The sequence below is a fragment of the Mustela erminea genome, chromosome X (genome assembly GCF_009829155.1).
Source record: "Mustela erminea isolate mMusErm1 chromosome X, mMusErm1.Pri, whole genome shotgun sequence".
Classification (NCBI taxonomy): domain Eukaryota; kingdom Metazoa; phylum Chordata; class Mammalia; order Carnivora; family Mustelidae; genus Mustela; species Mustela erminea.
In genome coordinates, this window is record NC_045635.1 from 128,209,522 (window position 1) to 128,346,204 (window position 136,683).

The following is a 136,683-nucleotide window of genomic DNA, read 5'->3' on the forward strand; positions in this document are numbered from 1 at the left end:
GCTTTCTGCACATTTGGTTCCGGGACTGCCTCCTGCCTCATACCCCCACGTGGTGGCAAGCTCGGTTCGAGGCCCCCCACATCCAGAAGAAACAGGCTCAGGAAGGAGCCAGGCTGTGTCTAACATGGGGTGCCCCAGGCCCTGCCACTCCCAGCCCCTATCCCTGGAGCAGTCGCCAAGATGGCACCCACGCAGGGCCAGCCTAAGAGACAATGGTTGCCCAGCCCCCTCCCCTGTGCCTGTCCTTCCGCACAGCCCCCACCAGAGCCTCCTCGCCCAGCAGGTGGCAGGAAGAGGCAGGCACACTCCTAGGGGCTGGCCTCCCCCTGGCGGAAGACCATGCGGGTGCCAGGGCGCCTCATGGCCTCCCTGAGTCTCACCGGCTTCACGGACAGCCCAGAGATGCCTCCCTCATCTAGCCAAACCCCAGACCATGCCTCGCTAAACATAGCTAGACACAGGCCCCGCCTCCTTGGAGACCCCTCTGGGCCCTGAAATTACAGCCCTGGCAGCCTGGGGCAGAAAGCCGCTGTGTGATTATGTCCTCAGGGGAAGGTCAAAAAAAGCTGTGGCATGGAGAGTGCCAGCTTTCACTGGCCACACCTTGGCTATCAGCACTGGGAAGCTTCCAGAGAGTGGAGGCTCGGCGCACTCCGCCGCAGCTCGGCTTCCTCTTGGGTCTGTCCAAAGGGTAGCCTCAACGGGGATGGTTCCCAGCCCCCCGAACCCAGATGGTCTCCTGAGCCCAGTTAGGTATGTTACCTCAGGGCTCCCAAATGTCCAAATGTCTGAATGTTTGACTCTAGCCTCCAAGGATGCTCTGGGTAGGAAAGACTGCTCCCTGGTGACAACGGGCCTGGCTCCCCCACTGTCGCTGACCTGCCACTGAGGGTGTGGAGATTGGGAGTGCATGAGGCCAGCAGACTGTGAGTGAGGCCCACATGTGAGGCCGTGAACTTGGAGACGCTGGCTTGGCTTCAGGGGCCACGGTGCCCAGGAGCCTAGAGGGCCCTCTCAGAGATCTTGGCTAAGTTCTGGACGGGGTCACTTGCTCAAGAAGTGACCTCCATGCGGGTCTGAGCTGCGACCCTGCTGGGCACCTCCCTGTTCTGTGGCCCCGCCCTGAGCACAGAAGCCAGGATGCGCTGGGAGAAGCCTGACCGTGTGGCTTCTGGTCTGGTAGCACGTGCGTCGGCGCCGGCCGGAGAAGGGCGGGCTGACTGACCGACTCAGTTCCCAGGGAAGGGACAGAGAGACGGATGGGAGATCTGAGGAAGGAGTGAGGAACCAGGAAGAACAGACGGGAGGGGGTGACGACGTGTAGAGGCAGACACAGCCCAGCATCGAGGCCAGGAAGGCCGGAGGAGGGGGCTGGCAGAGGGCCCCTGGAGCTCAGGGCCGTGCTGTTCTTTCCAGGCCCCAGAGGTTCATTGGGCCCAGCAGCTGGGTGGGCTGGAGCTCAGAGGGAGCTCTCTCAACTGCTGTCGCCTTGGTAGGGACCCCTTTCAAGCCGCTGGAACTCGACCTGGGGGCCACGTCCCAGGCTTCCAGACTCTACACTCCAGGGAGCCCCACCAGAGGCAGGGTTTCCTGCTGAAAGGGGGGCCATGAGCCAAAGCCTGCCTGCCGTGTGCCCTGCTTCTCTCCCGGACCCCCCCCCAACTTCGAAGGCAGGGCACACACAGCTGCAAGCCAGCTGTTGGGGACAGGCTGCGGCTGACTCCAGGCCCTTCACACAGAGGCACACAGGATGGCAAGGGGCTTAGGTTGCCCTGCCCCAGGAGTACCCCCACCAACAGCGGCTTAGCAGCCTACCTCCCGCTCCTCTCTGCTCCTTACCCTCCAGCACACGCCCCATGGTCTTAACACCCTTGCCCTTGCCTTGCCCTTGCCTTGCTCTTGCTGGCCCTCCTGTCTCCTGACTACTCCCCCGCCCTGCGACCTTCCTGCACCCGCCCTGCACTCTGGGGCTCTAGGCTGGCTCCTGGGGAGTGGGCTGGGACAGTGAGGGGAGGGCCGGATGCTCTGAGCAGGGGTCCAGCAGGCTCAGCCAGCCCTCTGTAGCCCTTTGAGAAAAGTGTCCAGACTCAGGCTTTGGGGGCCTGTCTGGTGGTGTCCTGGAGGTCCAGGACATGCTGGGAGAGGGCCCTTGTCCCCCACGAGCTCATGCTGGCCGAGGCTGGGCTCCGCCTCTCACAGCCCCCCTGACCCCCGTGACTTGGCCAGCCCCGTGTACCACGTGTTCTTGCGGAGCTAAGACAGCTGTGCATGGGCCTCCTCAGAGCCTGGGGGCCTCAGGAAATGCCTGCGCTTCCTTCCGGCCTTGCCCTCCATGCCTGCCCTCCCCTGCCTCCTGCGCCCTCCTCCCAGCCTGGGGAAGCCGGAGCGCAGGGGGCCACAAGGACGGGTTGCTCCCAGCTGGGGTTCACGTTGTTCCTGGGCTCACAGGGAGAGAGCAGGAAGGGGAAGGACTGGGGAACTGAGGTGCTGCCTGGCTGGTCTGGGAGTGGCCCCCAAATTAGAGGGCCAGGCCGGCCGAGTGACTCAGTGGCAAACCACAGACACGAGAGCCTTCCAGGCACAAGGGCCGTATTTACGGAAATATTGCCCCAGATGCATCCCCCGTCGTCACCCCCAAGCTCCCTCCCGGGGCGCGCCTGGCCAACACCAACACCTCCAGGGCTGTGCACTATGCAGGGGACACGAGGCTGCCCCACCTAACTGGGGTGATACTCTCTCCCCGTTACTCCTCACGGTGTGCTAGTCCTTTCACTGCCAATGTTCCTCTTCCCTCCTTTTTCTCTTGTATACTTTAAGTCACTTCCTCCAGGAAGCCCTTCTCAACCTCTGGTGCTGGGTGTGGGCCTGGGAAGGCAAGAAACAAGAGTGCCCCCCCCACGGGGCTCAGAGCTCAGCCCTGGAGCCCCCAGAGTGCCTTTTCCCAGGAGAGCTCCAACCACCACCAGGACTCCTGGAGGCCAAGGACGTGAGTGTGGGCTCCTGGGGTCCCAGCCCCCGGAGCACTGCAGGGCCAGTGGAGGGCAGCATGGGCAGGTGCACAAGGCTAGGTGGGGCCTCAGATGCAGCTAAAGGCTCCTTGGGGCAATGGGCATATCTTACATGGTAGGGCTTTTTTCCTTTTTAGAAAGAGCTTTATTAAGATATAATTCACATACCATAAAATTCTCTTATTTAAAATGTACTGTTCAGGGCTCCTGGCTGGCTCAGTGGGTTCAAGCCTCTGCCTTCGGCTCAGGTCATGATCCCAGGGTCCTGGCATCGAGCCCCGCATCGGGCTCCCCGCTCAGCACGGAGCCTGCTTCCCCCCCTCTCTCTGCCTGCAGCTCTCCCTGCTTGTGCTCTCGCTCCGTCTCACTCTCTGACAAATAAATAAACAAAATCTTTAGAAAAATAAAATAAAATATACAATTCAGTGGTTTTTAGCATGTTCAGTGTGCAACATCGCCATTGTCAACTTTAGAGCACTTTCCTCAGCCGGCAGAGAAAACTGATACCGTCCGCTGTCACCTTCTATCCCTGCCCCACCTGACCCTTACCCCCTGGCCCTAAGGAACCTCTCATACTCCTTCTGTCCCTATAGGTTTGCCTGTTCTGGATGCTTCACGTGGAATCAGACCCCGTCTTTTGTGACGCACTCCTTTCACAGAGTGCGATGGCGGGGCCGCTGCGGCGGGACGGGCGCTGAAGCTCCGTGAGTCTTCTACCGCCAGAGACGTTTGAGTGGGTCGCCAGTAAACAGTGAAAAACAAACAAACAAGCAGACAACGATTCCCCTTGTCTGCAAGGTCATGTGTTCTCTCCGGTCTCCAGGTCCCAAGCCGCCTCACCCGTGAACACAAGAGCTTCCCTCTCAGACCCTGTTTTTCCTGCATCTCCCCTCTCCTTGGCCTGGAAGCTTCTTGTAGGCGGGCACCGCAGCTGGGCCAGGACACCCTGTGTCTCCGGTCCTCCGCCGAGAGCGCTGAACTGGTGCTGCTGCGCCTGGAAGGGGATCCGGGCCCAGCCATATCCCCAGGCAGAACCTTCTAGACCCCACCCACACGCGGCTGTGGACAGCAGGCCAGGAGGGCAGGACCTGCAAGGCTCACCCCTGTTCTCCCTTCTTGGACCCACCTGTGCCTCACCTCCCTGAGCTGCTGCCCGTGGAGCCCGTGGTCTCTCCGTGCAGTTTTCTCTTTTGCTCTCGGGGCCCTTCTGTCCCAGCTCCTTGCCTGCCTTGACTTTCTTCCCTCAGTTTCCTTTGCAGACCTCAGCGCTGCTCCCCACCTCGCTTTCTGGCTCTGTGGAAACCCTCCCCTCGCCCGTGGGAGCCTTCCTCAGTGTGGTGTCAGCCGGTGCCGGAGGCGGGCCGTGGCCTGGCCGGGCTGCATGCTGGCTGCACGGACCAGGGGAGGAAGGGGACCCCGCGGGACAGGGAGGCGGGCTCTAGACACGGGGAGCTGGGCTCCCAGTGGTCACATGGGGCTGTGGGTGACGGTGGCCTCTTCCTGGGACATTGGGCAGGCCGGCCCGGTTCGCCGCTGTCAGTGGCCGGCACAGGGCTCAGCCCTGAGGAAGTGCCCACCCACAGAGCCTTCACTGGCTCCCGGGGGACGCAGGGATGGCGCAAAGAAAGATGACTCACTTTCCCACTCCCAGCTTGTCTGAGCCTCAGGGCGGGCAAGCTAGGGAAGACCCTCAGAGTCTGTGACGCCTTCCTGTCAGCGTCCAGCTGAGTCTCATCTCAAGTTCACACAGAGAAGACCAGTCCTCTTTTTGAGGGAAAAAAGACGAGTGGGATGGGGGGCTGGGATGGCCAGAGTACCTGGGAGCCTCATCCACCCCTTCCAGAAACACAACGGCTGCCTCCCTGACTTCGGAGAACCACCTCCTTGCTCAGGAGGCTCTGGGCGGGCTCAGGACCGGATCCCAGGGGCCACTCACTGGACCAGCAACCACAGGCCGTCTCCCCCTCTCCTCCCTTCCCTTTCGGCCAGTTCCCGCCCCTCTCTGGGCCTCAGTGTCCCTATCTGGGCAGTGGAAAGTTTGACTATCTAAAGCTGTGCCTGCCCAGAGACACCAAGGGTCCTTGTGTGAGTGAGTGTGTCCCTTCCCCATGCGCCTGGGGCGGGGGGTGGGGGGACGCTCGCCCAGCCGTCTACAAGAAAATTGCTCCCTTTGAAGCTTCCAGGGGGGCCTGGAGGCCTGCCCCCTCCCTCCCTGCTTCCCGCCCTCTCTCCTTCCCCCTCCGCCCCCAGCCCCCTCCCTCTTTTCCTCCCTCCCCGCCCCCTCCTGCTCCGGTCCCCTCCCCGTCGGCCAGCCCGCCCAGCCTTTAGCCTCCCTCCCACCGCCTCTGTCTCCCTCTCTCCACAAACTGCCCCGGAGTGAGCAGCCGCTCTCGGAGGGCCCAACAGAGACGGACAGACGCACTGACTGCCCGACACCCAAGCCTGCCAACTAGCCAGCTTGTGCCCGGCCGCTTGTCCTCCCCAGGTAGGGCCCCCCCGCCGTTGTCCCCTGCTGCCGGCTCCTTGTCTCATCCCTGGTTCCACTCCTCTCACCATCCTGGAGATGTCCCCTGCCCCTACGGCCCCCGCACCCCCCCCCTCCACATCCCTACCCTGTCCCTGTCACCCACTTACCTCCCTCTCCTACTCCCGGGCTGCCTGCGGTCCCCATAATTCCCACGCCAATGCTGTAGGCTCCTGGCCCACACCACTTCGTCGCTGCCCTGCGGCCCCCTTAGTCCTTGCCCCTTCCTGCATTTTCTAACCCTTTCCTCTCCCTTCTGGCCTCACTCAGCAACACGGCCTGCCTGGCCGGCCTGCCCTCCCTGCCTCCTTCCTGGGTTCTTCCCCCCTGACTGCCCCCCACTCCCATGGCATGGCCCTGGCATGGCCGGGTGGCTGGCATCCCAGCTCTGCCAGTAGCCCTCTTCCTCCACTGAGAGTCCCTGAGTCCCCGAGAGCTCCCTGCACTCCGGCAGCCCGCCCTGCCCAGGACTAGTCCTTGGCGTGGGCTCACAGACTTGGTTTCCCCGGCACACTCCAGGCAGCCAAACCCACAGGCCAATTCCCTTCCTCCACCTCCTCCTGAGTGAGGGGTGGGTCCACATGGCCCTGGCAGTAGGGTCCCTGGGTGCGGCTGGCTGGGTGGCTCTGCTCTGCCTGTCCCCAGGACCCTCTTGGATTGAGACTCAGAATTGGGGGGTGGGGTGGGCGGAGAGAAACGCAGGCAACTGGGCCATGTTAGCCTGGGCAGGCCTGGCTTGGGGCTCTGGAGGACTTCTGGGGACCCTGGGGAGGGGTGAGGCCACAGGTCCACTTCCAAACTCAGACATTGTTGTCCCAGCATGGGTGCCTTTAAGGATCAGTGAGGTTCAAGAGCTCTGTCCCCCAAAAGCAGCCCCCACAGACTGGTGCATGGGGCCACTCATGGTGGGAAGCAAAAGCGTGGCTGCAGGGTTGCTCCCAAAGTGTTTTGGAAGGGAAGGAGTAGCCCCTGCTGGTCTCACTCCCACACCCTCCATTGTACAAAGGGGACAAGTGAGGCTCAGAGACAGGCAGGAACCTGCCCACAATTGCACAGCAAGTCCGACACAAAGCTGGGGCCAGGACCCAGGGCTCCTGATTGACAAGCCCTGGCAATCAACCCCGTCCCACCCAGGGAAGCCTCACTTGGGCACTGACAATGACAACCTGTGGCCAACTGCATGGGAGGTGCCGGGGCCACTGGTCCCTGACCTGCAAGTTCCCAAGATGGCTGGCACATTGAAGGGACTGCCAAGTGACCCAGGAGAGGAGCAGGGCAGAAGAGAGCTCTGTGCACGTGTCACCAAGTGCCCCGGCAGGGTGGGGGATGGGAGCACCCCCCTCGGGGCTCTGAGGGTGGGGCTGCGGCTCAGGCACTGGTCCATCAGGGCTGCCCAGGACGGTCCTGCGGAGGGGACCAGGAGGCCCAGGGTACTCTAGGGCAGGGTGGTGGGTTAGGGTGGGCAGTGCAGATCTTCAGGCCAGGGAGACTGTTCTCGAACCCCATTTGTTAAGGGCCACTCTGGTCGCAGATATGGTTAGTCCTGTCCTCAGCACGCTCCTGCTTCCACACCCTCCACCCTGTAGAGACTGGCCGGCATTGAGACGGGCTGGAGATGCTCAGGCCTCCCTCGGTGCCAAGGAAGTTTCCCGGGGAGGTCCCTGCAGGGCCAGGGCTGGTGTGGAAAGAGAAGGCGCGCGGGCAGCCGTGACCACGCAGGGGAGTGCCTCCTGGACGCATGCAACTGCCGGGGCCTTCTGCTCCCTGAGACACAGGCTGTCCTGACAGAGGCCCCTTCATGTGAAAGCCGCCCGTGTCTGGCTACGGCGCGGCAGTGCGGGGTAGCCCTGCGGGGCGGGACGGTGGGGGTGCATCGAAAGGAAGCCACCGCGCTGGACGGCGAGAGCAGACTGGGAGCCTGCCCCCCACCCGCCCGCTGGCCTGCCGTTAAGCCCTAAGAACCCAGGTTACAGTGGGCATTAATCATCCCACTGCTTTTGTGCCCTGCCCTGGAGCAGGGACCCGCGTGCCCGTGTTGTACATGGGGAGCCCGGAGCCCGGCTTCTTCACTGATGGGCTGGGAACAGTTCTGGGCAGGCTCATGTCAGGGGCCCAGAAAGTTGGCCTGCCAGTCCTCTGACCGAATTTCTTCCCCATCCTACCAGGGGCCCTGGCCCGCTGGAGGAGCGTAAACGAGGAAGGCCACGAGGAAAGTGGGTGTTTGAGAGACTCCAGGGCGTCCAATCCGGCGCCAGTGCCAAGTCCCCACAAGAGGGCAGAACCTTCCAATAGGGCCTCCCATCTCTCCCAGTCCCCCTGCTTCCTGGGCCCCCCGCTGCCAGGCATCTCTCTTCCACTCCCTGGAGAAGCCCTGTGGAGACAGCACAGCACAGGACAGGACTGTCCCAGCGGTCACTTGTCCTTACCTGCCTGCGGACACAGTTGTGGCATGAGAGAGTAGCAGTCTCCCAGGAGACCCCTGGGGCATACAAGCAGCAGGCAATGGCCCAGGTGGCGTCCACCCTGCCCCCATTCCCCACCCCCCGCCCCCCATAGATGGTCCCAGCCCCAGCCTCAAGGCCTCTGAAGCCTCATTTGCTGAGCGGCTGGTTCATTTGTCTTGCACGTCTCTGGGGACCTTCCAGCACCCCTGAGTGTAAGAAACGTCTTCCCACGTCCACCACAACGCCCTCCCCACCCTCCTCATCGGTCTCCCCAGGGTAAGAGAGCTTCATCTCTTCCCGGACCTGCCTTCTGCCATACCTGTTGGCCCCAAGTGCGAGGGCACACACCAGCCCAAGGGCTTGGCTCAAATTGAGGGACCGGAGGACTGATGGTGGCTCTCCCAGGCACCCTCCTTGTGAGCCGTGGAGTTGGGGGGGGCGGTGAGCAAGAGCTCTCCCTAAAGGCAGGGTCCTGGCGGCTTTGCCCCCTCCTGTCAGCTGACCCCGGTGTCAATCCGTACCCCACCCCTCCATCCTGTTCTCTTCTGCTCAGACACTGGGGCCCACAGGACGCCTTCTGTAAATCCCACCTTAGAGGGAGGCAGTAGGGGGCCGGCCCGCGGGCTGCTGCGCCGGGGGAATGGGGAGGGTGTCTGCTCGGTCCTGCTCCCCAGGGCCTGAGGCCCATTAAGGCTCTCTGGGGGGCCCTGTGGTCAGGCCTGGCCCCTGGGGTGGGCGTGGGGCATGTCCCTCGTGACCACCTCCTCTAGGGGGTGGGTGGCTGGGATTCATCCCCCTCACCTGGAGCCCTCAGCCCCAGCACCCCTCCCCCCGCCCCCATCAGGGCCTCCTTCACCACCTCTGGGATTCCAGGCTCCTGGGAGCCGCCCCAGAGCCACCCCATTTGGCTTCTGCTGTCCCCACCAACCGCCCTGCTCTGGATCGGGGCGGTCCACAGGGTGGCCATGGAGGATGCCTTCTCGCCTGGGGCCCAGCAGCCTCAGTTCCCACGGCAGCCTACAGAGCAACATCATGGCTTTCTGGCATTCCGGAGGGGCCAGGACACAGCTGACTCAGCAGCCCCTCCCTGTGGTAACACATCTCTCGGCTTTAAGGGGCTGGGGTCTCCACCCAGTCTCCTAGCGCTCAGCTCTCCCAGGCCACGGCATCCGCAGGCCAGAATCCGCAAACATCAGCCTGGAGCCGAGCTGCAGGGCTCCCCCGTTTCTCTCCCACCATCTGCCCCTTGACGGCTGGATGGCCAAGTGGAACACAGCATCCACCAGCCCGAGTGGCTACAGGATTTGGGATTTGGGGAACAGAAGCAGGACTTGAAGGAGAGAGACAGAGGGCAGCCCTACTCCCAGGAGACCGGAGGCCAGCATGACTCTGAGTTCCTTACAGCCTGAGTCCTGGCTCGCCCTTGATTACGGTCCACCAGGGCCTCAGAGGCCTCCTGGCCGAACGGAGGTGTGAACGGGGGGAGCCCCTGAAGGGGCCAACTACAGACAGCTGGCTCCCACCCCCAGCCAGATCCCCTGGAGGAGAACAGGGAACCCGATGCAGGGAAGGGGCTGCCGGAAACCCTGGGAGGGAAGGACCTCACTTGGCCCAGCCAGGGAGCAAGGCCGATGGGATGCCAGGCTCTGGGAACCAGGCTGAGAACCTCTCCCTGTGGGATCTGGTGCCTGCTAGGACAGAAAATGCTCCCGGGGAGCTCCCCGGCCTGGCTGGGACGATGGCTTTTCCATGCCCCTGCAGACCTGGAGCAAGTGCCTGGTGGCTGTGCTGGGGCCATGGAGGGGCGGCTGGCCCTGCAAACGGTGGGGAGCTACCGCTGGTGGCGGTCAAAGAGAGGGCCCGTGTTGCCGGAGGGTTCATGGGGTGGCAAGCAAGGAGGAAAGGGGCCCACAGACCAGGGCCCAGCTTTCCCGCAGCATCGCCTGGCAGGTCAGCCAAGGGAGCTGCTCGGGAGTCTTCTCCAGGGGCCCGGAGGCTGACCCAGTGGCCTGCACAGCCTAGGGAGTACCGGGTCTTATGGCTTTGGGACCTGTGGCACAGGTTGATTTTGGTCTTTTGGGTTGGGTGGGTGGGGGGGTTTGTTAAGAGATCATTTAAATCCCCGCCCCATTTCCAGGAGATCATTTAAATCGCCCACCCCATTTCCAGGAGATGATAGCATCCACCTTCTTCCTCAAACAATCCAGAACGTGCTGAGGAGAAGCTCGGGGTCTCTTCAGTGAGTGGGAGGAGAAGGAAGGACACGTGTGAGAGGACCCGGAAACTCAGGACCCTCAGCTGACCTGGGTCACCTGCTGCCTGGCTCCTGGCCAGCAGTTTGACCCTCCTGCCTTCCAGAGGTTTCCCGGCAGAGTGGGGGAGGGGTGGGTGGCTTTCCTGAATACCGAGGGGAGAGAGGTCTGGCGAGCCGGCACCGGCCCCCCTGCCAGCTCCCCGGGACCAGCCCCCTGCTGTCGATGGGCCGGATCCCTGCTGACTCCCTGTGGCCTGCAACTGGCACTGGCAGGTTGGAGCTCTCCCCGAAGGCTGACGGAGCCCGGGGCCCACCGCACCAGTCCCGCTGGGGGACCAGAGCCATGGAGGAAGGAGCAGATGCAGACGACGTGGGGCTCAGGGCCTGCCCCCTCCCCACTCCAGCCACGACCCCCTCACACAGTCACCCCCTCACACGCACACCCCTGCATAAGCTTCAGCAGACCCGTGGGGGGGGGCACATGTCCCCTCTCTCTGCTTGGCACCCAAGTGGAGATTACATGCTGTCGGAGGGTCGGTGGGGCCCGGGAGGGTGGCAAGAAGCAGCTGGGAATGTAGCCTGTTGTTTGAAGCTGGTCCCTGAGGGCTTTGGTGGACAGAGGAAGGGGGGGGGTGCCCTGTGCTGCCTGTCCCCCTCCCAACCCTCTGCATCCACATAGTCCTAGGGCATTGGCAGGGGTAGACGGTGCTGTGCACACCAGAGTTCAGGTCGGGTTGCTCAGTGGGGCCAGACGCCCTGGGCTGAGGCCTCGGGACAGTGTCCGGCGTCTGCAACTTGGCAGCGGCGGGCCACACATCTGCAAGCAAGCTCCCAGCGTGCACCAGACCTTAAGCCCTGCTCCCGCCGCCCTTGGCCTGGCTTGAATGCCTGGCACAGCCCCTCCATGTTCTCAGAGGCTGCCAATGCGTCGTGTTTGGCGCTGACCGGGAGCAGTCCCGCTTGGAGGACTGCGCTGGCTTTCAGAGGGCTAGACAAGGAAGGCCCTATGGGTCTGGTGGTGCAGGCTCCGGGAAGCCCAGCCTTTTCCCTTGCTCACACCTGTGGGCACCAGGCTGGAGGCCTCACAGCCATGACCACTTCTTTCCTCTGCTCGGAGGGGGAGGGGTCCAGCAAGCTCCAAGCACGCTTCGATGGTGCTCGAGGCCCGCCGTGAAGTCCTCCGGGATACCCCCTCAGGTCCACTGTCCAGCCAGCCCCCTCCTCCCTGGGCGACTCTACCCGCTGCATCTGTTGCCAGCTCCCGGAGTGGAAATGAGGCTCTGCTGGGAAGCCTGCCCAGCCCCGACCCTGCCAACCTGTCCACGGCCCGGGCCCAGCCAGGAGCCGGCGGCGGGAGAGACAGCCCCACCTTGTCCTCAGCCTCTGCCATAGGGCCCCGGGTGGAGGGCCTCCAAGCCCTCAGCTTTAGGCCCTCCCACCACAAGCGATCCCCTGCGGGAGCCCGCGGTCGCGGCTCTGCGTCTCTGTGGCCCCCAGACACAGTGACATCAGGCACAGCTGGTCTGAGCTGACTTATCTCCTCTACAGCCCCCGTCCCCCTGGGACAGGTCCTGGGAGCCCATGTGGAGCCGAGGTGGCCAGCTTCCCTGGCCATCCTCTAGTCTGGCGGGAAGGCCAGATATGGGGGCTGAGATTCCCTGCAGAGACCCGTCCCCCCCCAGCCCTCCCCAGCCCTGACAGGCCGGAAGAGGCCTGCTTTTGTCCACCTCTCCCAACAGCCCCCCTGTGCCTGGCCAGACCACCCCAGCCACCCCCACCTATCCAGGTGAACTGTGGCTCCCAAGGCCTTCCAAGTCTCCCACTGGGCGGTCCAGCCCTGACTCATCCGGCCTGTGAGGTAGCGGCTTTGGCAGGGGTGCCAGGCAAGAAGGGAGCAGGCTCCTCCCCCTCTCCCATCCCATCTTGCTCTCCTGCCTCCATCCCCCCCTTCCTGTTCTCTCCCGCCGCTCCTCCTCCTCCCAGCTCTGGGCGTCCAGTGGCTCCCAGGCGAGGGCCCCAAGCAGCGGCCCAGGCCTACCCTGCTCTGCCCTGGAGGTCGCAGGATCAGGGGAAGAAAGAGGGACACACTGCCCAGGTAGGCAAGCACAGGGCCTTCTCCCTACTCGGTCCCGTGACCTTCTGGGGCTCCCCTGGGTCCTGCCTGGCCAGTCTGGGGCTGGCAGAACCTGGAGGATGATCATGGGGTGTTGGGGCTGGAAGGAGCTAGGCAGACTGGGTGCTCCCCCCGGACATGGGGGTCCTTACTTTGCTGTGTGACCTGGGACAGGCACGCAGCTTCTCTGAGCTCCTCACTGCGGGCCACACTAAGGAGGGCTGTTGGGAGCTGCTAGGGGCGCTCTGGGGCTGGCTGTCCAGCTGAGTCCACTGAACAATGTCCTGGGTCCGTGACCTGCACCAGCCAAGCACACCGCAGCCTTGGTGCCAGAAAGGCTGCTGCATGCTCTCCTGCTCTGTCCTCGGGAACGATGGGAGCCAGGGCAAGCTCCATGACCCACTGAGGGGGTGCCCGAGTGTGAAAGGGGGTGGCAAGACTGGGCTGGACGGGAACCCGGAGCATAGAGCAGTTGTGCCCAGACCCAGAAGTGGTGCTAGACCCCTGGCCAGGTCGGGAAGGTTCCGGGGCAGAGGTGCGGGCAGCCTGCAGCAGCCAGCCCAGCCCCACACCAGCTGGGCTGGCCCAGGAATGCAGCAGGCAGGGGCCTCCACTCCCCGGGGACCCCTTCCATGTTTCCACCCAGCAGGGAGGCTCAGGGGTCATCCAGCCCCACTGAAGCCCCTCACAGCTCCTCCGCTATCCAAAATGGGCCCCAAGTGAGGAGGGTCCCCCGGGGTGGGGCCCGGTGTGGGTCTACAGGGAGCCCCTGGAACCTGGCCAGTCTCACCGCCCACAGATGCCCCCAGAACAACCCCAGACACCAGAGTCTGGGAGGGAAGCAGGGCAGGCCCGCTTGTGCCTGTGTAACAAACAGGGAGATTAGGCTGCTGGGACTGTCCTGGGAGGTCTGGGTAGGTGAGGCTGGTGGGACCTTCCCACAGGGGGCCGCTGCATGGGCGAAGGAAGGAGGTGGGTAAAGACGGGCACCTGGGGCAGGTTTGGGCAGGACAGCTTCCCCCTCACGCCCACCCCCTGCCCAGCCTGGGGGAGCCTTCAGACAAGCCTGAGCCCGCCTGCCACCTTGGCAGGAGCCTGGTCCCCTCTGGGGGCCTCTCCAGGGGGCTGGGCCACGGGCAGAAGGCAGGCAGGAGCTGAAGTGCGAGCCCTGGGGCTCTGCAGGCCAAGCCAGCTGAAGTGTTGGGGGCCAGGAAAAGGTGCCGAAGCCCTGGGGAGCAACAGGGAGGGGGTGGAGCCTCAATGACTTTGCCTCTCTCTCCCCCCACCGCACCGCCTCCGGGGCTAGCCCGGGTCTCAGCCCCGCGTGCCCAGCCTGGTGTCTTGGCCTCTTGACTTTTCTTCGAAAAATGTGGGTGTGTTGCAAGGGGGAGCTCAGGCAGGGAAGGCAGTGACTCACGGTGGTCTAGCTCAGCGCCGGCTGCGCCCACATCGTCCTGAGCCACAGCTGAAACCCAAACTCTTCAAGGCCAGTACGGGGCAAAGAGTTAGTCGCCTTTCAGTCCTCCACCCGCCTCCTCCGTCCGTTCGTTCCCTCACTGACCAACCCACCCGGGGGCAGACCGCCAGCTGACTCAGTGCTGTGTGGGGGACAGCGGGCGAGGGGGCCAGCGCTGCCAACTTACGGACTGGCAAGACGATGCATCGCACATGAAAGCCAGCATCCTGCCTGGGATCAGAGGAGAGCAGAAGGAGGGGTCCCTGCCTGCCCACATCCACTCTCTCTGCTGCCCCCTTTCCCGCCGCTTCTACCTTGAAGTCCGTGGAACCTAGGCTGCTGGCGTTGGGAGGTTTGCCGGGACAGGGCCCGGAGAGCAGGTATGAGTGCGGAGTGCCAGCTGGGCCCTCCTAACAGCCCCTTCCTCCTCCCAGGCACGCCCACCATGCTGCCCCTGTGGCTCCTGGCATCCTTGCTGGCCGTGAGCCAGACCCTGCCCTTCGAGCAGAAGGGTTTCTGGGACTTCACCCTGGATGATGGGCTGCCCATGCTGAATGATGAGGAGGCTTCAGGTGCTGAGACCACGTCAGGGGTCCCGGACCTGGACGCCCTCACGCCCACCTTCAGCGCCATGTGTCCCTTCGGCTGCCACTGCCACCTGCGGGTTGTTCAGTGCTCTGACCTGGGTCAGTCCCCGGACCAGGGGGGAATGGGGGCATGAAGGCACAGGCCCAGCCTGAGTGCTCCATCGTCCTATGGGAGGAGCCTGAGAGGGTGGGGTCCGGGATGGGGTGAGCCCACACCGGCGTGGGGGTCCTTGTTCCCACGTGGAATGGTGTCCAGCTGTCTGGCTGCAGGCGGGTGGGGAGTGAGAACGGCCGTGCTCTGTGGCAGAGCTCCCACGTGTGTGTGAGTGCGTGTCCCCGTGCTCAGAGTCACTCATGTGGGCGATGGTGGCCCTGGCCCCCAGGTCTGAAGGCTGTGCCCAAGGAGATCTCACCCGACACGACGCTGCTGGACCTGCAGAACAATGACATCTCCGAACTTCGCAGGGATGATTTCAAAGGCCTCCAGCACCTCTATGTAAGCCCAGCCCGGCCCTGAGGGGCTTCGAGGAGGTGGACCGTCTTCCCCTAATGAGTTGGGTGCTTGTGGGTGTGTGCACGCATGTGTGCAGTGTGAGAGGGGCCTGGGGGCCCATGGAGTCCTGAGAGAAGTCTGCACAGCTGCAGGTCCCAGGCCGCCCTCGAGGATGCCAGCAGCCATCGCAGCCATAAGCCCAGGGCAGAATTGCTCAGCCCGGTTCCCTTCGCAGCTGAAAACTTTCCGTTGTATCAGGGCATCGCAGTGACCCGAGAGGGACAGATTTCGTCATAGCCAGGGTGCAAGTAGGGAAGTTGAGGCTCAGGGAAGGGGGGTGCCGTGCAAGGCAGGAATGGTACAGCCGGGCCTGGGGGACCTCCTCGAGGCTGCACTGGCAGCTCCTCACTGATCGCCAGCCCAGGGTGGGTAGGCAAGGGAGAGAGAAAGTGAGGAGGGCGGGGCGGGGGGGGGGGGCACGGGCACCTTCACTCGCCACACCCTCCCTGTCCCAGGCTCTCGTCCTAGTGAACAACAAGATCTCCAAGATCCACGAGAAGGCCTTCGGCCCCCTGCGGAAGCTGCAGAAGCTCTACATCTCCAAGAACCACCTGGTGGAGATCCCTCCCAACCTGCCCAGCTCCCTGGTGGAGCTCCGGATCCATGACAACCGCATCCGCAAGGTTCCCAAGGGCGTGTTCAGCGGGCTGCGCCACATGAACTGCATAGGTGAGTGCAGCCGGCAGGGGGCACTCGTACAGGGCCTCTTGCAGCTGGGGTGGCTCCGTGCCCCGAGGCAAGCCTGGTGGGCCTCACACAACATTCTGGGAGCCTGCCCCGGGGCTGTCTCAGCAAGATGAAGAGAAACCTGGGAACCATAGAGAGAGGGAAGGAAAAGGGCCAGCCAGCCGAGGACCATCCGGGACCCAGCCAGAGGAGCTGAGCAGGCTGTGGTGGAGCCCCACCTTGACCTCTGGCTCCCCTCCCTTTCCTACTGCTTCCCCTATCCCCGGAGGCCTTGCCCCTACCTCCCAGCACCCTTGGGAGGTAATGGTCTTGAACAGTCAGGAGTCTGCAATCAGCCCAGTAAGGTAGCAGAGCTGCTTTCAGGGTCAAACTGGGGAACCAGGGCCCATCGGGCCAGCCCAGGCCAGGAAGCCCACAGGACCTGGGGCTGTGCGGGTGGCCGCCCAGATCTGGCACAGGGGCTGAGCAGGGCCTCTCTCCTAGAGATGGGCGGGAACCCCCTGGAAAACAGTGGCTTTGAGCCCGGAGCCTTCGATGGTCTAAAACTCAACTATCTTCGCATCTCTGAGGCCAAGCTCACCGGCATCCCCAAAGGTAGGAAGGTGGCCCCTTTACCCCACACTGCCAGGCCTCCATGGCACAGATGGGCACAGATGGGGGCGGGGTGCTGGAGACGTCTGGAACCATCCGTCAACTCAGGGAGGGCTTTGGTAGTCCTGTGCTCGTGTCTGCCCCGCCCCCACATACAGACCAGCCCACACACGTGGCCTCCCCTCTTGCAGTCCATCAGAGCACCCTCTCTTCTTGGCAGACCTCCCCGAGACCCTGAATGAGCTGCATCTGGACCACAACAGAATCCAGGCCATCGAGTTGGAGGATCTGCTCCGATACTCCAAGCTGTACAGGTGCGTTGGGGGTCCAAGCAGGGTGCACTGGCCCCTGCTCTTTTTGCCTCTAGCCCTTTGGTGCATCTCACCTGCCCTCTGCAGGTTGGGCCTGGGCCACAACCAGATCCGCATGATCGAGAACGGCAGCCTAAGCTTCCTGCCCACCCTGCGGGAGCTGCACTTGGACAACAACAAGCTGTCCAAGGTGCCCTCTGGACTTCCGGACCTCAAGCTCCTCCAGGTGAGTGTGTCAGGCCCCCGCGCCAGCTGCTGTGGTCTGGCCAGCTCCTCCCCGCTCTCTCTGCCTCCACCTCCGCATCTGGAAAGAAGCAACCGCAAGGATCCGTGCCGAGGAAGGAGGGAAGGCGAGCGGGGACTCCACTGTGGATGGCAGATAGAGCAGGTCGTGGGCGGAGAGGTGTGAGGCGTGAGCAGGAGTCAGCCTGGTAGAGATTGTAGCTCAAGTGCTCCTAGGCGGGTTGGACACCAGAAAGGTGTGGCAGAGCCTGGGAGGTCAGGGGACAGTCTGGCCATGGGAAGTGGACAGATTTGTGGCAAGAGAGGTTCAGCTCCTGGCAGGAAATAGACTGATGGGGGAGGTGCAGGGTCTTGCCTGGGGTTCTTTCAGGGACCCCTGTCCCTGGCTTGCCCTCCAGTCTCTTCCTCGGCCCATTCACACTCTCCAGGACACCTGCCATTCTCACAGGCAGAGCCAAGTCCCAGACCAGCCCTGCCCGGGTGAGGGCGTGGGAGACGGGTCAGCCCAGAAGCAGCCGTAGGGAGGCCCAGGCCCGGCTAAGCGCGCCCTCTAGCGGCCGGTGTCCTCTCTGCCTCTAGAGGGCGCAGTTGCAGCGTGAGCGCCTCACCACGGTCATGGCGTTCCCTACCCACTCACGCCCCCTGCTTCCCCTGTCCCTCTGCTAGAGAGGGCCTTCAGGAAGTTAAGGGCTGCTAAAAAGCAAGCACCCCTGGGAACTGGAAGGAAGAGGAGGCCATCTGCTGGCTCTTTCTCCTTTCACACCTACGGGTCTCTGGAGGGAGAGGCTGCAGCCCAGAGCCAGGCCCGGAGTTTGGGAAACTCAGAGACAGGGCAAGAGACCAACCATGAGCCCAAGGAGCCATCTTCCCTGCACGGAGACTCACACCCCCAGGCCCCTCACTTCCCACCCACCACACACCACGTCTGGGTCCCTCGTCCCAGCCCCCGGTCACACAGCAGTACCCGAAAATCCCCCCAACACCCACATGACACCCATACCCAGGCCTTGGTTTGCTGCCCCCAGCCTTGGAGGAGACACATTCTGGCCCTCAAAAGGGCAAGTACTACAATGAAAGCACCCCCAAGGGGTGGCCAGGAGGGACCCAGCTGGGAAGGAGGGCCCAAGCCCTCTGTTATCTACCCTCAACTTGGCCCAACCAGGCTGGACCAGATTCCAAGCGCCATGGTGGGTGGTGGGGGCGGTGAATCCTCCGCCCTGGCACTGGGCCTGAGCCACATCCCTCTGCCCCCAGGTGGTCTATCTGCACACCAACAACATCACCAAGGTGGGCGTCAATGACTTCTGCCCCGTGGGCTTCGGAGTCAAGCGGGCCTACTACAATGGCATCAGCCTCTTCAATAACCCTGTGCCCTACTGGGAGGTGCAGCCGGCCACTTTCCGCTGCGTCACTGACCGCCTGGCCATCCAGTTCGGCAACTACAAAAAGTAGGAGCAGCCAGCAGCCGCCGTGGTAGCCTGGGCGGGGTCTCTAGAGAGCCCAGCGGACATCCTGACGGGGAGGGCAGAGCGAAGGAGCAAAGCCAGTGCCCAGCTGCACCCACTCCAGCCCCGCCCTCGATCCTGGACCCCAGCTCGCTGCCTCCCAATGCCCTTATCCTGGCTCCCAAGCATGCAGATGGGGCACGAGACCCAGCCTCCATCATATGTCTCCGGCTTCAGAGCTGTCCCTGCCCCCGCACCCCCAGCATAGCCACTCAGAGGCACCCTCATAAAGCTCTCTTCCCACTCACCATGAAATCAAACTGCCCGAGGCTCCAGCCCAAGAGAAACGGGCCCTGGGTCAAGGGGCCGGGAAGGGGCTAACAAGGATGGAGACAGCCCACCCCACCCGCCTGGGACACAATCCTCCTCGTGTACTTGCAGCTTCCAGCCATCCTTGGCCTGGCCTGCTACCCTGGGCCTCCCATGCACCCCCCAACCCTTCTGCAAGACCATGGCCCATTCATCCAGGCCTCCTTGCTCTACTGGCCTCTAGACCAGTATTTGCTTCTCTGGCACTCCGGCTCTTTCTCCCCCTCGCTCTGTCTCTCTGTCTCGCTCTGTCTCTCTGTCTCGCTCTGTCTCTCTGTCTCTCTCTGTCTCTCTGTCTCAGCCTCGCTCTCCTCTCTCACATCTCTGAGCTGGGTCGGTGTCTGTCTCGACGGGCTTCTGCCCAGCCCCTACCCAGGCAAGCTAGGGGACAGAGGGCAGCTGCCTCCCAGCCTGCCCTGCCCAGGCCTTGCGCCCAAGTCTGGACAGTTCTGGAGGGGACCAGCTGCTGGAGGTGATGCACCCCGCATACACCTCATAGTCTGAAGGGGAGCATTGGCCCTGGCAAGGGCCTGGCATCCTACTGGAGCCCCAGCCAACTGTCCTTGTCCCTCCTGCCCCCCATGACAGCTAGTTCTCCCCTCCCTTCGCCTTCCGGCCCCCTAGTACGGTGGGGCTGCTTCTGAGGTCGGTTGTTGTCTTTCAATTAAAGAAACACTGTGCAGTATGGCTCTGTGTGCTGCCGCTTGCGGGGTGGCCCTGGGGACCGGGCGGAGGGGGGAGAGCCACAATGGGCCATGGTGGCTGGCTCCCAGGCTCTGCCCCTCCGTGCCCACTCCGAGCCGCGGACTTCCTCTCTGTTGCTCTCCCTGCCCACAGGCGAAAGTCCTCAGTGCCTCCAGACCTGACACTGGGCAAGGGGGCCCTTCCGCTTCTTTCGAGGTGCTTCCATTTCCCTAGCTGTCCTTAGACAGGGCTCCTAAAGCAGGCCCGGCTGAGGGAGACTCTGCCCTTCCAGATCCCAGGGGCCCTGCCAGCCTATCCTGATGGGATCTGGGGGCTCAGAACCATGAGAGATCCAGGCGGTTATCAAAAATTGTGCACAGCACCCAAGTCAGCACCAGGGGGCGCCCACCTGGCAGGACAGGACTCAGAGACCAGGCAGCAAGCTGGACTTGCCCACCCTCGCTGGCCTGGCCTGGGTCCCACGCAGAGCCTCCCCCACAGCGGATCCCAGTAGGTGCCGGCAGGGCCAGGCCGAGGTTGCCACGCTCTGTCACTGGCTCCCAGGAAAGCATCCAGGACGGAGCCTGAGAAGCCTACCCTCTGGGGAGACAGGTCTGGCCCAGAAAGGGCAGCATGGGCCTGGGAGGAACCGTCTCCAGAGCAGCATGCCCTTAGACGGCAAGGCCAGCAGACGGACATGGTGGCTAGAGCCTGCTGCTCGTCCTCCGTTCCCCACAAGGGGCCCTGGCCTCAGGCAGTGGGGGCCGGGGCTTTCCCGGGCAGCCAGGGGCCGCCGATGAAAATAGAGCAGGCAGGGCCCAAGAGGAGTGCCAACCCAGGAGAGAAGGAGCTCAGAGGCTCCACGTGCTGGCTCCGAGCACAGAGCTGCATGCCCTTCCGCCTGGCCTGGCACCAGGGTGCCCGGCGTCCCTGAGTTTCCCCTTTTGGGGACAGGAGGCGCCGCTCAGCATGGTGGCCCCGTGACAGAATGTCAGCCGTCGGCATCATAGCACTATTCTGGGCCATGTGCTCCACAGCCCAGCAATCTCTGCTGAGCTGGGCAGGCTCGGGGCAAGGGCACTGGCCAGGGGCCAGGAGACTGGGCCTCGTCAAGTCCCCTCACTGGCTGGGAAGAGGGACAGCCAGAACTGGGGCCTGGAGGACACAGAGACACGGACTCCTCAGGCCATTTGTCTGTGGGCCGGTCTGGGGCACTGAACTGTGTCAGGCAGGTGCCACGCAGCCCCCAGAGACCTCCATCTTCCCTCCCAGCCTTGTGGGTCACCCAGCACAATAGGGGACAGTGCACCCTGCAGGCAGGACCCACACTCTGCCCAGACCGGAGGCCCCCGAGGCACCCAGGGGACAACTTGGGCCCTGCGGCAGGAGCCCAGGGCTGTGAACAGGGCCACACCACAGAAGAGCTCACGAGTCCTGGTTGGAAAACGGTTCCACGCCCGCAGCAGGGGGCACAGACCTGGTCTCGCTCCGCTGTCAAGTGTGCTGCAAACTATTAGATGATGGCGACAATGACCATACCCAAGTTGGGACTGCTTGGGGTCAGGAATAAAAGCCAGGGCACCATGAAGGTGATCCGGCCTGGTGCCCCAAGAGGGCCCTCCTCGTGGAGCTCGGAGCCTGGCTGCAGTCACGGGGAGACATGGGGTGAGCTGCAGGCAGATGGAGGGGCTCAGGGGGCCCAGGTACAGAGCCTCCGCTGTGCCCCCAAGGCCACAGCAACCGAGGGAGGAGGATCCAGCTTCCAGCCTCTAGACTTGGGGGCAGATTGGATGTGGGGTGACAGGCAGCAGGCAGGCTGAGGGTGTGACAGCGCCCCCTCCCCGGCCTGAGGCCCCTGGAGGAAGAGGAAGGGGCCGCAAGAAACAGGACCTGAGGGTCAGGAGACCCCAGGAGCTCTGGGGGCGTGGACACAGCTCAGAGGACGCATCTAAGAGAGAGAGAGAGAGCCAGAGCAGGCACAGGTGCGCGAGCACACACACAGGCGCACACACACGCACACACACGCACACACACACACAGGCCCTGAAAGTCACGGGAGCAGCTCACTCAGGGAGGGCTGTCCTACGGGGGAGTGGCTGCCAAGGAGACACGGGGCTGGGGTGGGGGTACATTTCCAAGTATTTACTGCAGGTCAGGTGCCTTCTGGCTGTAGCGGGGCCCAGCTGGAGCCTAAGCCGAATCCATTGCTTCGGTTTAGACAAGTTAGAGCTTGTCGGAGGGGCGGCCCGCCAGGCGTCCCCAGACCATGGCCAGGGATGGGGGCAGGGCACCTCAGAAGGTCAACCCCTCCTTGAAGGGCCCCAAGGGGCAGCTGGAGGGGCTGCTCTGAGAACTTGTTCATTCACTTCTGGTCCCCCCCTGGGTCTCCAGGCCCCCTCCCCGTGGGCTCTGGGCTCTGGGCTCGGGAGGGCGGGGGCTGTGGGAAGAGGCAAAGCACGGAGCCGCCACGGCCCGCGGCCCTGGAGACCGGGGCAGCCCTGACACTGGGGGGCCCCGGGGCCTGCTGCTAGCCCGGGAGACCAGAGCCTGGTGGCAGGAGCGGTCATGCCCAAAAGGCCATCTCGCCCTTGCCAGACCTGAGCTGCTCCTGAGGAGCAGAGAGGAACTGGGGTAGAAGCTATTGAGACCGCGGGCCTGCAAGGTCCTAGGGGAGGTCTGGGGGTGCCCGGGACTTGTTGGGGGCCAGGTCAGGGGTTGATAGGAGTTTCCTGGAAAATCAAGGTGTCAGCAGGGCCATGCTCCCTCCAAAAACTCAAGGGGAAGCTCCTTCCCACTTCTCCCAGCTTCTGGTGGCTCCGGTCCTTCCTCGCTTCAGGCTACCCCTCCAGACGCCGTCTGTCTTCACGCGGCTTCCTCGTGTGTGTGTGTGTGTGTGTGTGTGTGTGTGTGTGTGTGATCTCTTTCTGCCTCTCTCTTATAAGGACACTTGTCACTGCATTTAGGGCCTACCCAGATAATCTGGGATGATCTCTCCATGTCAAGATCCTTAACTTAATCCCACGCGTGTGCGGGGGCATTTCAGCCTGCCAGAGGGCCGCAGGTGTTGGCTGATCCGGAGGCCCCAGCGTGACGGTGGCCCCCAAGGCCTTAGAGGAAGGGAGAAGGAAGGGTCTATGCTCTCAGTCAGGGAGACAGCGGACACTCAGAAAAGAGAAGGCCCTGAGGCCGGGCCAGAAGTTCCCCTACTTCAAGGCTGGGCTGAGGAATTCCTGTCCCCAGAGGAGACTGTGACAGCCACACCAAAAGTAGCAGGAGGGAGACCAGGCAGGGGGGAGGGGAGGCCGCTGCTGGGCCCAGGAAGAGGGGTGTGGTGAAGTGGGGCCAGTCGGTCGGCTGCAGGCAGCAGTGGGGGAGGGGGAGCACTGGAGGCAGGTGACAAGGGGGGGGTGGTCAGTAGGAAGAGGGAGTGTGGGTCCCTCTTATGCAGTCAGGGGGCAGGCTGGAGGAAGACGGGCCTGAGGCGGGCCTCTCGTTCTTGGCTTTGGTTCTTGGGCCAAGAACACCTTTGAGACGTCCCGTCCCGGGTGGAGGCAGCTGACCATGTAAGAGTCAGGGGCACCGACCAAGGCCTGGGGCTCCTGAGGGGGCAGGAAAGGGTAACAGCACAGTGCGGACTGAGGAAAGGAACAGAGGAGGCTTCAGGGAAGCAGGGAGGTCTGGGCCGCTCAGCCAAACACCTTCTCCTGCCGCACCCCGGCCCGAGTTGCTCCCTGAAGCTGCCCCATTAGCATTTTCAGTACAGGACACAGGCCTTGATGTAAGGAAGAACTTTCTAGAACTTTCTCCCCACCCACCTCTGTGCAGATGGAAAAACCAAAAGGGGCTGGCCAAGGAGCAGAGGCCATTGATGACAGTGGGAGAGTTTCCCTGGCACCCAGGCTCCCTCACTTCCCAGGTCTCAGACCTCCCGCTTGGCCTCAGGCCACAAGGCTGGGGACCAACAGTTTTGAACCACAGGAAGGGGGCCATCCCCTCTCCTAGCTCATTAGCTCTTGGGGGTTGCCATTTGCCAGAGACTGGGCATTTTCAGGACATCCCGTGGAGCTGCGGTCCAGTCCCTTCAGCTCTCCTGAAGGCCACATACCTTGTTCCTTGACCAGCTGACTTTGGCCACAGTGGGCCTCATCACAAAGGCGTGTGGCACAGCCAACTCTGGCCTGGGCTAGCCCTTGGCAGTACCCCTAGGAAAGAGACGAAAGGGTGGTGGTGAGTGTTCCTTGCCTCTGATTTTTCTCCCCTCGACTCGTTTCTTCCCTCTGGGTGTTCAAGGGCAACTCCAGCAAGAGGTGGGAGCCAGACGGACTTCACGTGATGGTGCCAATGCTCCCACGTGGGCAGCCCTCGGCGATCAGTAGGTCCCTGACCCCTGAAGGAAGGTGGTGATCCTGTCCCAAGGGAGTCCCGGCTCTTCTCTTCAGCCACTCCCAGGCCTGCGCGCGTGAGCCTCTCCCCTCCCTCTAAGCACCTCTCCTCCCCGGGCTGCCAACACATTTCTGCCCAGAGGCTGACCAATAACTGAACGTTTGCCAGCAGCCAGGGACCTCAGGCCAGGGACCAAAGGACACGCCACCAGGCCGGACTGCAGGAAGCCTGCCACACGGGGCGCAGGGACCCAGCTTGCACCTGCGGGGTAGAGGAGGCCAGAGGCTCCCACCCTCGACCCTCCCGGGAGGTGGGCCGGCAGCCCAGCGGCACGATGGGCTTCAGGTGGGGTCCGGGGTCGCTCCGAGTGTGCAGCGGCAGGAAGAGCAACTCCAAGACGGTGGGAGGCTCCGTGGGCAACGCTGAGCTCGGGCACAGAAGCTTCGGCTCTGGAGCTGTGGGGCCGAGGGAGCCAGAGTCGCTGCCAGCCGCACCCGCTGGGGCAACCCCCCACCTGTGGGGGCACCTGCAAACCCACAAGAGAAATGCACAAGTCGTGTGTGCGAGTATGTGTGAGCGAGCATGTGAGCGTGTGTGAGAATGAGAGTGTAACAACATGGGTGGACAACTGCGTGAGAGCTCGGAGCGTGAGTGTGTGCGCACAACTCAACCGGCGAGCGTGGGCACGAGCGTGCGTGTATGTAAATAATTGTGCATGAGTGGGAATGCAGCCGACTAGGTATACGAGTGTGTACAAGTGTGCGAGCATGACAGCATGTGACTCTATGTGAATCGTTGGGTGTGAGCGTCTGCACGTTGGCACCAGTACGTGTGACTGACTTGTGAGTGTGTAGCGCGTCAGCGAGTAAGCGTGGGCTAGATGACTATGGTCTTGTGTGTGAATGGGAGTGCGATTGAGCACATATGCAAACTCTGGGGAGCTATGGTAGTCCCCTGGCCCAGGGCAGACCCTTCGAGTCCTATAGGTCTCTGTCACAACAAGCACCTCCTCCTGGAAGGCTTCCTTGAGCCCCCCCACCCCACCCCGGCACCATCTTTCGCTCCCCCATCAATATTCCCTGAGGGCCCTTACCCCACTTTTCTGACCGCACATTCACTCTGCCCGCCAGCTCCCTGTTCTGTGGCCCCTACTGTGTCCCCAGTGCCCAGCACGGCCCTTGCACACAGGACACCCTGGGACTCTGCTTGTCCGAGGCAAGAAAGAATTTGTGGCTATGTCCAAGTGTCTTCTACCTGCCGCATTCTTGCGCTCTGAGCCCTGCATGCTCCGAGGTGGTGAGGCCTACTGTGGGCCTGTCACTTCTCTTTCCTACGCTCAGCCCTCTGGGGATTCTGATGCCCTCAGATGGTGGCAAAGGCCTCCTCTGAGTTTGGAGAGGAACTGGGAACTTGGGAGCTGGGAAGCTTGGGACCCTAAAGACCGGTGGCACGGGCCAGCCAGCTTGCCCCTGGCTGCAGGGTGTCCATGGGCACACTCGGTTTGTGCCCATGGATGTGCCAATGTGTGCTGGTGCGTATGGTCTTCCCTACATCGGGGCTTGTCTGAGTCTGTCTCCACTTGTGCCTGGAACGTATGTGTCCCTGTGCGTCTGTCTCGGGTGTCCACCTGTGTGCAGTAACTCTGCGTCCTGTGTAATGGTGTTTATGTGATAACCTTTTGGGGTCACAACTTTGAAAATCTGCCATAAGCTCCAGTTTCCTCCCCAAAGACGCTTTTAGTTGTCATATTCCCAATAGCAGGCAGCTCCAAGAGCATCATGACCCCCTGGGAAACCTCAGGCGCCCAAGAAGCCCTCGCTGCCACTCAGCAACCCCGCTCCGCACTCCACCTGACTGTGAGGGAGAGGGCCCCGAGGACAGGGGTCTTGAGACGGAGCGGCAGTCCGGGTGCCCCAGTCACATGCTCATCGCTCTTTCCCTGCACTCCCAGGTGCCAGGGCCCCCAGGTTTCCAGCCAAGCCCACCTCTCATCCGCTAGCGCCCTCCGGGGGCCCTGGCAGACCCGGAAGGACAGGCACCCCCGCGCATCCCAGGGGACAGAAGGGCGCGCTCCAGGAGCGTGGCTCTGGAGCCCCGCGGCCCCCGCGCGGCGCGCCGCCCCCCGCGCCCGCTCCCTCCTCCCTTCTCCTCCTCCCCCCTCCCCCCCACCCCCGCCTCCTTCCCCTCCCTCCCTCCTCCCTCCCTCCCTCCGCGCTCAGAGCTGCGGCTGGAGCCGAGCGCGCCGCGTCGCCCGCCGCCGCCGGTGCGGAGCGTGAGGAGCACTCGGCCGCAGCTCTCGCCTGCCGCGGAGGGTCGCGCCTGGCGCCTCCGGCCAGGTCGCCCTGTACCCGGGCCTTTCCGTCCTTGGAGCGGATCGCTGCCCGCCAGGCGCCCGTCTGCAGCGACAGCAGCCGCTGGAGCCGAGGCCGCGGCGTCGGCCGTGCCCGGGACCGGGTAAGTGGTGCCTGGGACGCGCAGGCAGGGGCGGGCGGGGCGGGCGGCCCAGCAGGTGGCGCGGCCGGCAGGTGGGGGGACGCGGGTCCCCGCCCACCGCACCTGCGCCCCGCGTCCGGCCTGCGTGTCCTTGCGGCGCCGCGCGTCACCTCGGGGGCCCTGGGCTGGCGGGCAGCGCCCCGCACCCCGCGCCCCGCATCCCGCGCGCACGCGCATCTCCGCCGGTGGGGGGGTGGGAAGGCCGCCGGGGGCTGCGGGCGGGGTCCTGGGCGGGCAGAGCCTGGCCTCTGGGGCCTGGGCTAGAGCCAGGTTGCGCTGTGCACCTTCCCAGAGTCTCTCGACACCCCCTCCCCCCGCCCCGCGCCCTCGCACTGTGTCATCTTCCCCCAACACACTGAGAAACCCTCACGCGTTCCTACACTGTCCCCCACACGCCCACACAGCTGCCCAGCAGACCCTGCCACCTGCCCGGGCAGCGCCAACAACAAGCCTCCCAGGCCACACTTGGGTAACTCCTTTTCCATCCCTCCGCCCACAGCTGTCCTCCCCCTCCTCACCTGTGTGACCTTGGCCAGATGGCTTCTATTGGGCCTCAGTGTTCTCTGGGTTTAGGATTCTGGAATTTGGAGGCTGGTGCTGCATCTCCCAAAGGAGGGAGCCCTGGGTCTCCGCCTTGGACGGGCAGAGTCTGTCTTTAGGACCTGGTCCCTTTCCTTCTGCTGGTCCCTGCGGGCTTAGCAGCTGGCCCTCTGAGGAGGGGTGGCAGACAGGACAGAGGCATGGCCCAGGGCTGAGATGTAGGTAGTCTTGGGGTGGGGGCTGGGAAGAATGTGTGGAAACAGTACCTCAAGGGGCAGGGCAGGACCAGCACCCCTCAACGAGGAGCTTGACGCTCCCCCGGGCCAGGCAAGTGAGTGTGCCCCCTCGGTATTTCAAAGATGAGGTCATTGAGCTTCAGACCTAAAGTGGGTTCCCGCTGGCCACAGGGATGAGTTCAGCCTTGACCCTGGCCAACCCAATCTCCCCTGGCTCCCAGCCTGGAAGGCACCCCCCGCCCCCGTTCACCCACTAGCTCTGTGTCCCCTTCACTGGCATCAGCCTTCAGTAGTCCGTGAGCATTATAAGGCAGAGAGCCCTTGAGTGCCCAGCATAGGCCTGACTCCAAGTGGGTACAGGTTTCTGTGTGGCACATTCACGACCTTGACCTCACTGAATCTGCAGAATCACCGGATGAGAGAGGCAAGGCTGGGCTCTTTGTTCCCATTTCTCAGTTGGGGTAATTGAGGCCTCGAGAGAAAGGACTTGGCCCTACCTTGACTGAATGGATGGATGGACGGACGGGTGGGGACACTGCCAGGAGCCTGGTGGGGCAGAGCGCCTCCCACGTGTTCCAGCACCATTCTGAGCAGGTTCCTGGAGGCCCCCCCCACTCCCCCCACCCCCGGCTGAATCTCTCTCTCCATATCACATGTAAGGTGTGCTTTGCACTGCCCTCTTTCACAGTCGAGGAAACCAAGGCCATGTGGCTGGTAAGCAGGGAGCTGGGAGACCCTACCAGAACTGGCCCACAGAGGAGAGGGTTGGGGGGCTGCCAGGGCCTTAGGCTGGCAGAGTGTGTGCGGGTGAGCTGGCCCCTGGAGAGCGAGCCAGTTGGAAGGGGCTGGACAGCTTCGGTCCCAGGGCATTGATTGTCCCTGCTGTTAGCCTGGAGGAGAGGGACGGCCAAGGACACAGCTAGTCTTGATCAGATCAACCTGGTCCCTGCCCAGTGCTGCCAGGTGGTTCTAGCAAAGGGGCAGGCAGTTCTGGCACAGAAGTGTGTGTGTGCTGGGGGGGGGGGACGCAGGCAGATGGAACTGGGGTGGCGTGGGAGGGGGCTTTGCGCAGAGCCAGAAGGAAAGCCATTCCTTGGGGAAGGAAGCCCCCAAGGTTAAGAGCGCCCTGGGGAGAGAGCTACAAACAGCAGGGATGCGGCAGCAGGACCCTGGCGGGCAAAGATGGCTGGAAGGGGGCGTCTTGGCCTAACGAGGAGCTCAATTTGGGTGCCAGCTCTGGGCTTGATGGTCTTTGTGACCTTGGCCAAGTCCCTTCTCTGCTCCAGGCCTGGGGAGGGTAGGGGTGGGTCTCGGAGAGTCCGCTGACATTTCAGGATTCTAAGCTGGAGCTTCGGAGGTTGAATCATTTGCGAGCGAGTGGGGAGAGGCCAGGCCCTGAGTCAGTGAGCACTCTCCGTCCCCGAACATCTTCTCCCAGCCCAGGAAGGCAGCCAAGGGTGCTGGGGTCAGCCTTGGTCCCTCCCCCTCCCCCAGCGTGGCTTATAGAGGGGGCCCCTCCTGATCCCAGTGGACAGGACAAGAGTGCCCTGGTGAGTCGCTGGGGGCTCTGAGAGCTGGTGCCCTTGAAGCCGGCAAAGCCAGGCCTGGCTTCCTCCTCCCGCTTACAGACCAAGTTGTCGGCACGCGTGTGGGCTATGCCCATGGCACACCCTCCTTCCACTTTTAAACTGAGGGCTGCTGTCTCCAGCAGAGGTTACGAGCACATCAGATAAGAGCAGTAACGGCAGTAATAAAAACGGCACTCGCCTTGGGCCAGCCACTCTTCTTCCCAGGGCTTTGCGACACTCCCTCGCTTCACTGAAACAGCAACCCAGTGAAGCAAGGGCCGTTACTATCCCCATTTTGCAGATGAGTGGACTGAGGCCCAGAGAGGTTAGGCAACTTGCCCAAGGTCATGCAGCCAGCAGGTGGCAAAACCGAGATGGGAAGGCAGGCCAGTAGTTGTACGCGTGAGCTGATTATCGAGGGCACCTCTAGCCCAGGGAAGACCCTGCAGCTCCGGAGCTGAGCCAGCTGGGCCCCCATCTGCCCACTGAGAGAAATGGACCAACCATGGATTTATAGCGATCCAAAGCAAGTTGGGGGGTGATCTACTCTTCAGTAAGTCTGCGTGGCCCCTCCAGGTCACCTCTACGAAGGCACAGTCTCGGTGTGCATGAATGGCAGCTGACAGACGGGGACCTGGGCTGTGGCAGCACATGTAGATGCTCAAATCTGACGGCAGGCCGCCCGAGAGCCTCATCACTGCCGTCTCCGAGTTGGGCCCAGGAGCCAGGCTCTGGTTGTACCTTTGCTGGGCAGGGCGGGCAGAGACCTGGGACGTGCACATGTCTCCTCCCCAAACCCGTCATTTCCCAGAAGGCTCGTCACTGCTCCTCTCTGCCCTGCCCTGCCTGGCTGGAAAGCCCTCCCCTGCCTGTGCGCCTTCTGTTGGGTGGGAGGTGCTGGAAGGTGGCCTGGGGTACCGCCTGGAGAGCGGGATCTGAGCCCACACGTCACCAGGATGGAGGGAAAGGGGAACTCAGATGCAGGAGTGAAGGCTGGGCATCCTGCATTGCCAAGGTTGGGAAGGGGATGAGGTCGAGGGCCCATGGCTGAGGACGTGGCAGAACCCACGAGAGCTCCAGGATGAAGTGGTCCAGGTGGGAGGAAAGCGCTGGAGAGTTCTCCTGATTCCCACCTCCCTGGGACTGGCAGGGGGCTTGGAGCACAAGAGGTTTCCAGAGACTTGGGTTGAAACCGGAGTTGGGTGGGTGGGGTGCTAGGTCAGTGTTATTGGAGAGCACCTGATGTGAAGTGGTCCTGAGCCTTGGGGTCTGTAGGTGGGTCCCTCGGTAAAAGGAAGCCCCTTTTATCCAAACGAGTAGTTCTTTCCTGCAGCACCAGTCTTGAGGCACCGTGTGGGGCTTTGCAGTCCAACACGGTACCACTCACCACAAGGGGTAATTTAATTAAAATTCAGTAAAATTTAAAATTCAGTTTCTCAGCCTCACTAGCCACACTTCAAGTGCTCAGTAGACACACGCGGCTATTGTGTCAGACAGGGTAGATTGAGAACATTTCCATCATTCCAGAAGGTTCCGTCACATAGCACCCCTTCAGAGCTAGGACAGACTTCAGGCCTCACCCAGACCCTGAGCTCTCTGCCCTGCCTGTCCCCCCACGGCTCCTTGAAAGGGAGTGGGTCAGTGGGTATGGATGGCTCTGGGCAGCCTGTCTGTCCCCTGGACAGGTTGGGGGCCTCTGCCACCACTGCCAAGGGCTGGCCCAGGTGCCCCCACAAACATGGTGAGAGAGCGCCTCACTCTGGGAGCAGACCTCCACGAGGCCCTGGCACACACTAGCTAGGGGCCAATGTGGACCTGGTCCTGCTCCATTCTGATTAGGCAACTGCCATGTGCCTCAGGCTCGCTCACCTGGAACACGCCGGCGGGGCCGTGCAGCTCTGCACAGATGGGTGAGGTTCTTGGGTCTAAAACAACAACAGCAAAAATAACGCTGACTTCCTTCCATTTAAAAATAATGCTCTTAACATGAAGATTCATAAAACACGGAGAAGTAGAAGATGGAGGAACCCCCCATTCCATCCCCATCTTATTTCTTTTCCCATCACTGTAATTACACCATGGGCAAGATTGTGTGATCTATTTTTTCCTTCACAGAAGCACTTTCTTTACTAATATAATCCCTTCCTAAATGATCTTGTTCAAAATGGATATAGTTTAATTTTTTTTTTTAAGATTTTGAAAGCAGTGAAGTGCTTATTGCAAAACTCAAGAAAGAACTTGGCCTGGGCAAAGAAGGGACTCCAAATTTATCCAGCAGCGGGACGTACTGAGGCAGTCCTCGGGGCTGTCATTACCATTTTTAATGGCCGAATAATATTCTCTCAAGAGATGACCATTTGCTTAACTCTTTGGCTATCTGCGAAGACCCAGGCAATCAGACCTGCTTTGGGGTCATACGTGAGGCTCTGCCGAGCATCTTGGTGGGTGATATTCATCCTGTCCCGAGGAGCGAGCGCCCAGACAGAAGCTCGTTCTGCCAAGCTGTTCTCCAGAAGGGCTCTTTAGTACATCCGAAAGACTGACTCACGGAAGCCTTGCCAGCGTTACATGTTATAAGCAAACAGCCAGGCAGGAGTATCTGGGGCCAAAATTTCTGCTTCAGTGTCTATTTCTTTAATTGCTCATCAGAGTGAGCAATCCCTCCACACGTTTATTTCGTTGTACCTCTCTCTCTCATTCTCTCTCTCTCTCTCCTAGTGACCTGTCTTTTCTCACCTTTATTTGTTGAGACACTAGGGTTTTCTTGCAGGTTTAGACAAACTTTACTCGTGAACGATATTGACAACATAGCATACTTGTTGCAAGTGATTTTGAAAATTCTTTGTTCTTTGCCTTTGAATTTTTTTCGTGTACGAGATAAACACTTTCTGTGTCACCCATTTTTGCGATTTCTTCCATTACTTCTGGGCCCACAAAATCCCTTACAAAAATCTGAGAGCCATCCATTTCTTGGTTTGCCCTGCATGTGTGCGTGCGTGTGCTGCTGTGTGATGCCTCCTTAGTCGAGATGGGTTCTGATGTGGAGTAGGGCTGCCCATCTCGTTCTATGGACCTGTCTGTGGGCTCACACCTTGCATCTTTTAATACCTGACCTACAGGTCACACCTTAGCAATCTTAAAGCAGAGCAAACCTCCTTTTCTCGCCACAGACACTGTGGGTCTCCCTAACAGACACACACAGTGCAGGCAGGAGAGCGTGCTCAGAAGCAAAGGCTCACAGATGAGGGTGGCCAGACAGCCCAGGAGCACCAGAGCCTCCTGATTAAGAAACAAAAACAAAGCTGGCAAGCCGGGAACCGGGGAGCTGTGGGAATTGACACCCTCGCCCAGGCTGCCGGGACTCGGGACCCAGAGGGTCTTTGGGCTATTCTTCGGGAGTCATGTCTCTGGCTTGCCCCCAAGGCAGGAGTATTCCAAAGAGCCACAGCAGTTCGTTTTCCCCCTCAGTGGCCTGGGAACACCAGCAATCCCTGAACCATCCCGACCCTGGGCATCCACGGACGCTGCCGTTTGGGCGCAAACCCTGAACCGGGGTCGAGACGCGTGGAGCGTCGGCTCTCTGCCGACCCACCGTCTGCACGATCGGTCGCTGACACGGGCCTGATGGTGGCGTGGGTTGTGACCGGACACAGAGGACCCTTCTCCATAGTCAACCAGCCCGGCAGAAAGCGCTCAGTGCCCTGGGTGCGCAGCGTGGGGAAGTGTTGGGGCGAGTGAGTTCCGGGCCACGTTCAAGCCTCCACCTGCCACGCCAGGTCCAGGGGACCTTCCCTGACACCCTCCCCTTAACGGGCTTCAGGTCTGGTCCTCCTGGGAGAACTCAGGGGCCAAATTTCCCATCTTGGTTTGGAGCCACAGGCCTAGGAGGGAGGCTCTCAGTCTAGACACAGGCAGTCTGGGCTCCTCGGGCTGTTGGGGTCCCTGAGCCCTGCCCCGTGAGTGGGGTCACCTTCGCAGTCAGAGGAAGGCTCGTACCTGATTAGCCCAACACCTGCAGTGGGACAGGAGCATAGGGCACAGGCACAGGCACAAGCCAGGGCAGCGTGCCCCCCACCCCACCTGATTCCTCCTTCCCGTGACCCCCGGGTTTTTGCCAATGGGTGGGGGTGTGGCGTATGCTGGGGGGAAAGTCAGGCCCCACCACGTTCTTGTCACAGTAGAGGTGTCCCAGCATGACAGGGGCCCTGCAGGATCTTCGTGGAGTCCTCGCAGGCCTTTGCAGGAAATGCCTTCTGGCTTTGTGTGCTGGGGTCCTCCTCCAGAAACAGGCTTTCAGTCTCTGGCCGGGCTTGATCTTTCGGGAGATGACAGCCAGGCCCTTGGTGACCTTCAGGTCCTGCCAGAGTCGCCGGTCAGGGCTGGTAAGGTGGCCTTGCACATAGCCCTCCCTGTCCGTCACTCTCCTCTACCAGCGCCTTTGGCCGCAGGTGCTCCTCCAAAGTTAGCCTGGAAAGGTGGTGCGAGTGTATTGGTGTCCGGGTTGTAGACGGCCAGCTCGACTCAGCTCTCATCTTTAGTCTGAACACGGCTTCTCTGCTTCACCCAGCACCCTTGCCACTCCCCTCCCGAAGGAATGGCCAAGGCCAAAGTCTTTCCTAAGTGCTTGGAGTGACCTGCACCTAAGCTCCCCATATGGTGACAGTCCTGGCCAGCCCTTCCTGCATGTCCTGTTGGCTCTATGGACCTGACTGGAGCCTCTAGCCCAGTCAGTACTACAAGGGTGGAGCCCAAGTTTGCCCCCCACATCCCCCATCCCCCACTGGCGCCTGGTCTTCCAGACTCTCGCTGGCCACAGGGAAGTGGGTCTCCTTCCCTGACGGTCCTCTGACCTTGACCCAATGAGTCTCCCCAAGACTGTCTTCCCAAGGGCTTCAGCCTATTTCCAGAAACCAGATCCTCTCCCTGCCAGGACCCACAGTGGGGCCCCTGTGGAGCCTCTCCCCAGGAGGGATGTGTGTGTTTCCCGGTCGTCTCCTTGTTTAGTCACCCCTGGGCCTGCAGTGACCCATGGCTGTCAGCTGCCCGTAATTCCAGTGGTTTGCAGCTGGCTTAGGGGATTGGAAGCTGGTGGGGGGCAAACAATGTGGTAGCACAGATGGAGTTGGGGAGACTTGGGGGAGGATAACCCCATTCTATCCCTGTGTCCTCTACAAAAGCCAGGAGGACAGGGCTCTGCTACCTCCGAGACTCCACTAGGAGTTGGAGGCATGCCCCAGAGGCCAGCCACAGTGTTCCTGGGTCTCCGCCCACCTGCCCCTCCTGAGGCCACAGGCCAGGCCCCCCCTCTGTGCTCTGTGCTCTGCGGGGCAGGCCCGGGACCCATCAGCTACTCACGGGATAGAGCCGGAGGGGTGTAGGCCACCATGAGCCAGACCACGGGTATGGGGGGAAGGGGTGCCGGCTCAGGCTCCCTGCTGCAATGCAGTCCCCTCCTGAGCGGCTGTAATTGGATAATTAGTGTCATTATGCTTCCTGCCCGTCGGCTCGTCTCCTGCTCTCTCGCACTCGCCTTCTCTGGCAGGAAACAAATGACTGCCTTCCCCAGGCAGAGTTGCGACCCCTGTAATGACTCTTCAGGGCCCCAGCTGGAAAGGGCCCTCTGAGAGCCACCCGTGGCGGAGTGTAGACTTCCCTTGAGAAGCAGCCTGGGGAGCTGGTGGTCCCCACGGCGTCCAGCACTCTCCAGGAAGGATTCATGGCCCTGGCCAGCTTGAAGTTGACCCCAGAAATGGGGAAGCCTCCAAGCATCTCCCAGTGCCAGCCCCTGACCAAGCAGAATGTTCTGGCCTGGCTAGTGGAGTCCGGTTTGGACCTATGAATTCTGGGATCTGGGTGGGCTCAGAGAGAGCTCAGGGCTTTGGGCAGGTGGAGGGCAGGGGGGCGTGGCAGAGGGAGGACTAGATAAGAGGCATCCCCTATCTCATCTTCTTTCTGGGGAAGCAGGCACCCAGGGGACCTTGCCGGGTGTGCGGGTGTGGTGGCACCCTGTCCCCAGAGCTCACAGCAACCCAGCCAGCAGGAAGAAGAATCCAGATGCGAGAGTGGAGACCCAGGGAGGCTGCGTGCCTTGAGCCGGCAGGGACAGCCAGCCCTGACTCCGGTGGCCTCACTCCCGAGCCCTGAGGTTTATGGGGACAGATTTCCTGTCTAGCCACTTTGTTGAACTCTTTTAATTGGTTCTAATCATGTGTTCATTGCTTTTCTGGGGTTTCCTGGGCAGTCACTTGGCAGAGGAGCAGTGTAGAATTCTCTGGAGCCAGACCACTTGAGTTCATGTTGGCTTCTGCTCCTTGCTGGCTGTGTGACCTTGAGTGAGCTCAACCTCTCTGTGCCTCAGCAGCCTCACCCCTAAAGCGGGGCCAGTAGCACTGAACAAATTGGTTATAGCATAACTCCGTCCAGCATGGAGAACAAGGTTTCGTGCCGCCCAGGTGCTTGGCATTGCCTGTGACCAGACTGTTTCAATCCTCTCACGGTTCTGTTTGCTGCCTTGGCTAGAACTTCCAGGACAGTGTCCAATACACAGGTGAGAGGGAGCCCCGCTCTGGGTCCCAGGGAGCCCACAGAAGTGTGGGCCTTTGTTAGGTCGTGGAGACTTCAGGGAGGCATGGGGGGGTGAGGCAAGCGCTGGTGACATTCCTTCCCTTTAAGGACACAACACTGCCATTGGCCCTATCGCCCTTCTGTCCCATGTGTGGTCCCAAGTGTAGTCCAAAAGGAAGCTGCGTCCCTGTCCCTTTGCTTGAATCCCATCGGCCAGGACCTAGTGTCACATGTAGTAGCACCCGAGTTGGGAGAATGTAGTCATTTTGCTGGATGACAAGATGCCTGATTAAAAATTAAAATACAACGTTGGCAAAGAGGTGCAGAAATCGGGGAATGTCTAGCAAGTCTCTGCCACAAGGTCCTGGGGGTTCGTTGGCGCTTCCTAAAGCCATCTCGCACAGACAGAACGCAGACGTGGAGGCCAGGCCTTCCCCAGGTGTTCTGGCTCTCTTCTGGTCTCTCCTGAGGACAGGGTGGGCTCAGTACCTCTAGAAAATTTGCGTGGAGAGTGGGGCTGCACTTCTTCTGGGTAGAAGAGTCGATGGCGGTGGCCACCAGTGAGCCCAGCTGCGCAGCTTCTCTGCGTCTCTGCCACCTAATGGGAAGACCACGGAGCTGCGGCAGGATGTGGATGGTGTCAGAGGTCACCGAGCGCAAAGGGAGGAGTAGGGCAAGTGTGGAAGGGTCCGCTAGGGTTGCCATTTCAGAGAGTGGGATGCCTGCCATCACCGGACCCAGAGCAAGAAGGCCGTGAGACCCGCTCAGTTTCTTGATTGTGGTTAAATACAGAGCCCAGCCAATGTGCCACCTTAGCCATGCGCAAGCACACAGGTCCGCGGCCCGAAGCGCATCCCTACGTTGTGCGGTGCGGTCGTCCCCACCATCCTTCCCCAGAACCTTCCCACCTTCCCGGACTGACGCTCGGCCCCCGCTGGACACTGGCGCCCCCTCGGTGTCCCCCAGCCCCCCGGCGCCTGCCATCCCGCGCCCCGTCTCTCTGCGCCCGACTGCTCCGGGCGCCGGGTCGGATGGGACTCCCGCGGCACCTGCCCTTTTGCGTCCGGCGTCCCTCGCTCCGAGGAATAGCTCCCGGGCTCACCCCGGTCACGGCCGGTGTCCGAGCTCCTGCCTTCTGAAGACGGAAGAATGTCCCGCTGCGTGGAGAGACCCCGTGTGGCTTCTCCGCTCATCCCTCGATGAGCCCTCGGGCCCTTGGGGCTGCTACTGGGACTCATGCTGCTACGAACGTGGGTGCGCATCTCTCCCCAGCCCCCTGCTTTCACTTCTTTTAGGTACAGACCCGGACATGGAATTGCTGGCTCCGATGCCAAGAGTCTCGTTCTTTGAGGAATTGCGAACCCCCGGGAGCCGCTGAAGGCAGGCAGATGTGTGGCATCAAAGCCGGCTGGGCCCTGGGATCCCCAGGCTGAGGGCTTTGCAGACTCCCAGTGCCACCCGCTCCTGACTATGATGCTCCGACTGGGACTGAGCGTTTTTTAAAGTCCCCTGGTGCAAAGGGGGCCCCTCCACATCTGGCACCCACTGCTGTAGATTCAAGTCCTGGGCCATGAGCTAGCCAGGGTACTGTAGAAGTTCGCCCACCTGTAGGCAGGGGCTAAATCAGGTGAATGGAGGTTTCTCTGGCTTCCAGAATCCTCTTTGGCTCAGCCCGAATTAACAAGGACTTCCAATGGCTGTAATCTGTACATCTGTCTTTCTCCTGGCCTCAGACGGTCCTTTGAGCCTGGAGTAGGCACTGGATGGGAAACATCCTTTGCCCTTGCTGGCAGCCCCCAGGGAGTCCCCGAGGTGGCCCTCTGGCCTGGCTATGGCCTGACAGCCCTTCCCTAGGGGCAGCCCTGCAAGGGCAGGGTCCATGGAGGTGGAGCGGCAGTGAACTGCGTATGGGCGGGCGTGCGTGCGTGAGTTCATGAGTTCAGGAGTTCGGGGAGAGGGTGCCCCGGGGCTGGCGGGGAGTGGGGGAGGGGGGCTGGCCCTTTTCTGCTCTTACTGTTTTTTCCCAAAGCTGTTCCCCGTGAGAGCTCCTTGGCGTGCGTACAGATTGTACCAGGAACAAGGGGGAGGAAGGAACGGGGAGGGGGGGGACTGTCCCTTTAAATCTGTTTTCTCTGTTTTATTTCCTTCTTTCTACCCATCCTCCTCCCTGGGCTGTGAGGGCTCAGGAGCTGCAGTGATGGTGCCTCTGAAATATTAATGAGGCTGTTCTCTGCCTCAGCTCCCCCCGCCCCGCGCGGGCTCCCTCACTGCTCTGCTGAGTGCAGGCCTCATCCTGGGAGCCCTCCTCTCCCCTACCAGGTGCCCAGCCAAGGTGTGTCATGCACAGGGAAGGGGCGGAGCCAGGCAGTAGGGAGGGGGCCTGGCCATGGAGGGGGGCGGCGTGAGAAGGGGTGCCCAGCCGCATCTTCACCTGCCTGAGATTAAAACCAGGCCCAGGAGAGGGCAGGGCTCTGCCACTGGCATTTCCAGGGGGCCCCTGCACCCACTTCCCACCTCCCCACCGGGGGCCCGCAGCCCACATCTGGGCCAGCCTCCGGTTGGTTGGGGGGGGATCTTTTGTTCTTTTTTTCAAGAAATCCCCACAGCAAGTCACGATGCTGAGCCATGGATCCTTCTGGAAGGCATCCCTTCTCGGGGTGGATCTGTCAGGAGCTAGCAACGGGCAGTGTGCCTCAAGGAGGACCAGGGTGGAGGGCACGTGGCCACGTGGGCCCTCAGGCCCACATCTCTCACCCTCTGACCCCACCTCAGATGTGACTTGGCTCTGCTGGCTTGCGTTGGGCAAGCACAAGGAGAATGTTCTTGTCACCAGTTTGCTGACCCCAGGGCTGAGGGCACTGTGACTTGGGAGTGACACAGATGCTGGGACTTCCTGGCTTCTAGTCGTTGCTGCCAGCCATGCTGCGCCCATCCTGGGGACACATGCCCACTCGGACCCCAGTGACTGCACACTGGTGGCAGTGAGCACTGGCTACAAGGGGACCGGGCTGCCACCTTTGGCAACAGGCTGAATTCTATCGCGTTGCCCCCTGTGACTCATGGGATTTCATTCCCCATTCCTTGTCCCTTCCATAAAGGTGAGGGTGGGCTGCCCACATGGAGGAGGCGGCTGGGTAGAACATGGGACCAGGCTCCCTGGGGGAACACAAGTCTTCTCTCTCCTGGCAGCCAAGGGGCTTAGTTGCTACCAGTGACGTGACTCTCCTCAGGAACACGGCGAGGAAGGGCCAGCAGGTCTGGGATCATTGAGCCTCCCTGAGCCTCAGTATCCACATCTGTGAAATGGAAAGCTGTGTTCTTGCCCCCTTGCTTATGAGTTGCAGTGAGGGATAAAGACTCCTGGGTTTCCCATCAGATCCATGAGAGTCTTGGGGTCTGGGGACAGGAGGCATCAGGGTGGCAGTTGTGTGACAAGCCTGAAAGTCACAGGGCAGGGGGGGGGAAGGCAGGCCAGGGAACCTGCCACAGATCCGTACACTAGCCTTGTGCCAGGAGAGAGCAAATATCAGGAGGCACGAGGCCGTCTCTGTGGAGGTTTGCAATTCAATTAAGCCAATTAAGGTCTGAAAGATGAAAGAGTACCAAAATGGTACGTTCCCTTCGCTTTTAGTGCCTACAAACCGTTCTAGGCAGCCAGCCCAGGCCAGAAAGTCTCTGTCAGGCCTGCAGAACTGATAGGACCAGTCACTTCTGTTCTCGGCCATTCCAGTGATGGCTACTGTCCTTATTCAGAACGAGGGAGGCAATTGCCCAGGCTTAAAGAGAACCCAGAATAGTATATGCCATTTGATCTCTACACCAGCCAACAGTCCCGCAAGACAGACTTTGATTTAACTGATGGCTCCTGTCTGCCCTGTTGCCTATAGAGTGAACGAAGACGAGGAATATTAGCATAAGCACGGTGTTCCCCAAGAGGGGACCCCCACGCCCAGACCTGGGTGGAGCCCCTGGGCACACTGAGAGTGACCCGCTGGGGGCCAAGGCATTCCTGCGCCTCGTCCCCTTGCCCTCTCTCGTGCTCTTCAGGATGGCGATCCCCCATAAAAGGCCCCTGTTCACTGACTCCTCCAGGGCCCGTCCCTGCCCAGGGCTGACCGTGTAATAGACTTCCTGCCAGTTCAATAACCACCTGTCTCAAAAAGTTTGCGACCCCAGGAGCAGGGAAGACACGCTCACAGGTTACTGCGATGCTGAGCAGAGTGGGATAGGGTCAGGGCTGGATTACAGACTCATCAGCGATCAATTTCGGCAGAGGCTCTGTGGAGAATGTTCTGCTTGAACTGCCACTCAGATTTGTCTGTCAGAGGTCGTCAGTTAGAGCGGGGACAGAAGGCCATGCAGGGCAGGGTGCATCCGGAGCGCAGGGGGCTGGCCGGGCCGTGCACTGGGGCAGGGTGGGTGGTGCCACGGGTATGCCAGTGTGAGGTCCCGACGGAAACAGGGTGTGGGGCTTTCCAGAAGCCAGTGCAGCTGGGAGGCAGCAAGAGTGGCAGTGCGGGAGAAGCAGTGACTCAGAGCAGGGTGGTGACAAGCTGTCCGACAGGAGGGAAACCGATGAGGTGGGGGCTGGGGGCGAGGGGGTGCGCCCGGCGGCGGGTGGGGCGCCAGGGGATACCGAAACTCAGAGGGGCAGCAGCGCCAGCTGAGAGGAAGTGGTAAGGGCAGGAGCGCCCTGCGTCCCACAGAAGGTCAGGTTTGCCTCCCTGCCTGGTTCCCTTACCATGAGTCACCACAGGCCCCGTAAGCCCAGTGATGACAGCACAGCAATTCGGAGCAGTTCAAGGACCCTGCGGGACTGTCTGGGCCACTGCTGTTGCTTAATCGAGGGCAGGGCCACGCTGGGACCACAGTAGGGCCCAGGAGGGGAGGACAGAACCCACCTTCGGGGAGCCCTGTTTGTGGGAGGGGAGGTCGGGGAGGAGAGGGCTGTACCTCGGGCATGAGCAGGTGATGATGGTGTGAGCTCCACCAGCATCTGCCCCTGAGCCCACCCACCTCCGGATCTTTTCCTCTGTCACCACCCGGAGCCCTCGAATGCCATCCGGGTGGGGCTGGGCACCTTCCAACCGAGTCTTCTCCAAGTGGGTATAGAGGTCAGAAAGCTAAAAGGGTTCCAAAAAGGAACAAAATCATTCATCTGGCTTCGCTTCTCCAAAGAACTCCAGGGAGTCCCTAGGCAGCTCTGTGGGGCCACGCAGGCACCTAGCTGGCCCCTGGGGCCTTGGGGCCTGAGTGGAAGGTGTGGAATGTAGGCCAGTGGCCTCCCTGTCAGATGCATCGGAGCCTGGGGTGAGCGTGGCCATTGCCTCAGCCTGGGAGGGGGCGCCCACCTCCTGGACTGACGGCATTTGGACTCGGCTCAGGAACAATTGCCGCACATTCTTGCTAAATGCCCCCCTACCCCCAGCCCTGCCAGGACTCACACCTCACACAGTCCATTGGTTGGTCTTCTCTCAGCGGCCCTGTTGGCCTGGGGCCTTCTTCCAGAGCGACCTGTGCCTCTTGGTGGGCTGAAACCAGTGCCTGCACAAATGAACCAGACCCTGTCCCCTCCGCTGGGGATGCGGACCCAGCACGGCTAGTTCCCCCAGGTCGTCGAGTTGGGAAGGGAGAGACATGACAGCGGTCATGAGAAAGGTGTGCCCAGCAGGAGCACTGTCCCGGCTTCTGCCCCTCCAGTCTGTCCCTACCTGGCAGCCCTGTGCTCCGTGATGCCCATGTCACTGGTGGCCCCACGGGATCTGCAACCCCTGGCTCCCTCCGACCTGTCCCTTTACCTGCCTTCTCGCTAGCATCAGGCTCTCTTCTCTCAATGTGCGCCTTCCAAGAGGCCTTCCCTGGCCACCGCCTCTCCTGCAGTGAAACCATTTTCTTTGTCAGCTCCTTCCTCTGCTGGGGACCCGTGTCCCAGGCAGAGAGCACAAGAATCCATTCAGTCCTGTCACCTCTCTGTCCCCAGGACAGACGGCCAGTGCAGGCGCATAGTAGATGCTCAGTAAGGATTTGTCAGATGGCAAACCGGAAGGACGGGCTGTGGGAAGATGCGCGGGACTGGAGAGGACGGCGTGTTCTCTTGTCTGCCATTTTGTTCCCACATCTTCCGGCCATGAAGGCTGCTCCATGGGGAGAGTCTGGAGGATTAACACTTAGGTGCCCAAACTTAAAGAATGTTGACCACTGTGGGTGGTCATTTTCTGGGCTGCCTCTCTGCGTCCCAGACCTCACAGGTAGGTGCTATTTCTTGACAACACAGAGCCAGTGTCGAAAGGAACTGAGGCCCCCATGTGTCCCGAGGCTCCTCGGGGCTATAGGCATATGGAAATGGTCCTATGAATCCGTCATTGCGGGGGGCAGAAGGCCATGGAGGGGAGCAGATGGCTGCGTGCTGTGGCACAGGGTGATGGGGAGTCACCGGTGACCCGTGGCTGCTTCCCGCTTTCTCCACCACCTCTGCCTTTCTACTCCCCCCTATTCCCCCCTCCCTTCCCACTCCTGCCCTCCTTCTCCCTCCTTCCTCCCCCCCTCCAGGCCACCCCACCTTTCTTACCCCAGCCCCCCAGGCACCCTCAGGGCAGCAGAGACCCCCTGCACACTAAGCCTTGACCTGGCTCCCAGCTGGCCCTGTCCATGGCGGCTTGGCCTGCTTCCCAGACCCTACGCAGCCCCGAGCCTGAAACCGTGAGCCACAGAGGCTGAGCCAGAAGACCGCTGCCACCATCACTCAGGATGGGGCAGAGACATGGGGAGAATTGTGGCACGGATAACAGCCCCCCCACCTGTGCCACCGTTCAACCCCAACACATCACTTCTGCTTCAGTGGGGATTCCTAGAGGGATTCAGAGGTGGCTGCAGACCGCTTCTGGGAGACACTAAGGCTTCCTCCTGCCCCACCTAGGCAAGTCCTCCTGCCTTGGGTGCTCATGCCGGGAAGGACTAGGGGTTGGCCTGCCAGGTGGGCCTGGCAGGGCATGAGGGCCACCAGCCCAGCCTCGGAGGTGAATTTTGCAATCAGCAACTCATGGCTCAGGCTGAGTGCAGATCTGCAGAGAATTCTGGAAGAGTGGACCTCAGTTTTGTCTCAACTTCACGCCTGGCTTCTCACCTCTCTCCAGGTGTCTGTGTTCAGCCACGTCCCCACCACAGCTCCCTCCACAACACTTCACCCAGACCTTAGGACGCCTGCAGCTGTGAAGAGGTCGGACACAACAGGCAGGATGGGCGACCTGGCCAACAGTTCCATCGAGTTCCACCCCAAGCCCCAGCAACAGCGGGAGGCCCCCCAAGCAGGTGGCTTTGGGTGTACCCTGGCTGAGCTGCGTTCCCTCATGGAGCTCCGAGGGGCTGAGGCGCTGCAGAAGGTCCAAGAAGCCTACGGGGATGTCAGTGGGCTTTGCAGGAGGCTGAAGACCTCGCCCACAGAGGGTAAGACTGCCAGCAGAGCCCCAGCGCAGGCCGCGTGTGTGCCAGGGACATAGGGCCATGGGCCATCTGACACCCCCGCCCCTGTCTTCAAGGGGCATCCTGAAGATGTTCCATACCCCCTCCCCAGGGCAGGCCTGGCCAAGGTGGCGCTCCTGACCCTGACTGTGCCCTCCCGTAGCAACCGTGCCCCACCCCACCCCCAGCAAGAGATGCTCTGTGTGGGGTGAGGAGCTCATCCTCTGCGCGCCGGGGGCCCTCGAGGAGCTGTGGCCTGAGCCCCTCCGCAATCAGCAGCTCCTTGCTCTCGCCTCTTTGGCTTAAACAGCCTCAAGCAGCAGAGAAGGGGAGGGAAGAGACAGCACGGTGTCGGCGTGCGCATGCGGGCTGGGCCCCAGCCGGAACCCCAGAAGCTCTTCTGAAATGGGGTGGGACAGCCTCCCAGCGCAGAGGAGGAGGAAGACAGGGCCCCGTCTGTATGTCCCAGGTGCCCTGTGTGCTCAGCCCTATGTCCAGTTAAGTGGCCCAGGAAGAGGCAGGGGTGTAGGGGATCTCTCTGGAAAGCGAGCGAAGCAGAGTGCTGAGCACAGTGGCCACAGAAAAGCAAGCCTGGGGCAGTATGGATATGAGGGGAGCTCCTGCAGGGAGTTTAAGGAGGCTGAGGAACCTCCTCTAGAAGGTTCCAGAGGCAGAGGCCCAGTGGCCATCTTGGGTCCCTGCCACTGCCCTGGAGCCCTTTGCCCCCTGCTCTGGAGGCCAAGCTCTGGCCTGCCCCGCAACAGCCTTTCCCAGCCCTGCCTCCTGCGTCTGCCGGGAGGCTGGGACCCCCAGGAGCCAGGTTTGGCCCCAGACTCCAGCAGTTCCAGTGTTTTTCTGCCCTGGCTGGCTCCTCCCTGGCAGGACTGCTAGGGCACTCCCAGCCCAGTGCCAGGCCTGCTCGCCGACCCTGATCGATCGCGGCTGTCATACCTTTGTCTACCCCAGGCCCTGGTCATCATCCTCGTCCCCCGCCCCCTGGCCCTATCCATCTGTGGGGCCACATGGGCTGGAGCAGGGGGCAGAGATGGCCCACCCAGGACATGGTGGGCCCAAGGTCCAGGCGACAGGGTTCCCTCCCAGCCAGGCCAGGAACTCCCAGCCTCTGGCCTTCCCAGGGCCGCCTGGATCTCTCTTGCTTGTGCTCTAAAAGGACCCAGCCTGGTGTGTTGTGTTACCGGGGCAGATGGCTTGGCTCAGGGCCAAAGGGATCTCTCTCCTTCCCTCCTCCTTACCCCTCCCAACCGGGATTTGGGGCTAGGGGGGAGGCTGGGGTGGAGGGCCATTTAGCCACAAGGGCTATGGCCTCTCCCAGATAAAAGGAAGCAGATGGGCTTCAGCTGGCAGCTCTTTCCTCTGCCTGTCAGGCCTTGTTAAATATTTAAAATGTCAAGGCCCCTGGGAACCTGCCTGATTCTGCCACAGCGCTCTCCGGAGCTTGCCCGGTGCCTGTGGAGGGGCAGGCATGGAGAAGGGCAAGCGCCCAGGTGGGCGGCCTGGCCGCAGCAGAGGGATCCAGCCAGGCCTGATCTCCACCATGAAGCATGGTCACTGTGATGACTACCCCTCCCATCCCCAAGCCCGGGAGCCCCAGCCCCCACCGCACCTGCTGCCTTGGCCCGGAATGCTCCTCCAGATGTCCCTACTCCTGCCCAGACACAGTGGCCTCGGCTTTGGGCCCCTCCCAAAACTACATCCCCAGGCCCCCACATCAATCCCCTGTCAAGGTGTGCTGGCAGATTGGTGCTTTGGGGAAGGCAGTGAGTCTAGGGAGGTGCGTGGTGTACTGGGGGAGGAGATTCTGGCTGTTCCTGGCCATAAGCACATCAATGGACTCAGCCTTTGTTACTATCCAAGAGGATTCCAGAAGCCAGGGAACCTGGGTCTTGGGCCAAGTTCAGTGGTAAGCCCCCTGGAGGGGCCCAGGTCCCAACCCTTCCCCTGTTTGGACTTTACCAGCAGTCATGGAAAGGAGAGGGCAGATTATGCAGGAACCACACAATGTGGGCCTAATCCAATTCCGATGGCATCTGGCCTCAGCTCTGGGTAGGGCGCTCATCTGTGTCCGTGCCAACCAGCCAGCCCCCGCCCCAGTGCTCTGGCCCTGGGCCACCGTTGGGGGCCTGCTGGTCAGGCACATGCTTAGAATGAGAGGGGCTGCGCCTGCCTTCTGGTGCTCACGTGAGCACCTGAGCAGCTGCCGGGACCCCTGAGCCCGGCAGGAAGACCACAGCCTTGGGCTGGTGTAGAGCAAGGGAGAGAGAAGCATTGGTAGAGCATCAAGGGCAGCTCAAGGCCAAGGAACAGGCTGACGGTGGGAGGGAGAGAAGGAGGAGGGGGAGGGAGGAAGCACTGGAGCAAGCTTGCTCTGGGGGAAGGCGCCCCAAGGTCCTGGCTTCTGTACGGGACAAGCCATGCCGGGCAAGGTAGGCAGGATGCAGACTTACAGGGCCATGGGGACCCGTGCCCTTTTTTAGGCTGGGATCGTGGATATCCTAGGGGCCTAGGAGAGCCAGGGTTCATAGTGCCTCCCTAGTACTTACCCTACGTGTCATATGTCTTGTAGACGCAGGCCTTAGTCAGGAGTGGGGCCCAGGCCCTCAGCTAGGACCCCAGCCCCTAGGAGCCAAGGTCCTGAGCTTCCTCCAGACACCCTGCTGGAAAGTTGCAGAAACTTGAGCCCCGGCAGGACCCAGGCACAATGAGGCCCCGGGGAGAAGGGCAGGGACAGCTGCGGCTCTGCTAGGTGAGGGGCACAGCGTGTGATCGTCGCCAGCTGGGGAGATGCCAGGCTCTTGTCAGGCCTTGCGCCTCAGGGGGGTCCCACCCTGTCCCTCCCCCAAAGCCCTATGTCCCCGCCCAGTGGACACCCACCGTCCTTCCACTTAGCACTTCCTTGCTCTCAAGTCACCTGGGGGCCAGGTCCTGTGTGCTTTCCCAAGCCAGCTGGGAGCACCTCGTAGGGTGGCACCCCCAGCCCCATCTGCCCTGCCGGCGGCTCCCTGCCCTCTCAGGAGGCCAAAGGAGTCACAACTCCTCAGAACTGGGAACTGTAAGCAACCATCTGTCCACTAGGTGTCAGTGTGGGGCTGGACACTTGGGGGGCAGGCCCAGGGCACTGGATCCCATCTGCTTACCTCAGGGCAAGGTGGCCTAGTGGGTATCTGGCCTTGGGAGGAGGTAACCTGGATGTCAGTCCCACATGGAAGTTTCTGGTAGCTCTAGAGGCAGAGAGGCCCAGAAGACTCAGTGCAGGCGTGGGTAGAAAGTGGAGTGTCCCAAGAATGAAAAGTAAGGTAAGGGCCCAGCTTCCAGATGCCAGAGTTCACCCCTTTGCGGGTGTTGATTCTGAGTCCTCCATCCCAGCCCCAACACAGTAGCTTGTCTGGGATGTGGAGGGCCCTCCCAGCGCTCTGAAAGTCTAGATCAGTCTAGATCAGGCCCCTCTCAGGCCCTCAAGCCCTCCTCCACCATGCATTATCTGCTCCGGCCACAAGGGGTCCCCACTGGGGCTGGCTTTGTCATCCTTGACCCTCCTTGTCCTCCGTCCTCAGCCTGGTGGCCAGGGGAAACCGTGGCATCAGCACGAATCACTGACAGTCCCATTAGCCTTATAGATGTTCCCACCTGCCACATGTGCAGTCCCATAGGAGGCAGTAGGTGCTCTGAGTTGCGGGACACGGGGAAGGGCAGGGATGTGCCGTGGGTGCCAGGAACAGAAACAGACAAGGTCTTTGGGCGGCTGGAGCCCGCCCTCCCCCAGATCGGGTCAGACGATAAACGCTCTGTGTCCAGCACACGTGGTTTGGCTGTGCCCCACTCTGGGTGGCTTAGCCTCTGTGAGGCTCCTGCCATCCTGGCCTGGGGTTGAGTGCCCAGGACAGCACAGGACTCCTGGGTTGCCAATAAGAGCTCCGACTCGTGGGTACGAGGCCCTTTCCTCCTCTGAACCCTGGAGGGTTGGTATGAGTATGTCGGCCCGCCCACAGCACCCCCGGCCCCTCTGGCCCAGTCCCTTACGAAGCCCCGCACCCCTTGGAAAGCCTTGGCTGTTCTCATCCCAGGCCCGGCTGGGTCCCCGCTGTCCCCATGTCCCCATGTCGGCTGTCATTGTCCCTTCTGAAGGGACCCAACGTACCCCATCCACATCCCTGGGCCTATGGGGGGAGGATCTTGCCCTCGGGCCCACCAGGGGCCCCACACCATTGTGTGTTGTGTCCGGGCCGCTGGACATACGTGCCCTCGGAGTTTGTGGAAAGGCCTGCGGCACCAGGCCAGGGCCGGTCCGCCTTCCTGGAGCTCTCGGGCGGGAGCCAGGGCTGGGCGCTGTGGGCAAGCGGGGCAGGAATGGGCAGGGCCTCGTGCCGCTGGTCTCAGCCATCCTTCTTCCGAGTCTCCATTCCTGCACCCCCCAGGCCTGGCCAACAACGCCAGCGACTTGGAGAAGCGCAGGCAGATCTACGGGCAGAACTTCATCCCCCCAAAGCAACCCAAGACCTTCCTGCAGCTGGTGTGGGAGGCCCTGCAGGACGTGACCCTGATCATCCTGGAAGTGGCCGCCGTCGTCTCCTTGGGCCTTTCCTTCTACGCACCACCAGGAGAGGAGAGCGAAGGTGAGCGGGGAGAGGGGCCCGGCGGGAGGGCAGGGCTGGGACTTGGGCCGAGGCACCGGAGCATGACCGTCCCGGCCCGCCATCCTTCGCTGCCGTCCTCGGGCACAGCATGCGGGAACGTGTCAGCCGGGGCGGAGGACGAAGGGGAGGCTGAGGCCGGCTGGATCGAGGGAGCCGCCATCCTGCTGTCGGTCAGCTGCGTGGTGCTGGTCACGGCCTTCAACGACTGGAGCAAGGACAGGCAGTTCCGGGGCCTGCAGAGCCGCATCGAGCAGGAGCAGCGCTTCTCCGTCATCCGCGACGGCCAGCTGCTGCAGGTCCCTGTGGCTGCCCTGGTGGTGGGGGACATCGCACAGGTCAAGTACGGTGAGCGCCTCCACGGCGGGCCTTCCCCCGCCCAGGAGCACGTGGGCCTTCACCTGTGGGGGCACAGGGGCTGAAGGTGGGAGTTCGAGCCGGAGACAGAGCCCCAGAAGGGCAGGACGACGGGGCTGGGTAGGGTGAGTCTTCCCCAGAAAGGAGGAGACTGAGAGAAGCGGGCCCCGCACACTGGGTTCGAGACCGCCCCCAACCCCCCCGAGGCAGGGGGGAGGCAGCAGGGAGGGGCCTCCTGGATCCACACCCAGCCTGTGGTTCCGGCTGCCCGGCTGGCCCTAGGAGACCTGCTGCCTGCCGACGGCGTGCTCATCCAAGGCAACGACCTCAAGATCGACGAGAGCTCCCTGACCGGCGAGTCGGATCACGTGCGCAAATCAGCGGACAAAGACCCTATGCTGCTCTCAGGTGAGGCCTCCGGGCACTGGCCAGGCCACCTCCTGGACCAGCTCAGTGCTGCACGGCCTTGGAGGCCACCTGCGCCGGCCGCCCCCTCAACCGGGGCCTCCTAAGTAGCCCTCCTGGTCGAAGAGTCTGAAGATTTTGCCCTGTCTCCAAAAGGGGCCAGAGCAGACTGTGGGAGGCATGATGGGGACAGCTCCAGCCACTGGGACAGGAAGGGAGTGCTCCCAACCCTGAAGAGCCCCTGATCTCCTGACCACAGCCCCCAGAGGCGAGGCCTGGCTCTGGGTCAGCACAGTGCTGTGGTCCTCCCCAGCCCAAACACTCAAGAAGAGCCAGTGGGGGTAGTGTTCCCTTTCCAGAAGGTTTGGGCTTAGCCCAGGGTTTATCCCAGTGGCAAATGCAGTGTGAAGCAGCACCGAGAAGCTGGAGGCCCTAGGTGGGCCCTAAGAGGACCTCATCTTGGGCCTCTGGGCAAAGCAGCTGCTCCTTTGGGGCCTCCAGGTCCCCTCCGAGCCAGGAATGAGGCTTCAGCCTAGTCTTAGGGTCAACATAGCCCCCAGGGGCCTCCAAACACTGAGTCCCTGCTTCTGGGATTCCTGCAAGAGAACCTGTAGGTGTTCAGCATGCCTCCTACCAGCAGAGTAAATCTCTGTCCTGGTTCCCCTGTGTTGCCAGGTACTCATGTCATGGAAGGTTCTGGAAGAATGGTGGTGACTGCTGTTGGTGTGAACTCCCAGACAGGCATCATCTTTACCTTGCTTGGAGCTGGTGGAGAGGAAGAGGAGAAGAAGGATAAGAAAGGTAAGGAAGCGGTGACCTCCCGTTCCCAGTGCCGGCAGGGGCTGGCCCTCTGTTTCTGCAGCCTGCTCTTTCTTCCTTTATATCTTGCTGGCCTAATCCCCTACTCCAGCTCCACGGAGAGCCAGCCCTCAGGGGTGGGAGGTAATACCCGCTCTTCTGATTCCTTTTGGGGACCCCTCTCCTGGGGTCATTGCCCCAGAGCCAGCAGGTTGGCGGGCCCCCCAGTTCTGTGTAAGGGCAGCTATTCCCCGAAGGCTTTGGGAAGTGTGTTGCCAGGGTGGGGGAAGTGCCCTGGCTGGGTGGGAATGGGGTTGGAGGGACAGGGGCTAGCCACCTCGGCTTGGGAGGGCGCCACCAGTAAGGTGCTAAGGGACCCCACCAACATGGCAGCCAGGGAAAAGGGGGTCATACGGCCAGAGGTAGAAGTTTCCCAAGCAGAATGGACTGGACTCCCCAGAAGCACATGGCCATCCTGCTGCCTCCTCTTGCCACTGCTATGTGCCCCAGGCATGGCTGTCCTCAGTGCCACCACCACGCCAGAGTCCCAGCCGCAGAGTCGGGACCCCACCATCTTCTTTGATTAGGACCGGAACCAGCTCACAATTCACCTTGCTCTAACCTGGGTCTCCCCTCAGGCTGCTCCTGCAGTCAAACCAGGTGGGGAGCGGAATTTTCTAGATGTGTGCCTCGGAGAGAATTCACTCGGGCCCACAAGAAGTACGAAGAACCCGCACATGTGTGGGGAGAGCACGTCTGGAAGCCTGCGGCCACCAGGCCCGCTCAGTCAGTCAGGGCCCCCAGAGCCAGAAAACAGGCAACAAAGGGGCAAGTCAGCAAGGAAGGATGTGCTGGTGTCCCCAGCCCTAGCCTGCCCTGCTCCTGGAGGCAGTGAGAGAGGACACAGATGACCAGCCATTGCCTAGAAGCTTCCATGGGCCCTGCCCACCTTTGCCACACCAAGCCTCTTCTCCCTGCAGGGCTCAGCCTAGTTGCCGCCCGCGGTGAGCTCACTAGGGTCCCTCGGCAGGCAGGCGGGTAGGGCAATCAGCCCTGGGCCTCCGCTGGGGCTGGGCTGGAGTCCCCACCCTGCCTCCCGGGAAGCCGAGCTCACTGCCTGGGGTCCCTCCATTGACACCATGGTGGCTCCTTCTCCGTCCTTCACGGGCTCCCCCCGCCAGCTCTGTCCATCAAATGCTGGTGGTCTTCAGGACTGAGTTCTGGGCCCCTCCTCACCAACCTTGACTAAACCCCCCTAGGGGCCCCAGGGACCCTAGGGACCCCCAGCTCCCGCCCTGGCTCTGGTTCCTCTGCCCCCTCTCCGTCAGCTCCCCTAGGCCAAGCACCTTCACCAGCATGCTTCCTGGAGGAGGGGAACCCCGAGGGGGGCCCAGGAGGGGAGCAGAGCTAGCCAGGGTCTGGGGAGGGGCAGCAGCACCCACAATCCCCCATCAAGGTCTCAGCCCAAGGCTCAGCCACTCCAGCGGCTACTCCCAGTGCGTTTCCCTGGGTTTCCCGTGCCCTGACCCTCGCTGCCTCTCGACTGTGTCTATCAGCCCAGTGCTCCGGACCCACCTGCTTCCCTCCGACCAGCTTCTTGCCTTTCGGCCTTGACTCCTAGTCACCCTTCTGCTTGGGATGTCCTCCTGCCCCTCCTCCCCTCCCTTGGCTTCTGTCTTCCTCTTCCTGTAGTGCTCATCCCACACCCCCTCCCTCCTCTAGAGGCCTCCCTGGGTCCTGTCTGCAGCCTCTGACCTTTCTGTGGGCTCTCACGGCCCCAGAGTTTTCAACAACGACTCCTCACTACGCTGTATGGTCACCGTGTGTCTACAGGCATCTCCTCCGCCCCCAGAAATCTTCCCTTCGGAACCTCCCCACCCTCACAGAGGGCCCAACCTACAAGGCCGCAGCCCAGCTGGGTGCGGGCAAACTCCCCACCAGCATTCTCCATCCTGGCCTTGGAAGCCACTCACTGCCCCAGTCCCAAGCACCCAGCTGCGGGCTTTGCGGCGGCCACCCCGCAGGTTCATGGACGGCCACCTCCCGCAGGTCCACCTGGGACCCAGTGCGTCCCACACCGTGTCGCTTCCTCCAGGGCTAGGTGCCCAGCACCCTGGTGCCAGGCGGGCACCTGAAGCTGGCAGGTTTCTAGAGTCTCGCTGCTTTGTCCCTCCAAAGCACTCATAGAGCTAGCCGCTGGGACCCCGAGGTAAAGCGTTCGAGCTGCTTCTTGGGGCAAGTGCACATCGAAGCCTGGGGGCCCTGCTCAAGCTGACAGAGCTGGGACGAGACAGCTGGCAGCTCCAGCTCCACATGCTGGTAGGCTTTCTAGAAGCCTCCCATTGCCGGGTCACACATGGCCCACAGTTTGTCTGGGGCTGGCACAGGGGGATGGGTGCGTTCACTGGAGGGCTGGGGCCTCAGTCAGGAAGCCCAGAGTGTGGCGCCCATTTGCCCCGAGAGGTGGTAATGGGGCATCAGAGGATAATAGGGGCCCGGAGCCTTCCGCACTCTCTCCCCGCCTTCCACCGTGCTCTCTGGCCTCACTGTCTGTGTCCCTGTGCCCCGTCGTCCCATGCGCATGTGCTAGGACCACATGGATGTTCTCAAGGCTTCGTGTCTGTCGTTCCTCTTCTGTTGTAGGCAAGCAGCAGGACGGGGCAATGGAGAGTAGCCAGACCAAAGGTAACGCGTGCCCTGCGCACAGGGTGGGGGGGCTGCCCGCTTCAGTTCCGGGAGCAGCACCCGCAGAGCAGTTGAGTGAGGCCAGAAGCCCACGGGAATCACGTGCGAGCTGGCTTCCTGGCCAGGCGACTGAGGCTTAGGCCTATGGGTGTCCCATTTCAGCCGGACCTTTGAGGCAGGGTGATGGGTGGCCATCCGATGCCCACTTTCTCCTCAGCCTGGTAGGCGCTGAGACTCCGCGATGGGACGGGGGTTGTCCACGGTCAGGCGCAGGTACTGGGGAAGCCAAGGTGGCCGAAGCAAGATCACAGTTCAGAGACACAGACCCAGGGGCAAGACTCCGGTGCCTTGTGGGACCCGGGGACCCAGAGACCAAGACAGGGTCCGACAAGGAACCCGGAGTTCAGAGGAGAGCTAAGGTTGGGTCGGGGTTGGGGGCAGCCTGACGGCCACGGTCCCAGGCCGGGGTGGAGAGGGGCCGTTGCTGGCCGGGGACTGAGGATCAGTGAGGCCGTGGGCTCTGGCTTGAGGCCTCTGGGGAAAGCAGTCAGTGGTGAGGGGTCTCAGGCAGCCACGGGGAGAAGGCACGGTGGGAAGACCGGAAGCATTACGGAGCGGCTGGCGGCGTGACACGGCGGGTGATGCGTGACATGGAGGTGGCGTCAGGAGCACCGAGAGCTCCGTTGTGTGGGGACAGGGGTAGTGACAGGGAAGGATGAGTAGTGGGGTTGGGTGCCCCCTCGAGGTGGGACATGGACAGGCCACCTGCTCCAGACCGAAAGTGGAGAGGCAGCTAGAGGAGAGGCTCCGGGAGGAGAGGACAGCGGCCGTGCGTGGTGAGCGGGGGTCCTGACGGAGGTCAAGGCGCCCACTCAAGAGGCTGCTGGCAGAACAGACACCAGTGGGCTAGTGGGTCACCTCAAGGTTCTGGAACGCTCCCTGGGCCCCAGGCCTTTGCTGTCAGGTATCAAGATTTGGGGTCTTATGGGACTGGCCACCATGTCCGTGTGCCCAAGTTCCTCGTGCTTGTGTCTGTCTTCTTTCCCCTGGGAGGACCCCGGAGAACCGCGTCTGCCCCGGCAACGACAGCGCCGGAGCCTCCCACCCCGGTCAGGAGGGCCTGGGCTGCTGGGGACAGGAGGGAGAGGAGAGAGCCCCTGGGCTATGTCACACTCAGAAAACAGAGAACCCCCCCAGCCCTGTGTCCTCTCGGGGAGCGCGCTTTCCTTTATAGCTGCCCACCCCCCAACCCTAACTTCGGCTGTGGGCTTCCTCCGTGTGCAGCTAAGAAGCAGGATGGGGCGGTTGCCATGGAAATGCAGCCCCTGAAGAGCGCAGAGGGCGGGGAGACGGAGGAACGGGAGAAGAAGAAAGCCAGCGCGCCCAAGAAGGAGAAGTCGGTCCTGCAGGGCAAGCTCACCAAGCTGGCCGTGCAGATCGGGAAAGCAGGTGCGGCCGCCGCGGGGTGCGAGCGAGGCGGGGCCGCAGAGAGCAAGCGGGAGCGGGAAAGGGCTGTGAGGGGTCCTGTGGGCCAGGCCGTCGGGGGACCTGCCAGGGCCAGCCGTGGCCATCAGGGTCTGTAGCAGCCCCCAGTCAGAGAGTGTGGGTTCCAGACCTCCACACGGCCGGGCCCCAGGAGGGGTGCATCAGCCGGAGCTGACGGTCTCCCTTACGCCTCCGTCGCTCTCTCCCTCCCTCACCCCGCTCACTCCCCATCCCGACCCCACCTCCTGTGGCCCCTGTGGCCCCTGTGGCCCCTGCGCCCCCGCCCCCGCAGGACTGGTGATGTCCGCCATCACTGTCATCATCCTGGTCCTCTACTTCGTGATTGAGACGTTCGTCGTGGACGGCCGGGCGTGGCTGGCCGAGTGCACGCCCGTCTACGTGCAGTACTTCGTGAAGTTTTTCATTATTGGTGTCACGGTGCTGGTCGTGGCCGTCCCGGAGGGCCTGCCTCTGGCTGTCACCATCTCCTTAGCTTACTCCGTCAAGGTAATAATAATAATAAGCGCAATTGCAATGAGAACCCCTTGATGCCCGGATACAGACCCAGAAAGTGGACTTGGAAGCCATTCAGCAGCTTGGTGTGACATGGGCTGGAGAAAGTTTGGGATCAGTCAGGGGAAAGGGAGGTGCTGGAAAGTGGGCAGGCAGTGGGATGGACCTGACATCAGTGGGATGAGGGCAGGAACTTGAGGGTGCCGGTGTCACTTGCGAAGGAAGAGGGCTGAGGACACTGGGAGACAGTGGGTGGAAGATGGCACAGACTGGGGGTGATCTGAGAGGGTTAGGGTTAGGGTTTGTCCTGGGCAGCAGGGAGGCCCCACTTGTGCTCTGGGGAGAGCGGCTTCCCAGGGTTGACGGCTTGGCCTATCTGATGAGCGTCCTCCCAGCCTGCAACCACTCCAAGCTCTGTCTTTGGGCACTGCCGTCAGCCCACCAGCCCAGCAGCAAGGACATGTAGCAGCTGACTGAGCCCCCCGCCCCGGGCTGTCAGTGCCACACGGAAAGCCAGTAGGGCAGAACAGAGTCACACATGACATGCTGACAACCTCTTGCTCCCGTACCCCATGGGCCAATGTTTCCGAGGCCAGCAGGCTACCCAAGCCCCTGTCTGTGCCCTTCACAGAAAATGATGAGGGACAACAACCTGGTCCGCCACCTGGATGCCTGTGAGACCATGGGCAATGCCACTGCCATCTGCTCAGACAAGACGGGCACACTCACCACCAACCGTATGACCGTGGTCCAGTCCTACCTTGGGGACACCCACTACAAAGAAGTTCCAGCCCCCAGTACCCTGACCCCCAAGATCCTCGACCTGCTGGTCCACGCCATCTCCATCAACAGTGCCTACACCACCAAAATACTAGTGAGCAGAGAGCGAGCAGCCGGCTGGGCCAAGCTGGGGTGGGATGGAGGAAGGGAGCCAGGCCCGAAATTGCAGCAAGAGCTGTCCCCAGAGCCTCCCTCGGCTCTCCTGAGAACCTGCGGCAGAGCTACAGTGGTCTCTGGGATGTTGCTTGGCCTCCACCTCATTTCTGGACTCCTATTCTGGCTGCTGGGCAAAACATGCAGCATCTAGAAACCCCTTCCAAGCCCAGTGCCTGGTGGGAAGCCTGCCCATCTAGTCCCCGTGGAAGCCATCCTCAGCTCCCTGCCAGACAAGGTGTCCCTAGAGACAACAAGGCGGCCTCAGCCAGGTGGGGGGGCTCCCTAGGGGTGGCGGGGAAGGTAGACTCGGGCCCCCTTGCGCCATGCATCTCCTCCTTGCCTCGTAGCCTCCAGAGAAAGAAGGCGCCCTCCCACGCCAAGTGGGCAACAAGACGGAGTGTGCTCTGCTGGGCTTTGTCCTGGACCTGAAGCGGGACTTCCAGCCTGTACGGGAGCAGATTCCGGAAGATAAGCTTTACAAAGTCTACACCTTCAACTCTGTGCGCAAGTCCATGAGCACGGTCATCCGCATGCCCGATGGCGGCTTCCGCCTCTTCAGCAAGGGTGCCTCGGAGATCCTGCTGAAAAAGTGAGCGGGCACCGAGGGCCAACCTAGGGCCGGGCACCCCACGGGCTGGCGGCCAGCCCCACGATGCGGGCTGCCGGGGTCGCTATCACGGTAAAGTAGACAGAACGTCAGATTGGCCGCTTTAATCGCTTTCCCAAATACAGAGTATATTCCCAGAGTCGTGCGCTGTCGTGGCGCTTGCGGGACGTTCCCATCACCCCCCAAAGGAAACCCTGTCCCCCTCAAACAGCCACTCCCACCTCCCCTCCCCAGCCCCTTTCTCCGTGGATATGCCTGTCGTGGACACTCACTACCATGAACAGGGGTGGACACGTTTTGGGGTGAATATGTGTTTTCAGGGCCTATTCCCAGGACTGGAAGCGTTGGGTCCTGTGGGAACAGTGTTTTACCTTCTCAGGAGCCACCAACATGTGTTATTCTCTGTTCATAATTATGATCACTGTTACCGTTATTACAGCCATCCCAGTGGACACAAGCCTGTGCTTGTGTCTGCACTTCCCTGACAACCGGTGATGCTGGCACCTTTCCATGCCCTCACTGGCCGTTTGGAGAAAAAGCTATTCCTCTGCTCATCTTTGAGCAGAGCATCTTTGTTGTTTCATTGTTTATGGGTTTTTTTATGTTGAGCTGTAAGAGCTCTCGATTATGCCGGACACTCGGTCCGTAAGACGCCTGGTTTGTAAATATCCACTCTCACCCCCGAGGCTGTCCGTTCACTCTGCCAACTGGATTTTTTTTTCTTTTTACCCTCTTGATTCATCCCCGAATTCACCAGTATCTTCCAGCGATGAAGTTCAGTTTATCTCTTTATTTCTTGTGTCGCTTGCATAGGGTTTCTGTTAGAGGTAATGAAAATGTTCTAAAATTGGCTGTGGTGACGGTGGCACAGCTCTGTGACTTATATCCCAATAAAGCCTCCAAGTACCCCAACCCCCAAAGTCCACCTTTCTTGTCGAGTCACGTGCTAAGACTCAAATGTTCTCCCTCAAAAGTCTGCCCAGGCACAGACTCCCCAGGGGCAAAGGCCACCTCCTCCCTGAAGCCATCTGTCCGCATCCCAGCTGGATCAGGAGGCCTCAACCTTCTTTCCGTGTTTCCCTTCTTCTCGGGCTAAAAGCCTGGTTTCTGTAGTTGGGCCCTGGCTCTGCTCTTTGCTGGCATGTGAACGTCAAGTCACTCCCCTGCCGGAGCCTCCGTTCCCTCCTACACGGAGACGACACGAATACTTCCCTCTCTCCTGGGAATGCTGTGAGACTTCCCTGAGTGAAGTCCTCGCCTACCCAAATCTATGAGTTTCTGGTTCCTGGGACTGCCGGGACCAAGAACCACAAACCTGACGGCTTAAAAACAGAGAAACCTGTTTTCTTTCTTTTTTTTTTTTTTAAGATTTTATTTATTTATTTGACAGAGAAAGACACAGTGAGAGAGGGAACACAAGCAAGAGGAGTGGGAGAGGGAGAAGCAGGCTTCCCACTGAGCAGGGAGCCCGATGCAGGGCTGGATCCCAGGACCCAAAGGCAGACGCTTAACAACTGAGCCACCCAGGCTCCCGAGAAACCCGTTTTCTCACAGTTCTGGGCTCCAGAAGCCAAGGGAGGGTCCTTCCTTGTCTCTTGCAGCTTCTGGCAATGGCCAGCAGTCAGGGAGTCCTTCGGCCTATAGCTTTGTCACCCCCATCTCTGCCCGCGTCTTAGCGTTGCCTTGTCCTCCTGCGTGTCTATGTCTCGATGTGTCCTCTTCTCTTTTTATAAGGACACCAGTCATGGGTTTAAGGGCCCAGTATAAACCAGTATGACCTCATCCAAACTCTGCAACAACCGTATTCCCAAATCAAGTCCCATTCTGAGGTTCTGGGAAGAACGTGAAACGGCTGGAACTGGGGGGGATGGTGGACACTGGGCCCCGCAGAAGCGGGATGCCTCCCTCCCGGAGTAGCCTCCCTGCCACGCAGGATGGAGGACTCAGACTCCAGCTCCCCGCGCCTCACTCGCACCAACTCGCATTGCTGTGTCCCCGCCCCAGGTGCACCAACATCTTAAACAGCAGCGGTGAGTTGCGCAGCTTTCGCCCTCGGGACCGGGACGACATGGTGAAGAAGATCATCGAGCCCATGGCTTGCGATGGCCTCCGCACCATATGTATTGCCTACCGGGACTTTTCTGCCGCTCAGGAGCCCGACTGGGACAATGAAAACGAGGTCGTGGGCGACCTTACCTGCATAGCCGTCGTGGGCATCGAGGACCCTGTGCGGCCCGAGGTAGCCACCCACTCGTTCGCGAGCAGCCTAGGTTGTTGGACGGGTGGAGGGGCAGCCCTGTTTCCCGTCGGGCCTCCCCAGCACGGCCTCATTCTCCTGCCTTCCCTGCTACACACTACTTCCTGTTGGAGTCCAGAAAGGTCAGGAAAGGTGGGCCAGGGCAGGGCCTCGGGGTCCTCCAGATCAGACGTCCCCAGCACACGCGATCTCCCTCACCGTCTGGGGCCTCCAGGCCTGGCTCGTGCTCTGCCTCCACCAGGTGAGAGAAAGCGCCAGTAGAACCTTGACGGCTGTGACCCCCGCAGGACTGATGGGCTGGAGGGAGTGGCGAGGGAGAGGGAAGGGTCAGGCACCACTCCCAGGGCTCTGGTTCGGAGACGCAGGTGGGTGGCCGAGCCATCACTGGGCTGGGAGTCCGAGGGGACACAGGTTTGAGGGGCAGGGGCAGTCCTCGGTCAAGGACTTGGTTGGGGCCGAGTGAGGCTCAGGACTTCCCCATGGAGACGTCAAGTGGGAGTGGAGTGCTCAAAGCAGAAGGAAGGTCCTGGCAGGAGAGAGATTCCAGAAGCATCCTTATGTGAGGGCACAGCTAGGGCAGATGGGGGCAGGAGCCTTCAAAGGGACATGGAGGAAGGGTCTAGGCCGGAAGCTGACCCGTGTAGATGTCTTTACCAAGAGCTCTTCTACAGAGGGAATGGAGAAACCGGGCAGCAGCTGAGCAGGCCGTAGAGCAAAGGAACAGTGGGGAGGCCTGTTGCTCCATAAAGACGGGAGATCCCCGGAGTGGATCTTCCCACAGGAAGAGGGTGAGGCAGGGAGGGGCCACCCTGATCCCACTGATTAGCCTGGAAACATGAACGTGCATGAGCCACCCTTAGGGCTGCTGACACCAGCAAGGAGAAGCTTCTGGGCCCTCCTTCAGGAGACAGTCTGCATTCACACACTGGCTCAGGTACCAAAGACCGTCGATTCAAAAGTCAGTGCTTGCTACATCCGGACGGTGGCCGCGGGCCGTTGGTGATGGTGCACCCCTGTGCTCCGAGGAGACTGGAAGCCTGCCTGGGAGGAAGCAGCACCCAGAGGGACAGGTCTAGCTAAGGGGGACAGTGTGGCGAGCAGCTTAGGAGAGCACGGGGACAGGAAGAAACTGAGGCACAGAGGAGGAGGCCTGTGTCCGCACAGTGAAGCTGTGTGTGTGTCTGCCCTTCGCAGACCTGGCGGCCTTTCCCTTCCAAAAAGAGCTGCTCGCCACCACCCCCCACACACACCCGTGCATGGCTGCAGGCCCCTGGCTGGTGTTCGGTGCTGCTCCTAGGGGGCTGGGTGTCAGAATGTGCCACAGACCCCAGAGGCCAGTGTTCCCCTACTCCCAGGACCCTGACCGCCGCTGTTTCGACACCCCCAGCCGGCCCCCCTCCTCTTGCTCCGTGTCCACTAACGAGTAGGGACAGTACCTTATCCCGTAAGACCTGTGGCTCTAAACGTCTCAGGGTTTGTATTGGGTGAAGGAGCAGGATGGAAAGGGGGACAAGTGAGAGGGGCCCGGAGCGTGGCCACGAGCCAGCTGATAGCCAGGAGCCTGCCCCCAGTCAGGATCCCAAAGGGACAGGCCTGCCATCAGCTTTGCCATCTGGCAGGGTAGCTGGGGACACAGGTTCCTTTCTCATTCTTCCAGAGCTGACGGGGCTCAGCAGCCCTGGGTCTCCATTTCACACGACTCCAAAGGCACCCCTTACTGGAGGCATCGGGGCCTGGGGCCCAGTCGTTGCTGGTCCTGGGGCCCAGCCCAATGGAGGAAGCACCCAGGGGTAGGGGGGTTGCTGAGAGAATGAAGGAGGTGCCCGGCTTAGTGTGGACCAGGCGGGAAAGCAGACAAACCCCTTTTCCCCACAGGTGCCCTTCAGAGGGAGCATGGTTGGGCAAGGGGGCTGCACATCTGGGAAGAGAAGGGACAGCCCAGACACAGGCCACACCCACCTGTCTTGTCGCTTCCAGGTCCCCGAAGCTATCCGCAAATGCCAGCGTGCTGGCATTACAGTCCGCATGGTGACCGGGGACAACATCAACACAGCCCGAGCCATTGCAGCCAAGTGTGGCATCATCCAGCCCGGGGAGGACTTCCTGTGCCTGGAGGGGAAGGAATTCAACCGGCGCATCCGCAACGAGAAGGGCGAGGTAGTTCCCGGCCCCGCTGCCCTCCCCACTCAGTCCAGGGTTCTGGCGACCTCTCCCCGAACCTCCGCTCAGCGCCCCCAAACCAGGCGTTGCGACATCTATGTGCTTCCCTCTCCCAGATAGAACAGGAGCGTCTGGACAAGGTGTGGCCCAAGCTGAGGGTCCTCGCCCGATCGTCTCCCACCGACAAGCATACTCTGGTCAAAGGTAATGGAGCTTGCCCATGCTGGCCCGCTGCTGCCCCTCCCCCGCCTGGGGTGCCATGCCCCTGGCTGGCTGTGGTCCGCCCCCAGACTCCCAACGCCCGGCTCCAGGGCCTGACTAGGAAGTGGGGTCCGGGCTACGGACGTGCTGAATCTCAGTCTCCCCGTCAGGGAAGTGGGGGTAATGGCGGCTGACATGCCAGGGCCCACCCCTTGGCTTCTCTGGGCTAACAGCATGAGTGGAAGACGCCAGTAGAGGATGGCCTCTCATTGTAACAGATGGGGAAACTGAGGCCCAGGAGAGGGAGACAATTCTCCAAGCCATAGAGGGCTGAGCCCCCGACCTCCACCCAGTCCCACCCCCGGGTATCACCTCGCTAGGCCCAGGGAGTTCACCACAAAGGTGGCCAAAGCACGGAGGACTGGGGGCACTTGGCCCAGCCACAGTCTCGAAGGGTTCCCCGAGTCAACCAGGAATCAACCAGCATTGGTTGACTGGTTCCAGTCCCCAGGCAGGAACCCAGGACACAGACGCCCCGCTCTACATTCCAGGGATCATAGACAGCAACACTGGCGAGCAGCGGCAGGTGGTGGCCGTGACCGGGGATGGCACCAACGATGGGCCAGCCCTCAAAAAGGCAGACGTGGGCTTTGCCATGGTAAGCCACCCAGCGCCGACCTGGCGTAGCACACCAGGTAGGGCCTCGCGTCTCTCTGTAAATCCCAGCCCTGCTGCTCAGGTGGCCGGCCCCGGCCCCACAGTCTTCTACAGCGAGCTGGGCGGAAATCCAGCGGCCCCTTTCCCCACCACTAAAGAGCACCTGTGCTCTGCCATGCTGACGGTAGCCCACCGTGGACAGGCGCTAGGGACCCAGGCCAGGCCTTCCCAGAGTCTGGGGCCCAGAAGGTGCCCAAGCTGCCACCTGCTGGCACCGTGAGCCCCGAGCTGGGTTGCCGAAGGCGCCCCCGCCCCGGCCTCCCGGAGCTCCTTCTGTAGCAGACTGACACTGGACAGAAGCCTGGTCAGTGACCACACAGTGGCGGCCAGGCCTTGTATGTGAGGCCACATTGGTGGCCCTGGTGGCAGCTCCCTCTTTGCTTATGAGCAAAGCCCCTTCCCTTGCCCTGAGACGACCTGCCACTTGGAGTAGGACTAGAACATCTGTTTCTAGCTGGTGGGGAGCCTTGTTTGGAAGCCAAGTCAGGCGGCAGGCTCCAGTGGGTTGAGTGATCATGGGGGCTGGGGAAGGGGCCCATGGACACTGTGTGTGCGACCCCCCCCCAGGGCATCGCAGGGACTGACGTGGCCAAGGAGGCCTCAGACATCATCCTGACCGATGACAACTTCACCAGCATCGTCAAGGCCGTCATGTGGGGCCGCAACGTCTATGACAGCATCTCCAAGTTTCTGCAGTTCCAGCTGACCGTCAATGTGGTGGCTGTGATCGTGGCCTTCACGGGTGCCTGCATTACTCAGGTGGGCACTGGGGACTGCTGTGCCCAAGAGGACCCTGGGCTCTCCCTCCCACAAGCCCAGGGGGCCTGCAGGAGGCAGCCGGTTTCCCGGACCCCTCCTGCCTTGTGCACCTGGAGCCCGGCGTGGAGATCTAGCCCGGGAGACCCCACTCCCAGGAGTGTGCAGGCCGATGAGGGCCTGCCAGGGGGCTTGCTGCGAGAGCCAGGACTTTCCTTTGTTGCACGCTTTTTTTTTTTCCTGTAATTGAAATAAAAATCACATACCGAAAACTTCACCATTTGAGAGTAGACACACTTCGGTCGCATTTCATACATTCACCGTGAGTCCTGAACATTTTCATCGCCCCTGAAAAGACCCCATCCCCAATAGCAGTCACTCCCCTTCCCCCAGTCCCGGGCCCCCATGGAACTACTTTCTCACTTTACAGACTTGCCCATTCTGGAACATTCCATTCAGATGGAATCAAATAACATGTGGTCTTTTGTGTCTGGCACCTCTCACTCAGCATCGTGTTTTCAAGGTCCATCCATGGCACAGCACGGAGCGGCACTTTGTTCTTTTCAATGGCAGAATAAAGCGCCATTGTTTGGAGAGAGCGTGTTTCGTTTGTCCCTTCCTCCATCAGTGGGCATTCGGGTCATTTCCACCTTTTGGTGACTATGAATGACGTCACCATGAATGTGCGCGTACAGGGCTTTGTGTGGACCTTTCGCTTCTCCCAGAGGGTGAGTGCTGCTCCCACGGGAACTCCGTGTTTGATCCGTTGGAGGAGCCACTTCCCCATTTTCTCTCTCTCTTTTTTAAGATTTTATTTATTTGACAGAGAGACTCAGCAAGAGAGGAAACAGAAGCAGGGGGAGTGGTAAGGGAGAAGCAGGCTCCCCGCCAAGCAGGGAGCCCGATGCAGGGCTCGATGCCAGGACCCTGGGATCATGACCCAAGCCGCAGGCAGACGCTTAACGACGGAGCCACCCAGGCACCCCTGTTCCCTGTGTTCCACAGTCCAGTTCTCCCCATTAGTGAGTGTCCAGCATTTGTCTCCCTTTGAAAGGTTCTTTTAATGGAGATAAAATTCACATCACATACCGGGCGCTGTAACGGCCACTTGGAAGTACGTGGTTCAGTGACACTCGGTGCATTCACGGTGTCGTGCCCACCAAAGCTGATATGCCCTCTCCCTTCCCCCAGCTCCTGACACCCACTCACCTGCTCTCTGGCTCTGTGGATCTGTCACTTCTGGAAGTTTCGTAGGAATGGAATCACAGTATGTGGCCCTCCTGTGAGGCTTATTTCTAACCAACTCGGAGGTGATGGGAAGGAAGGTGCCGGGCAGACCCTGGGTGTAGGAGCTCAGGAGAGCACCCATCGCAGTCTGGGGCAACACACCCCAGAACCGGGCTTGTGAACATCCTGCTGATTGTCGGGAGCCCACCTCCTGGGTCACTGCTACCAGGTGGGAGAAAGGAGACTGGCAATATTTTAAGAGCAGGAATCGGAAAACGTGTTATGAACCATAACAACAGGGATGGGGATGTCACAGTTTTCTGGGAAGGTCGGACTCGCTGCACGTCGTGCCAGTGACACGGCCCCCAAGCGGAGTGTCTGCCCGGGAGCCGTGGGTCCGCGTGAGGGTGACTGCCTCCTCTCCACAGGACTCTCCTCTCAAAGCTGTGCAGATGCTGTGGGTGAACTTGATCATGGACACGTTTGCCTCTCTGGCCCTGGCGACGGAGCCACCCACTGAGGCGCTGCTGCTGCGGAAACCGTATGGCCGGGACAAGCCCCTCATCTCTCGCACCATGATGAAGAACATCCTGGGCCATGCGGTGTACCAGCTCGCCATCATCTTCACGCTGCTGTTCGTCGGTAAGTCCACCCCAGGGCATCGCGTCTGGTGGTTCGAGGGACGGATGATCACCAGGAACCCAGGTCCCCCTGAGGACCCCTCCCTGCCGTCGCTCTCTGCGTGCGCCCCGGCGAGGGGTCACAGGCCCCCCGAGCCTCTGAGAAACTGTCCACGGCTCCATAGAGCTGTCTGCAGAGAGCTCAACCTTCACCCATCCCTCCACGCATCCCACGACCATTTCTCCAGGGCACAATGACAAGAGCGCTGTGCTAGAAGCTGTGGGAAGAGGAGGATCAGGAGAAAAGAGACGTGGCGGGAGACGGAGGGAAGAGGAGGGATCGGAGCCAGAGCGGCAGCAGGAGGTGAAGCCGAGGAAGACAGAGAAGAGGAGGGAGAGGCCGGAGCAAAGGAGGAGGATGGATGGGGACGAGGAGGAGGAGGAAGCCCAAGGGGGATACAGGAAGGGAGGGGAAGACGGAGAGAGGAGAAGGGGAGGAGGACTGAGGGTCAGGAAGCAAGAAGGGGGCAAGGGCAGGAAGAGAAGGTCATCCGGGGACTCGCCAATGGCTGCTCTGCAGCTGCTGCGCTATCTGGCAGTTTCCTTCTTTCGCACCAGGGCGGGGTCTGTCGGTCTGTCTGTTCGTGGTCCCTCTCCCTTATGTCAGGGCACTCCGGTGAGCCACCAGGGCCGCCCTCCAGGACAGAGCTTGCTGAGGGACAGGAGTCACAGTGGGGCGGGACCGCAAATGTCTGGGTCAGGGGTGGGGAAAATGTTCCTGTCAGTGGGCTGTTCTCTGATTTCTTGGGAGCAGAAGCCTCTTGTGCCCTGCCTGAGGGCCTCTGCCTGGCTGTCCAGGCTTAGGGACGGGGCCGAGGAGGGCCAGCCCACAGCCTCGGATGCCTCCCCAGCCCACGACCACCTCAAGCGGGCATGCACGGTTTGTCTTGGCGTTTTCATTCTGCCCTGCGCTTTCTGCAGCAGAGCCATGGGCCGGGCCTTGGCTGCGAGCTCGTGCTGCAGGGTGAGAGCCCATACTTTCCCTCGGCTCATACCCGGCACAGAGCCCCCCGCCCCAGCATCCTTCAGGTGGCACCTGCAGGGAGCCGTGTCTGCTCGGGGCTCAGCTCCCGCCACATACCCATTGGCTTGCAGGAGAGCTCTTCTTCGACATCGACAGCGGAAGGAATGCACCCCTGCACTCGCCGCCCTCGGAGCACTACACCATCATCTTCAACACCTTCGTCATGATGCAGCTCTTCAACGAGATCAACGCCCGCAAGATCCACGGCGAGCGGAATGTCTTTCACGGCATCTTCAGCAACCCCATCTTCTGCACCATCGTCCTCGGCACCTTTGCGATTCAGGTAGGAGGAGCGACCCCACTCTTAGAGCAGATGGGAGAGCAGGGGACCGTACCCCGCCCCAGCTAGCGGCCTGCCACTCCCGCTCAAAGGAGCCTCTGCCCCTCCTGCTATCCAAGCCCCTGCCAGCATTGCCTGTGACCCCATATCCTCTCTCCACACTTTCAAAACATCGTGGCACAGCCAACCCTTCGGGAGAAGCAGAGCGTTCAAAAACGGGGGGTGTTAATAGAAAACATGAGGTCTAGAGATGGCAACAAGCCAGGATACTCCCCATGGCGGGGTCCAAAAGGGGAACCCCGGGTAAGTCATGAGACAGAGGGGGAGCTGGGAGCCTTTACTGTGGTTTCCAGGGGAGAAACTTACTTGGGGCGAACTGGCTGATGATAAGTAATTTCAGGGGGAAACATGGGGTTCAGGTGGTCTGGGTTCTGGCCCTGATTAATTAAACCAGGAGCAGTGGCCTGGAGAGGAGAGTATAGTGGCAGGGCTGCTCTGGATACGTTGGTGTATTTAGTTGAAACTCACCCCAGGGAGGGAGGTTCTTCCCGAGGAAGGCGAAACAAGGCAGGAGGAGGCCCAGACAAGGCCACCTGGGCAGATGTGAAAGCCTCAAGGTTCTAGAAGATGCAAATGTGATCCCTGAGGGCTGGAGGAGGGGCCTCTGTAGCTGTGCCGGGGTAAACCTAACACTAACACTAACCCCAACCCTATCCTAACCCTAACAACAACCCTAACCCTAACCCTAACCCTAACCCTAAACCTCTAACCCTAACTCCCTAACCCTAACCCTAAACCAACCCTAACCCAACCCTACCCCAACCCTGATGCTAACCCTAAACCTAACCCCAAACCTAACCCCAACCCTAACCCTAACCCTAACCCTCTAACCCTAACCCCCTAACCCTAACCCTAACCCTCCCATCCCACCCCTGCAGATTGTCATCGTCCAGTTCGGCGGAAAGCCCTTCAGCTGCTCCCCCCTGTCCACGGAGCAGTGGCTCTGGTGCCTGTTCGTTGGGGTCGGGGAGCTGGTCTGGGGACAGGTGAGTATCTGCTTTGTCCTCCTTTCCCAGCCCCAACCGTTACCTGTCTCCACCACAGCACCAGTGGTGGCCACGATGTGGGGGGTCAGGGTGCCCTGAGGCCCATGCTTGGGAAAGCAGTCGGTGTGTTCAGGGTCGGCAGCACTGCAGAACGGGACCCAGGCAGATGACGGTGTCAGCAGAGACAAGACAAAAAAAAAAAGTCATCCACCTCTCCCCCTTTTGTGAGAGAAGCCAAACATTGTCGCCTAACCTGGGGGGGCTTGGGAAGTCCCCATACAGCTGGAAGTAAGCAACACCCAGCTGCATCCTCCAAGGGGCAAAGAGAAAGCATCAAGGAAAATGAAGACAGGCTTTGAGAGGATGGAAAGCAAGAGTCAGACACCTCAAGGCCTTGGCAGTTAAAGCCGTGAGAAAAAGATTGCGTTAGGAAGAGACAGCCCCGGCCACAGGCACATGAGAGGCCTCCGAGAGCTCTGTGGCTCTAGAACATCGGTGTAGGAGGTCAAGCCCATGACCCACTTTGCCCTGTGTCTCCGTCACCTCGGACACAACAAAACAGCACAGACGGGGCTCAAACAGCTGTGGAGGCTGGAAGTCCAAGATCGAGCCTATGCAGGGCCAGGCCCCCGGGCCGGGCCATTGCTCCCGCAGCCGGGGGTGACAGCCCGTCCCGGGCCCCCCGACCAGGGAAGCCTCCCTGAGCGTTGCTGTCGGGGGACTTGAGTGCGGGATCAGTCCCATCAGCCTGGAGCTCCTGAGGGGCTGACCTCGGTCTCCACACACCCCCATCCCCCTGGGGCCCAAAGCTGAGTATGTGGCCCAGCTCGGCCCCAGGGAGACTCTGGGAGTCTGGAGAACGGTATCTGGCCCCAGGCAAAGCTAGTCCAGGCTTGCAGCCTCAAGGCGCAAAAAAAGGACGTGTGTGTGTGTGTGTGTGTGTGTGTGTGTCCCCGCCCCACTCTGCCTGCAGGGAAGAGACTCTGAAGAAGCCATGCGGCATAGACACTGGCCTCAATCTCTGTCACGAGGAGGTGGGCGGTCTGGGTCCCTTGCTGGCCCCCGTAGAGCTCCCACCGTGAAGGGACCGGCCCTGCTCTGACAGCCTCCTGTCTCTGCTGTCCCTCACCTCTCGTCCCCCAGGTCATCGCCACCATCCCCACCAGCCAGCTCAAGTGCCTGAAGGAAGCAGGGCACGGGCCTGGGAAGGACCAGATGACTGACGAGGAGCTGGCCGAAGGGGAAGAAGAGATTGACCACGCTGAGCGGGAGCTCCGCCGAGGCCAGATCCTCTGGTTCCGCGGCCTCAATCGAATTCAGACGCAGGTAAGCCGCCGCCGCGCCACTCGGCTGCTCGGCCTTTCCCACCTTGAGAGGGCGGCAAGCAAGCTAGACGCACAGAGTGGGTGAGACGAGCCCCCTACCAGCAGGGAAGCCCTTGGGTCTTGCTGCCACGGGGACAAGGGCCACTTCCAGGTGCGCCTGCTGGTGGGCACAGGGCTGTGACAGCCTATTTCTGCCACCTCCCTCAGAGCCCAGGGAACCCTCCCTGTGCTGGGGACAGGCGTCAGCTAAAGGTGTGTGTTGTGACCAGTCGCTGCTTCTTAGAGGGCACAGACTGCCCACTGTCTGCGTAGCTGCTGGGCCTTGCCTGGTTTGCTGGGAACAGCCCAGCCACAGGGAGGTGACGTTCTTGGGAGGAGACAGCTGCGGGTTACAAAGAGTCTTTGGTGAGCTCCCCGTCGCGGGCTCGTTGTGAGCGCCATGCGAGCAGACCCCGGCCATAGACTGGGTCCTTGCTGTGCGTCTCAGTGGCCACGCATCAGAACTGGTGCAGCCCAAGGCCTCGGTAAAGTAAGACGGTCGCAAAGCCCGCTCGGCCACGGGCAACCTCCAAGGCTTCACGAGCAAACCCTTCCCGGCTAGCCTTCTTGCCAGAATGTTCTGTCCTTGCTGGCTTTTTACATTCTTTGCACACACTCACTGATGATCCCACCACAGCCTGGCCTCTGCCCACAGTGTCCCAGAGGCAGTGGTGGCCAAGGCCTACAAGACCTGCTCCTAGCTCCCGCACGCCGACCATCCCTCCGTCCCGCGTCAAGGCTTCTTCCCAGCGCCCTTCCCTAAGTGCAGCCCTGCTGTCCCCTCCGTCCCCCCGTCTGCTCCTCAGCCTCGCATGCCGAAAACCCCACAGACCCGGGGCCACTGGACCCCATAGAGAAGGAAGGAAGAGCCCCACCGTCTCTGCCTCCCGAGCCCCCAGCGACACCTGTCACTCTCCGCCACTCCCATGCCTCCCAAAGCCCCACCTCCGGTCTTTCTCTGTGTTCCATCCAGAATCCCCAACCCCATGCCCCAGACCTAGGCACAATTGCTTTTCCTCCCCGGGAGTCCCACCAGCGGGAAGAACACGGCCGTGCGCTTAGCCCCACCCTCCCCCGGATTCCCGCAGGGGCTGCTGGGCCTGGGGCATGACCTGAGAGCACACCTCTCTCCAGATCTGCCTCCAGCCTGGCACACAGGCTCATCGCAGAGAACCTTTTACACAATTTGCCCGAAGTGCCCTCCATAGCCGGAGCCTACCCTGCCGGGGGTCTGACGCCCCTGCGTACGAGCTCGCCAGTTGTTGCCTCATGGAGCTCAGGCTCAGCACCCCCTGCCACTTCTTTCCTCCCCAGGGCCCAGCCTCGCCTTCCGCCACACGCTCTCAGCCTCCCACTGCTTCTCCAGCCTCCAATGACCCCATCCACACCATGGCCCCTGTATCCTCTCTTCGTGTCTTAAGGGTCAAGTCCAGAGTTCTGACCGTGGCCTTCAAGCCCTTGCCTCTTAGCTTCACCCCACCCTCCCTGTGGTCCTGTCACCCCTGCTGCTTTTCCAGACGCGCATTCGCTCTGCCTCTGTGCCGGTCACCCATTGGCCCGGGGCTCCCCAGCTCTCCCTGTGTTCCTTTGGGGTGTCTCCTCCTCCCGCAGCACCACCTCGTGAAGCCTTCTCAGAGTCCGCCCCCTCCCGCCCCCGTAGGCCCCACGCAGCCATCGGGGCTCTCAGCCCAGGGCTCTGGAGTCAGGGAGGAGCCGAGTCCTCTGGGGAACTTTCCAAAGCCGCAGGGTCCTGGGTTGCTCCCAGCGCTTTGGGATATAGTAGGGGCACGTAAGGTGGCCTCCAAAGAGTCCATGTTGAAGGAGCTGCCCAGAGACGCAAGGGGCTTCTCGCCAGCTCTCGGGCTCATTCCTCTTCGCGTCCCGAACCCCTAGGCCAGCGTGGCCAGGGAAGACTGTCTCAGGTCCGAATGGAACGCTGAGTGCCCAGGGGAAGGGCAGGAATAACTTCATAGCCAGATGGCCAGGTGTCTCCTCACTGCCTCACACGCAACTGCGAGTCCCTGCCCACCCCATCCTGGCCCCATGGGCTCTTGTCTGTCATGCCCCGGTCCAGCTGCGGAGCTGAGAGCCAGCCTGAGATAGCTGAAGCAGGGCGTGGAGCATCACCGCCCAAGCTGCTGGTCGCTTTTCCAGCCGCTGAGATAGCAGCCCTGCCCAGGGTGAGGCAGCGGGCGGGGGGGCGGGGGTCGGCGGGCGCCCGCCAGCTGTGTGTCAGTGTCTTCCGTGTGCATGGGGGCTCTCGGGCTGCCTGGCTGCCTGGCTAGTGGAGCAGGTCTCCTCACTCAGAGTCTTGGAGTTCCGGGTCGTTCTGATTATCACCACCCATATAGACACTGGCTAGTCAGGTCACTACTTTGTACACGATGAAGGGGGTCCAGAGAGACGGGGCCTCACCCCAGGTCACCCAGTGAGCGCCTCTGTCCCCTGATCCACTAGCATAAATTCATGCTCCTCAAGAACGCTGAACCAATTAGCTACTTTTGCTAATTTAGGAGCATCTGTTCTTTTTGATTCAAAATACCTGCTTGAAAAACAGAAATAAAGTCCCCCAGCTCATATGTGTACCCCAAGCCAAGGGAGTTGCCCTAGATTTCTGGATTTTGCGAACAACAGAGTTGCTCCCCAGACTGCGGAGGGCAGCACAGCTTTTCACGTTGCTAAGGCATTCTGTCTTTCATACTAACATAGCAATACGCCAAAGAGTTGGGTGGGGGGCATTCCCAAATAAAAAAGAGTCCTTAAAAGCGAGCACATGGAGCTCGTCGAAGCGGTCACAACGCGGTCTAGTCCCCGTTCCATTATGAACCAGTGAGAAGCTTCAGCAGCAACTGAAATTTTGTGGGGTGGGGAGCAATTTTGAGGTATTTTGACTGATACTATCATCCCATCGGGACACCGGGAAGAGAGGCCAAATCAGGGGCAGGAAAAGCATCTTTTCCTTCCCTTGTTGCCTTTGCTGCCATTAGGAATGCCCTCTCGAGACAGATTTTAGAGACCTTTTGGCCATCCAGGGAGAAGAGCCCCCCCCCCAAAGAGAGGGTGGCATGCGGCACGGGTCCTCTTCCTCCAGCGCACTGAGGCACAGAAGACACTGTGCCAGACCCCTGTGGCCGCTCAGTGCGCCTTATGCGTGGGTCTCGGTGGAGCTCGGCGGCAAAAGAGGGCGAAAGTCTTTTCTACCACGTGTCTCGGAGTCAAAACGATGCACATGTTCCTTTGGGTTGGGGCGAGGGAAGTCCGAGCACTCGAGCTGCCTGCTTCCACGAAGCCTGGCCCCGTGTCAGACCCCGGCTGAAACTAGCGGTCCCACAAAGGCGAGAGTAGGTGGCCAGCTTGCATCAGGAGCCAGAATTGCTTTGCTGCTCATGTCATCCTGTGAACCATATGGCACTTTCCAGAAGTCAGATCCACCTTCTAAGGTCAAAAGATTCTGCCCCCCCGCCACCCCCCCTACCCCACCGCCAACTGCATCCCTACAAGGCATTCTCAAAGAGGAAGCCAAAAGTGTGCCATGTCCCACAGCCTGGGCACACAGTCGTCTCCAAGGAGGAAACATTCAGCCACAGGTCTGACTCACCTCCCAGAGCTCCAGGCCAGTGAAAGATGGGGTCAGGAAGTCAGAAGACACTGGGGCTCCTCGCGAGTTCACCACATGGTGCTCACCACCCATAGACCCAGTTCCCTTTCGACACCTGGGAAACTTTGAGGGCGGGGGACAAAGCAAAAGCCATCTTTGCTCACAGGACCCTCCGATCGCTCTGCTCCCCTTCCTGCCGTACCTGATACGACAGAGCAGGTGCTTTTGCAGAATCTCCCGGCTCTCTTTTTAAGTCCCTTCTTCCCCTGAGGCTGCCCACCGGGGAGCTCCCTCGGTCACTTGGAAGGGGCGACGGCCACAGCTCCGCACGAGGCAGGGCAGGCCAGCATAGTGAGAGCAGTGGACTGTTGCTTGGAGCGCTGTCTACCGAGGAGGGGCTGGGGAAGGGTCCCCGTCCCCACACCCTCGGTGAGCACAGCCGCAGGGACACTCGTCCTAACAGGAGGGAGTGTGCCCTACTCCTCCAGTCTGTTGGGTGGACATGTCCTGACCTAGGGGAACGGAGTGTCGCCAGACACACGTGCTTGTTGACAAGTGGCTTGCAGTGTGAGCACAGGGTGACCGCAAACGGCTCACTGGGACACCGGGGTGGGGGGCTGGAGAGCCATCAGGGGCCACAGTGCAAACGGTGTCCCTGGTGCTCCTCATCCGCTCAGCAAGGCCTCCCTCTCTTGGTGGCGACACAGAGGCCGGCCTCAGCCTTGACCACGGCCCCGTCAGAAGCACTGGCAGCTCCCAGGGAGCGGGGTGACCTAGATGAGGCTTCTCTGCCCCCATGTGCCCCCACCCGTGCCCCCCGCGACACCCCCCCCATCCTCACCCAGCCCCACCCCCCCGCGGTCGCCGGGACAGCAGTGCAAGCCAAACTTTATCTCGTTTTCTCTCCCACAGATGGAGGTAGTGAGTACCTTCAAGAGAAGCGGTTCATTTCAGGGCGCCGTGCGCCGGCGGTCTTCGGTCCTCGGCCAGCTCCATGACGTAACCAATCTTTCTGCCCCTACTCACGTAATTCTCTCCGCCGCCCATCCCACCAGTGCCGCTGGGAGTGAGTCTTGAGTCCCCTTTTCTCTCATAAATGGCATCTCTGGGGAGAAAAAGCCTCCCCGCCTCTTCCCTCTCTTCTGTCCGGTCTTGCGGCCTCTGCTCACGGTCACGGTCATGGTGCTTCCCTCCGCGCCACCTGGTCCGTCCCGCCCCGACGGCGCGTCTCTCCGAAGCCATGTTGTTCCCTTACGAAACGGAGTGACTCCATGGCACTGCTGGACCTTCCGTTCTTTCCTTTGTTTGGTTTTTTGGTTTCATTCAGTGCTCCTTCTGTCCTTGGTTTTCTTTTCTCGAACTTGTCTGCATTTGCCGATGGTTCTTCACGAACTCGGGCCGCTTCTGGTGGTGTCTGCTGTCGGGGAGGGGCCTTGGCCGGGGTTCCGTGGGGCAGAAGGGAGGCCCGCGGGCTCAGGGCCGCCTCGCAGGGCCGGAGAGGGAGGCAGAACACTCCAGGCCGCCTGCTCGGGACTAACGTGGCAGCTTCCAGAACCCCCCTTGAGGCCGGTCTCCAAAGGCAGTAGACCAGATGCGGGCTTCGGGAGGCCAGGGCCTCATGTCCCCGGGTGGGCTTGGTGGCGGCCGGTTGCTTCTGCCTTCGCCCTGAGCCCGTGGTGCGAGAGGTGTGTCTGCCACATTTCCACTTGTTTCCCGAAACACCCTTGCTCTTTCCTGAACAGGCCTCAGGATTGGAAGGTCTTAGCCTGATCCGGTCCACGGTCTCTCTCCTCCTTCGTGCGAGAAGCAGGGAGAAGTAGATTCCCTTCTCTGTTCCGATGAAAACTTTGCACCATGTTGGTCACATTTTAAAGGGAACCCAAGGGCTGTCCTAAGAGAGGTAGAAACTTCCATGACTGTTCACATCTTTTTGCGAAGAGTAAACGACGACTACCAGAGCCCCGAACCTGCCACCCCACGGCTTCCCTAGCAAGCGAGAATGCAGGGGACGGTGTGGGCCTTGCTCCCTCCCAGGGCCTCCTGCTTCTTGTAAAGATCAAACAGTAAACCTTCCAGTATGAGCCCAGAGCCCCTTCTGGGATGGTTCAACGCTACCTCTTTCCTTTCCTTCCAGTGAGACCCGGCACCTCTCACCTCCGTGAACACAGCCGTTAACTGTGCCTTTTTCCCTCACCAGACTCTGGGATTTTCTTTTTGCTTGATTTCTTCTCTTTCCCTTTTTTGCTTTTGTCTTGTCTTTACCCCCCCCCTTTTTTATTTTTCTTCCTCTTTTCTTTTTCATTTTCTTTTTTTAGGAACTGGTGAGAGGTCCCCCGTGGGGCCCTCCTCTTGCTTGTACTGTCGTTTCAGGCCACTCTGCCCCTTCAGGAAGGGACGTGGGCCACACCCGCCCCCGCCGGACCTCCTGTCCCCTTCGGAAACAGCATGTAGATGTGCGCGCACACACCCACCCCTTCCCCGGGCCGCAGAACGCACACACCTCCAGCTGCCTTGCACACTCACTGGGCCTCCCCACCTGGGCCACAGATCCTGACCATCTGCCATCACCGATCGGCCGGAAAGCTCTGGCCTTGTCCCAGAGGGGTCTTGCCACCACTCCACCCAGGGGGTCTGTGGGAGGTTCAGCTACAGGCAATTGAGGACGGAAGTGCTCCCCGGTCTCTCGCGAGCCCCTCAGCTAGGGCCTGGCTGAGGCAGCAGCACCTTCCTTCCTGGAAATGAAGGGACAAGAGGGGGCGTGAGTCTGCCCAAGGGGCACAGAGCGACCTGCCCCGTCCCTCCCTCTCCCTTGACTTTTTCCACACGTTTCTTTGCCATCTCTCTCTGCACTTCCTGTCTGTCTGTCTGTCTGTCTGTGCATCTGTCCGTTGACTCGAGAGGGGAGGCAACTGACAGAGCCCCCACTCCTCATGCCCCTCAGGCCTTCTCCACTCCAGGGCCTGCCCGGGCCTCCCCTCCGGGAACCTGGCGAGGCCCGCTATCTCTTGGCTCCCTTGGAATTCCTTGGCCTTCCTCCTCTTTCTCTTCCTAGCACCTTCCTTCCTTCTGCAGCCACCCTGCTTCCCACTTTGGGGAGCCCAGCAGTACCTGGCAAGAACAGCTCGAGAGACACCACCCTTCCCACTGGTCATGAGGCTCTCCAGGAGGATAGAGCTAGTGCCTGACCAGAAAAGGGGCCACTGTCCCATCCGCTGTCCCACCTGTGAGGAACAGATGACAGGGCCCCGGTGAGAGGAAGGTGTCTGAGAAAGGCGCTGGTGTGGCAGCAAGGGGGTCCCAAGGTCCCAACTCACAGGGCCAACCCCAGGGCTCATCCCATTTGAGTGGCAGCAACTCAGAAAGGACCCCCCTCCCCCCAACACACACACACACACACACACATGCGCGCACACTGTGGAGGAAGTTGCTGGTTGGAGGACTTGGCAACACCAGGGGACATGCCTGCTTCCGGAAGCCACCAACCAAAACCACTTCCTGCCAGCATCACTGTGGGGCAGATGGTTTGGAACTCCAAACTGCTTCACCATCCAAGCAGTGAGGACCTAGAAAAATCATTCAGCCCAGCGCCCTCATTGTACAAAACAGGAGAAGGCCTGGCACAGGGGGCCGGGGAGCCGCTGGCCCTCACCCTCTCTTGGACCTGACCAGAAGGAAGGCAAGGTGCAGATCGCAACCGAGCCCCGAGCCAAGCCACGAGGCAGCTTGGTAGAGGGTGCAGTGGTGACAGGCCGCGAGGTTTTCCCAAGGAAAACCCCAGCTCTTTCGAGAAGGCTCCTACCCTCTTCGCCCCCAGTCCAGCCAGTCTGGCCCTCACCCACATGCTGGAGCAAATCTCTCCAACACACCAGGGCCTCTGGTCTGACATCACTCATACCAGGACCGCCGGGCTCTCCGGGTGGAGGGCCCAGCGCGGGTGCATACACGGAGCCCCAGGGCCAGAGGGAGCGGTAATGCTGCTCACCTGCATGGGTCCCTGCTGTGGCACCAATGCTAAGAGGTGGCAGGAGGACATCCTCAGAGCCGGAGGGAAAGGAGAGCTCCCAGAGGGGTGACCGGGGAGGGTTAGAGAGGAGAGGTCCTTGGGGCTCGGCACACCCACACTCACACCCGCCCACCCTTTCCAGCCGAACCCCGACCCCCACAAGGCTTCGCACACCCACATGTCTTTGCTCGCCCTGGATTTGGGAGCCCCACACAGCACCCATTTCTCTGGCCACACATAGGGACCTTGCAGCCCCAGGATGGCTCGCTCAGCCTTTCCATTCTCAGCTGGGCTGTCGCACCTGCCCCTCACGGCCATCACCTCCTGGCGTGGGACCTCAGCTTATCCTCCAGAGGCCAGGCCCTGTGAGCGGCTCACTTAATCAGCACTCTGGTCTCGTGAAAACTAACAGGGAGCGTGATCCTGGCCACCCCCTCTCACCCCCGCTGCCCCTGCTACTAGAGCTGCCAGAAGCTTGGCCCGCCCCCCTGGCTGGAGAGTCCAAAGGTGTGGCCTGAGATGGGGTACTGTGTTCCCTCAGGTTTATCCCCAAGCAGCAAGCTGGATGCCAGATCGCTGCCTCCTGGGGGGGTGAGTGGAGACACACAGTTCTGCCCCAGCGCCCCCTCCTGAGCCATGCTTCCGAAGCCTGCTCCCCCCAGCTTGCCTCAGGGGCTCCCCCATCTCATCAGGGCCCTCCTGCCACAGGCCTGGGCCCCCGTATTGGAACAGAGAGGGCTCCTGAACCAGCCAGGTGACAGGGCCCAGGGTGGGCAGCGAGTTTGGTCAGATGCGGCCAGAAGGGCTCCCTCTGGGCCACTGAGCTCTGACCACGCCAGAAACAAATCATAGCCATTGCTCTATTTTAATCGCCTTCTGCAACCAGAAAGCCTTCCATCCAACTTGGCAAAGCCGATGCCAGGTAAGCCCCGACAGTCTCCTTGGGCACCCAGTCCCAGAGCCCGGGGCAGCAGGCTCCGCACACACCGGCAGGGCAGCCGCTCCCGGAATTAAACCAGCCCCATGGAGAAAGGAGCCTTGCACAGACAAGGCAGTCTTGCTCGCCGGCGCTGGCGTCTTTCTTGGGAAGCTCAATTGATTTCCAGCCAGGCCTCTCCACTTGCATTCCCGAGGACAGCGCGGGCGCTGCTTGTCAGCGATCTGACAGCATTGTTTCCGCATTAGGAAGGGCATGAGCCCTGCCTGGCCCGAGCCTTCCTGCAACCGTGGGCCCTACAACAGAGAAGGGCCTTCCGGCTAATTCCCAAAGCACATGCTGGCTCACCGCCTACGGTAGACCCCAGAACCCCTGCTCCGAGCCCCGCCCGGTAGGTACTTCCAAGCCTACTCCCAGGGTGGCAGCCAGAGCCCAGGAAGCTCAGGCCTTACTCACAGCCCCACAGCAGGACGTGGCCGGGACGAAATGCAAGGCCGGTCACCTGAGAGGCCCAGGACTCAGCCCATGCCTGGGTCCGCCCAGGGCCACGGAATGTTGCGATCAGCAGAGGAGCCTGGGCTCTCCCGGTCCTGGCACAGGTGCCAGGATGGGAGGTGATCTCCGCAGAGCTTGCCGGCTGTTAGCATTCGTGACTTTTGCTAACAGGCACGGAGTCCGTGCTTCGCTGGTCTGAGGTTCGAGCCCTCCCTCAGCTCAGACCAGCATTTCCTAATTCCATGGTGAGGAAAGGGAAGCTTCCTCTTGGATTGTGGGTCTGTCTTTGCATACCTCTTTGTGTCGCGATCAAGCCCTGAGCCACTCTCGTGCCCACAGGGATGATTTGGGACCTGGGAACCCCAAAGTTCCCCTGGCTCTCCCCAGCTGCTATGTTCAGAATTTGCTGTAAACCCAAAGCCTGAATGCCGGAGAGCAGAAAGTCCCCTCCCTCCCGCAGAAGATTCTGGATTAGTGGCTGGTACAGAGACAGGCTTGGAGGGAGTAGCAGTGAGACAGAAGCAGAGGGTGGGAAGCATGGTGACTCCTCCCCACCCCAAGCCTGCTGGTCTCCCGCACTGAGAAGAAAAGGCCAAAAGGTTGTCACGCACAGTTTCTGTTGTTTCTGTGGTCATCAGGTTCGGGAGACTTGGCTTTTCTTTTTCTCTTCTTTTCTTTTCCTTCCCTTTTTGCATTTCTTTACTTTGGTGGGTGGTCCCTGGGTCCTTCCCTCCCCTCCCGGTTTGTCACACCCCCTCCCCACCCTCATCACCTCCTGCCTTGCAAACTTGAGCACGGGAGGTCAGAGCAAAAGTGGAGCACAACCGCTTTCAGCCATGACCTTCAGCCCCTCTGCCCTTGCCCCACGCTCCCCTTAGGAGCACAGTCCTGTTGCAGAGTGTGGCACAGGCATCCCTTCTGCTTTGGCTCTGGGCCGCTGGAGTGGGGCTGTGGCTTCGAAGCCTCAGCCACCCTGTCCCCGTTGACTCAGGGCTCCGGGGGAGGCTGGCCAGCACTCACCTGTGAGGGCAGAGGGCGGACAGCAAAGAACGGAGAAGTAAGCTCGTGTTAAGTGTAGATGGTCACAAGCCGCAGAAGAGAAGAAAGCAGAGCAAAAGAAAGGGGTTTTAGAGAAAGGTTGTCTGGGACAAAGGATCGAGGTGTGAGCCGACTTCTGAGGACAGTGAAAAAGTTCACATGGGATACTCTGGCAGACGCACAGTCTAGACAGGGGAAAGGGCAGCTGTGACGCGGCTGGGGGAGGCCTGAGCTAACTGGTCGGAGGCACTTTGGGCAGCCGCCCGCTGAGCTCTTGCTGGCTGCAGGCACTGTGCTGGGTGCTGGGAGCTGGGGAGGTCAGCGAATGGGACAGACTCCAGTTTTCGGGAGCCTATGGAAAGGAGACAGGAGAGCATAATGGCGTGGGGCAGGGGTGAGTGGAAGGTGAGCCACAGCGGGAGATGGGAGGGCTGAGACTGTGAACAGAATGGGCGAGGGGGAGCCGTGAGGCTCAGTGGCAAGGAGAGGGAACCGCGCGTGCAAAGGCCCTGAGGCAGAGGTGTGCAGGTGGTGTTTGGTATTGTACAGTCTGGAAGCCAAGGCCTGGGGCAGTAAAGAGGAATGAGAAAGAAGATGGCCTGAGGCATGCCCTGACTTTGCAGGAGACAGCTCTATGAGGCAGGCCCTGACTTTGCTGGAGACAGCTCTGGGAAGGGTTTAGACCCCTCCCCAGGGTGTGACAAGTTCTGGCTTTTGTTTGAAAGGATTGCTTGGGCTGCTCTGCAGAGAATAGACTGAGGAGGTAACGGGGCAGGGGCAGAGAGACTAGGGAGAAGGCGTAGGGTGGAGGGACTCACTAGCAGACAGATGGGAGTTAAGACTTTGGCAGACCAGATCAGTTAGGAAATGTGTGGGTGTAGAGGAAGGAGAGAAGATGTCCAAAGATGAGCCCTGGGGCCCTCAGATGTGAGGAGATGGGGAGAGGGCAGAGAACCATCTGAGCCGGGAAGCAGGAGTGTGGCACGAAGAGCACTGCACTCCCAGATGGGGAGGTCCCTGGGGAGATGGGGTCAGGAAAGAACCAGCCATTGTAGGCAGCTAGAGGGGACTATGGCCCCAGGAGAGTCTCTTTTAAGATAAGACAAATGAGTAAGCTAGGCCAGGGAGGGGACAACACCCTTGAGTGGGTGCAGGGGTGAGGTGCCAGGCAGTGCGGGAGCAAGCAGGGCTGCCTCTCAGACATCGGGAAATGCGGGGTACAACGGGCCTCTGTCGGATCCTCCTCGGCTCTCCCAGACACCCTGGCTACAACCCGAGGGAGGCATCTTTATTGGAAAGTGCTTTTCCTGTCTTTCTTTTACTCTTAAGTTACCTGACAGTAAAATGGACTTTTTCGGCGGGGAGGCGGGGTTCAGTTCGGTGCATTCCTGTACTGCACGGAGTGGACCCAGGGCAGCCCCATCGCCTGCTGGAATGCTTGGAGGCCCCCACCTGAGCCAGGTTAGGGAGGGTGGGTGTGATTCAACAGTCGGAGAGGAGGGAGGCTGCGGGACCCCGAAGCTGTGCGCCACGCAGGCGGGAGCCAGGGAGGGCGGCGGGAACGGGCAGTCGGGGTCTCTGCCCTTGGGGGTTGTGAGAGGCAGAGAGAGCCCCGTTGTGAAGAGGGTGGGGACCTGGGGGCCATGGGACATGCTGAGGCAGGGCTCTGGGGTCGGGAATCGAGGCACCTCTGTGGTTTGGCCAGAGCCCTGCACGAGAATGGGAAGACCAGGGCTGACCTTCAGCCTCCCGCAAACTGATAGACCCGTCTGCCATCCAAGGGACATGAGGGACAGCAGGGCATGCGGGGAAAGGGTGCAGCTGGCTGCAGACATAGGGGGTATGAAGGGTGTGTATATATGCTGGCCCTGATAGCCTTGAGGGTGGCCAGGTCCCTTGGGGAGTGGCAGAGATGGAGAGATGGCCCAAGGGACTCCCCCTGCAGCTTGGGGAGGCGCTCCTTCCGCTCAGCCTTGGTCACTCTTTTGCTGGGACCCCCTGAACTCTGCCGTGGGGTTGTTCCGAAGCCCCCCGTGTGTGAGCTCGGGTCTCTGGGGCAGGCCTCTCTTCTCGAAACATTTGCCGGTTCTCACCAAACCCATCCCAGGAGGTCACGGTGCCCTTCAGGGTCAGGTGGCCTGAACGCACCCCATCAAACTCCCAATACCAAGCAATCTGTTAACAGCCTGAGGCTTGAATGCGGGAAAGTGGGACCCGAAAGAGACTTGAGATGACACAGGTCTGTGTGAGCAGCCCTGGGCCCCGCTTTAGGGACTGAGCGACGGAGCGACAGCTGTGCCATGCTCTGTCTCTGTCGACAGGACCAGACCAGTGACGAGACAGTCATTAAAATGAGTCTGATTATACTTGGGAGGAGCACCCTGAGGGAACATTCCAGAGCTGCGGAAGCTGGAGAGGGAATGGCTGGCTTCCCTTTTTGGACAAGGACTTTGGAGTTCAGCCAGGCACAGGGCGTCCTGAAGATGGGTCTGACTTTATGACCCAGGTCCAAAGGAGGGGACAGGCTCAGCTAGAGGAAAAGGTGTAGCCAGGATCATCAGATCGTTGCTGCCAAACTTACCACAAAGGCACCCAGGGTCAAGGGCAGCAGGATCTGGCTTGCTGTCCTTTCTGTGGCTTGAGGTACGCTGCCGACAGCTGGAGCGGGTTTTCCACCACCGGCGCACCAGCCGCTGTAAACGTCCCGGGAGCTCCCCCTTCCCCCGTGCTGGCCCCAGAAAAGGCCCAAATAATGAGGCCACATCTGCAATGACAAAAGAATTCTCTCTCATTAAAAATATGAACGATTCTTACGTCAACTTCTGGGTTACCCCTTTCTCAGTAGCCAGTCTGGGAGAGTTGAGAAACTGAGGGCGAATCTTTGGCCATCTGTAATCCAGAAGGTGTGACTTCACCGAATTCAGAGACAGTCCTAGCCAGATGTAAGATTTGGAGTTAGGAAGTCCCAGTTTCACGGAGCCCTCTGGCTGACTTTCTGCACTCACAGGGCTGCGAGGCTCACGGGGCTTAAACGGATTTCGCAGCGCTGTGCTTGGCCGCGCAAGGACAACTCCTGGAAGGTCCACAGGGATTCATGGTCTAAATGTCACCATTTAGGTGACAGCTTTTAGGGGCCAGCAAATTTCTCTTATAAAGGCCAGGTCTCTGTCGCAACGACCCAGCTCTGCCCTGGGATCAAGAACTGCATTGCAGAGACAATGCAGAAAGGAAAGGGCGTGGCTGTGGGGCTGAGAGCCTGTGTTAGCCCGTGGGCCACAGTTGGCCAACACCTAGTCGAAACCAAGAAAGCCAAGTCCTAGAACCTTTGACGTGGAAATGACTGTGGGACTGATGCTATGTCCACCCGCTCACACAGGGAAGAGCCGGCTTTGCTGCTGGCTCACGCGGGGCCCAGCAGAGGCCTTCCCTTCGAATTGAGCTTCTAGAACCAAGAGGGAGCCAAGGTGGAGGGGGACCGGGGAGGGAACGAAGGGAGGCCTCAGCTCTGTGGCTCGTAGACCTGGTGACATGAGCACTCATGACCAAGAGCCTCTTTCTGGGAGCAAGATCTGGCCGGAGGGGGGGGAGGGGGAAGGGGGCTCGAGTTCGGCTTGGGACAAGGGCCACCGTAGCCAGGGACCAGGGCACTGTGGGAAGCTCTTCCCTGTGGAGAGTTATGCTGACGTGACATCTGTCAAAGCCAGTGGAGCAGCCAGGAAGCGAGATCTAGAAAAGAGGGAGAACACGGCAGATTCCAGGGACCAAAAGAAGTTATGTGGCTTCGAAATTGAAGAGGAGGGCAGCGCAGGGTGAGACAGGCTGGAGGCGCAACGAGCGCCAGATTGCAAAATGCCTGTGACGGCAGGACACGCGAAGGCCGAAGGGTCTGCGGAGGGAAAGGACAACCAGCCGCAGGCGCCCAGCCGCAGGCAGGGGCCTGTCGGAGGCATGAGGCATGGTTGCGTTGGATCCGGGCATCCAAGCAGGCCGGGCTTAGTGGGTGCAGTCGAAACTGGAGCCATTTTCAGTGGAGGCGGTCGGGGCTGGGAGATGGGCCAGGGCGAATGAACCAGTGCTGGGGCTCCGGGGCGCCATGAGACAGAGGAAGGAGAAGTGGGGGAGACAGGGCCTGAGCACCCAGTGACATAGGAGTAGGGCCAGCAGTGGCAATTCAGGGAAACCGGGAAGAGTTTCCAGAAGGAGTGTCTGTCAGCTGTGCTGGGTGCAGCAGAAAGACTGATGGCCATATGGGTCTGGGCACGATGGGGGCTGGTGACAGTGACGAGAGCCAGAGGGACAGAGAAGAGGTCTGTAGAGAAGCCAGGAAGGGAGACCCGCTTGGGAAAGGCCAGTAAAGTGCCCACAGACTGGAGACTTTCTCTTATCAGAAAGTTCTGGGGACTTTCTGGTAGGGGGAAGGGGAGGTAACAGCCCAGAGTCTCACACACTGATCGCTCTCCAGCTTCCAAATACCCGCCTGGGTGGGCCTAGAGAAAGCCACTGCCACTTGTCCGGCGTGTGGATCAGATGACGAGATGCGGACCCAGTCCGGGGAGCCCTTAGCGCCGCCAGGCAGAGCGGCCCCCGTTGCTCCGCTCGGGTGGAAGGACCACTGCCGTGGGTGGGACTTGCCGCGCCAGCGCCACTGACTGCCGTCTCCTTCCCCCCTTCCTCCCTTCCTGTCTGGCCCCCCGCCCTGCCTCCCTGCCCCCACCTCGCGCTCCAGATCCGGGTGGTGAAAGCATTCCGTAGCTCGCTCTACGAAGGCCTGGAGAAACCGGAATCCAAGACCTCCATTCACAACTTCATGGCGACGCCCGAGTTTCTGATCAATGACTACACCCACAACATCCCGCTCATCGATGACACGGACGTGGACGAGAATGAGGAGCGCCTGCGGGCCCCCCCGCCCCCGGCCCCCAACCAGAACAACAACGCCATAGACAGCGGCATCTACCTGACCACGCACGGCACCAAGTCAGCTACCTCGTCAGCGTTTTCTTCCAGACCCGGGAGCCCGCTCCACAGCGTGGAGACGTCCCTCTAGGGGAACTGCTCTCAGCGCACCGCACACGCGCGCACGCGGCCGGCCGGCGTGGGCCTGCGAGGAAGGCACGGCCAAGGCGGCGGCAGGGGTGCTCGCGCGGCACTCGCGGGGGGCCGCTCCACCCGAGGCTTCCTACCTGGCACCGAGGACGAGGAGGGAGAAACTAGAGCGTGAGCAGAGCTGCGTTTCCCATTTTTCTATCGAAGCATTTTTTTTAAACGAACACTACAGTTCCACCAGACATTCGCCGTTCCGGCTGTGCGGTGGGGCCGGGGGCTGTGCTTGGCTGATGGGGCGGGCGTTGCATCGCACCCACCCGAGAGCGAGCGGACCCACAGGTTCGCACAGGATGCCCGGCCAGCCCCCCGCCTCCCCGCCGGGAGCCGCCGGCAAACGGACCTGCACCACCGGGCGCCCCTCCCCCAGGACACACGTGCGGTCTGTATGTGTGCGCGTGTGTGCATAACTGTGTGTGTGCGTATAGACATATACGTACATATATGACCCGATGCATATTTAAAGAATAAGGAGCTATTTATCAGCATGATATTTCCATTCCTCTTATCAGGTGTTTTCATTTTGAAATTCCATTATTTACTGTGGCGAGGTTTTTTCAGGGAACGGGACTGCGAGAGTATCTTTTCGGTTGCTTGGCCCCCCCACCGCTGCCCCCCACCTTCCGCCCAGCCTCTGTGCTCCAACCTGGTCCTCCCTCCTGCCCGGTTCCTGGGAGTGTTGCTGTGCAGATTCCTGAGAAGGTCGGGGAGAGAGACACGAGGCCAGGACGGTGAGAATGGGAACTTTCTCCCGTTGAGACCCCTGCCTATGGGGGCGGGACCCTTTCGGTGGAATTTTTTATTTAAAAGGAAAATACCAAAGTATTGATGAGAATGATCCCCTCCAGTAGGTGGAAAGGGGAGTCTTGCTTCCTGTGCCCTTGGGTTTCAACTCCAAGTCCTGAGCTCTGGCCGGCGGGCCTTCTTTGTCCACGGCCCAGCTGCCGCCCCCTCGGGAGAACCCGGAACCCAGAGCAGCCCCAGGACAGCCAGGTCCAGAGGTGGGGTGGGGGTGGGGAGAGCACCAAGAGTCAGGCAGAAAGTGGAAGAGGAAGAGGTACTGTCCAAACCCAAGAGGAGCTGATGCAACTGCAACCAAGAAGTTGGGCTGAGGGGTTTGTCAAGTGACTGGGGTCAGTTCTCAGTCACCACCTGCCAAAGCACTCATTCAAGGACAACTATGACCCACGCAGGCGTGGCTCTGTGTGTGCAGCCACCCACGGGGACATGGGGGAAGCCGACGTGGGAGCAGAGACCCTGGGGGCCCCTGTGGCTCAGCCCCACGAGCCCAGAAGGCTGAGGAGGTGAGCTTCGCCGCGCCGGCCGAGCACCCTGTCTGCAGGCGGGAGAGCTGGGCCTGGGCTCCCCAGACGGTTCCCTCGGGGACCTCTCCCTGCCGTATGGGCACTCCTGGTGCCAAGCCTCAGTTTCCCCTGAATGCACACTAACCAGGGAGGGAAATGCAGAAAACGCAGAGGGTCCTTTACCTGCCGAACGCGGCTGTCTCGTGTTTTGCCCAGAGGTGGTTGAGGCCCAGCCTGTGCCTCTCACTTGGGCCCGAGCTGAGCAGGAGTAGTCAAATCTCAGGCAAAGGAGTTCCAGTTAGACAAGAAAATCCCACTTAAAATGCCAGCTACAGATAACTTAAAGCCATCCCTTTATTCCAAAGGGCACATTGAGAATGTTACCCATTTGTAAATTGTTCCCTAATGTCCTTGTTCAAACAACAAAAAGGGCAACTCAATCTGTTGAGGGTCTGTGTGTTCTTAAACTAGAAATAAAATTGGAAATCTTTCAACTGAAGAAGATAAGGGGCGTATGCTCTGCTCATGGGCTTCTTTTCATTCCCTGTTAGAGACACCTCGGTAGAACGAACGGTCAGCATAGACCAACCGCCCTCACTGCTGCTGTACAAAGTTGCCTCCTATGTGTGTCCATTGTTTAGTCCCTAGGTTGCCTTTCCTCGGGGTGTGGGGTTCAAAAAAGGGGCGCTATGACCTCCGATTGTCGCTCTGGCTAAGGGACCTGTCTTGTGAGGAAGCCCCCCTCTATCGAGCATATTATATGGAATGGCTTGGTCAGCTGTGTTCATTTAAATATGTTTTACATTCTTATCTGCCTGTTATAAAGATGAACAAAAAGTATCTTAATGAGGAAGACCGGATGCATAATAATTTAAAGTCTGTAGTTGAATTTCCTAATTTAAAGAATAGACCAAAATTTCTGTGTATTAAAAAAAAAAAAGAAAGAAAGAAAGAAAGAAAGGCTCCTACAGTCCCAGTCTGGGTAGCATGTGTGATTTATTAGTTGGTGAATTCTCATTTGCAATGAAAAGGAGGTGTCTTCATCTGCTTCGCCACCACTGAGATGAGCCCCAGGGATGGTAGAGCTCCCGCCTGGGTGTGCAGTCCCAGGTCCAACCCTTCTGGAAGGAAGAAAGGGCTCGCCTGCCCTGTGGGGGTCAGAGGCACTGTTAGCGAAGGTTTGCATGGCAGTGCTCTAACTGTCTGGACCCAGAGGGGCCTCACCTGAAGGTCCAGGCTGGCGTCCTCCAAGGAAGTTGAGGGCAGGGGCCACCAACCCAAACGCACATTTTTTTTTCTTTTGACTGCTGCAAAATACACCATAAAAGTCACGCTCCAATTTTAAGCAATGACATGAAGTACTTTCAGGGGGTGCTGTGCAGTCGTCCCCCTCCCCCATCCGTCTGCAGAACACTTTTATCTCCCCAAACTGAAATCTGCTCACATTGGACACTAATTCCTCGTCCCGTGCACCGCCCCCACAGCTCCTGGTGCCCGCTGGCCTTTCTGTCTCTTGGGGTCTGACTGCTCTCGGAAAGCCACAGCAGTGCAGGCAGACAGTAACTGAAACTGGCTGATGTCACTCAGCACCATGTCCTCAAGCTTCATGTGTGTTTGTAGCCTGTGTCAGAATTTCCTGCCTTTTTAAAGCTGAAGAACATTCCATTGTATGGCTAGACCCTATTTTCTTTATCCACTCATCCACCAGGGGCACCTGGATTGCTTCTACCTTTGGGCTACTGTGAATCACGCGAACACGGGTGTACAAATACCTGGTTGAGTCCCTGCTTTTGGGTCTCCATCCAGAAGTGCAATTACTGGGTCATCTGGTAATGCTAGGTTTAATTTTTTGAGGAGCTGCCACACTGTTTTCCAAAGCGGCTGCACCATTTGAAACCCTTTGAAACCGCCCACGCCACCAGCAGCGTACAAAGGGTGTAATCAGAATTCCTCTTTAAGGCAAAGCCGGGGAAAGGAAACCCATTATTTCTGTCATTCACTTGCTCACCGGGTCATTCCCCTCCATCCCTTCGCACGCCCGCAGGCCTGCAGCGGGGGACAACTGTGCCCTGCGACCCGGCCCCTCCACTCTGCCAGCAGAACCACAAAGGCAGCTCTGGTCCAAAACTTGCAAATGACCACCACGGCGACCGGGCCAAGACTGCCCACATCGTCTGTGCCTGTTTCCATCTCGCCTCCACACATCACCCCTTCAAACTTGGCAGCGCCAGTGGATGCCTTTTCCAGGGAAGCTGCCAAGAAAGGGAAAAACGGCTCCGAACCCTCCCAACCGCCAGAGCCCGTATGTCTAAAAAAGGCAGAAAGACCAGTAACAGCAAACAGCAGACACACAAATAGAAAAGAGCCCTTGCTTCACAGAGGTAGGAGTCCACCTTGAACCGAAAGGCCGAGCAAGTCTAGATGGGGGCTCCACGCCGTGGGCAGGGAGCTGGCACCTTACAGAGGGTGTTGCGCACCCCCCACATTGCTAATTTCTGCCGTGGGAGACAACTGGGCAGCACTACAGCACCCATCCCTGCACAAAGCTGGCCGACAGTTCACCACCCAGGAGCACCCCTGGGAGCAAAGGTGCAGCTCGGGAGTCTGAGGAAGGCCTGGTAGGAGCTGACAATGGTGGTGGTGGGGGCGGGGGGGGAGGGTTGCAGAGCGGGGGCCTAAAATAACAAGACCGTCACCCACCCCCCATGCTCCGGGGGCCAGAAGGCAGGAATCCAGGTGCGGGCAGGCTGGCCCTCCCGCTCCCGAAGGCTCTGGGGGTGATCCTTCCTTGAGTCTTCCAGCGGCTGCGGTCGGTCGCCACCGTCCTTGGCCTGCCCATGGGCGCCACTCCTCCTGCCACCACGGGCCGGCTGCCTCCTGCCTCCGCGCGGGCCACCGCTGCATCTTACCAGGACACCAGTTGTCTCAGATTCAGACCCAGCCTACTCCCATAGGATCTCACCTCACACTGACAATAGCTACAGAGAGCCTATTCTCAAACAAGGACCCACCCCGACGTTCCAGGAGTTGGGACAGAGACACATCCATTCGGGGACACCATTCACTCAACTGTGGCTGGAAAGGAAGAGACCAGCCAAGTTCCTCATAGAACCCGGACTGCTCCCCTCTTTCCACCCGTTTGATGGGCCAGGCAAGGCTCGGCCGTTTATCACTTTACAGTAATTAAGATGTGCTCTGGACTAAGAAGCTCCTGGAAGCTTTGGGTTTTAGGAAATCTCATCACCATCCCTCACTGCTGACCAGGGCCTTTCCTCCACCTCCCTCCCGATGACGAGGACGCAGAAGGGGGGGCCCCCGGCCGCAGCTGCATCAGGGAAACAGAGACGACCCCCACGGGGTAAGCGCTGACAGGACAGGCCCAGAGGCCAGCAGGCGAGGCCTGCAAGTCCCACCGAAAAGCACGACAGGCACAGGGGCCGGTTAAGGGATTTTAAAATAGCAATCAGAAAAAAATAAAATAAAAAATGAAACGAGTGATCAGCAATCCCAGTCTGGGATCATTTGGTCCAACCTGCTCTATATACAAAGTGGGAAACTGAGTCCCACAGAAAGAAAAGAAGGGGCCTGCTATGCAGTCATCATAAAAGGAAACCTAGAGCTACGGGATCTCCAGAGCCTGCCCCGAACCCCAGACCAGAGCCTTCGGAGCCAAGTTTTCCCGGTTCGGAAACAGGGCCCTCAAGACGGGAGCGGGGATGTTCACCAAATCCCAAGAGAGCTTTAGCCAGCCATCTTCCCTTCTTTCTGGTAAGTCCTGGGACAGGGGTGGGGAGCAAACAGACGGGAACAAGAGCAGATGGAGAGAACTCTCCAGAGGCTTCTCCCATACCCCTCCATCCAGCCCTCCCACCAGGGCAGGGCGCTCTGCTTCCTAAGAGCTGAGCAAATGACCTCGCATCAAGTGTGTGGGGGCCGGCTACCTCTCTGGAGGCTCAACCTTAAGAGAGCCGAAGAAATGGAAGCTTCTGTAAGAGCCTGTGATCTGGTCAGGGGAGAGAAGACAGAGAAACATCCAGAAGCGAAACTTCTGTTGCCCTATTCCATTCAGACCAGCAACAGGCACTGGCCAAGGGCAGCGCCGGGTCAGGGCGGGACGGGCGAGGCTGGGGTCCAGGGGTCGACGCCGGGGCCCAACCTGTGGGGAGGAAGCGCACGAGGCAGACGAGGTCCTCTTTAAACAGCAGAAGACAGAAAGGAGCAGTGAGAGCGAGAGCTGCTCCCAGAGAGAGGCCTAACTCCTCGCCACCCGCTCCGCACTCAGAGCCCCGGCTCCGAGCACCAGCCTTGTCCTCAGAGAGCTCCCGGTTGCGCTGGGCGGACAGATATGGAAAGCACACAGTACAAGAGTGGACATTTACTCCGATCTCTCATCCTGAACACAAAGACGGTTGCTAAGTAAACTCAAGCAAGCCCTGCTGCCTAACTTGTGACTGGTATGGGACACCTCCGTGTGTCTCCACTGGAGACGAGCATTCGGCGGCAGCTGGCTGGACCCCAGCATCCCGGCCAGCTCCCACAACCACCTAGGCTGCTCTGTTTCTCTAAAGCACCCAAAAGCCAGGTCTTCTGGAAGAACTGCCCTTTGCCCTTTGAGTGGGTCAGGAGTGTGTCATGGCTCTCCGTCCAGACTCCCCGGCGTCACACTTAAGAAAAAACTATCAAGTACTTTCTAGTTACATTTTGGTCAGGTCTGGGTTTGGGGAACCCAAGTGATGCTCCCCAGTCCCTCTCTCCAAAACTGATGCTTGCTCACTGAATGGGACGGGCGCCAAGTTCTGCAGATGTCCCTGTGGCAGAGTGAGGACACGGGGACTCCTTCGGGAACGTCACCAGGATATGAGCGCACACTTGGGACACCAGGGCCTCAGAAAGCAGTGGAGGCACAAGGGGCACTTCCATCCAGGGAGAGCACTTCTGGGGAAACCAAGGCTGGAGAGCCCCCAGAGCAGCCTGGGCCACAGAACAAAGACAGGGCGTCTCCAACGATTTGTATCATCTTTTATTATACAAAATAAAATTCCATCTGTGTTGCACATTCATACTTCCTATAAATCTGGCTTTAAAAAATCCCCAAGGGTACAGTCTCGTCTGTTCTTGGATTTTGCTTCCAATGACGTCACACCTCAACTGCAGTCACCGTCCTCTCAAAGGACAGAAGCAGACACGGATGCCTGGGGGGCCCTTCCCCTGGTGCACCCCGGCCTGCCCGCAGGAGGCACAGTGCCCATCACCGTCTGGACCACAGCTGCCGGGGACAGTCAGCATGAGAATCAGAGTGGCAGCAGGTCATCGCCTTCACCAGCCCGTCTCCAGCAGCACAAAACCAGTCCCCCCAGCTGGTCTTCTGGGGACCAGCCGTCACAGCGACGTGGTGATGCCGTCCCCAGGCAGCCGAGCATCCCAGGCTTCTTTGGGCAGGCCTGGACCAGGGCCTTAGGGGATCTCTGTGTCCATGGTATAAATCTGAATGAGATCAGACACAATGTTATCAATGATTGGCTTGGTAAGGTCGTCACTAAACACCTAGAAAGGAGAAGGAAAACAGGTTCCGGTTAGACTCCGTCTGTGAGAAACAAGGCAGGCACCCGCCGCTAACCGCCAAACCGCACTGCACAGGGGAGGGCACAGAGGCTTGGCGATCAGAGATGACGGCAGCTCTCCACGAAGCCCGTCCGCTGCCAGCCTCGCTGACCACAAAGCAGAGACCACTCCAGATGGAAAAGGCCTCGGGGATCATCTGCCCAGACAGGACAGGGGGCTGGTGACAGAGCTGGGCCAGGGGTTCATTTCCAGAAGTAAACAGGCTAAACCACTGAACTGCACTCCACCCCGGGCCGGCCCTGGAGCACACCTGCACCTGTTCCACAGCCTAGACCAGCCAGGCTCCTGACTGCGCTCCGGAGCTTATAGAATCATCAGGTGAACCCCTAGGGGCCCAGACCAAGAGGGGTGTGCAGCTCAGGGAGAACACCACATGTTCCCAAGGAAGTTCTGGTCCCTGCCCAGCCCCAGGGAAAGGACCTCGGGCCCCCGGGATGTCCTGCCCCATGAGAGGGTCTCAGTCCCCCTGGGGCGGAGCTGGGCCACACCTCTTAGCTTCACCTCCCGGGAGGGGGCAGGAGGGCAGAGATGAGCATCCAAGGTCAGCCAAACAGGAGCTCCAGGCCCATGGGACCGACCCCACACTCAAGTCCCCTGACAGCACCGCTCAGGAAGGCTTCCCTGGTGGCGGGGCCCAGGGCAGGCTGTCACCCCAGGCCGCAGGAAAAAGGGCCCGGCCCATGCCCCCGCCGGCCAGGGGCCCGGAAGCTCCCGCCTGGTCTGTCCCGGCCCCCGCCCTACGCTCCTCGCATCCTTGCCGATTCCAACTGTGCGCTTCCACTGTCACTGACCACAACGGCCGTGACCAGGAGCCGCTGTACGGCTCTTCTGAGTTCTGCGAGCCCTCCTAGTGAAGCATCGAGCCTGCGGGTGCTCTCGGGGGCCCCTGATGGCACGGGAAATAAAAAGCAAAACAAGGAGATCTCGGTTAGATGCTGTGGCCTCTTGGGCCCAGGGGTTGCTGCCTGGGGAACCAAGGTACCAGTAGGGTCAAGACCTTGGGTCAAGCCAGGGCAAAAACTAGACGTGAGCCCACCCCTCCCACAGCCACCAAAGAAATCCGGGGCCCTCCATAAGCTACTGCCACAGGTAGGGAACTGTGGCCCGAAAATCCCAAACCCTGGCCATGAAGATCGGCCCTCCTGCTCCAGACTCTAAGTGGAAAATCAGTGCTTCCCAAAATACGGGCTGGGGCTTGCTTGCCAAGGTTCACTCCTTATGTGTTCCTGGGGACCTCAAGCCAAGAAAAGACTTAAAAAGTAGTCCCAGGCCAAAAGGTGGAAGCAATCCGAGAGTCCACCCTAGAGGAATGCAGTCACAGCGTGGCCCATCCGTACCACGGACCAGTGCTCAGCCTCCAGAAGGACAGACATTCTGACCCCCGCTCCAGAGTCAGTGCCTCGTCCACCCGGAGGCCCCACACAGCTTGGCGCAAAGGCCTGCCCCTCTCACCCTCGAGTACCCGCAGGCTTCTCCTCCCACGGCTCCTGACCAGTAAGGCAAAGCCCCAGCCCCCGGGAGACAAGGGACAACAGAGAGGTGGTTGCCACAGGGAGTGGCGAGCAAGGAGGAAAAGTATCTCCCAACTCAGACATCAGCGTCCAGGGCCAGGCGGGCAGACGTTGTGGCGGGGGCGGGGGGGGGTGAGGGAGGCGTCATCCAGAGCCATTTCTCATAAGGCAACTGGTCCTTGCACATCACAAGCCCAAAAGGCCCCCCGATTCTGGATGCTCCTGGTGCATATGGCCCGGAGCCAGGCGGAAAAGGTGAAGAGCTGAGTGGAAACGAGTTTGCCCCCTTCCCAGTCTTAACAATCACTTGTAAGCCGGTGCCGCCCAGAAAGCAGGCCTACGGTGGCTGTCTGCGGTGGCTGCCTGCCGTGGCTGCCTCCCAGCACCTCCCCTGCTGAGGGCAGGGAGTGGGAGGCAGAGGCGGTGAGGGGGTGACCAGGGTCGCTCAGGAGCAGGGACAGGAAAGGAGAGCAGAAAGGCAGACACACACAGGAGAGCCGGACAATGGGAAAGAGCGATGAAATCGCAGATCCGAGCAGCCAAGCTGGCAGGGGCTGCCATGCCCCCCACACGCCCCCGGAGAGCAGGGCCGGGACACTATGGTCACACGATCTGGAAGTCCCCGAGAAACCCCAGCACAGAGCACTACTTTCTGTCTACGCAGACCCCTTTCAACCCCATGCTGTCAGAGCACCTGTGTCTCACCTGAGACCAGGGCCACAGACGTGTCTGCTCAAAGACACACGAGCACCCACTATGTGCCGGGTCTAGACACAGGGCCTAGGGCGGCTGATAAAGCAGACAAGATGCCTGCCCTCCTGGCGCTTGCTACCTTGGGTAGCCGCAGGGGTTGGACAGACAGCGAAGGGTAAGAGAACGAACTGCGGGAGGAGCCGGGTCTCCGCAGAGGGCCCGCGGCCGGAGGACACCAGGAAAGGAGGTCCGCCATGGGAGCCACGAGCTGCGGGAAGGGCGGGGGTGCCAGGAGCAGACCTAGGAGGGCCCCCCTCTCTTCGGGAAACAGAGGATGCCTTTTAGAAGACTTCTGGCCACTGGTGGTTGGCCGCGGAGGGAGGGCGCCCAAGGAGGAGAAACCCTCAGGGACCGCGGGCAGCGCTCGCGGAGACCCTCCTCCAGGGCCAGGCCACACTACGAGGTGTTACATGAAAGGATGAGCAAACTAGACTCAGGTCTAGCACGGGGAAGGGAAAACCAAAAATGGTCTCAAAATTCCGCTGTGAGACACAGGGGCCTCCTCAGGGAAGCTCGAGGGCAGCCCTTCCCCCAGACCCGTGCTCTACCAACCGTGCTGGGGGCTCAGCAGGTCCGGGGGAAGCCGGCCCAGCTCGTGACCTTCAGCCTCGCCATCCGCCATCTAGCCACCCAGCCGCCGGTCCGTCTTCTGTCACCCCTCTGTCTGTCCGCCCCTCCAGCCTTCTGCCGGCTCCCGACCCATCTACCGTCTGTCTGTCTGTCCATGTTGAACCCATCTTTTCAGAGGATCCCCTGTACGTCTTCTGGTGTGAATCCAAGTTTATGAAACCTCAGATCTGGGGCAAGCTCCCGCTCAATTCAACAGAAGTGCTTGGCTGAACAGCCGGGGCTGAGCCCCACCCTGGGACACTCGGTAAGGTCTGGAGACACCTCTGATGGTCACGACTGGGGCGTCTACCGGGCTGCACAGAATGGTGTCGCCATGGAAAACGATCCAGCCCCAGACGTCCATGGTGCCAAGGGGGAGAGCCCCTGCCTTAGACAATCATGACAGGGAGTGTTCAAGCTTCAGTATTGCTAAGCAGCCCGTATCTTCCTTCCTGGACAGTGCCTACAAAGAAACACGGACGAGTCCTCAGGCGAAGGAAAGGGGGACACACCAGCAGACTGAGCGGTCACCTCACCTGCCACCACGGCTTCTCGGCCTCGGCCTCGGCGGGCACCTCCACCCCATAGGCCTGCAGGGCCAGGTGGAGCACTGCCACGGCTATGTGCTGAGCCCGGAACCGGAGGCACAGCCCCCCGTGGTAGCTGTCCCGCAGCAGGGCCCAGGCAGTGACGGAAATGGGGGTCCGCTGCCAGCTGTAACGGTTCAGCCAGTTCTTGAGGGAAATCAGGTAGTGGAGCAGGTACTGCAAAGACACACCAGTCAGCCAACGGGCCTTTGGGGCTCCAGCCCCCAGGACACCTGACTCCTTGCTGGGAGGCACTGTGCCCCCACCCCACCGCCCACCAGCCGCTCTGCCCCTAAGCTGTTTCGATAGGAATAAAACACAAACCAGATCGAGTCGTCTCTCTGTTCAAGCCCTCCAACAGCTCCCTGGGTCCCTTAGAAAAAAAGTCCCAGTGCCTTCCACTGGCCTCCAAGCCCTGCGCCACCCTGCCTTCCCACCACGTTTAAAGAGGCCAAGCTCGCTAACTCCTCCAGCCTTGGCATTCATGGCTCCCTCTGCCCGAAATGGTCTCTCCCTCCGGCCCCAGGCCCGGGTGCCCACCCACGCTCAACTCCTGGCCCAGCTCCTGGAACTTGTGCGAGCCTCTCACAATGGCCACCCCTACCATAGTCCCTCTCCGTCACCTGGCCCTGCTCTAGCTGCCGTCAGAAACCATTCTGCGTATCCCCTTGCCCAACTCAACGTAAGCTCCGGAAATAGCGTCCTCGTCTTCCAAACAGAATGCGGCGCCCGTGGGCCCAGCCTCAGGCCAGGGACTGCCGGGGGACAGGACGCCTGCTTTCCGGACTAAGACTGGTGACCATGCTTTCCGGGAGTGCTGGGCTGCAGACTCAGAATGGCTTTTCAGCTCAGCTATCTGTCCCCGCTCTGGGAAGAGAGCCGCTTTGCTGAACTGCCCGACCTACAAACACGCTGATGAGCCCCCTGCACAGGCCTGAACACACACGCATGCGACCCCAGCCTGCCAGGAAGGGGGGGCTCATCGGCTCCCGGAGACCCCGTCCCGACCTGACGTGCGCGGAAGGGCGCTAGGCTCGGGCAACACTGAACCCCACTCCCCCACCCGACAGCCCCCTTGGCAGGTGCTATTCCTCCCCAGACCCGGAGCCCAGCCGGCTCCTGCCTTCCCCTGCATCAGGCGACCGACCAACCGACCGACCGGAAACACGACTATTTTAAATCTCTACCAGGGTTTCCGGGATTAGAAAGGCCATCTAGAAGGCCGGGGTGAGACTGTAAGGAGCTGTGGTGATGGGAGTTGCTCTGTAGTTCAGCTGTGGCCACGGATATATGCAGGGGCATATGGAATGAAATTGTGCAAGCGACCACCCAGCCACCCCGAGAGTCCCCAGCAGGGCAATGGGGCTGCCCCAGTGCCGACACCCCTGCTGGCACATTGGAGTTCTGCGAAATGTTTCCACCCGGGAAGGCTGCACAGTGTCCATTTTGGGCAGGATCTCTGCGCTATTCCCTCCGACTGCCTGCACACCTACAATCACCTCAGTGCAAGTCTCAATTCAAAACAAAATGAAATCCTGTCCCCAACCCATGTCCCAACCCCCTTGTCCCAACCCCCACATCCTGCCCTGCAGGCTACCCTCCCAAGCTGCCCACATGGGGGCCTGGAGCCCCCAAAGTGTCACATCCAAGTGCTCCGAGGGTCTCACATATCCCTTCTGCTGCTGTCAGAACCCATTCTACTGGGGCTTCTGCGCTCCTAGCGGTTAAAAGTGCACCCGCCTAACTCTGTAACTCTCTGACTCAGCTCTTCTCGTGGGTCTCGAAGCACAGCTGGGCGGCATGTGAGCTCTGAGGTAAGAGGAGCGGCTCTTGGGGACACGAACCCTGGGGCATCACGAAAGCAGCCCCGCTTCCCCGTGGCTCCGCTGAGCACACGATCTGCGTGGGGTCACGGGACCAGCAAGGGCTGCAGAGTCACACGGGTCCCAGCTCGTGGCCTCAGCCAAGTGGGCCAAAAGGCAGAAGCTGAAATGAGAGCTGCCGGAGGAAACCCGGCGAGTGGGGACAGGAGGGGCCGCACAAGCCAGTCCCAGCGCTCAGGCAGGAGCCCCAGTGTCTGGCTGCGACTCTGCTCTTCCTCTCGTGGCCCACATGTTCGGGAGCGTTCGGTGGGGGCAGTCTCGGGATAAGGAACGAAAAGGCTCATAAACGGTTGCCACTCCCCCCGGCAGGTACCTTGTGCGGGTGCTGGAAGGAGACTTGGAAACGCAGGACCCTCAGCATGAGGAGCTCGCACTGCACTATGCTGTCCCGAAGAGCCCAGAAGCGGGAGTCCAGCTCCAGCGGCTCGCCGCCCGGGTGGAAATACCTGCATGGAGAGACAGTGGCGTTCGCGGCGGCTGGGGAGGTGCCCCCAGGGAGCCCCCCAAATCCCCTAGCGTCCAGACCCAAACCCCAGGGCTCTGCCGTGGATGGGGCTGGTTCTACAGACGGGTTTAGAAGTCACTCTGCATCTACGGGCCTACGACAGAGGACAAAAAAAGCAACCAGCAGAGCAAAGAAGCCGGCTTCTAGTTTCAGCCCTCACGGGCTGTCCCGTATCACTCAGCAACATGCCCAGCGTAAAGACGAGCTCTTTGTGACTGCTCCAGGAGAACCGGAGGCTCTAACACCCTGAACTGATCGCGTTTCCCGTCACAGTCAGCTGGGATCAGACGTGGGGTTTACCGCCCGGGATGGCTGCGCCCAGGACTCCTACTCTGGGCCCAAGGAAGGTCCTAAAATGTGTCATGGGGTCGCTATACACAGAAGAATAAATGTAGTTCAGCTTTATGTTCCCAGACTGTCTTTCCTTTGTTCCAGATCCTTCTGTCCTTATTTACGCCATATATATCCCACCTACGCAAGATCACTGAGATGTAAGAGAACAGGATTCACACTCAAGTGATCAAAATTCTCTGCCAATGACTCAGCTTTCCTAGTTTCTCGATCCTTCTGCAACTTCCCCACAGAACCCCACCCAGGTGCTCATGTCTGATTAGCGGTCCAGACAATTTCCCCTCTACCAGTCCTCCCCCCCCCCCCCCGCCGGGGACCTGGCGATTACAGGTGGGCTCCTCCGGCTCTCCCTTGGTTCCCTCTCCAGTTTCTCTCTTAGGCTTTCATGGTACACTATGAACCTGTCATGCTTAGGGGGCAGAGAGGGCTCTTTCTGTTACCTGTTGATTAAAAGAGAAGCAGCACAGAACAGTTTACTTTCCTAATGATTAGTTTCTAGAAAGGTTACGCCATACTGCTAGTCAGTAACTTTTCACAAACTGCTGGGCCCCCTGGGTCTCAGTGCAGCCTGGCCGGACCCCCATATCCTTCCCCAGTAGGAACACAGCTGCTTGGACCCACGGGGGCTGCCCACAGAGCACCATTCCCACACCAGGCAAGAGATGCTTGTTAGCGATTCTGACTTGGTTTCCCACACCATCTTAATAAAATAATTGCCCAACTGGGTCCACACCCTCCCCTGCCTGGGAAGGTCCTACGGGTCCCACAGAACACAACTGGTTCTATCCATCCTGCCCAAAACTCTAGACGAATCTTGACACATCTCTCCAATCTCCCTATGTTCTAGCCATGCTCCCCTCCCCAGGACCCCAGCTCCCCTACACTCTTTCGGGCCTTTGAGACATCCCTTAACCCAGCCCCAGCTTCTCGTCCACTCACCCCATTTGTGACACAGGAACGCCGCCTGCCTTTGCTGCCAGCGCTTCTCACCTGGCTCAGGACCACCCTGGTGCTTCCTTCTGAGCTTGACCGCTGTCACTAGAGGTCGGGGCTCAGCGGGACCCTTCTCTGCCCTCCCACTTGGGTGAACACCAGTGAGTCCTCCCACAGGGCCTGGCCCGGAAGCTGTTACCTGTTGGACACGTTGATGATGTCCCGAGTGCGCAGGTGCTGTTCCTCCACTTTGCCGGCCAAATAAAGGGAAGACATGGCGACCAAGTAGGGGTCATAGGTGTCCAGGTTGATCTCGCAGAAGAACTTATGGTAAATGGTACAAGCAGTGGCGATGGGAATGGACTGCATCCCTAGCTTGACTCCTACCAAGAGAAAGCAGGCGGGAGAGGAGCTCAGGCCGGGCTCACCCTCTGCCGGAGCAGGGCTGCAGCTGCGGGGTGGGGCCCTGAGGGCGTATAGTCCTGCTCAGACCAGGACCAGACTCAGGACCAGGAGCCCGGAGCCCGGCTGGCCGCGGCTGCTGGGTCTTGCACTGGGTCCTCTATCTGAGAGGTTTCAAGCGAGGCCTCTCTGATTCTATGGGGCTGACAAGCCGCTAGGGTTCGTGCTCCAATGCAGGTCCCCTCCAGCAGCACTGCAGACCCCACACTTCTGTCAAGCCCTCCCAGTCACACCTGGCATGTCAGCCTCTGCACAACATTCTGGAAAGAACCACACACTGTTGTGTGTCTGTTTCTGCCTCAGAAACCACTTAACCAGAAGTCACCTTCACTCCCACAGCTCACGGAACAAAAATCCTGCCAAGATGACAGCAGGGGAAAGGCCTCTGAGCATCGAACAGACGCCACAGAGTCCCAGGGTTACAACTAAAGATTATACTCGGCCCCGGTTTCCTTGCCTGCAGGTTGGAAAGGGCAAGGAAAACAAGCAGAGTGACTGCCAAAGGCAACTGCAGGCAGAGCAGGAAAAAAGCAAAACCTACGGCCCCCAGCAGGTACCAGGCAAGAAGAGCGACACACAGAAAAGGGAACAACTCAAAAACCAGAACACGTGGTGGTTTGATTTAGGGGATAAAGCCCACGGCCCAGCCCACCCCATCTCAGCTCTGGACGGCTCCTAGGGAAATCCCTGCACTAGGTAACAGAACCCATATAAATTCACAGTAACCAGGGTTAACAAGAGAAGGTTAAATGACATCCAACAGACTGAAAGAAGGTGGGTGACAACCAACAGTCATTAAGATTACAGTCAATAGGGGCGCCTGGGTGGCCCAGTGGGTTAAAGCCTCTGCTGTCAGCTCAGGTCATGATCCCAGAATCCTGGGATGGAGCATCGGCTCCCTACTCAGCAGGGAGCCTGCTTCCCCCTCTCTCTCTCTGCCTGCCTCTCTGCCTACTTGTGACCTCTGTCAAATAAATAAATAAAATCTTAAAAATTAAAAAAAAAAAAGATTACAGTCAATATCCTCTCCCCGCGGTGCCTTAGTTCCCTGGGGCTACTGCAGTGAATTACCACAAACGACACGTACTGTTTCTCTTACAGTCCTTATGGTCAGAAGTCTGAAATGGGACTTACAGGGCTAAATTCAAGGTGTGGGCAGGGTGGGTTCCTTCTGGAGCCTCCAGAGGAGAATGCTTCCTTGCCCTTCCTAGCTTCCAGGCATCCTGCAGTCTTTGCTTGTGGCCCCTGCCCCCCTTGTCAAAGTCAGGGGGAGCATCTTCTAACTCTGCTTCCCTCACTCCACGGCCTTCCACTCTGCCAGTCACTCCTACCTCTAAGGATGTGATAGGTGAGATTATCCTGGGCCCAGTGAATAAACTAGGGTAGTTTCCCCATATCAAGATGCTAATCCCAGCTGCAAAATCTCCTTTGCTGCATGGGAGCATGCAGTCATGGGGTCAGAGAGTCACAGGGTCACAGTTTCGGGGGAATTAGGATGGGGCCACCTTTGGAGGACACGTGTTTGGCCCCACACGGAGAGCAGGGGCATACGCAACACATTTTATAAAGAAGTCCTTGGAGAGCGGTACCTGGAGGAGCTTTTAGCACGTCAAGGTTTAAACTTCAGTTACATAGGCAGTTCCTACACGAGACTCTTCAGTCCCGAGACGTCAGATACGGAGTCATAGCTGCACATGACCCTCCAAGCCCTGTTTCATGTAGCAAGTCCTCAAAGGGCAGCAGGCTGCCCTGGTTTACACGGACCCTCCAAGCGGATGCATGGCAGCCTGTGGGAGGCCACCGCCATCCTTCTTCGGACCTCGTGCAACTTCCTGGAAATTAAATGTACACATCCCTGGGCTTAATGGTCCTGCATCATTTCCCCCGGACGGCTGACTTGGACTTGAAAGCCGACTCGCCCGAAGCCCGCTGGCACAGACTATGCACAAAGTAACAAAGATCAAAAGTAACCGGCCGCCCCCGAGATACTATTGCCAGAGAGAGATACAGTGTTTCCACGGGATCCGATTCGCTTCATTGTCTCGGCTTGGAAGCAGGGGCACCCAACACCTCCGTGAACACAGCCTGGAAAGGGTTTTCAGAACCGGAGCGGCACTCCACCTGGGTCCTCGCTGGGACGGGACCTCGCCGACAGGGCCCGTCACGAGCCTCACCAACGGCGGCCCCCGAAAGGCTCCGCGAGACCAAGGGCGCAGGGAGACAGATGTGCCTGCAGGCGCGAGGGCGGGGGGGACAGCAAGCCGCGGGCGCTGGGATCCGACCACCTTGTCGCTCGCGCCAGCCCCTGTCCACGTCCTCTCCTTGGGCCCGCGCGCCCGTCCGCGAGGTGGCAGTGACCGTGTGTGTCCTCCTCGCAGCTCAAAGCCTAGCACACAGGGCGCGGCGGGAAGCAGGGGCCTGCACCCCTGAGCCGGGCCTCTCCCCGCCCCCACCCTGTCCAGCCGCGCCCGCTGCCCGTCCTGCGCGTCCCCTGCTCCGGGAAGGGGGTTCCCGCAAGGCCGGGCCTCTCCCCAGCGCGGTTACCTGCCTCCATGATGAACCTCGTCACTCGGAAGTGCACCCTCGCCTCGGGTGCCGGCCGCCCCTCGGCAGCCCGCGCCGTGCACCCCACTCCGCAACTGTCCAGGCCAACGGCCTCCATGAGGCCCCGCCCCGCGGCCCCGGACCCCCCGCCGGAAGGAAAAGGGGCCCCAGCGCGCGGCCACCGGCTCCGGGGGTCCTCGCGGCGGGCGCGGCCAGCCGCCCAGCCCCGCCGCCCCGCCGCCCCGCCGCCCCGCCCCAGCCCGCGCCGCCCCGCCTCCCAGCTCCCCGCCCGGGGTTGGCGGGCGGCGGGGGGGGGGGGGGGGGGCGAATGACTCCGCGGCTCCGCGCAGGCGCCGGCGCCGGCGCAGACGCGGACGTGGCCGGGCGGCGGCTGGCTGGCGGCCCACCTGCCCCCGAACGGCGCGCGCCCCGCCCTTGAGAACCGCAGGCCCGTCCCTGGGGGGCTTACGCCCGCCCCCAAGAGCCGCCGGTCCGGTGCCCCGCGGCCGGAACTGGCTGGGCTGCGTCGCGAGGTCACGGGCACCCCGGGCATCGTAGCGGCAAGTCCCCGCGGTCCCACTCGGACGTCGCTCCAGGCTGGTGGCCCAGCGTGCTTTAGGACTGGGACGGCCGGTGGGGAGTGCCAGCCCCCGGGGCGAGGGGCGCTTGCCTGTGAGGGGTCTGCGACTCCCAGCGGGAGAAATCCTGCGGCTCAGTGCCCGCGTTCGCATCTGCCACGTCTGCAGACAGGTGGACGAGCCCCGGAGGACATGTGCGAAGAGCGAGTGTGTTGTGGGGTCCTGCCTCTGGGATTTTCTTCTGCATCCCTTGGTTATCTGGCTTGTGCTCACCTTCCCGGGCTGACGCACACTAGGAGCTTAAATGAATGAATGTTGTTGAATATCCAGCTCACGATGCCATCGCCCACTTCGTCCGTGCGTTTTCCACAAGCAGGGTATCCCACGTCGGGCGGTAGGGATATAGAGCACCAGAGGGACTCCCAAACTAACGACCCGGTCATCCGGGTCATTCCGGTATCATCAGATGGTTGCTATGATTTGAGAGAGCTGGGAACTTTGAGAGGAAAAGGCCACTGCTCCCAAGCTCATCCGCCAGGGTGACTGGACCCGGGTGAGGGTCCTGACGGCTCTACCTCCTGACCCACCCAGGACAACCTTGTCTCCTTCCTCCACTCCCCCATCCCTCTCCCAAACCAACCCCCCCCAAGTCTTTTTCTCTACGCCAGCCATGGTGGTTGGCTTCCTGTGCCCACTGTAACAAAACCACGAAGCGAGGGACTGAAAACAACAGGAACTCATCCTCCCACAGCTCTGGAGGCCGGAAGTCTAACATCCAAGTGTCCGCAGGGCCACGCTCTCTGCAGGGGACAATGCTTCCTTGCCTGTTCCAGCTGCTGGTGGCCCCAGGTGTTCTCGGCTCATGGCCATGTCACTGCAGGCCTCTGCTGTCACATGGCCTTCTCTTCTGTGTGTCTCTGTGTCTCCCCTGTTACTTGCCTCTGCATTTAGAGCCAGTGAGGAAATTCAGGGTGATCTCAGCTTGCACCCTTCACTTGATCACATCTGGCAAAGACCCTTCGCCGATCCCAGCTTCCAGGGATCACAACCTAGGGGCCCCGAGTCCGGCCCGGAACACCAGCCACCAGCCAGAGCGAGCCTCCTAAAATGTAAGCCTGACGGGCTCAGTGCTGCCTCCCATCTCCCAGAACCCCTTACACTCAGGAGAAGGCTGAGGCCTTAGCCTAACATGCCAGTTCTCAGGGAGTCACCCTGTCAACTGACAAGCCGCAGATCCCACCACTGTGCCACTCCTGGCAACAGGAGTGCAACTCCCTGGAAGTTATAACCCCCCCGCCTAATGGTCTTCACACAAGCTCTGCCCAGTGAAGGGAATCCTGCCCCAAACCCCTCTCCCCAACTCCCTCTGTCTGAGGCAAGGCCCAGGCCCTCTGGGCTGAGTACCTGTGCGTGTGTGGGTGTGTGTGTGTGCGTGCTTGCCCACATGTACCCATGTGCATATGTGTAAAGGGGCTCGGGGCCCGGAGGCCCCTGTGCTGCTAACACCTGTCATGCCTTGAGCACTCTGTCACTGCTGTCCCCCAGCCGAGGCTGAAACCCAGACCACCCAGAGCACCAGCCTAAAGGGGCACAACACACGCACACCCCTCCCCACACTCACATGCAAATGTACACACACATCAGGCAATCCCCCCCACCCATGCACACACATCCACACGCACAAGTTGTCTCACCCACTCTTCCCTCCGGGCCCTGGCCCAATGACCTGCCTGTCACCTCTCCACCCCCTGTGTTTGCGGGTTAAACAGCACAGCTTGAATTCCCCCCCACACACCTTTTGTAGTGTGAAGAATCTGGGCTCAGCAAGTAACAGGCGCCCATGAACGTGAGTCAAGGGAATGACTCAATGAACACATTAATTTTTAAAACCCTGGGTCACAGGGCACCCTCCCAGCAAACAGCCTGGACAGGGTGGTTGACAAATGAATAATTCACTAGCCACCAGTGGGAGTCAGCAAACCTCTCGGCAGGGCTTCCTCTCCCACCATCAAGCCACACCCACGGCATGGGCCCTCCCTTCCTGTCACCCCTCCCAAAGGTGGCATCCTCACAGCCCCCCCCCACCGCCCCCAACCATCCCCTGACCTTGCCCGGGGATTATCTCCAGGCCCTGTACAGAGAAGATGATCAATACAGGAGGGGCGGACAATCCTATCGGAAGAGGATTCTATGGTATTTGCCAAGGTCGCCTTATCTAACCTTTACTGGGCGCCTCCGCACTGAGTACAGCCTGGCCTCCTCCTCACCTAATGAGCGAGGGAGTGAGCCGGACTCAGGCCGAAGCTCAAAGGATGAAGCAGAGAATGGGGAGGGGCCTTCGGGGTACAGAGGAAAGGCTGCGCCCAGGCAGGGCCACTGGAAAGCCTGACTGGTCTTCAAGGACAGGGGAGGATTTCCAAAGTGCTCACCCTGCCCACCTCCTCCCCAGTGGCCTTCGCCCCAGGGTGGTCATGAGGAGCCCCTTCATCCAAGTCCGGTCCTGTTGCGGGTCCTTGGAACCTGAGAACCTCACTCCACTGTCACTCCTCCTTCCCCACCTCTCCCCAGCTCTCCCCAAACCCCTTCTGGGCCTCCGATCTCTCCCCACTGGCTGTCCCAACCGCCTCCCTCAGAATCCACCTTCCCATTTCCCCTGCCCTCTGCCCCCCCACCCTTCTCGACTAGACCGCTGTGAAGCCACGTGCGTCCTGAACTCCATAGCCTGCTGCCTGCCCGGCCCTTGCCCCCCGCGCCCGGCCCCCGCTGGGTGAGCCTGTTCCCCTCCTACACCGCCGTCATCGTAGCCCACTCGGGCTACTAGAGCAAAACACCACAGGCTAGGTGACGGAGAGACAACAGACATCTCTTTCTCAAATGTCAGGAGGCTGGAAATCCAAGATCAGAGTGTCAGCATCGGTGAGCTCTGGTGAGAACCCTCTCGCGGTTTGCAGAAAGCAAGTTCTCACTGTGCCTCACGCGGTGGAACGGGCACATGAGCTCTCCGGGGTCTCTCTGACAAGGGTACTGGCTCCATGCCCGAGGATCCGCCCTCAGGACCTGATCAGGTGGCCCCACCCGGAGCATCAGGGTCACGCCTTGTGAGCTCGGAGGAGGGGCACGTTCAAATTTGGGGTGGGAGGTCAATCCTGTTTCTGAAGAGTGACCACGACATGCTCCTTCCTGCCCCAAGCACCTTCCTCTGGAGGATTCCTCACCCCCACTCTCCTGGCCCCCTGCCTCCTTCCCTGCGTGAGTGGGGCTCGGGCCTGGTGCTGGGATGAAGCAGACAGGGTCTCCCTTCTGGAGCCTTGCCCTCCTCCCCCACCCCACATGCTCCAGACAAAGCCACCTTTGTGAAACCAAAGCCTGACTGGGGCCCTGCCTTCGCCGAGCCTGCCAGAGCCACACTACCTGGACAGCGCTCTGTTTACTGGGCGGGTCAGGGCTCCGTCTTACTAAGGAAGGTGGGAGTTGCCGGACCAGTGGAGACACTGTGGGGATTATAGCTTTTGGTTAATCTACTACTACCTGAGATGATTTCCTTTTTCAAAGTTTTGAGTAAAAACAAGCTCAGTAAAGAGAAAGATTGTGCAAGCTCTGAACACCCCCAGGGGCTTGCGTGTGACCGAGGCGGACCTCTGCAATGTTGGAAGTCGGCGCAAGGGTTGGAAAACCCACCCGGCGCTAGATAGGCACGGACAGCCGCTACAAATCCAGAGACAGAATGTAGATCCGTGGGTGCCAGCGGCTGGCTGGGGGCTGGGCAAGTGATGGAAGTGGCTGCTCAAAGGGAAGTGATCAGAATGTTCTGGAACTGGATTGTGGTGAGAGTTGCACAACTCTGTGAATATATTAAAAACCATTGCACTAGACAGTATCAATGGGTGGGTTTTATGGTGTGTGAATTATATATCAATAAAGCTGCAATAAAAAAAAAGGTCATGGACAATTGTGCCATTAAGGACAAAACCCCCCCATGGGGAGAAGGGATTTCATAAAGAAGAGCCAGAAGACTGGCCAGTAAAGAGAGTCAGGGGGCAAAGCAGCACTGGTGGAGGGACCACGAGCCGTTTACCTAGCCGGGGAGTTCTTCAGAGCGCTAAGGCTCCACGTGGACAACTCACAAATCCATGGAGCAGAAGCTGAGAAGCCAGCGGGACAGCGGCAGCGGGACAGCTGCAGCGAGGCTGGCAACGCTGTGCTAGAGAAAGGCCTGGGCCGTCTGGGTGTCGAGAAGACAGGGAGAACTCCTCAGCTGCGTAAATAGCTCTGCGGGGAAAGCTTGAGCGGACTGTTGGAGATGCGGGACACCCAGTCTAGGGGTGCGGGTGGAGAGCCCCGCTCTAATTCTGCACACTGGAGGCCCTCCTGCCAGACTGGAGGTTGATGGGGACATCCTGACCCACATCCGTCTCATAGGTGGCCTCCCTGACCTGTGGGCCACTTGAAGACAGAAGCAGGGACTACAGTGATGGGGCCACAAGCCCGGGGATGCCTGGGGCCACCAGAAGCTAGGAGACGGAGGAGGATCCTCTCCTAGAGCCTCCGGAGGGAGGACAGCCCTCCAGACACCTTGATTTCAGATGTCTGGCCTCCAGAAGCATGAGAGAAGAGCTATCTGTTGTTAAAGCCACCCAGTTTGTGGTCATTTTTTAATGGCAGCCGCAGGAACCTCATAAGGGGGGGGGGGTGTCAGAGAGCGGGTGGTTGAGACGTCCCCTGATGTCTGCTAATAAACTCGAGACTGTGGAGAACAGGGAGGCCACTCATAACCCTGTGGAAGGGAAGAAGGCCTGGGGAGGCATAATTCATCCCAGGGCACGGAGAAATAAAACAGAGGGAAAGAATGCAGATGAAGAAATCCAATCCAAGGGACGCCTGGGTGGCTCAGTTGGTTAAGCAGCTGCCTTCAGCTCAGGTCATGATCCCAGCGTCCTGGGATCGAGTCCCACATCGGGCTCCTTGCTCCGCAGGGAGCCTGCTTCTCCCTCTGACTCTGCCTGCCATTCTGTCTGCCTGTGCTCGCTCCCGCTCGCTCTCTCTCTGACAAATAAATAAATAAAATCTTAAAAAAAAAAAAAAGAAAAGAAATCCAATCCAAGAAGGTCGGGTGGCTTCTCAAGGTCACCCCGCGCAGGGATGTCCTTCCAAATGTGGGGCTTTTAGCTCCTGGCACAGCGATTATTATTACTCCTCATTATCCCAAATGCCCCCCACCAAGGTTGGCAAGTGAAGTCCTCACCAGTTTTGTTGTCTGTGCCAGCCCCTCCTGCCTGCGTACTATGTCATCGGACCCCACACCTCTCGAACTCTAGCCGTCTTGCTGTATCCCCCAGACCCTCTCGGGGTTACTGCGCACAGAGCCTTTCCTGCGGCTGGGATCACCGAGGCTTGCGGCCAGAACCACCGCCTTCCTCACTCTCCACCTGGCTTCCCCACTCCCATATCTTTGGCCATGGGACCAGCACGGCCCAGACTTTCAACCACGTGCCCACCATCATTTGACCAACTCCGTCTCCAGGTTCAAAGTCCACAGGGAGACTCTGATTGGATGAGCCTAGTTAATGAACACTTGCTCTGAAACAGGAAGCCACCTTTGGTCCCCAGGGGGCAGTCCAGTGTATGGACTGGTTCCTGTGGAGGGGACTGTGTGAAGCGAGTCAGTCCAGGAGCCCAGGGACATCCATTTGGCAGGACCGCTCCACGAGCTCCATGAGCGCCTGAGTCCTTCGCGTCGTGCACCCCTTCCTTAAACCTAGAAGAGGACTCAGCAAAGGACAAGTGGAGTCAGTCAGAGATCTTGGGCCTGCTGCGTGTTTACTGGGCAAGGAAGTCAAGTCCTCAGCTCTTGGCAGGCAGTGGATAGAGAAAGTCTTCATGGCTACATGAGGAAGTAGCTGTGGAAATCCCTTATCTGCAGATACAGAGGCAGCTACTGCAAGAGTTACACTGTTAAGAAAAGGCAACCAAATGATAACTAGAGAGTGTCTGCTGTGGAGAGGGGACGATAAAACTCTCTATTCACAGATGACACAATTGTGTATAAAGAAAAGCCAAATAAATCCACAAAAAAACTGTCAGAGCTAATAAACAAGTTCAGCAAAATTGCAGAATTCTAGACCAATATACAAAAACTGCCTGTATTTCTGTACACTATGAGGGAACAATCCAGAATGAAATTAACAGTTCTATTTATAATGGCATCAAAAAGAAAAAAATACCCAGGAATAAGCATCACAAAAGAAGGGCAAGTCTTGTACAACCGTATACTATTGAAAGACATTAAAGATCTGTGTAAATAAAAACATCTCTTATTTATGGATCAAAAGACCTATTGTTACAATGACAATACTTTCCAAAATGATCTACAAGTTCCACACTATCCCTATCAAAATTCCAGCTGGCTTTTTCTTTCTTTCTTTCTTTTTTTTTTTGGAGACATTGACAAGCCAATCCTAAAATTCGTATGGGAATTCAAGGGACCCAGAATAGCTAAGACAATCTTCAAAAAGAACAAAGTGGGAGGACTCACACTTCCTGATTTTAAAACTTACCACAAAGCTACAGGAATCAAGACTGTGCAATACTGGCACGAAGACAGACACACAGATCAATGGAATAGAATTGAGAGCCCAGAAATAAACCCATACTGCTATGGCCAACTGAGTTTCAACAAGACTGGCAAGATAGCTACATGCAAATGAATGAAGTTGGACCACCCCCACCCCCCGGCACCCCACACCATATACAAAAATTAACTCGAAATGGATTGTAAATCTAAATGTAGGAGTTCGAACTTTTTGGAAGCCCCGGTGGCTCAGTCATTAAGTGTGTGCCTTCGGTTCAGGTCCTGATCCCAGGGGCCTGGGATGGAGTCCCACGTAGGGCTCCTTGCTCAGCAGGAAGCCTGCTTCTGCCTCTGCCTCTGCCTGCTGCTCTCCCTGCTTGTTCTCTCTCCCTTGCTCGCTCACTCTCTGGCAAATAAATAAATAAAATCTTAAAAAAAAAAAAAGAGAGAGTTGAAACTATAGAACTCCTTTAAAAAAAAAAACAAAAAACCTAGGCATAAATCTTCATGACCTTGAATGAGGCAATGGTTTCCTAACTGTGGTACCAATAATACAAGCAACATAGTAAAAAAATAAATTGGAATAAACAGCTGTGATGCAAAAGACACCACCGAAAAAGTGAAGAGACGATCCATAAAATGGAAGAACTTGATCTGCAAATCATGTAGCCAATAAGTGACTTGTACCTAGAATATATAAAGAACCATTACAACTCAATAAGAAAAACACAAATTACCCAACTAAAAGGGGCAACAGGTCTGAACAGACACTTCTCTGAAGACCGTCCACCATGTGCCATGAGTTTATGAAAAAATGCTCAGCATCCCTGGACATTAGGGAAATGCAAATCAAAATCACAAGATACTACTTCCTACCCACGAAGGTACCTATAACTACAAGGACTACTGACAAAGAACAACAAGAAGAATAACGAATGTCATCAAGGACATGGAGAAGTTGGCACCTCGCTCATTGCTGGTGGGAATGTAAATGGTGCCGTCACTACAGATAAGTTTGGCAGGTCCTCAAAAAGTTAAATATAGAGTTATCATATGGCACAGCAATTTCACTCCTAAGTATACACCCAAGAGAAATGAAAGCATATGGCCACACAAAATCTTACCCATGAGTGCTTATAGCAGATTTATTCATGACCGCTAAAAAGTGAAAAGAACCCATATGTCCGTCAACTGATGCTCGAACACGCACAGGGCGGTGCCTCCAGACGATGGAGTACTATTCGGTCGTGAAAAGGAGAGAAGCATGAACAGACGCTACAACACAGATGAACTCTGGAAACATTATACTTGGTCAAAGAAGCCAAACACCAAAGGTCACACACTTTATGATTCCATTTGTCGGAAAGGCCAGAAAAGGCAAATCCATAGAGGCAGAAAGGGGAGTCCTGTCACCACTGGGGGAAGCTGGGAGAAGGGTCCACACAGGGCCCTCTACTGTCTTTGGAACTTCCCGTGACTCTATAATAATTTAGAGACAACACCAAAACACAACAAAAATGTCAAGTGGGCCGGCTCTCATCTCGAGGCTCCCGAAGATTCTGCATTCAGGTTGTTGGCAGAACCTAGCTCCTTGAGGCCTCTCTGTCTTCCAGCCAGCAGTGGTGGCTGGCATTCTTCTCACTATCTTTGACTCTTTCTGACTCCCGTCTGGTCTCAGCTGCGAAAGTTCAGCGTGTCAGGGTTCCTGTGACGACATCGCGCCCCGCCTGTAATCTAGGCTAATATTCTTATATTCGGGTCAGCTGGGTTAGTAGCCTTAATTACCCCTACAAAGTCCCCTTGGCCATGCAACGTGACGTATTCACGGGCACAACATCAGAGGGCAAAGGTCACAAGGGCCCAAACTATGCCTCCCTCAAGTGGATTATTTAAAGCCATTGAGTTGTATGGTGACAGCTGGTAGCTCCCCGCACTGAGCACAGTATAGTGCACAGAGATGCTGACCCACTGCATTGTACGCAGAAAACTAATGTGTCACGTTGTGTGCCGGCGATACTGAAATTAAAAATAAATAAATAAAATAAAGATTTTCAAAAGAAGTACATGAAAGAATGCTATTTGGGATGTGAGCCCCCAGAATGGGTGAGGAGTCGGATGTTGGGAAGGAGGAAGGGGGGCATCCAAGAGTTGTTCCCAGTTTGGGGCAACCCAAGGGGAAAGGCCCGGGCAGACAAGGAGAGAAAGTGGAGTCACCCAAGAGAGCGGGACAGGAGGAGAACGGCTGGGTAGGGTCCAGCTGTGACCCCCTCCCGGGGTGCTTTCCTCACCCTGCGATTTTCTCCTCGCACCCAGCTTCGGAGGGCCAGTCTCCCATCTGTCTCCTTCATCTCCAAAGACCTCCCTCCTAGGTCAAAGCTGGAAGGAATCCCAGTAGAGTCGAGGTGGCAGCCTGCCTCTCCGAGCCCCGTGTGCTGGCTGAAGCCTACCACTAGGGGGCAGAGGAGTCTACACTAAAAGCCATACGACTGGCGTGTGTGCGGGTGTGTGCGGGTGTGTGTGGGTGCGTGCGGACGTGTGTCCGGGCTCTTGAGCTCGCGCTCCTCGCTGGGTGGAAGGGACTCAGCTCAACTCAGCTCACTCCCCCACCACGTCAGAGCTTCCTCCCCGCAGCCAGGTGGCTCAAAGGCTTCCCTCTGCTGACAGCCCCGAGAGCAGTCTCTTAGTATAGAGAGAGATGGGTGAGGGGGAGCCCAGCGGGCTCCGTCCCACCCCAGTGACCTCCAAAGCACCAATCTTCCCCTCCTCTGCCTGAAGAAGGGATCTAAGTGTGGGTAGAAATTGAGTCTTGTGGCAGCACCAACGGCCTAGAAGGTGGGGCCAGGAGTTTTGTCCCCTCAGAGAAAGAAGGGGAGCGTGTCACTTATCCAGCCCCTCGAACTCAGCCCCAGCGGCCTGGATGCCAGCTCTCCAGAATTGAAATTCACAGCAAAATGCAGAACTAGTGAATAACTGGGCTCAGGGCCCAGAAATAGGCTGCCCTTTCTGCGGGGTGACGGGAAGATCCTCCCAGCTTCCCGTTGCCATGGTTTCCACTCTGCTACCAGGCAGCGGCTCGGCGGAAGCCATTTCCTGCGACGGAGATGCTGGCGCAGCTGCCGGTGACCACGAGAGCCGGGTGGCGACAACCCTGGTCCCAGACATCCTCCCGGGCCGAGAGTCAATGTCGGGGCATCACATACTCCTTGAGCACACCGATCGAGAGGCCTTGAAGAGAGACAGCACGGGAAAAAATATATATATAAAAATGTTAAAGTTAACATGCGCTCTGGCAGAATGAGCGCTGGTTTGGGCGGAGGACACGCGTCCTGGGGACAGGGGAGCCCGTGGGCTCTTCAGGCCGGAGAAACATAGCAAGAGGGGAGAGCCCTTAGGTCACTTTACCCACAGTAGAGTGTCTTGGGGTGCCCAGCCTGCACAGCGCAACAGACTGAGGTCCACCTCTGTTAATGCTCTGACATTTGGAGTCGGGAAATTGCTAATAGGTCTGAGCCAGGGCCCACAAGGGCTGCTGCTCCCCCGCTGAGCCAGGCCTGCAGCTCCCCCGCTGAGCCAGGCCTGTTTTCCAAGGGCCCAGGCATGTCCACCTCAGGCAGCCTGACACCCTCCCAGAAGAGCGGACAAAGATCTGAGCCCCTCTGGTCCCCAGACCCACAGGGGGCCCCATGCTGACTCAGAGACCCTCTCACCTCTGCCCCAGTTTGTCCTGGGACCACCGCCCCGTGACTTTCTGCTACACTGAATGTCTCCCCACCCTGCCAACCACTCCCCCCAGCCTCAGTTACAAGAAATGTCTCCTGGGGCTGCAGGTCATCCTGGCTTGGCTTTTGGAAAATAGAGAGTCCTTTGAACGTGTGGCCCGACTGCTCCCAGGCCTCCATCCTGGCTGCCTTCTGGCAGAGGCCCCTGGCCCTCTAGGCTGCAAGGCTCCTTCCTGCTCCGCCCCAGGGCAGCCCCAGCTTGGGGGAACAGGGCACGCAGACTCCCCACAACAGGGGTTGCACCCGGGCCTGCAGCCCTACCCCTCCCCCGGCACTTCCAGGGACCCCACCAACCATTCCAGACCTTTCCACAGGCGCAGCTCAGGACTGGCTTTGTTCAGCTAGCCAGGTGCGTCTGGCGCCTTCCCCCGACCCCCCACTCCTTCACCCCTGACCATTAACTTCTCTGGTTCTTTTGGGTGATTAAAATTCAGCCCAGATTCACATCCTATTCAAAACCCCCCTCCCCATCCCCAGGACTGGAATGGACCGGAACAGAGACAGGGTGCTCTGACTTCCCCTTCCCTCCCAGCCCCCACCCCTCCTGGGCTGAGGCAGGCAAGGCCTTGTCTCCAGCCCAAGGTCAAAGGGGGGAGGGCACTCCGTCTTCGCCTGCGGCTCCTGCCAAGGGGCTCCCAGGGTGGGCTCAGCCCCCTCTTTGCTAAGGATTCTTTAATGCCGGCAAGCCCTGTCCTCTTCAGGCCCCAGCCATGTCCCCAGCCCCCACCCCAGGTGAGCGTCCCCTGCAAGCACAACTGCCCCAGCCCCCCTCCCAGTCTCAGCCCCCTGGCCCCAGGCGTCCTGCCCGTAGGGTGGAGTGGAGCCGGGATTCGGTGCCCCATCCTCTCCTTGCCAGCGCACACCCTCAGTGGCTCCTGGCCCAGCCGGGCGGCTCCTCCAGCAAGCCTCCAGCGTCCAGAAACCCCCACGGGCAGATGCAGGTACTCACCCATGAGTCCAGTGTGCACCCCATTCCCAGGGCCGCAAGCCCAGCTCCCCCTGGAATTTTTGCTCCCCATACCCCACTTCCTGCTTGGAAGGCAGCCCGGAAGTGGGTCTTCAAAGACATCAAAGGGCCCTTCTCCTTAGGTGACACTCTGGACACTCTGAACCTCGTCCTTATTGGGTTGGGGATCACCCTCCCCCCATCAAGCCATCAGGAACTTCTGTGGCAAGCACAGCAGAGGAGGTCTTGCCCCGTAAAGATGGTGGAGGCTCATGGCGAGTGAGAGCTTGAGGAAGGCTTCCAGGATAGAGTAGTAAAGGAAGAGAAGGATCTAGAGACAGGGCGGCAGTGGAAGCTCCCCAGAGGCTGGAGAGAAACTCCCCCACCCCCTCACCCCCCAACTCCGCCCTGACCCAAGCCCACCCCCCGCCCGCGGCCTTCGGGTTCATCCAAGGGGCTCTGTATCTGTATCCTGGGCCTTATTTTTTCCAACTTTTTGGCATTTTAAGGATTTAAAAAAAAAAAAAAACAAAGGAGGAAAACCAAGCATTCCTCTCAGGGCGGCTCACTTTAATCTGTTTCTCCGGCAGTTAAAGTGGACCTCCAGGCCTCCACGGCCAACAGGAAATGGACGAACTCCTCCTCTGAAGGACACACCGTTCATGTCCCGTTTACGGAGGAGGAGCAGGCTGGTGTGACTTGTCCCGGTCAAGGGCCAGTAACAGCAGAGTCATCGGGTCCAGGGGCCAGGAGAAGCCAGGAAGACACCCGGCGAGCGCGTTTGGCCCCCACAAGGACTCTTTTGCCTTTTGGTATAAAGATCTTTTCCTTTGTTTTGTTCTCGCCTAAGTCTGTTGTATTAACATATTGTACGGTTTGTGTTTCACAGTCCTGTTTTCTTTGGGAGCTTGACTAGCTGTCCCACTTGTCCCTTCAGTGGGCAAAGCTGGTGGCGTGGTGGCTGGGGGTGGCCTTGCGGGGCCGTGGCAGGGGCTGCGGCCAGTGCCCCCCCCACAATGTGGCCGGTGCTCCAGGGCACAGCCAGAGGGAGGCCACGCTGAGTCCCGGGGCTACTGGGCAGCTCTAGAAAACCCCGCAGCGCGGAGACACTTTTGCCGCTGGATGTGCAACTTGGGTCAGGAGAGCGGGGACGCCCTGACCCAGCCGCAAAGCCACCCTTAGAAACACACCACAGAGATAGAAGAGCCCTTGGTGAATCGGTTTCAAGTGCTGCATTTTTTTTAATTGGGCAAATTGATCATTAAAGGACTGCTTAAGCGGCACTTACCGTTAGAATAAGAGGCGAAAATAAATGCCTTCATTTGAATTCCGAATCCCGGCTTGGAGGTGACCAGGTAATTAGACCAACTGGTCACGAGGCAAACTGGCTGTGGGTGGCCTGGATGGGAAGCGGATCCGGTTGCGGAGGTAACCTTGAGTCTTCTCTCCTCCAGGAGTGGGGGTGCTGGGCCTTGCTGAAGAGTGGGGGGGGGGGGGGTTGCAGCATGAATATTCCTTGCACTTGACCCCAGAGGCCCAGGCAGGGAGGCCGCTCCGGGGCTGGAACAGGACCCAGAAAGTGGGCACTGGTTAGTTACGGAGTCAGGATGGGGGCAGGAGGCCTCCAGCCCCCGAGGCGAGGCTGGGGCGATCAGCAGGTGGGAAGCATTTGAGGTGCCCCTGCTGTCAGCTGCCCTGCCGTGACCCAGACCGAGGGCCAGAGCACTGGGCCCGCACCCCCAGACTGAGGCACCAGAGCCCGAGGGCTATTTCTGAGGTCTCTGCACGTAATGCGGCCGAACTCTCCGGGTTAAACATTGTTCCTGTTACCCACTGAGAAAACACAGAAGACGTGTAAGTGTGAGGAAAAGTGTTTTCTTCATAACCCCTGTGTGCTCCCACCCACCCACCCCCGCTCGGAAAAAAGAAAGGTGACATTACCAGCGAAGGACCTTGAGTGTCCCTCCCCATGCCCCGCCCCCTACTACCCCGACACCCCTTTCAGAGGTGGCCTCTTCCATGAATTGTGCTTTTCCTTGTAGCCTCGCCACCTTCGTATGTGCCCCCAATGTCCCCAAATGAAGCACATGATTTCATTTGGCCCAATTCGAACTTGACACCGAGGAATGACGAGCGATGGCACTGGCACCCAGGGCCACCTGCAGGATCTAAGTCTTCTTGCGGTTCCCCGGATTGCCTATACCGGACGCTGACAGACTTTGTTTGCCATGTGCACAAGCAGTTGTCCCAGCGTTACCTGCTGAAAAGCCTCCCCTTCCTCCACGGAGCTGCAGCGCCCGCTTTGTTGGAAACGTCATAAGGGACTTTCTGCTCCCGCATTCGCCCTTCTGGCCCTCTGGTCTATTTGCCCATCGTTTTGCCAATAGTGCATCATCTTAAATGCAGTACCTGTACAACAATTCTTACAATAATTCCTTTTTAGGAGCATTTTAACTCTCCTTGACCATTTGTTCCTGCATATAAGTTTGAGAAACACCTTGTCAAGCTCTACTTTAAAACGTCATTTAAATTACAATTGCATTCAATCTATAAATCAAATGGAAGGGAACTGACATGTTCAAAACATTGATTTTTTTTTTTGAGAATTCTGGGTAACCAAGATAATAGCAAAACCCTCAACATAGCTTCCAAACAAAAATCAATTGAAAAAAAAAAAAAACAAGAACAAATAAAACCACACAAAACCCATGGCCTCAGCATCACTAGAAGACGGAGAGCATCTGAACTTCAAATTACCTAGAATAAACAAAATCACAAATTTGCAGGGTATTATGCAAAAATGAAATACCAATGGAAATAAATGGACAAAGATTTAAAAAAGAAAAGGAAATGAATACTGAACTCTAGAGAATAGGGGTGGGAAGAAGGCTAGAATGAACCTGGAATTAGAGGTGTCACTATGAACCCACAGAGATGGATGGATGGATGGACGGATGATAGACAGGTAGATAAATATATAAACAGAAATGTATGGAAGCATACATACATGTATGTATTTTACTGCTACATTTATTAATAAATAAATGTGCACATGTATACATATATGTATGGGGTGTGTGTGATTTTCCAAAAGGTTTCTTTTTTTAAGGTTTTATTTATTTATTTGACAGAGAGACAGAGATCACAAGTAGGCAGAGAGGCAGGTAGAGAGAGGGGCAGAGGCTTTAACCCACTGAGCCACCCAGGTGCCCCCCAAAAGTTTTCTAAGTGCAACTACTCATTCAGATTGAACTAGGGATCCTAGGATAAATGACTGATTCTAGGAATAGGGGACAGGGAAAGTGTGGGGGAGCTTAGAACATCTTGTTCTTCCAGAGGATAAGGAATCTCTGAGTCTCCATTGATATAAATAAGTAAGTTAATGGGGAGAAAAGCAACTCTTCCTCGTAGGAGAAAGCCAAATGATAAAGGTAGAAGGAATGATGGAAAATCACCATTTGGCAACCAAGATAGCAATGATTGATTGATTCAAGCAAAACTGATCAATGCATGAAAAAAGAAGTGGGTGAAAGTTTGATGAGGAACTGGATATTTAAATGATCTCCAAATGCCTCTGCACAAAAGGAAAATAATAGCAACCAAAGCTACTATCACCAGTAAGAGAACAAACCACCACTGTGTGCCTCTAGATCGAGGATACATCTCTTCTCTGGCATTCCTATCTAAAGTGCAAAACCTGAATCTAATGGTGAGAAAACATCAGGCAAAACCAAACAGATGGACACTCTGCAAAATAACGGCCCTGTGCCCTTGAAAAATGTCAATGTCATAAAACACAAAGACCGAAGAGCTGCTCCAGATTACAGGAGACCCAAGAGAATATGACAACTGAATGTCATGCGCAATCAGAGGTGTTCCTTTTCAGGAAATGCCATTATTGGGACAACTGGCAAACTGTGGATCAGGTCCGTAGATTATGGTGTTGTATCAGTGTTCATTTCCTGATTTGGGTAACTATACCGTGGTTCAATAAGAGAATGTTCCTTGTTCTTAGGAAATACACACTGAAGTTTTTAGAGATCAAGGAGCATAATGTCTCGACTGATTTGAAAGGTTCAGAAAATAAGTGTGGGCATGTGGGGGGGCGCGTGGGGGTGTGTGTGAGGGTATACATATAGAGAGGGAGAATAAAACAAACTTCATAAAACGTCAACATTTGGGGAATCTGTACGAAGGGTATAGAAGAAATCCATCTACTACGCTTTTTTTTAGCAGCTAAATTGAGATGTAATTCACATGCCATACACTTTATCTACTGGGACTATCCCTAGGAGTGAAATTGCTGGGTCATATGGACACTGTGTACTTAACATTCTGAGAAACTGCCAAGCTCTTCCAAAGCAGCTGTACCACTTACATGTTCATCAGCCACGTATGACGATTTCAATTTCTCTAGATCTTCACCAGTATGTTTTGTAGGTCTTTTTGATTCCAGCCATTCTAGTGGGTGTGGAATAAAATCTCATGATGATTTTGATTTACATTTCCCTAATGACTAATGATGTTGAGCATCTTTTGATGTGCCCATTAGCTCATGAGATCTTCTATGGAGACACACCTCTTCAAATCCTCCGCCCATTGTTAGAACTGAGTCATGTATCTTCTTATTGTGGAGTTGTAAGGGTTCTTTATATATTCTAGATACAAGTCCCATATCTGATACATGATTTCCAAATGTTTTCCCTCATTCTGTGGATTGTCTTTTCCTTTTTTTGATAGTATCGTTTGCAGCCATTTATCTAGTTTGTCTTTTGTCGCTTGTGCTTTTGGCTTCATATCTAAGAAAACATGGTCTGATTCAGGCTCATGAAGATTTTACAACCATTTTTCCTCTAAGAGTTGCATAGTCTTAGTTCTTACATTTAGGCTTCTGATGTGTTTTGTTTTGTTTTGAAGACTGTATTTATTTGACAGAGGGAAATCACAAGCAGGCAGAGAGGCAGGCAGAGAGAGAAGGAAGCAGGCTCCCTGCTGAGCAGAGAGCCCGAAGCGGGGCTCGATCCCAGGACCCTGAGATCATGACCCAAGCCGAAGGCAGAGGCTTTAACCCACTGAGCCACCCAGGCGCCCCCTCTGATCTGTTTTGAGCTACTTTTTGTGTGTGGTGGAAGGTAGGGGTTTGACTTCATTCTTTCGCATGTGGATACCCAGTTGTCCCAGCACTATTTGTTGAAAAGACTGTTCTTTCTCCCATTGAATGGTTTTGGCACCTCCTGTTGAAAAACTAATTGACCATAAATGTCAAGGTTTATTTCTAGACTCTCAATACCATTACACTAATTTATAAATCTATCTTTATGCCAGTTGCACACTGTCTCGATTCCTGTAGCTTTGTACTAAGTTTTGAAATGGGGAAGTGTGAGTCTTCCAACTTTGTTCTTCTTTCTAAACATCGTTTCGGCTATTCTGGATCCCTGGCATTTCCATGTGAATTTTAGGATTGGCCGACCGGTTTCTGCAAATACACCAGCTGGAATTTTGATTGGCACTGCATTGAATCTGTAGATGAGTTTGGACAGTGTTGCCATCTTAATATTAATAATCTGATTCATGAACATGGGGTGTCTTTCTGCTTATTTAGATCTTCCTTAATGTCTTTCAACAATGTGGTATTGGACAAGCCTTGCCATTCTGTATATTGGCTTTATTTCTGCAACCTCGCTGGATGCATTTATTAGTTCTAATCAGTTTTTAGTGGATTCCTTCGGATTTCCTGTATGAGATCAGGTCATCTGTTTAATAGAGATAGATCTGCTTCTTCCTTTCCAATCTGGATAGATTTTACTTCTTTTTCTTGCATAATTTCCCTGATTACAATGTCCAGTACGTTGTTAACTGGAAGTGACAAGAGCAAACATCTTTGTTTTGTTCCTGTTTGTAGGGAGCAAGTTTCCAGTCTCTCACTATTAAATATGATGTTATCCATGGGTTTTCCATTCATGCCTTTTATCAGGTTGGAGATGTTCCCTTCTCTATTTCTACTATTCTTGTAGTATTTTATAAATTTAAAATTATGTTTAAGAAAGTTAAAAGGAAGGAGCACCTGGCTGGCTTGGTGGGTGAAGCGTCTGCCCTCGACTCAGGTCAGGATCTCAGGGTCCTGGGATGGAGCCCCTCATCGGGCTCTCTGCTCAGTGGGGAGTCTGCTTCCCCCTTCTCTCTGCCTACCTCTCTGCCTATTTGTGATCTCTCTTTGTGTGTCAAATAAATAAAATCTTTAAAAATAAAAGAAAGAAAGAAAGTTAAAAGGAGGGAGGCCTGGCTGGTTCAGTTGATTAAACATCTGACTCTTGATCTCAGCTCAGGTCTTGATCTCAGGATCGTGAGTTCAAGTCCCAAATTGGGCTCCAGCATGGAGCCTACTTAAAAAAAATTTAAATTTTAAAAATAAAGTTAAAAGGAAAGAAATTATGTGTTCCTGGGACTCCTGGGTGGCTCAGTCAGTTGAGCACCTGCCTTTGGCTCAGGTCGTGATCCTAGGGGCCTGGGATCAAGTCCCGCATCAGGCTCCCTGCTCCACAGAGAGGCTGCTTCTGCTCTGCCTGCCGCTTCCCCTGCTTGTGCTGTCACTCTCTCTCTCTCTGACAAATAAGTAAATAAAATTATTTTAAAAAAAGAAATTATGTGTTCCAATCCATGAACATAGCATATATTTTTATTGTTTTTTATTTTTCCTTCACTGTCTTTCAAACTATTTTAAGTTTCTACATAATGGCTTTGTGTGTCTTTATTAGATTCAGTCCTGGATGGTCATATATTTTGTGCTGTTATAAATGTTATCTTTTCATTTTTAAATTATGTCTCTGTTAATTTTATATGTTGATTGGTATCCAAAAAATGTGCTAATTTTTCTTATTAATTTGAATAATTTATCTTTAGATTTGGGGGGATTTTTTTTTACATAAACCTTTATATCATCTGCAAATTATTTCTCAGTCTTTTCTTTTTATTTGCCTTGCCTTACTGCACTGGCCAGGTACTCAAGTACAGTGCCAAGTAGAACTGGTATTAACCAGTCCCCTTATCTTGTACCTGAGCTCAAATATAAAGCTTTCAGTATTTCACAATTAAGGAATTTGTTTTTGAGTTTTACCCTGATGTATTTCTCTTCACTTATTCTGCAGTTTCTAAACCTTCCTTAATTCTGTGGTCTGAGGTTTTCCCCATTTTTGGAAAACTGTCAGCCATCATATCTTTTTTGAAGATTTATTTATTTATTTATTTATTTATTTATTGAGAGGGAGAGAGTATAAGGGGGAAGGCAGAGGGAGAGAGAGAAGCAAATTTCCCACTAAGTGGGGAACGTGACATGAGGCTCGATCCCAGGACCCTGAGATCATGACCTGAGCCAAAGGCAGAGACTTAACCCACTGAGCCACCCAGGCGCCCCACCATCACGTCTTTTAATATTGCTTAGACCCCATTTTTTTTTCTTTCCTTGTCTTCTGGGACTCGATTTACACATATGTTACATTCTACCATATCCTCCTTGTCTCCTTCTCTTTTTAAAAAAATTTCTCCATCCCTTTGTCTCTCCCCACTTCATTCTCAGTAGTTTCTTCTGATTTCTTCCAGTCCAACACTCTCTTCAGCTGCACATATGCTGCTATTATGCCTATCCATTCATTTCTTAATTTTGGTTGCAGTCATTTTTAGTTCTAGAATTTTCAAATGGCTCTTTTTTATAGTTTTCATCTTCTGCCATAATTATCAATATTGCCCTTTATATCTTTGAACACTGTGTACCTAGCTATTTTAAAGTTCATACTTGATAATTCCTATGTCTGGAGCCACCGAGGGTCCTTTTCGATTGTCTGTTATCATCGTTGGTTTTCATTCTTCTTGCCTTCTCTCCTCCTCTGCCTACGTGTTTTTATTGTTTGCTGAACATTGTAATTGATTTAAAAAAATGTTTGTAGCAATAACTTAAAGGTGAGGGTAAAGTCCTCTTCTACCAGACAAGATTCCACTTGGCTTCGTAAGCTTCTGAGCAAAATGTGGCTTCTCTGAGCAATGTAGGCTCATCTTAATCCTGTTTCGGGGATGCAGAGGCTAAAAAGCTAATGAAAATCCTAGGAGACTCTCTATTTCTGGATCACCTGACTCCTAGGGAACAGCTTCTTAGGGTCTCAACTAAAACAAGGAAAATTCAGCAGGTTGTTTCTTCAGCAGGTCCTGGGTTCTAATGCCAGCCCCATGGAGCTGTCGACAGCCCATTCTAGACTCTGCAGACACACACAGAGGATAATCAGCTCTAAACTCTGGCTTCACCTTCCTCGGTTCCTGTTCTTTTTTGCCTCCTGGCCTGGAAATTCCTCATCCTCTTTTTTCTCAGGTAAGTGACTTTTCTATTTTTTCATCTTTTCTAATTGTCCTCATCAGGAAGTAGGAATGAATTAACTAATTCATCATTACCAGAAATGGAAGTCCATTGAATTTCTAAACTCTGTTTTATTTTTCACTTTTAGGGGTATTATTTTTTCCACATATATTGGGTTGCTTTTGTAGAATTTTGCCCTTTGTTACGTTTTCAATCTTTTTTTATTTCCCTGAACATATTAAACATGCTTCTTTTATCCTCTGTGTCTGATAATCCCACCATTGGAAGTCTTTGGGGGTTTTATTCTGTTGTCACTCCCTCATGGGGCTCTGTTCCCTTTTACAGTTGATTTTTTTTTTAAAGATTTTATTTATTTATTTGGGAGAGTGTGTAAGCAAGTGAAGAGACAGAGAAAGAGCACGAGCAGAGGAGAGAGAGAAGCAGACACCCCTTGAGCAGGGAGCACAGTGTGGGACTCGATCCCAGGACTCCAGGATCATGACCTGAGCCAAAGGCAGACCCTTAACTGATTGAGCCACTCAGGTGCACGTCCGCCTTTTTTCACTTGTGTGTTCAGATTTTCGGACTGGCTGTTTTTATTCCTTAGAAATTCGTAGTGGGAACACCTTGAAACCTACATTGAAGGTGGACGCCTTCCGAGAGCATTTGCGTGGGCTTCTGGTGATTTTCTGGAGGCCCTGCAACCCAGAACCGTTTTAAACTAAATTCTCAGTTGAGGGACTTTACGGACTACCCGGGTGTTCCAATTCCAGCCGCAAATCCACGCGGCACTCACTTGCAAGCACGAATGTGCGGAGCACATACGCTTTCTCCCTCTCACGCCAGGTTTGGAAATAAGCCACCGTCCTTGCAGGCTAGGGGACAAAGGGTGGTGGTCAATGTCTCTAGTTCCCCTCTCCGACGGTGACTTAACCTTTTATGTCCCACCTTCATGCAGCGGGGTGGGGGAGGTAGATGAAGCTTTCCTATTTTGCAAGACTTGGGCTGTGTGGCCTGTCCCCACAGTCCATAAGGCCATGAAAACTGAAGCTTAAGGTCACCAGGATCCACAAATGCCCTCGGGGTAAAAGTTGGCCTCAGTGCTCTATTTACCTCTCTGGGTTCCTGTCTTGACTTAATTTTTGGACCCTGGGATTCCTAACTTTTTCACCGTCTCACTGGTGCATTTAAAAAGATGATTTTAACATCTTTTCCTCAGCAGTTTTGGTTATTTTCAACACAAAGGTCGTTCCGAGCGTGTCGGTTATAATACTGAAGGAAACAAATCAACGTGTATCTTTTGTCACAAAACTTACGTGCGCACTAACATAAAAAAGTTCCTTCTCGGTTTTCTCACTGCAGCGTTCTGGGAATGCTCATCAAAGATGAATCTTTCTCTCGGTCTTGGTTTTGTTGTCAATACTGAGGGGTGACCTGGTAGGTTTGTTTTGTCTTGCTTTTCCATGGACATTTTGGCAATACCAGTTACACACTTACCTACTAGCTGTGTCATTAAATGGCTGTTCCCCCACAAGATAATATCACAGTCCTCATCTGTTTTGTTTTTCCCTCTGTCCACTGGGAATAGTTTTAGGGATACACATGAGAAAAAAACTAATAATAATGGGGACTTAACCGAAGAAGACCTTTATTTGTCTTGTGTGTTAGCGAAGTCCAGAGGATAGTCCACAAAATCATTAGCGTTCGAAGGTCCTTCCAGATCATTCCAGTTTGCTAATATCTAGGGTGATGGCCTTTACCGCCTTGATCCAAGATGGCAGCTAGTGCTCCAGCCGTCACATCAGAACAAAGATGAGGCAGGGAATAGAGCAAAGAGTGAATAAGAGGAACAAGAAGAATACCAGCATCTCTGAAAGCAGTTTTCCAGAAGGTGCTATATAAGACTTCCAGTTAAATCTCACTGGCCAGAACTGGTCATGTGGTGGCTGCAACTAGCCTTAATTCAGGCAGGCATGGGTCTAGCTAAGACTCTGTCACCCACGAAGAATGGGCGAACCCAGGGGAAACAGTGAGGGATCTCCTTCATAATCATGACACCCAGGGAGCCTGGCCCAGTGTTTGGCACATGGCCAGCACCTTGCATGTGTTGACCTAATGACGGAGGTAGGGAGGGCAGGAGGGAGTCTCGCAGACCCATCAAGAGTAGGGACTTCTCAGTAATGACAAACAAACAGCTGGAAACCAGTCACCACCCACTGCGCAGGCCTAGTTGAGTCAGTTATGCTAGGCCGGCCTCTCAGAGCACTATGCAGGTGGATAAATGGGTCCAAGAGAGCTCCTATACCTCCTGCAAAGCCCCAGGATGTAAGCATATATCCACAGGCGAGGTACGGCGCAGCATGTAATAGTATCTGTATAAGAAATAGGGGGATATAGGGGCGCCTGGGTGGCTCAGTAGGTTAAGCCTCTGCCTTTGGCTCAGGTCATGATCTCAGGGTCCTGGGATCCAGCCCCACATCGGGCTCTCTGCTCAGGGAGCCTGCTTTGCCCCCACTCTCTGCCTGCCTCTCTGCCTACTTGTGATCTCTCTCTCTCTCTCTCTCTCTGTGTCAAATAAATAAATAAAATCTTTAAAAAAAAGAAATAGGAGGATATAAATATACAAGTATTGTTTCATGAAAAATTGTTTCTATAATTGAAAAAAATTAAAAAGGAGACCAAATCATTCCCTAAGCGTGAAAAACAAACAGAAACAGACGGACAGTTTTGGCATAACCATGCAAAAAAGAAGTAGTGTCTCAAAAACATGGAGTTTTCAACATACGTACCTAAAGGGTTACATGTTAAGGAGAAGAAGAGCTACGAGGACATGTGGACTGGATTCAGCAGTGTCGAGGTGTCTCTCTGCCACCTCCTTCCAGCAGGAGCCGGACCGGGCCGGCGCGTGCACAGTGAGCCCCGGGCGCTCTGCTATGGCGGGAAGTGCGGGGGGCCTCAGGCCACGAGCGCCACATCGGGGGACCTGGGAGCCCCCTTGCAGGAACTCCCCCAGGCCACAGATGGATCCATCTGAGCCTCAAAAGGCAGAAATGATGGCAATAGCAGATGCATATTCAATATGGAAAAGTCCAGGCATTCTGGAAGTTGCTAGGGGACCGAGTCATTGCTCTGAAGGGGAGTAAACAGAAGGCTCGGGCGTCTATGTCGCTAGTCCTGGATTGCTTGTGCTTCATGACAACAGAATAGTTGATGAGGGAAACTTCTTCCATTACTGAATTTCAAGTAGGAAATGCACGAAGAATGATCAAATCAGAAAACCACCCTTTTGTAACCCCGTGATGAAGGACTTGGCTTTTCCAGCAAGTAGATGGCACAGAAAAGACACAGGAGGTCTCCCCAGCCCAGGCGGAGGTGGACCCTGCTGGCATTCCTACCTGAACAAACCACCGTGAAAAGGCTTCTTTGAGACAATCAAGGAAAGTGTGTATTAGGGAACGTTAACGACTTACTTCTAATTTCAGTCGTTAGGTGAGATCTTGCTACTGCAGGGTTGTTTTTAGAAGCCCCCATCTATGGGCAATCCACAGGTAAGTGTTTCTGTGTGACATGACATGATGTTGAGCATTTATTTTTAAATGCTCTGGACTAAAAGCAATGTGGGGTCCTGGAAGGGGTCGTGGAACAAAAAAGGAGACATCAGTAGAAAAAGTGGTGAGATGTGAATGAAGTCTGGCCTTGAGTCACGTGAGGGTGAGGCGTACCCGGAAATTCTGGGAAGCATCTCCATAGCATCTCCAGAAAGGTAAAATTATTCCACGGTCAAGAGCTCATTGTTTCAAGAAATACTGCATGGAAAAGGGGGGGTGGGCCGTAAATGAACCAGATGGGCAAAATCCAGCAGTAAAATGCAAGCAATGTACTTAGAAAAATTGACAAAAAAACCATTTCACCGAAACGGCCACGTGAGGGGCAAACAGGGGCGTGAAAAGGTGTTCCGCTTCACCGGCCTCAGGGAAACGCAGATCAGAAGCACAAGACGAAATCCCAAGAGCAAGCTCACCGCATTTCAGAGACGCGCACGTGCACACGGGGGCACAGCCGCGTACGACAGGGGCGGCTCCGGCCTGACCCGGCTGTCTTCCGCGGGAAATGCGAGGCACCACCGCTCGCCGCAACTGCCTGCGAATCAAATGATTTTCCAAGAGTCGATTCCGAAAAATGCTCCAGGAAACAAGGGTTAGAGATGAGAGCCAGCAGCACATTGCCGATAACGGCTGACGCTGGGGCCAAAGTGAGATTCTACCTTTGTTGCAGGTTGACAGTTTCCACGATAAACAGTTTTCTTAAGAAATGTCTGTTGAATGAAGAAATGAAGGATTAATGAATAACCCCTGTCTAAACCCGGGCTGCTACAGATAATGGCAACGAGACTCCGGGAGGGAGAGGCTCGCTCAAGGCCGCACGGAGCGGCAGAGGCCACGCCGGTCCTCAGCACTGGGGCTCCTGCCCGCCAGCCGGCCTCGCTCTTTTTAGATATATTTTCTTAAACCTTACACGAGCAGTACAGAAACACATGCTCATTGTTTTTATAAAAAATAAATAAATAAGGAAAGGAAAGGAAAATTGACCATAAGCTAAGGTCTCCAAGAGGGGGTGAGGGAAACAGAGCTGCCCTGTGGTGGGGGCCGAGCTGGGGGCTCGGCAGAGGGAGCTTCCTGCGGGGCCGGGGGCCCAGGCAGCCGGACAGCCCGCGGCCAGTCGGAGCACTCTGCCACGAGAGATTTTGGTTAAGAAGAAACTACTAGAATGTCGGGCGTGTTTGAATGTCTTGAGAGAACATTTACACACCAGGACACGACTCGGGTTGAATTAGCGATAAGTGCCCGGGAAGCTAAGCAAACAGTCAGCCGAAGGACAATTATTAACTCCTGGGAAAACAAAATGCTGTGCGGAGAAGAAAAGTAACCATGGCTTGCATGGCTTGACTGTGAGCAGCATTGATGTCGCTGCATAATGTTCAAGGATGGGGAGATTGGAGGGGGCGGGGAGAACCGAGCCGGGACAGGGGACGCGCGGGAAGCCTGGGGCGCGGGTGCTGGACAAGCGTCCAGTTGGGCAACCTCGGGAACAAAGGTCTGGTGGTGGGACAGAGGGGAACCTGCAGACCAGCTCTCGGGATGGGGCTGGTCCCTCTTCCAAAATGCTCCTGGGCTCGAAGGAGCCTCCCTTTGATCTGCACCTGCTCCTCCCACTGCCGCCACACACACACACACACACCCCCTCCGGCCTCTTCTGGAGCTGAGGAAACAGAACCCCCCGCCCCACCTGTGCTGCTTGCCCCTCGCTTCATCCTGTCTCTCCCGAGGAGACGACTCCCAGCCGGCTGCGTGTTGGACAACCACTAGGTGACGCGGCGGAGGGGGAACGCTCAGCTCCCTGGGGCCAGAGCGGGGAAACGGAGGCAGAGCCTGTGGCTTTGGCGGCCAGCCGCTTCCGGCCTTTGGTGGAGAACAGAGTAGAGCCCAGCCATGGAGCCGCTGGGGCCACCCGAGAACCCCCATGAGCCATTGTCCTCAGAGGGGGGGTGCCTGAGCTGGCAGCACACCGTGCGGGGGGTGAGCAGGGGTCCCCCGGGAGAGAACGTCCACAGCCTGGACCCTGTGAATGTGACCTTATTAGGACAAAGGGCCTTTGTAGATGTGATGAAATGAAGGATCTGGAAATGAGATCTTTCTGGATCACCTGGGTGGACCTGGAATCCAATGACCAGTGGCCTTGGAAGAGACAGGAGAGGACTAGAGAGAAAATCACGTAAAGACAGAGGCAGGGACTGGAGCGGCATCTCCAAACCCGAGGACACCCGGAACCCCAGGAACTGGAGGAGGCAGGAGGGGTCTTCTGTTCGAGCCCCCAGAGGCCCTCCAGTGCTTTGATTTCAGACTTCTCCCCCCAGAACCGTGAGGGAAGGCATTTCCACTGTATTAGGCACCCCCCCAACCGCCCCTCCAATCATGGTGACCTGTTAGGGCAGCCCCAGGACATTGCTACAGGGAGAGAAAGATCTGCTTCTGACGGGCGAGGCAAGGGCCGGCTGCCTCCGCGCTCCCCCAGCGGCCCGGGTGCGGCCCCGCCGCTCTCCCTGAGTCACCGTGAGCGCCGCGCTGCGGCCAAGGAGCCACGAGGGCCCATGGGGCTCCGCTCCAGCCACCACCTTCTCGCTCACAGACCTCTCCCCACTCAAACGCCACCCACCCCTCCTGTGACACAGCTCTGGCCAAGGCGGCCATTGCCTTCTATGTCGCCAAAGCCAGTGGTCCTCATGGCTTCAGTCCTCGTAGCGCCTGACCTTGTCCGTGACCCTCCTCCCCGCAGGCCTGACAGCCCACCTGTCCGCCCATCTGTCTGAGGCCTCAGCTCTATGGTCTCTGGCCTATGCTGGGGACAACAGAGGACACCGGGGACAGGGTGACAGGTTTATTGTCCGAGAAGTCCTCAGGTTTGCATGCAGACACGGGGGGATGGCACTGTGGACAGGAGGAGCGCACAGAACATTCCTTCCTTCTGATGCACAAGGTGGGGAGGGCCGTGAGGCTTCCGGTGCAGGAGCCCAGGGGTGCCGCTAGCCTGAGCCCCACACCCTCCCCTCAGGGGCAGGCAGGCCTAGAAGCCCGAAGCCCCCGCATCCTTCTCCCTCTTTGGAAGTGGGAGGGGTGGCCAGGGATCAGGACCTTGACTGACAGCGTCCCAGGGGCAAAGGGACGTCCTGCTCAAAGCCCCACCGCCTGGAGCCCCGGGGCTGGAGACAAATCTGCAAAGCTCCGTGCCACAGTCCAGTCTCTGGGGTCCCCTCCCAGGGCACTGGCCTCTGAGCCACTGCCTACCAGGCACGGAGACCACAAGCTAAGGGGCCCGGCCCAGCAGGCGTCTGCCCCCTAAGGAAGGCAGAGGAGCAGGGCTGTTCGGGGAAACATGTGAGGAGGACCTGGGGCAAAGAGTGGGGCGCTGACAGGGTTGAGGGTGGCGCCCAGCTGGCCCGCTCACCTCCCTTCGCTCCTTGTCTGAGCTGGGCTCAGGGAGGAGGGTCGGGCAAGGTAGCCGAGGCCCAGGGGGAGCAGGGGTGTCTCAGCACCCTGGGGGCCCCGGGCCAGGCCAGAGACTCCCTCCTAGGGGCAGAACAGCCGCCAGGCGCCCACTCTGCAGCAGAGAAGGGACCCAGAGAAGAAGTTCAGTGGGAAGCCACACAGCCAACGGGACGTGAGTGAGCCCCCCGGGAGGGAGAGGTCGAAGCCTGCAGTGGGCCGACTTTGCAGGGAGCAGCCCCCCCCACCACCACGGAATGGTGCCTGCAGCCTGTGGACACCGGCCCCAGAGCCACAGTGGCCGTCATGTGGGCAGAAGGAGACTTCCTCCCGAAAGTCCGTGGACATGTCAGTCGGTGCCAAGAGCACAGGGCTACCGTGTTCCATCTCTCTTCCCATCTGCCCCCCACACTGGAGCTGGGGGAGCCTGGTACCTTCTCGGAAAGAGGCGGGCGCAGATGGTGCCTGACTCAGAACCTTGGCCCACACCTCCGCCAACCAACGTGGGCGGTAGCCCCTCAACCGGGGGCCCACAGCAGGGCCCTAACCCAGGCTCAGGCGGCTGCACGGGGGTGCCCAGGAGCTCTGAGGTGGCCAATCAGCCCCTGGTCCCCCCACGGGACCAGGTCAAAAGCCAGTGTGGGTGGGAGGTATCTGCAAGGGCCCAACAGGGGAAGCAGGGTTCTGGGGCGGGGTCCTGGGGGGCGGGCAGGCCCAGACAGCAAGAGCCCTGGGCATTTGCCCGCACAGGGAGGCAGAGTCAAGGGGAAGCAGAGAAGGAATGTGCGTCACCGTGGTGCGAAGGTCAGGAGCCTCAAGGGGTGGGCAGGAAGGAGGCAGGGTGTGCTGCCCCTGGGGCCTTCTCCCCCACCACCGGCAACTCCCTGTGCCTAGCCCAGGCTCGCAGGGACCCCCAGACCCGTGGGCCCACAGCCCACCTCCCTTCTCACGGGAATGCCCCAGGAAGGCCTGATGTCCTCCAGCCCGCGAGGGAAGGACCCTTCACACACCTTCAGCAGCCAAGCACTCCGCCACGCATCCGAGCCCACCCGCGATGCCCAGAGCGCCTCTGCCTGATCCGCGTCTAATTCAGCTCTGGCTGCGATTGCTTCCTCCCGGGCTCGGCCACTTCTCTCCACACCTGGCAGATGTAGGCTTGGGGGTTTGTGGAACACTCTGCCCTTTCCCTCAAGCAGTACCCTGAGCAGCTGAGCGAAGACGGGAGACACACATGTACATCCACTTTTGCCTTCGCATCCATGGGGGAAAATCATCTGATCCCCGTGGCAGACAGGCAAGGAGGTGGGGCCCGGCAGCCCCGAGACTCTCTGCCCAGCCAGATCTTGGAAGAGGACCACTCCAGAGGACCTGCTGAATGATCACCATCGCACTGGCCCGGAAGGGCGGCTGGTCCCAGGGCTGAGCTTCTCAGCTGAGGACTGAGCTGCCAGGGCCCGCAGTCCCCTGCCTGACCTTGCCCGGCCTCCCGTCACGCACCCCTTGGAAGGTACAGAGAGCCAGAGGCTGGCATAAAAGGGGGCGAAGTCAGCCAGCTAAGAAGGGCCCTTGTCAGGAGTGACAGGCAATGCACCTTCAAGGACAAAAATCTGCTGTCCGCTCAAGCAGAGGCAAAGGCTCTTAGAGACTAGCTGGCGCTCGGGAACCATCTTCCACATCTTGAACAAAGGCGGCAGCTCCTGCCGGCTCCCTTCCCCCAGCCCCGTCTCTGATACGGCAGCCTGGGGCCCTGTGTCTGGCTCTGCTACACCTCCAACCTCATTTGACTCCCAGTAACACACATGCACGCACGCCCCGGGGCAAGAGCGTGCAGGTCCAGTGTGGGTGGGAGGTTAACTGAACAGGTTAAGCGTATCCATGCCTCCAGGCTCCGGGCCACGCCATTCCCTCCGCTCCCCCTGGTGAATTCCTGCTCCAAGACTCCACTCCGAGGCTCACCGTCTGTGGCACTTCCCCTCCATCCTGCCCGATCTGGATTTTGCAGGTCACTTGTTGAAAGCCGTCTACTTCCTCCTGGGTCCCCAGCCACCACCTCAGTAACTCTAGAATATTCCTGGAAGCCAATCGAGTCCATTCATCCATTATTCTACAAGCATGCACTGGCGCCTCTGCCCGAAAGACAAGCTCTCGGTCAACATGACTATCAAGTGCCACACTGGGAAGCATGTTTAGAAAAAGCTATCCTTTACATCAAGGTTTAAAGAAATGCCATAAATTAAGAATAGACTAAGGACCTTGTTTTAATGTCAGCTAGGAACCACTCGTTGTTTCTAAGATGTGGGTCCTTCTTGGAGGTGGAATGAGCAAAAACCTCTTTGTGGAACTTCAAGTTTTCTTATCAAAACCCTCACCCCCATCCATGCTTTTATGTTGGGATCCCAAGCAGGTGGGAATGTTCATCAGGGTCTTCCCTTCTTTGCCATGGAGAAGGGCAGGCTGCTCCCCCTACAACTACAACTGAGCCCCCAAAATTCATTTGCATAAAACATCAAACCAAAATATTCATTTCAAGAATGACAAAAAACACGTGCATGTCCATTTAGTACAGGCTGCATAAACCGGTAGGGCTGGAAGGAGAAAGAGACAGACCCATGATTATAGTTAGAGACCTCAACAATTAACAAAACAACCAAAGAGAACATCAGGAAGGCTCTAGAAGGACACAAAAACACTGGCAACAAAGAGGATCTGAAGAACCCTTGCAAACGGCTCGACCCAACACCAGCAGAGAGCCATCCTGCGCAAGCAGCCACGGTCCACGTGCGAACACAGACCATATCCCAGGCCGCGAGGCAAACTTCGCCAAACTGCAAAGGAATCATAGAGTGTGTTCTCCAAGCGTGACAGACTCAAACTAGAAATCAATAACAGAAAGGTCACAGAAAAATCTCCAGACTCTCAGAAGCTAAATAGCACATTTTTGAACAATCCAGCGAATGAGGAGGAAATCCAAAGAGAAATTTGTGAAGATACTGAAATAAATAAAAATAAAACTACAACATGGCAAAATTTGCGACATGCAGCTAGAGCAGTACTGAGGAGGGACATTCATAGCAAAAAAAGATTGACTGCTTCTCTCCCGAAAAAGAGATCAATTTTTCAGAGGTAGGACAAGGCATAGAGCAAGGGGTGGGCAGTTTCTCTTGACTCAATCAACCAAATGTATCTGTCAGACCGAAAGCTTCCAAAATATACACTTTAGGGGCACCTGAGTGATGCAGTCGGTTAAGCATCTGACTCTTGATTTTGGCTTAGGTCGTGATCTCAGGGTTATGGGATCAAGCCCCGTGTCAGGCTCTGCACATCGGGGGGCGGTGATCTGCTGGAGATTTCCTCCCCCTGTCCCTCTGCCCCTCCCCCCAAATACATTTGAAAATAAATCTTAGAAATATACACTTTATCCCCACCCCACCCTGAAATACACACTTAAAGTAAAATTACAATACGGTTACATCAGGAAGCAGGGAGACTTTAGACACCTTAGGTTTTACTGAATCTAGATTTTTAAATCAGAAGAGTTGTCTTGAGCCCTGTGCAGGCCTACCTCAAACTGACCGAATTACTCGAAGCAACTCAGTCAAATGTGCTGAAGCTTAGTTTCTTCATCTGTAAAATGCTAGGATTATCCACCTCATAGGGATATTTTAGCTTTCAATGATACAACAGAGGAGAAAGCATTTTGGAAGATAGAAAGGCTCTGTATTCGTTTGCCAGAGCTGTTCTAACAAGGTACCACTGACTGGAGGGCTTAGAACAGCAGATTGACCGCCTCCCAGTTCTGGGCTGTTCTCCTTCTGAAGGCCTAGGCAAGGCTCTGGTCCAGGTATTTCCCCTAGCTGCTGGGGACATGCTGTTGATCTCTGGTGTCCTTGGCTTGTATAGTTCTGCCTCCCTCCAGCTTCCCGCAGTGTTTTCATATGAGCCTGTGTCCTGACGTCCCCAGTCATTCCGGATTACAGCCCCCCACCCACTGTGGGACAAGCAGACCTTTATTACATGGGCAACAACCCTATTTTCAAATCAGGTCACATTCACAGGTACAGGAGTTGGGGGGGGGGGTGTACAGTTCAACCCATAAGAAGCCCTATATTAATATTATCTTAGAACATTTTCATCTTTTGGATTATTGTCCCTTTTGTTGGCTACAGCTTATGTAGTCCAATTAAATCATAAGAAGTGTATACGCGCATGCACACACACACACACACACACACACACACACACACACACATACACACACACAGTATAGATATACACCCCCCTAGCCCTCTCCCCTGGGGACCTGCAGCCCCAGGAGTCAGCCGTGTTCTCCAAACACATCTCTGGGTCCGTCCTGTGGGATTCTGGGCAGTCACATGGACAACCACACGTTGTCCCTAACGGCGGTGCGCTCTGCTTGTCTTCTCACTCCCGGGTGACGGGCACTCCCGTGAGGGTTCAGTCTCTGCAGTAAGCGAGGCCTGCAGCTTCCTGGTCACAAAGGCGTCTTGCAGACCACTGATGGGACCACATAGTGGCTCACCTCCTCCTGCCCTACCTGCCTTTCCTCCTCAGCTTGTGCCCAGCAAGCGCACACTCAGACTTCCAAGCAGAAACAAAGATGAGGCTGGAGACAGCCAGCGGGTCTGGGCCTGCTGCCGGCAGCAGAAGCGGGATGGGCGGGCAGCAGAGGGGCCCGGGAGAAGGCTGCAGCAGAGGAGAGGTTTGGGGGCTGGGCCTCACCCCAGGAATTCTGAGTCCTCACCTGGAGGCAGGACGGGGCCCCAGGAGTGAAGAGGGGGGGAGCAGGCATCGGTGCTGGGGAGCGACGTGGGGGCCCCATGTGGGCGCGGGGTCCGGTTCTCAACCCTCTCTGGACCCCCGGTGGGCCGGCCTAGAACCAGCCACAGAGTGGGGTGCTGTGAAGGTCTGTGCGTGGTTTCCCGGCCACGGCAACTCAACCATTTTCATTCAGGAGACACTCATGGAGCCTGCCGCGCCCAGGCCGGATGCCAGGCGCACTGGCCTCCAGAGGCGTCCCCAGCAGCTCGCGGCCGGCCAGCAGGCCAGGCGCAGGGGACACAAGGGGAAGCCCTGTGACGCGTGACAGGGGTGCAGGATTACACCTGAGGGAGGTGCTCCCAGCTGAGGGTCAAGGAGGGGGAGGAGGAGGGGGAGGAGGAGGAGGAGGTGGAGTCTAGGGCTCTGCAGGCAGAGAACACCCCGTGTGCACTGGTGAGGGTAAGGCTGGGCGACCATCACTAACGGCTTCTACAGGACCCTGGAACCTCCTGATTGAGAAGCGCAGAAACAAAGCTGGCAAGCCGGGAACGGGGGAGCTGTGGGAATCCCTGCCCTCGCGCGGGCTGCGGGGACTCGGGACTCAGAGGGCCTTTGGGCTTTCTTCGGGAGTCAGGTTGAAGTCACCCAGCAAGCCAGGCTTTTGGACCCACTTGTTCCCGGGGTCTACAAGCCATGCTTGAGCCCATCTGAGAGCCCCGCTGGCACGACATGAGACGGTCGCTCTCCTCCAAGCACTCTCTCAACTCCCTGAGATGGCTCCCTGGGTAAGGGCCACAGGGGTCTGGAGCGGGGAGGACATGGACGGCCTGAGCCAGACGGTCCCAGAGAACAGAAGAGGGTGTGCCCTTGCCAGGCAAACGGGGGCCCGCAGTGGTGACAGGCAGTGCGCATGGCAGGCCAAGCCTTTGCCAGATGGCGGGGCGGCAGCCGTGGGCTCACAAAACACAGGTTCACCTCCAGGGAGCCTCAGAATGAGAGCGTATTTAGAGTAAGGGAGAGGGACACAAGATATTCTGGTACATTCTGGCCACCCCCAGCGGAGGCCAGTGGCCTACAGCATGTGGACTTTGTCCTCAAGGCCCCTCGGGGCTGCTGAAGGGGGTGGTGGAGGAGCGCATGATGCCGGCCTCATCCTCCGCATGGGGGGGCAGGTAGGGCTGAGCCTGGAATCTTCCAACAGTGAGGAGGGGGCAGGGCCTGGCCAGCGACACACTTGCAAGCTCTTTGGGTGGTAGACTCATCAGAAACTGTGCAGGGCAGTGGAGAGAGAGGGAACCAAACTCTGACGTCAGGATTTGGGTGACTCGAGTGGAGAGACGCTGCATCAGACACGTCATGGGGCACTCAGGTGGCAAAGGCCAGATGCCAGTTGGTGCTGTGGCTGTGGCCCCCGAGAGACAGTGTGATGTCACAGTCATCACCCGGGAGAAGAGCTGAGGTCATCCGGTGGGAACACATAGAAGGGAATGAGGGCCATGTTGCCTGAGACAGACTTGGGACAAATGGCCAGGAGGAGAATGTTCGGACAGCACCGAAGGTCTGGCTAAGAGGGCACATCAGCAAGCCACCGATGGGGCAGACGTGGTGGGGGACAGGAGAGCATGGATGCAGGTGACTGGGCGGCTTTGACCAGGAAAGGGCCTTAGTGTGGGAAGCTCTCACCAGACTGGGCTCCAGGGGACTGGTGCAGGGTGGAGTGGCCACAGGGGACTGCAGGACAGAAGGTGGCCAGGAGCAAGGAAGGCATCGTACGGGCTGCGTGGGCCTCCAAGTGTAGATGGGGACCATGTTAAGGATGAGGGCCAGCACAGCAGGAGAGAGGCCGTGAGCCCAGAGTCGGGGCCCCAGGAGTGGACCTGCCAGCAGGGGCTGAGGCGTGAGGAGGAAAACCTCGCAGGTCCTGGAGTGTGACCAGAGGGGGTCAAATCGTGGGGGTGTCGAATCATGTCTGGAAGCCACAACCTGGGGAAGCCAAGTGATGCCAACTGGGCCTAGACTCTGGGAGGCGGGTGTGGCCGAGCGTGCAGTGCCCCCAGGCCAGAGGTCCGAAGAGAGCCTGGTCACTGAGGTGTGGGCCTCATGGGAAGACTGGGAGGGCCGACTAGGGGCCCGGGCAGAGGCAAGGCCGGTGTTGGGGGTGCTGGGGGCCAGTGCCGGGGGTGGGGCCCCAGGGACAGGAGCCATGGGAGAAGGGTAGGCTTGGCTAAGAAGGAGACGGCATTCTGGGCACTACATGTCCCTCTTCCGGAACATGATTTCTGGATAATTTTATGCTTTATCATCTGCAGAGCCTGTGTAGGCTGGCGGTGGATGGGGCCATCACTGAGAGCGAAGCACAGGACGTTTGCTCTGAAGACTGGGAAGTCGTCTTAGGCTTGTAGCCTCAGGGACCTCATCCTCGACACCCTCTTTCTCCTCTGGGGCTGCGCAGAACAGGGAGGCTAAGGTCACAGTCAGTCCCCGTGGCTCTTGCCGGCTCTCCAACAGCAGGTCCCGAGAGCTACTCTTACAGGTTGACAAACTGGGCCCCGTGTTACCCTCACGGTCCCCCTCCATGACTGCTAGAAGCCCAGTCTCGGGCCACTGCTGCAGGTCGATGACAGCAGAGTCAAAGGGGACCCCAGAGTGGCCCCGGCTAAACCCTGACTCTCATGGTCCCCACAGGCCCCGGCCTTTCTCTCTGCGATGATGATATGATGCTGGCCGTGGAGTGGGGAGGAGAGGGCCCAGCTCGCAGGGACGGAGCCCTCACGGCACGCTGGGTGTGGCGGCTGAGGTCCTTCTGTGCTTCCCGCAGGAAGCAGCGAGCCCCGAGAGCAGACTCATCACGCCACTGGGACACAGAGTGACAGAAGGAGACTGAGCACTAGTACCCTATCATCGGCAAGGGACTCAGCGACCGACCACAGTCTCTCACCAGTACCCTATCATCATTGGGTACCGGGAGGACCAATGTGGAGGCTAGACTGCATGCCCGACCCGGAGTGAGGACCCTCGGCTGGACCCTTCCCACGAGCAGCCTCTCTCGGGCCGCCCCTGGACCTCACCTCTGAGCGGATGCTAAGGATCCCTCTGGCATCCTCACCAGCAGGCCCTGGCCTTACCCCTCCCTCCTCTTCCCCCTCCCTCTGCCCAGGGGCTGGCTGGAGGCTCAGCGGCTCGCATCTGCGCTGCTCCCTCTGCCCTGGGTGCTCTCGGGACTTGATCAGTCACCAACGTGGGAAGCAGGTACTGCGGGGAAACAGCGGCTCTCTAAATTTAGACCAGAAAAATCCCCACAGAGCTGGCAGAAATATCCTAGCCCTCCTTGTGGCAAATGTCTCAAGCAGGAAAGTGGGGAGTGGGCAGCAAGAGCCGGGGGTCTGTGTGGAGGAGGGGGGCAGGCCAAGGGACGGTGACAGAGGAAAAGGCTCTCCTCCCGGCTGGGGCGAGCCTGGGTCACCCTGGAGCCACCATCCTCCCAGACCCTCTCCGCAGAAGGTTCTTTGCCAGTTCAGACCCCGCAGATGGCTCTCCAGGGCCCTTCCTTGCTCTGGCAGGGTAGCTGGCCGTGCTCCTGCCCACCGGCACCCCAAACCTTCAATGGAGACTGCAGCCTTGGTGGGGGGGGGGGTACCTAGACCTTGTGTCTCTATGGAGAGGAGCAGAAAAGCGCTCGGTGTCGCCTGACCACAGAGAGACACAGCACCCAGCAAGCCTGGTGTCCGGCCTTGGTCTGGGTGCTGGGAGCCAACAGGGCCCAGGTTGGGCCACGCACTGTTGAGAGGGGAAGGCGGAAGCGGCCAGTGGAAGCAGCCAGACTGTGCTCCGAATGCCACGATGGGAGGAGGCAGATCCCAGAGGAGCAAGTTGGGGGTGGGGACACATAGCACACTTGGGAACCCCCTCCCCAGCCCCGCAGATTATCTTCTTCCCAGCGATGAGATGCTGTCGCCCGAGAGGCCCATTCCTGGTTGGGGGTACAGAGAGAACTGGCCAGAAAGGCAGACAGGCCACTCACAGAGGCCTCCCTTAGAAAAACTGGTTGGGGGGGGCTTCTCCCTGCGTGCTGTGGGTACCCCCAGGCTCCCCAGCCACTCTGGCTCCCCTCTCTTCTGCCCCCACTCATTCCTCAACCTCCCTTGGACAAGCCAGGAAGTCCTCTGCTTCCCCCTTCCCCCCCAGCCCGCCCCTCCACCATGGGAGCTGGGGGGCGCCCCCCACCCCGCTCCCCTCCTCTTCGCACTCACCTCCCTGTGCCTCTCCACCAGTGCGCGTGGGCGCCTGGCGCGCTCTCCCCGGGGAAAAGGACTGTATCATCTGTAATGTGCATCTAGACGGCGCGCTGCCTCTCCGGAGGACGAGACAAGGAGAGGGAGCCTGCACAGCTGGCCGGAGGGGGTTTATAACCAGGTTATTGAACCTGAACCTGAGCCCTCCCAGAATGGGGGTGTTAATGGCTGCCGAGGTCACAGCCCCTCAGAAACCTCTCCCTCCTCTCGACTCGCCCTCACCCTTCCGCCTGCAGGTGCGGCTTCTGAGAACGGCCACAGGACCATTTAGTTCCAAATGTCTGGCCCTGGCCTTTTTGGGACCTCCCACGGGCAGGTGGGGCACCCCAGAGCAGGGTCTACAATGCGCTCTGGAAGACACAGCCCTGGTTGCAAGACGGATCTAGAAGGGCGCTGATGGGGGGCCTGGGACCCAGGCAGAGGGATGGCGGCCTGTGGGGGAGGGGGTCACGCAGACAAGTGGCTTCAGCCACAGCTACTGCTCTCAGGAGTCTGCCTCAGGTGCCAGGCGCCAAGTGCTGGAGCCCTCCAAACAGCGACAGGATCCCCACGCTGGGGCTGGATGATGTAGGCCTCTCCTTCAAGCTTTGCTTGCCTGGGAGGGTGCCCAGGAGTGGGGCCTGAGAAACGTGTCTTCAGCCAAAGGACCGCCGTGTGCAGAGCACCAGAGCGGGCCAGCGGGCGGCGGCCCCCCAGGCGCGGGATCTCTCCATCCGCACTGAGGCCCAGCTCTCTGGCCCTCCATCTCGTGTAGGTAGGGTTGGCCATTCTCGGGGCACCCTGTCAGTGTGGCTGGGGGTTCTGGCGGATAAGGGGGCAGGGTGCGGAGGAGACAGGCCAGAGACGCAGGTGAGGAGCCCGCAGGAGCGCGTACGTGGGCTCGATGGCTTGGGAGATGGAGGCCCAGCTGCGCCGGCAGAGCCACCTTGATGCTAACACAATCGGCCCTCGAGTCCTCCTCAAGACAGCCGTGCATTTTATCTCCCCGACAGGGTGCAGGCCAGGCTTTGCCAGCCAAGTCTCTGGAGGTCAAGAGACAGTCCCCATTTCCCCAGCAGAGCAGACCTGCGCCTTTGGAGCTCCCAGACTGGCCTGGCCACCTGTGGGCACCGTCATCCGCCAGCACTGGGTGGGTGCTGCTGCTGGGAGAGGCCAGCAGGAACGGCAGCTTTGCAGGGCTGCAGGGCAGCATCATACAATCCAAATGGTCCCCCTCCAGTGTTCAGCCCGGAGTCACTCCAGCACAGGGGGCTGATTGAGTGCCTTGGGCCATGAGCGCAGCCAGGTGGATCTTCCCCAAATGGGAGGAAGGGGGACGGGGCGGGGGTGGGGGGTGATGAAAGCCAGCCCCAACTTTTTCCCATCTCCATACGTTTTCATGTTTTGCCTGATACGATGGTCCTAGTGCCACAGAGCTCAGCTTTCCGCCTCTGGTGATTTGTCTGCCAAGGCCTCCCACGTGAG

The 136,683-nt window shown here is 58.5% G+C and overlaps 4 protein-coding genes and 1 long non-coding RNA gene across 13 annotated transcripts; 2 read left to right on the top strand and 3 right to left on the bottom strand.

The window, feature by feature from the left end:
- Positions 1-5,321: 5,321 nt before the first annotated feature.
- On the top strand, positions 5,322-18,746 carry BGN (biglycan). Of its 2 annotated transcripts, none has more exons than XM_032329479.1 (8): positions 5,322-5,493; positions 14,234-14,485; positions 14,770-14,882; positions 15,395-15,608; positions 16,110-16,220; positions 16,438-16,531; positions 16,616-16,754; positions 18,026-18,746. In XM_032329479.1, exons 2-8 carry the CDS (start codon positions 14,245-14,247, stop codon positions 18,221-18,223), a joined length of 1,110 nt encoding a protein of 369 aa, XP_032185370.1. In that variant the 5' UTR covers positions 5,322-5,493; positions 14,234-14,244; the 3' UTR covers positions 18,224-18,746. The 2 variants fall into 2 exon arrangements, with proteins under 2 accessions (XP_032185370.1, XP_032185371.1); XM_032329480.1 differs by lacking the exon at positions 5,322-5,493 and adding an exon at positions 12,189-12,325.
- Positions 15,661-82,039, top strand: ATP2B3 (ATPase plasma membrane Ca2+ transporting 3). Of its 5 annotated transcripts, none has more exons than XM_032329469.1 (21): positions 15,661-15,684; positions 42,257-42,496; positions 46,945-47,142; positions 47,251-47,508; positions 47,800-47,925; positions 48,598-48,723; positions 51,364-51,405; positions 52,690-52,854; positions 53,183-53,397; positions 54,035-54,277; positions 54,687-54,928; positions 56,951-57,185; positions 59,181-59,360; positions 59,480-59,567; positions 60,116-60,222; positions 60,849-61,040; positions 62,693-62,906; positions 64,040-64,251; positions 65,187-65,294; positions 66,438-66,620; positions 81,456-82,039. In XM_032329469.1, exons 2-21 carry the CDS (start codon positions 42,289-42,291, stop codon positions 81,774-81,776), a joined length of 3,663 nt encoding a protein of 1,220 aa, XP_032185360.1. In that variant the 5' UTR covers positions 15,661-15,684; positions 42,257-42,288; the 3' UTR covers positions 81,777-82,039. The 5 variants fall into 5 exon arrangements, with proteins under 5 accessions (XP_032185360.1, XP_032185364.1, XP_032185361.1 ...); XM_032329473.1 differs by lacking the exon at positions 15,661-15,684 and adding an exon at positions 71,169-71,282 and having other exon boundaries at positions 42,255-42,496; XM_032329470.1 differs by lacking the exon at positions 15,661-15,684 and adding an exon at positions 71,169-71,322 and having other exon boundaries at positions 42,255-42,496; positions 81,456-81,588.
- On the bottom strand, positions 15,680-42,349 carry LOC116582111. The gene is made up of 4 exons (XR_004282383.1): positions 42,252-42,349; positions 23,435-23,440; positions 17,203-17,212; positions 15,680-15,690 (listed from the first exon to the last, which is right to left on the bottom strand). It is a non-coding gene; the product is annotated as an uncharacterized LOC116582111 (long non-coding RNA).
- On the bottom strand, positions 69,357-77,344 carry LOC116582109. 2 transcript variants are annotated; one of them, XR_004282382.1, is made up of 3 exons: positions 76,712-77,344; positions 71,186-72,988; positions 69,357-70,052 (listed from the first exon to the last, which is right to left on the bottom strand). XR_004282382.1 is itself a non-coding variant. In XM_032329481.1 (2 exons), the coding sequence occupies exon 1, from the start codon at positions 73,802-73,804 to the stop codon at positions 72,899-72,901; it is 906 nt and encodes a 301-aa protein (XP_032185372.1). In that variant the 5' UTR covers positions 73,805-74,545; the 3' UTR covers positions 69,357-70,052; positions 72,793-72,898. The 2 variants fall into 2 exon arrangements, 1 of the variants encoding a protein (XP_032185372.1); XM_032329481.1 differs by lacking the exon at positions 76,712-77,344 and having other exon boundaries at positions 72,793-74,545.
- Positions 82,040-88,139: 6,100 nt separating the features above from the next.
- CCNQ (cyclin Q) lies at positions 88,140-99,155 on the bottom strand. Of its 3 annotated transcripts, XM_032330658.1 has the most exons (6): positions 98,897-99,008; positions 97,942-98,184; positions 96,090-96,273; positions 94,415-94,547; positions 92,168-92,395; positions 88,140-88,680 (listed from the first exon to the last, which is right to left on the bottom strand). In XM_032330658.1, the coding sequence occupies exons 3-6, from the start codon at positions 96,257-96,259 to the stop codon at positions 88,591-88,593; spliced, it is 621 nt and encodes a 206-aa protein (XP_032186549.1). In that variant the 5' UTR covers positions 96,260-96,273; positions 97,942-98,184; positions 98,897-99,008; the 3' UTR covers positions 88,140-88,590. The 3 variants fall into 3 exon arrangements, with proteins under 3 accessions (XP_032186549.1, XP_032186547.1, XP_032186548.1); XM_032330656.1 differs by lacking the exon at positions 97,942-98,184 and having other exon boundaries at positions 98,897-99,155; XM_032330657.1 differs by lacking the exon at positions 97,942-98,184 and having other exon boundaries at positions 88,140-88,620; positions 98,897-99,154.
- Positions 99,156-136,683: the final 37,528 nt, after the last annotated feature.

Bases quoted from the DNA above. Each gene is read 5' to 3' on its own strand.
- BGN (XM_032329479.1), top strand. From the start codon at position 14,245: ATGCTGCCCCTGTGGCTCCTGGCATCCTTGCTGGCCGTGAGCCAGACC. The intron at 14,486-14,769 runs GTCAGTCCCCGG...CCTGGCCCCCAG, and splicing joins TGTTCAGTGCTCTGACCTGG to GTCTGAAGGCTGTGCCCAAG. The intron at 14,883-15,394 runs GTAAGCCCAGCC...TCCCTGTCCCAG, and splicing joins AAGGCCTCCAGCACCTCTAT to GCTCTCGTCCTAGTGAACAA.
- ATP2B3 (XM_032329473.1), top strand. From the start codon at position 42,289: ATGGGCGACCTGGCCAACAGTTCCATCGAGTTCCACCCCAAGCCCCAG. The intron at 65,295-66,437 runs GTGAGTATCTGC...CTCGTCCCCCAG, and splicing joins GGGAGCTGGTCTGGGGACAG to GTCATCGCCACCATCCCCAC. The intron at 66,621-71,168 runs GTAAGCCGCCGC...TCTCTCCCACAG, and splicing joins TCAATCGAATTCAGACGCAG to ATGGAGGTAGTGAGTACCTT.
- LOC116582109 (XM_032329481.1), bottom strand. From the start codon at position 73,804: ATGGTGAAGCAGTTTGGAGTTCCAAACCATCTGCCCCACAGTGATGCT.
- CCNQ (XM_032330656.1), bottom strand. From the start codon at position 99,014: ATGGAGGCCGTTGGCCTGGACAGTTGCGGAGTGGGGTGCACGGCGCGG. The intron at 96,274-98,896 runs GTAACCGCGCTG...TTCTCTTGGTAG, and splicing joins GAGGTTCATCATGGAGGCAG to GAGTCAAGCTAGGGATGCAG. The intron at 88,681-92,167 runs GTGAGGTGACCG...TCTCCTTTCTAG, and splicing joins CCGAGAAGCCGTGGTGGCAG to GTGTTTAGTGACGACCTTAC.